At 33.5% G+C, this 144179-nt stretch overlaps 2 protein-coding genes and 1 pseudogene across 2 annotated transcripts; all 3 read right to left on the bottom strand.

The window, feature by feature from the left end:
- Nucleotides 1–7272, bottom strand: part of LOC134262841 (G-protein coupled receptor GRL101-like) — a 25477-nt pseudogene extending 18205 nt beyond the window's left edge.
- A 7921-nt stretch (nucleotides 7273–15193) lies between these two features.
- Nucleotides 15194–18513, bottom strand: LOC134262840 (protein mono-ADP-ribosyltransferase PARP14-like). Its single transcript, XM_062745170.1, has 3 exons — nucleotides 18268–18513; nucleotides 17777–18013; nucleotides 15194–16642 (listed from the first exon to the last, which is right to left on the bottom strand). Exons 1-3 carry the CDS (start codon nucleotides 18425–18427, stop codon nucleotides 15591–15593), a joined length of 1449 nt encoding a protein of 482 aa, XP_062601154.1. The 5' UTR covers nucleotides 18428–18513; the 3' UTR covers nucleotides 15194–15590.
- A 53139-nt stretch (nucleotides 18514–71652) lies between these two features.
- LOC134262838 (protein mono-ADP-ribosyltransferase PARP14-like) lies at nucleotides 71653–140143 on the bottom strand. Its single transcript, XM_062745168.1, has 13 exons — nucleotides 140078–140143; nucleotides 139708–139821; nucleotides 130327–130443; nucleotides 130007–130060; nucleotides 129652–129714; nucleotides 104937–105179; nucleotides 104588–104824; nucleotides 79531–81236; nucleotides 78608–78739; nucleotides 75686–75959; nucleotides 74513–74664; nucleotides 72534–72705; nucleotides 71653–72323 (listed from the first exon to the last, which is right to left on the bottom strand). The coding sequence occupies exons 3-13, from the start codon at nucleotides 130421–130423 to the stop codon at nucleotides 72043–72045; spliced, it is 3411 nt and encodes a 1136-aa protein (XP_062601152.1). The 5' UTR covers nucleotides 130424–130443; nucleotides 139708–139821; nucleotides 140078–140143; the 3' UTR covers nucleotides 71653–72042.
- Nucleotides 140144–144179: the final 4036 nt, after the last annotated feature.

The raw sequence follows: 144179 nt of genomic DNA, 5'->3' as shown, positions 1-144179 counted from the left end.
TAGTTTGTCTACGGGGGATACGCACTAAAAACAGAACCTCCAAAAAGCGAATACAACTTTAATCTTACGTCCCTGGAAGTTACATTTTTCTTAAATTTCTTATGCCTTCGAAATTTGACGTTGTCTAACAACTAAAAGATGAACAATAAATTATCAAATTATAAACTAAATATCCAATAAAATCAGTAAAACTCTCTCACAAAGGTTTATAAAAGATCAAGCAATCGTACTCATGGCATAGTTTTCGTGTTATATACCACATAGGGAGGTTTAATTCTTATTTCAGGTATGAAGAATTAAAATGATAATAAACGCGTTAATGTCTCCCCCACATTTCCAAACAACCTTTTCTATGGCAATTGCCATAGAGTTACTTTTTTTAAAATTCAAAATATCCATCAAGTGTCTATATTTTTATTTTAATTTTCAAATAATTCCACTTAGAAATAAATAAAACATGAAGAAATTCCACAAACTTTTGGATCAACACTCGTATTAATTACCCCTTCACATAATGCATACAAACTTTTTGGCCACAGGCCAACTCTTACTGCATAACAGTTAAACTGCACCCTCTGGTATCAACATATATAACAGACATCCGTGCGACTATCTTGCCGCCTGGCGTCTCTAGGCTGTGTGTTTATTTGTTTATTGTTTAACGTCCCTTTCGAGAATTTTTACTTATATGGAAACACCATTACTTGCCGTTGGAGGGTTGCAAACTTTGCCTTAACTCGGCACTCGGGACTAGAGAACATAGGAAATTTTGGTTTCGTGCCAACACCTACTGCGTCAAGGGACCTCGGTTTATACAATCTCATATAAATGATTGGTCTCCACATCTCGCAGCGGATCAACTCCTTATTCCGCGACTCTATAGAGCATGCAGATGCTATAACCACTTCTCCGCGCAGCTACTCAGCAAATTGTACAAGGGATAATCGCACAAGTACAGCAACATGTTTGTCACCTGCTGTTATAGCGGAATTTACGTTTCCCGTAAGATGTTAAGTAAGAGTAACAGTGGATTTGGAATCTGTGTCACGTGATTTAGAGTGCTTTCCTTCTTCTGGAACAGCTTGTATGTTTTTGCCTTCATCCAATTCTGTATTATTTTTTTAGTATATCTCTGAAGCATTCTGTGCAGCTCATAGGTACCTTTGTGAATAATTGTTGCCATAGAGATTCGTCACTTGCTAGGCGCAGTGGTTAGGGAGTCTGCTATAGAGTCGTGAAGTAAGGAGTTGATCCTTACGTCGCGGGTTGGAATCCCACTGTGGGACGTGGAGACCGGTACTTCGGTTGTAAAAGGTGTATCATTTAACATTGCGCAAATCATTGATTCATATTTTGAACAGAATTGCGATTCTCAATCATTTACCTTCGTGCTAATTCGGGGACTTTTAAATTTTTGATAAACTTGACAAGACTTGAATACATCATTATATGTAATATTCTATCTACAAATCTGGTTATTTGAAATCAAAATAAATTATTGTGGATGTTCAGTATATGTAGACTTTTCACAAAACAAAAAAACAAAAACAATGAAAGGGGGGGGGGTGCGATCCGTACCATTACTAACAGTCAATTCAGAATGGCAGACACAGAAACGCATATTTATTTATTTTCTATAATAGATATTCATGTATCCGATAGTTACTTAATTGTCTAAATTCCTCATTTCTATGTTATGGTTTGAATTAAGGGACCACCTATCATCCCATTTTTCGCCAACAAATATCGGCCTTGAAAATAATGTTAGTCAGTAATGGATTTATGCCAAATACCTGTTCGATGTGTGAAAATTATAAGTCTGTTTGAAGCCCGTAAGAGCATAGAATAGTATGAGGCACATATCTTACTTAAAACATTGCCATTTAACAGGTCGAGACCACAACATTATATGGAAGGCAATTTTCAACACGTGACGATGTCTTCGTCACGCCCGTTCTCCAATCAAGTGAAAGATTCACAAAGCAAAACAGTCTACCACGTGTTTACGATTCAATGGCTACACGTGGTTTTCGTCGGTTTACTGCACAAAATTTAACTCGTCACCGGAAAAACTGTAGATCTTCTTTATAACTTTATTAGACCGAAATTGAAAGATTATATTCTGAAGACACTGCTCCATGCTCAAATTTAATATTGGAGTTGTTTTAGATGATTAACAGTTGCTTCGAATATCGTACAAACGCTTTGACTTTTGCATATACATAAAACAATTTCTGATAATATTGAGGAGTTAAATGATAATTGCACAATTTCTCCTGCTGTCTAAAAAAAGGACCTATATACTACCTGCGAGAGTTATGTACACGTATATCACGTGAAAAAAACTCAATGTTTTATCGACACGATAGCACTTATACGTCTCTTTGAACAATGGTATACTAGGCTGATGTATTATAAGTTGATATAAGGCTTCATAAAGCAAATTTTGTAAATATGAGCATTAAAAATGAAAGATTATACATTATTTTAAATATTTGTTTCAAAAATTTCAAAAAAGAATTGAAAATAAGTTTCCAAGGGACAATTCAAGTTGCCTTTAATTTTCAACACAGCTAGGTACTTGTAGTAGCCCACAATGCATTGCGGCTCATTCAGCAGAAGGTAAAGTAAACATATTAGCTAATTTACATGCAAATTTATTCTGACGACAGAAAATCTAATGGTCTCGACCTGTTGAAATGTCCAAAAGTTACCTGGAGGAATCCGATAACTAATCAATGGGGGTTCTGGTATCCATTGTTTTCTATTCGTCTGATACATAGATAAAAGAAATGACAGTAAAAACAGTGTTTCCTTTCATTCATTCAAGCATAGTCGTCCGGTGGAGAGGGATTTTTATTTTGGAACATTTTTATTCACTATATGTATAAATTAACATTGGTACAGATGTAATTTTGGGTGATATTATTACCATCACCATGGAAAGTAAAAAAAAATGCAGTTTTATCCTGAAGTTTTAGTTTACATAACGGAAATTCACAGGTCTTAAAGTGCGGTCATCGGGGAAAAAACCTTATAAAATTAGGAGATTCGCAGATTCTTTCTCAGAAATGGATTTTAATTCGCTTATTCAAAGTGCTATATCAAAAAAACTTTTAAAAAGTGGAAAGTATTGATTTTGAGAAAGGTTAAACCTGATTTTTTCCCAGTGATTTGCTATTTTGTAGCAACTTAATTTCCTTGCGATTGCTTTTCCTGAATTTTTCGATAATATTTTCTTTTGGTTTCTTGACATATTTAATCTTTATTTCACTCTTTTTTCAATCATATTATCGGATTGGTAATTATTATTATCGGACTGCTACAGGTAAATTTTTTAATGCAAAACAAAGGCATGACATCACAGCAATGTTTTAAGTTTTGTTATATGCATATCGAGATGCGTTACACATTGAAAAGTGGCTCGTATGATTTTCATGCGTTTGGCTATTCGCATGCGAAAATCATACAAAAAATGTGTGAGAAGTACCACATGCGAATTTTATGCAAATGCCTTATACAATATTTATGCGAAATTCATGCGATTTTCATGCGACCGTTATTTCGCATGATAAACATGTGAATTTCTTATGAAGTTCATGCAAGCCACTTTTTCCTGTGTACTTTTCGTACGAATGTACGTATCATTACAAAAATGTGTTGCTGTGAGCATCTTAAAAAAAAGAATTAATAATTCGCCAATTGTTTGTTTTTAGGTGACAGGCATATATCGGGAAAAATTATTTATAAGTTAAAAGTTAGTAATGTGCAATGTAATAACGTTAAATTAAATTTGCATTAGCATGTGGCATGGTTTTTAAAACATGTACATGATTATAAATGATTTCACTTGCAAAAACAATGATTATTTAAAAATGTTATGTACAAAATAATTTGTATTTTATTTTAATCTCAAAAGATTGAAAGAAATTATTCAACCGACTATTAATTTCTTCGTTGTATGTTTCAATAATTCCTAAACTATTTATGATATTTTATCACCCTTTCTTAAGAAATAAAAGACAATTAAAGAAAACTCACAAAGTATATAATGAGAAAATATAATAGGTAATATGAAATATAAATAAGTTAAGCATTATTGGTTCTTCAGATGTATTTATTTACCCCTATACATGTATACAAGGTAAACATGTACATACATTTTTGGCCACAGGTAACATCTCTCTCTCGAGAATTACTGTAAACGTATTACATTTAGCTGTGTATTCTTTTTGGCGCTGTTGGCGGAAAGCAATCTCCGCTAATTCAAGTACAACGCTAAATTCCTCGCAGAATTATCCTATGAGAAATGAAATTAACTCATGCGCTAAATCGAGTCCACGCTAACTAATTTAAAATGCTATTTCCGCCGATTATAGTACGCGCTAAATATGATACATTTACGGTATTACTTATATGGAGACGCAACCACTTGCGGTGGAGAGCTGCAAACTTTACCTTTACTCGGGACCATAAAGCACAGGGGATTTTTTTTCGTGCCAACATTATAATTACTGCTACACGGGAACTAGGTTTATACCGTCTCATCTTAATAATCGATCTCCACATCTCACAGTGGATTAACTCCTTACTCCTCGACTCCATAGAAAAGATGCTATTACCACTGCTCTACGCAGCTACTCAGCAAACCGTACAAGGAATTATCGCACAAGTACAACAACATGTTTGTCACCTACTATTACATGTATAGCGGAATTTACGTTTCCCGTAAGATGTTTAGTAAGAGTTATTGTGGATTTGGAATCTGTGTCACTTGATTTAGTGTGCTTTCCTTCTTCTGGAACAGCTTGTATGTCTTTACCTTCATCCAATTCTGTATTAATTTTTAGTTTATCTCTGGAGCATTCTGTGCAGCTCATAGGTGCCTTTGTGAATAATTGTTGCCATAAACCTCACTGAACTGCTCTAAATATTTCGAGGTTTTTTGAGTACTCTATTTGTTATTTCTGTGTTCTTGAAAAGTATTCCAGTTTATTCTTTTTATTTCACTTGTTATTACTCCCTAGAGAATATCACGAGATCTCACTTTCCTTCGAAACATGCATTGTGTGCTGATTGTAAAGTAATTTATTCAATGAGTTAAAGCCGCTTGGTCCGATTCTAATCGCTAAAAATATATATTCGATTTTCTTCTTGAGAAATAATTGTCCATAAATTGTTTCAACTTTTGGCAAATTATATCCCCAAAGTCCTTTTCTTTTAAAAGATATCAAAATTCAAAAGTTAAAAAAATAATTTTTGTTAGGTCATACAAAAAAAAATCCTATGTTGATCATTGTTAATATTGCGTGAAGTCACCTTCGAAATATTAAATTTATCGCTTACATGTTTAACTCATGAAGAACGAACCCGAGCATTTTTTCACAACAAAGTACATACATATATAAACCTGCACATATATATAGCTCTTTAAAAAAAATCATTTAAAATATTTGATCTTCCTTTATTCTTTAAATATGCATATTTATATAAAAATTACTATATAGATTATATTCAATTAACTTTTCAATTTTGAAAAGTTGTATTATGACTAAGGCTTCTTATAATAGAGAAAAAAAATACTCGGGTTTGAATTATCTTCATTATTAGATATATCCGATAAACTTATTTTTGTTCAAAATTGACTTCACAACAGATCTTAACTTCCGTCAGGAACTACTGTTTGTCAATAAGGTTTATGATCTGCGTTTTTCATGTAAGGATTGTTGTAATAAACTATTAAATCAATCTTATACTTTCTTTTTATACATTATCTATGTAATGAAGTACTTTTATTGTGTAAGATAATTTGTGCCTGTTTCGGGTTAAGCGGCTTTAATGTCTCATGCATTCATGTTTTAACAGCAAAAAAATTACAGAACTACTCTCAAGAAGCCTGAAACAGCTGAAAAGGAGAACACCGGTTGATGGGGGATTATTACGTACTCATGGAACCTGATCACAAATATGCTTTACAGGTCTGTGCAAACGCACTTTGAAAATTTTTTTCAGAGTGCGTTAAAATTGGGACAAATTCAACGCATTGTGAAAAAAAGTTCAAAGTGCGTTAATTTTGGGACACACTCAACGCACTTTGAAAATATAATTCAAAGTACGTTAAGAATGTACATAAATATTTTTGCCATGGGGAATTTTAACGCACTTTGAAAAAAAAAATGTTTAAAACAAAAACTCCATACATAGATTTTACCATATTCCCAAGTCAAGGGTTTTTGATCCGCTCCGCTCAACATATGAGATCTTAGCAATTAAAAGGAACAATTTGTATTATTTTTTCTGTCGAAAACGTTTTAATTTACATGTCCTCGTTTAAACTCAACTTTTTTTTACTTAAATTATGTAGATACCGTCGGTAAAAAATTGAAAGTAGAACACCCCCCACCCCCAATCAAACGTAAGCCAAATTTCCAATGCTTATATAATATGCAAAACATCTGTGTTGGTAAGACCCCCTTCCCGGTACCGATGCCTATGCTACACCCAAATATTATGTATTTGCATAACTGTAATGACATTGAAAACTTTCAATGAATTTTTAGTTTGCATATACCGGTAAAATGCATGCGTACTGGAAAAATTAAGTACAGTAAAACATTTAAGAGAGAAAGAATTTTCAAAGTATAGAAGAATCAAAATCGCTTACTTTCAGATCCTTAAGTGACCTCATCACCAAAGAGTTATCAAACAGGTTCAATTATTCATCATACCCAAGATTTGCAAGAATATTGCCATACACATATTTTCAAAGTGCGTTAATATAGTCGATATTAACGCACTTTGAAAAGAAATTTTATTTTTTCAAAGTGCGTTGATGTTGTCCCAAATTTAATGCACTTTGAAAAAAAAATTCAAAGCGTGTACTTTTTCAAAATGCGTTGTAATCGTGTTTGCTCTGCTCCCGATTTAATTGTAATTATTTTCATGAACATTTGAGCTAAAATACGGTTCGTTATCTGTATATTTTATAGGGAAAAAGGCACCTATTTCTTCTTAAGATTAAAAATCGTCAAAAAGTGCATTTTAATAAAGTGAAAAAGTAGAAACATTCAAGATTTCAAGGAAAAAGACTAAATAAAACTGTATTAACGTTTGGTTATAATGAAAAAGGGTAAAAAGTACGAACTGTTATCGATCTCATAAAACCTTTTAACAACGCAAAAATGTTAACAGGGCATAAACAAGGACTCTTTGAAATTCTATCGGTGGTTTCAGGTGCCTGGGAAGAGTAAGCTTACCCAGTTGATTCGTCATTTCGTTACAAAAACAAAGATATCGTAATTTTTATAAAACAGGTCTAGCAAAATACGATCCCCTGATCAGTTATATAATTATGGTAAAAGTCATTATAACGACCATAGTTTTTAAAATGGATCATACTTTGGGCATGATCTTGAGTAAAAATAAGTTTGGAGACATAGACACCATGTGCAGATGATAAGGATATATTGCTACATAAATAAGGAAAGTTGACGATGAAAAAGCTGAGGTCATTTTGTTTGTCATATTATTTTTTACTGTTAACGTTTCAGATATACGTATCGAGATTTTCACTATCGTATTTTTAATCTGCTTCGTTTTTCCAAATTCTGAAAAAGAGAAACATCTATCTTGACAAGTTATGTTTAAGGATATATAACAAGGAATACAAGTAATATATAAAATAATATATATTGTGTTTAGAAAAAGGTTCATTTATGATTTCGTGAGCAGTGTTACTTTAATACATCACTGTTGCATAATTATTATTTTAGAATCAATTTTGAATTCTAATATATATCAAATTACAATATACACATCGACTGAGGTTGAAGAGGCTGTTTTTTTTTATTCTAAATGATGCATATTTCATTTGTAGCATAGTTTTTTTCTTTTGATATACCGGTATAAGACTAAGTTTACATCTGACTAATATTAGAATGAAATAAATATAAATGAATAGTTCTTTTTTCGGTACAAGAGAGAACCTCTCAATTAATACTAGTATTCATCAGAAGTATTTCGTTCACTGCGAATGGGTATTGAAAGGTCGAATGAAAAATCCGAGTATGCTTTACTTGCATTGGTTAATACTATAGTGAGCTCCAAAATATTCTCGTCTCATGCAACTGCGGCCAGAATGGGAGAGGATCGTACATTTTGACCGTGGTTTGCGACGTTCCAAAGTTTTCACTATAGCAAATCAAGGTTCCAAAGTTTTTACTTTGCTTTTCTAGTTAATTATATTAATCTATAGTTAACTACATAGTTTTCTATAGTATTTTTTTGTTAGGGATAGTCCGCTATCTAACATCAGCCGTGAAAAAACTGTCTAAATTTCAGAATTATAAGCAGAACCGACTAACAGGCGAGTATGAATCGTACATGTATACTGAGATAGATAATTATTTACTGACAGTTGTAGTGGAGACAGACTGAAATATTTCTAGTTAGGAATAGAATTAACCACTTTTGAATAAAATAAGAAATTATTGTTTCTAATAATTCAAAACATAAAGTACAATGCATTGATATGCTTGGAGTTTTTGTATTTAAGGCATGTCATTCTTGGAGCTTCTTAATTATATGTTAAATCGATTCCACTTGGTCAATAGCTCATCTGATTCTAAATTTATAAAGTAGCATAAATGCAAGGAAAGAAAGAAACACAGAAGTCTTTCTGTGTGCTGTCCAGTTGGCAAAAATAAACACGACTTAGAGTTCTTATTGCAATGACATTTATTTAATTTTCATATTTTATCGTTATAAAAAAAACAATACTTTGATTGGAAATAGTTACTTTAAGACCCTGGGTAGCACATGTAATTTAGATGATAAAAAGAAACGTAGATTGCATATAAAGCAAGTCTGTGGCAAAATTTTCAAAGTAAAGGGGAGGACCTCCAAAAATGGAGATTAAAAAATCCTTAATCTTCCCAAAACCATTAAAGAAATGTTTAACTTCAGAATGATTCTTCTCTGGTTTCTGACTAGATGGAATATTCAAAGTATATTTGTTGATGTTTCTTATGTATTTAGTCGTAAGAGGTTTAAAAGACCATATTTTTCTTTCCTCGTCACAATTATACAATTTGAAATAGAAATGGTAAACTGCGTTTGAAAACTAGCAGGGACTATATTTTTTGTGGAATTTTGGCGTATGAAATCTTCTTTTCTGCCTCTAAAAATTATTATAGAACATTGAATTTAGTTATAATGTTTACGCAATCAAAGACTAGATGAAATGTTCAAATGTAAATTAAATTAATAATTAGGGACTAAAGTTTCAATATATATCAAATAAATAAGATTATTCACACATACTAAAACTATATTTGCTTTTAAATGCTTCAATCTAAGTACAGATTTGAGCCAAAAATCCGTAAAAGGTGTTATTTCTCTCTTAGTAAACGACCAAAACTATAAGTTTTTGTAATATTTTGTACCTTTATGTGACAACTTTACTATATGTGAAAATTGGAAAAAATTAAGTATAGGAAGCATATAAAAATAACTTATCAATTTTTTTTAAAAAATTAAGAAAAATAGAGGAAATTATGATTAGCAAATATCAATTTCATTTAAATTATTCATGTCAATTCGATAATATCATCTTATTGGCCCTGTATGGTACTATCTTTTTATGCAAAAATGAAAAAAAATTAATCATTTGAACTTCAAGTAGGGATCACATTATTGGAAACAGTAATTTTTAGCTCTTCTCGTCAGAGACAATAAGAGCTTAATATGCGATAGTAATTCGTCTGTCATCCGTCCGTCTAGCTGTCTCTGTCTGTCCAAAATTTTTTAAAACGCTACTACTACTACAGTTTTGGTCTGATTTTGATATAACACAAGTAGAGCTTTTTAAAAAAGCTTCCCGTCTTTAGCAACAATCTTAAACAGTAAACTGATCTACACCTATCAAGCCGTATAATTCTTTTGAATTTTGTATTTCTACATTAGCCTTTTACTGGCATTAGCTCTTCCACGGTTGTCGCTCGGTCATCTCCGTAAACTGGCCGAGAACTTTCGGCAAACCTCGGCTGATTCCATTCCCTTCTTCAAACAAGAAAGGGGAAAAGATTAATCAAAAATTGTAAAGCCTGCAAGCTACAAAAATCAAATTTTATTTCTAATGAAATTAAAGAGACCTTTTTATTTATTGCTTTAAAAAATACCATGTTATTAAGAATTAACAACTGCTGATTTTGCTGTTCGTTTTGTCATTTTTTTAAGATTGGAAATCTTGCAAAATTGTTAAGTCGTACGAAAATTAGATCATCAGAAAGTTATCTCCCTTGCCTTGAACAGCATTTCAACCAATGAAATAATTGAAAATTTTCTCATCATGCAATTTCTACCAATCACACAAGAGAGGAAGTGCATAGTCCGAAGACTGTAAAAAACTTCAACTATACAATACCGTCTTCCAAGGAAGACGGTAACAAGTAGACTACACTAAGATAGATTTCGATGCACGGTGTTGACACGGTGACTAAAAAAAGAATTTTCTGTGAAATTTCTTTAAAATGCTACTCCTCCTACAGTTTTTATCTGATTTCAATATAACTTGGCACACAAGTAGACTACAACAAGATACATAAAATAATGCATCGGTTTTTAATTTTGATGAACGGTGTTGCCATGGTTACTAAAAATTTTTTATGTGGAATTCCTTTAAAACACTACTTGTCCTACAATTTTTGTCTGATTTCTTTACAAAAATCATCTGACTTTACAAAAATCAACAGCATAAAAACTTATGACTTTTCGACTTTATAAACAACAATTCCCCACGACGAATTGAAATCCATGCTTTTTGATATCATTGACAGCTGCTTCTTCAATAAAAATGGAACTCGTAAATTTACTTACCTCGTCATTGGTCATTTGCAAAATTATTTTGTTAAAACAGATTCTGATTGCACACATAAGTACTCTGAAGTTGAAATCAAAAAGATGCTTGAGTTTCTGATTGACAATATCTATGTGGTTTTTGGAGACCAGATATTCCAACAATCTACTGGAATTCCCATGGGTACAAATTGCGCTCCGTTATTAGCAGACATATTTTTATATTCATATGAAGCAGAATTTATGCAAAATCTTCTGCGTGAAAAGAAGAAAACACTTGCTGTGGTCTTCAACTCGACATTTAGATATATCGACGACGTATTGTCAATTAATAATGATAATTTCCATACGTCGATACGATATATCCTGGTGAGCTTGAGATAAAAGATACCACAGAGTCCGACTCTTCTGCTTCATACTTGGATATTTTACTTGAAAAAGACAATATTGGCAATCTAACAACCAAGCTATATGATCAACGTGATGACTTTAACTTTTTAATCGTCAACTTCCCTTACTTATGCAGCAATATACCTTCATCACCTGCATACGGAGTATAGATATCTCAGTTGATTCGATACGCAAGAGCGTGCTCTACGTATTAACAATTTTTTTAACGAAGTAAATTATTGACAAGCAAGTTGATGAAACAAGAATATCAACAGTCTCGTTTAAAGTCATCGTTTCGTAAATTCTATGGTCGATACAATGGCCTTGTCAGCAAATACAATTTATCATTGAATCAAATGCTGACTGACGTTTTTCATACCAATTGTTAGTCCATTATTTATACACTGAATTTCCTGATTATGACAAGGAGCACACGGCGGGTGTGACCGGTCGGCAGGGGATGCTCACTCCTCCATGGCACCTGATCCCACCTCTGATGTTTCGGAGGTCCGTGTTTGCTCAGCTCTTATTTTGTATATTGTTTAATGGACGCTGAGATTGAATACTGTTCGTTATATCCATATCCTTCCTTTCGCCTACACTAGTAGTAATTTTTTAAATACATTGTTTAACAAAATTTTGTCATACAACGTTAGTTTATACATGCCTTAAAGCAAATCACTCAAAAATAATATTCAAATATCAATAGTTCACTCATATGATGGATACAAAAATCGTTCAGTTTATATGGAGAATATAGTAAATACTGAGGAACCCCTTAAACTGTAGCAAAAAGCCATCCTTAACCAGAAAAAACAACATCTGAATAACTTTTTTTGGATATGACTGTACATCATTACATTTAGATAATTTTGGTTAAAGGTGATCTTCATATTGAAAATGTTGAAAATATGTATTTAATTTTTCTTCTAAAATTAATAAAGATTCATTAATCTGTCTTTAATTTATCCAAAAAACTCCCACGACTTCATGGAGTTGTGGTACATGTATGATTGCTGGTTTGAAGACATGATGATCGTGAGTTCGAGTCTCACAGTGCGTATTTCTTGTTTACGCTTTTTATTTTTTTCTCTCTACGTGCATTTTACCCATGTTTATTTTCTTTTATTATTTTATAATACATGTATAAATAATGTAAGAGATACATATAATACAATATATTACCTTGAAAGTATCTCGGTAAAAATCAGTCTTAAACTATTTTTTGTTTTAAACACATTTTATTGTAAAATATATACAATGGGATCAGTTATAAGTTCTTGCAACTGAATAAAACCTTTCCCGGTAATATATACAATAATCATCATTAGTGATTACCAAAATAAAAATTGAAGGTGTAAAGTTATACATATACATGATGAATACAACATATTTCAAGGTGACACTTACTAAAGATTCATAGTTCTGACAATGTGTAAGTCTATAATGTTACATGTAAATGATTACAATGACAACAGTACATGTACTTTGGAAAGAAAATATATGACACTAATGATAATAAATAAAAAAAAACATGATCACAAGCGAAATTCTCACATCATAAACTATCTTAAACTATTAAAAAATGACCCAAGGTTTTGACAGCTGCTTGCTGGTTTTATTTTTTAAAAAATTCTAACGATCTTGTTTAGAATAAGAGTATTGAACATGTAAAATTATTGTCATGTAACAAACTTGGAACTATAAAAATATAACAGTGGTCCACAAATGATTACATACCTGTAGTTTGATTTTTGAATTGAAAAGGTACATGTGTTTATAAATAGAAACAGGTGATTTCCGTAAGGGATAAATAACGAGATGGTGTTGAATATTTTAGAGAAAACATTCTCTCTGAGGGTCGAAGGTCCGAGGAGGGGATGTTTTCTCTAAACTTTTCAACAATATCGAGTTCTTTATCTTACTTTAAAAAATTCCCTACTTTGCGCCCCAAAGAAACATTCACCCATTCAAATATCCAACTTGCTGTAATACAATAGGATGAAGCGCATTCAAATGACTAACTGTGACACAAAACAACAGCCTAATCGAACACCCCTTTTATTCATGGACTCGTGAGCATGAAACTACATTTTGCTGATTTCATTTTAACCCTTTTCATCGTACTGAACAGTCATGAAATCAGACAAAGAATATTTTTAAATCCAATGTAAATTAGAGAGGTTCAGATAGTGTTATGAATACTTTTGACCTGAAAGCTGAAGAAAACTACAGGATTTTTATAAAAGGTTGGGATTTTGTCATTACATATCATAAGATGACGGTTCTTTGAGGAAAAGCGTTGAATTTTCATGGAGTTCCATTCAGACAATACTTGTAATAGTGCTTAAAGAGTTAAAAAGATTGGCGGTGCTATGCTGAACCTGCTGTAAAAAATTCCACATCAAGATCTGCAATCAAAAAATGGTGTTTGAAAATAGAATGGATGTCAATTACCGGTATTTAAGTTCTTTTGGGAAGAACGCCGGAAAAGAATGAAATAGAGATGAAAATCGGATAATCTGAAGGGATTTACTGATAATGGACCCTGAAATAATATTTAGCAATAAGAGGTGATGCAGTTTAAGATTCAAAGTAAAAATGAATTCATGTGTTAAAAAGTGATGCTTTCAAGATTTAAGACCGAAAACATTCCTAAAAGTGTGCAAAATTCGGAGGAATTGTTATTTCTGTCAGTTATTACGGTAATTCCGTGTGCACTGAAAATTAATTCTAATAGTATAGCAAATTTGGAGCAATTTCTTTTCATATGCATTGGAAAAACATTTTAAAATTGTTTTATATTGTATCTCTTTTTTCATTGTTTTGTGTTTTTTGCACCTCATATGGGTATTTAAATATCTAACCGATAGGCATTTGGATAGGCAGTCGGATATTTTGAATATCCAACTGCCTGTCGGTTGGATACTTTGAACATCCAACTGATGGACAGTTGGATCTCTAAATATCCAACTAGTGCTGGTTGATTCGATAAAATATACGTAGACTAATAACATTTGGGGACGTCATAGAAGTTTTTAATTTTAAATACTTAAGTAGGCCGACTCCTCGGTAAGGTAGCTATGGCTCTTTATTTCTCAATAAGTATATTTGAAACATTAACAGTGACATGTGTTCAGCTCTATCAAATCTAAAATACGAAGTTTGGAAGTCTGCTTATTTTAGATTGACTATTAAACTCATTTTATCACATTAAAAGGAATTTAATTGCTTGTTTGCTTCTGTATTTTCATATATTTTATTTAATTCCTTTGTTTGTATCTCTTTCTTCCAGCTATCTGACTGTCTGTCTCTTAAACATCCGTGGTCTTAAAGACGTTCCCTTGACTAGATAGAAAACACAGTAAAACTTCAATAATTACCATTTATATAGCACAAGGGCATATATTATTTTGACAAGTGATATCTCATTGTTCAGGAAAGGTGGATGTGTGTTTCTCTTAGTTATTACAAGAGATTTTTAAATTTTATATCATTAAGGGTTGCAACTGCAACGCTTAATGATGCACTATTGTGTATCATTAAGCGTCGAATATGTCGATATTTGCTTGTTTTATTAAGCGTCAGTATTCCACTGCAATTGTGACGCTTAATGATATAATTCTGTCATTAAACGGCGATTTAGCATTAGCGGTTGATAATGTCAGCTATTAATGCAATAATTTATGGCATTAAGCGTTGCAATTGCAAGGCTTAATGCTATTTGTATCATTAAGCGGTGTTTTATCATTAGGCGTTGCTACAATGCCTACATCTGAAATACTGAATTTTTTTTGGAAGGTAGGTTTTGATAAAAAAAAAATTGCAATCTTCTGACAAAAAATCACCAATATTTTTGAAACCACTTTTATACCAATTTTCTATAAAAATACTTTTATTTTTTACCTTTTTATTTGAATTATACCATACAGGAATATTACAAGCCTTGTATTTCATTTCTACATCCTGATCTACAATCTTCAAAACATGTTACCATGAAATAAAAACACCAAACCAGAAAATATTATTTTGAGGAATTAGACTATTTAAAATATAAGCATCACCAAGATCCATAAATTTGTTTACCACATCTCAACCATTAATTCCTAAAAATATGTCTTAATCATCTAGAAGTTTTGCATCATGGCCCTCAAATGATTCACTGCTCCTATCTTTATTGCTTCTCCAGACGTGCTTAATAATCTCTTCAACAGAACATGTGTTGGAACATTTTTCTAAAACATTTACAACTTTTGTACATACAGACTGAAAAATATCCTTTGTGGAAGTGATACGGATTTCAGAATAAGAAAACAAAATATACAATTTTTCACCTTGTGTTTCTCTTAACGGCTTAAAAAAACCTGCCATTCTGACCTGGATAAATCTGTTTCAAGCAGTTTTACTTTAATTACTATCTCTGGTATAAATTCTTCAAAAACTTTCAAGGCCTCTTCCACCATTTTCATGTTTGATGATGTCATCTCCACTTTGTCTTCTGTAACATTCCATACAGCTTTGTTGTTTTTTGCTTTCATTTCTGCGAGAAAAAGATCTCTCACTTCTTTAGTTTTAAACACTTCATGTCTCCCTTTGGATATGCTTAAAGATTTTGATTTCGTATTCATCAAATATTCATGCATTTTAATCATGGCCTCATTTACTTCACTCGATATCCCAGAGAAGTTTACTTCTTTTTTATCAATCTCAATATTCATATCAACATCTGGAAATTTTTCCTTGAACTTCTTATGATACTGTGTGTTCCAAAGAAGCTGACATTTGTGAAAATCTAATGGAACATTTTTCGCAATTTTCTCTTTCTGAGTTTTAATTTTTAATTCCTCTGTTTTCACAATATCTAGGATTTTTCTTGTCAGGGCTTCTGCATTTTCCTCTAATCCAACAACAACAACTACATGTTGTTTGGCTTCTAATGAAACAGCTACTTTTTCTGGTTGATCAACATTTAGCGTTTTTAACTTGTCTAGGAAATTATCCCATGCTTCTGGTAAAATCGAGTGTTTTTGAACTGAATACTTGCCCAACAAGCTTTCCATACTTCTTTGGGTTTCTTTTTTCCAATTCTTTAAAATACCTCTGCCATTTTTCACCTCTTTAGTTAATGTACATAGCAGCTTGATATCTGTGTCTGAATTTGATTTCGGCCATTCAACTTGAATAAACTTCTGTTGCAGTGTCTTTTCAATTTCCTTAGCTACCGCCTCACAACACTTCAAAAATCTTAAAAGGTGTTTACTACAAGGATGAATTACTGTAGGCAAGTCTTCCCAATTAATTGGCTGTTCCGGCAGCCCTAAACATGGATGAAATAGTTGCACACTTATTTCTTTTCCATTTATTGTAAACTTTTTTCTTGAAGCCACATTCTCTGCATCTGTGTCAAACCAGAAATGTACATTAAATACTAATAGAACATTCATATCTAGTATCTGTTTCTTACAGAGTTTAATGATTTTTGTATTTAGCAGTATAATATACCGTTATATTAAGCAGGCACCTAAATTGTGACGATAACGAACATTAATCATGCTCAAAAGTCAATTTTAACAGAAAATAGAATCAGTTGTCATGAAGGATTAAGCATCTTCTGTCAACCAGACACACCCGCCGTGTGCACCTTGTCATAAGTGAGTAAAAAGAATAAGTAAGTAAATCTTTAAACAAATCATTAAGAAAAATGGCCTAATAATTTGTATGAAAAACTTCAGTCAACATTCGACTTATATTATAATTAATGACACATAGTATTCAAAATTAAGGTTATTGTATCTATCATAATATGTGCGAAATTTTAACTTTAAAAAATGGTTGATGTATTTTCATCATCAACTAATTTCTAAATAAATTGTCTTGTGTTAGAATGTTCGTATGTAAACCATGCCTTTACGTATCGAATCAACTGGGAAAATGACCTTCTTATACGGGTGATAATGGTGTATTGTTGCAAAGATAAGGGGGTTTGACGATAAAATATTGAAGTCATCACCTTTATCCTAAATATTGAAGTCATCACCTTTATCCTAAATATTAGTTTTTAGTCTTGCCATCAGTCGTACTTTTTTGGAATTATATATAGATATAAAAAGTTGTAGCAGACTGTGGTATCTTTTTTCTGAGTTAAACGGGATATATCGAATCAATGCATATATTGTTAATAAATAAAATGTCATTAATGAAAATGAAATGTCTCAGTAATGAAGAATAGAATTAATAACATGTACATGTAGAAATTTTGTTTTGATTTTTGAAAATGGGTAGATGAGAAATATGCTTTGAACATTCTTGTAAGTATATTTAAAATTTTATTTTCGTTGTGGTTTTCAAAGACAGCAAATATTAACCAGAAGATATTCATTAAAATAAAATAAGGAAAAAAAGACAAATTCCCTGCTACCCAATATTGCCATCTATCAATATTTATCTTAATGCAACTGTTTTTAAATCATATCAATATAGTAATTACTAATTATTTGTAACTAGTTGAAATCATTTCAGTACAAAATAGCACCTGTTGGATTTTCAAACAGAACCACACAGTATCCGTCTTCTGGATGGTAATCCACCTCCTCCACCTCGCCACCTCCACTTCTTCTCTTGTTACAGAAGAAATTCTCCATCGTGTCATACGTGATACTTTCATCAATCTCATGGACATAGACAGATCTACATTTCTCCACCATTTGTATAAACAATGTGTTGCCCTCAAGTTTTTTGGCATTGCACCGTTTTATTATTTTGGAAAAATCTGGTTTAAAACAAATACATATGTTGTGTTTAAAGTAACCAAAATAATACACACGTGACATGGATTATTTAGAGAACAAATGTTAAACAAACTATAGGTGATCCGTACGTCACTATCAACAATATTACCACAGCAAAATATATATATATTTTTTGAAATTCTTTTACTTTTACGCCTGTAAAAATGAACAATAGAGAAATCCCTGTAACTTTTGAACAGCCCTCGAAGAATGTCAAATATGATATTCTACTAACCTGGTTTTTTGTCAAACACAACTATCACAGTGTCATGACCCGATCCTCTGACCACCTTCATTACATCCAACCCGGCAGCAAGCTCCAAAAAATTAATCAGTGCGTCGTCAGATGTAACTGGATTTAATTTGCCCACCAGAACTTTGTTCATCTCCCACATTTCAGGGTCGCCTGTATCATATTTTTTTTACCTTTAAGTTCACTCCACCTATTTTGTGCTTCATCTGTAAGTATGACTTGGCATCTGATGGAATAAATGAAATTCAATTATACTGAGCTTGCTTTTTAGAAAAAGGCATCCTGTGTTCCCAGCAATTTGCAGAAAATTTAACCAACTCAATATCTAGGCATTTTTTTTCAAAATATGACACTGACAAATTCCATTGAAAATAAGATATTTATTTAAGGGATTTATGTCCCCTGTTTCAGGGTAAAATAAGTGGATAGAAGACATAAGAAATGTAAGCTGAGAGAAAAGAAAACAATCGCTTTTTGCCTGTGATCTCAACACCTTAAGTTTCACGACAAAGAGCAAAATATTTCATCTGTAAACCATTTTATGCAACAAATTAATTTCTTACCATAGCTTTTGACCTATAAATCAATATAGTCTTTTTTACAGTCAAAGTGACTATGAGGAAGTTTTATCTTATGTGTATCAACTCTACCCTGTTTAAAATTAATTGCAAGCATGTATCAGGAACACATTAAATTGATATTTAATTTTACTCAATCCTACATGTAATTAGTACCTTTTGTGAATACAGTTAGGATCCCCCATGATTTAAAGTTGGATATGATTTTTATCCAATGAGGTCTGTGTTTTTCTATCCCTGAGAGTTGGTGAGGGATAAAACACACAACGAGTTGGGATAAAAGTGATATCCAACTACAAATCGAAAGAGATTTTTATATCATGAATAATACCTCATCATCAATGTTTTACATGTTTTACATCAACAGCAGGGTATACTCTTTACATTCGTTACACAGAATTGCTTTTTTTTGTCAAGGTTTCGCTTGGAATGGCGACCCGTGTTCGTGATGGTTCAGTGAAAAGTGTCCAAGCCAATCCCTAAATAAACAGGGGCGTAGCAACAGAGGGGGCCATGGGGGGGGGGGGCTGCCCCTTTTTTTCCCAAACTTACCTATACTATAGCAAATGTTAATTGAAAACCTGGTTGCCCCCCCCCCCCTTTTTTGTTATTAAACATTTGAATTGGTACTGAAAGGTTGACACTGAAAAAAAGTTAGCCCCCCCCCCCCCCACGAAATAGGATTTTCGACTTTGGGCAACTTTCAACCCCCCCCCTTTTTAGCTTTTGACCTAAAAATCAATATAGTCTTTTTTACAGTCATAGTGACTATGAGGAAGATTTGTCTTATGTGTATCAACTCTACCCTGTTTAAAATTAATTGCAAGCATGTATCAGGAACACATTAAATTGATATTTAATTTTACTCAATCCTACATGTAATTAGTACCTTTTGTGAATACAGTTAGGATCCCCCATGATTTGAAGTTGGATATGATTTTTATCCAATGAGGTCTGTGTTTTTCTACCCCTGAGAGTTGGTGAGGGGATAAAACACACAACGAGTTGGGATAAAAGTGATATCCAACTACAAATCGAAAGAGATTTTTATATCATGAATAATACCTCATCATCAATGTTTTACATGTTTTACATCAACAGCAGGGTATACTCTTTACATTCGTTACACAGAATTGCTTTTTTGTCAAGGTTTCGCTTGGAATTTCGACCCGTGTTCGTGATGGTTCAGTGAAAAGTGCCCAAGCCAATCCCTAAATAAACAGGGGCGTAGCAACAGAGGGGGCCGGGGGGCTGCCCCCTTTTTTACCCAAACTTACCTATACTATAGCAAATGTTAATTGAAAACCTGGTTCCCCCCCCCCAAGTTTCAGTAATGTACCAAAAATGAAGTATTACAATTAGTACTGAAAGGTTGACACTGAAAAAAAGTTAGCCCCCCTCCCCCACGAAATAGGATTTTCGACTTAGGGCAACTTTCAACTCCCCCCCCTTTTTTTTTGCTTGTCAACTTTTTCAGGTAAGTAAAGTTAGCCCCTCCCCCCCCCCCCCCCAAAAAAAAATAGGATTTTCGACTTTTGGCAACTTTCAACTTCCCCCCTCCTTTTTTTTTGCTTGTCAATTTTTTCAGGTAAGTAAAAAAATCATTCTCCGGCTGCCCCCCCCCCCACTTTCAAAAACGATTCTACGCCACTGATAAATCAAGTATCCGGTCAAAAATGTAGGACACATTCCTTTTAAAATTTGTGTTCAGCTTTAACTGTCAGATATAAAAAAAATCCAATGAATCAAATCCTTGGGACAAAGGTATAATAATGGGATTGATACATTCATGTATATCTCCCTCTTACCAAGGTAATAATGTCTTTGTAAGAATATATACCCTAGACAAAATAAGTTAAGGATCATAATATATAAATAATTTAATTTACAACAAATAACAATATATCACATAATAACAATGTAATAAAAATATTTAGCAAGTTAACAAACATTTCTTATCGAGTTTATCAACAATCAATGTAGCATTAACGTGCATTGTGATTAATTGTCACACAACCCCTAAAACAAAATAAACAACAGTCTTAATAAAGGATGGAAAATCAAACGTTATCGTTTGCGCAGTGTTCTGATGTGTTCAATATGGTGTATGACCAACAAGTGCTGCGGATAACCGCGCAACCACGCCTGCGGATAAGTCTCCGGAAGAAGATCTGCCGCAGTCTAGCTAATTCCTCGACAGGTGTTGCAGAAAGCTCCTCACGTTCCTAGGAAGTCCTGTGCGCGCTGAAATGGCTTGTAGTAGCTTGTCACAAACATGTTCTATGGGATTCACACCAGGGAAAAGACTCGGCCAGTCTATTCGCTCAATGGTTTCATTTTCAAGGTAGTCTTGTTACGACGCGAGCCCTGTGAGGTCTAGCATTGTCGTCCATCAAAATAAAATCATCATCCATAGCACCTGCATACAGCTTGACACCAGGGTGCAGTATCTCATCTCGGGCAGTTATATTAGTTTGAGTTGTTGTAATTTGTGCTTTATAAATAAAATTAATTTTATCACAACATGTATTGGAAACGATCCTCTAAAAATAAATGTCCAAATATCTATATCTCACTTCCATTTTCAATGACCGTGTAGTGTAGGGCAGCGTTGTGAGAATCTCCATCGGCATCGAAAAAAGTTTTTTAACTTGCCTAGATAGCCGAGCTGTTCCTGTACTGCTAGGAGACAGATTCCGTAGGTCGAGAGTTCAACCCTAGGCTGGGGCGGAAATGGGTATCCATGTAAAAGTGAATTTCTCTGTGCATTTATATTAATATTCCTTCACTTAGGGCAGTTATATTAGTTTAAGAGTTGTTGTAATTTGTGCTTTATAAATAAAATTAATTTCATCACAACATGTATTGGTAACGATCCTGTAAAAACTAATGTCTAAATAACTGTATCTCACTTCCATTCTCAATGTCCGTGTAGTGTAGGGCAGCGTTGTAAGAATTCCATCGGCATCGATAGCAAGTTATTTAACTTACCTAGATAGCCGAGCGGTCTATCACGCTGTTCCTGTACTGCTGGGAGACAGATTCCGTAGGTCAAGATTTCAACTCCAGGCTGGGGCGGGGTGAGTATCCATGTTAGAGGGAATTTCTCTGTGCTTTGTATGTTAATATTCCTTCACTTAGGGCAGTTATATTAGTTTAAGAGTTGTTGTAATTTGTGCTTTATAAATAAAATTAATTTCATCACAACATGTATTGGTAACGATCCTCTAAAAACTTATGTCCAAATAATTGTATCTCACTTCAATTCTCAATGACCGTGTAGTGTAGGACAGCGTTGTGAGAATTCCATCGGCATCGATAGCAAGTTTTTAACTTGCCTAGATAGCCGAGCGGTCTAACGCGCTGTTCCTGTACTGCTAGGAGACCGATTCCGTAGGTCGAGAGTTTAACCCCAGGCTGGGGCGGAAGTGAGTATCCTTGTAAAAGTGAATTTCTCTGTGCTTTCTGTAAGGGATAAATAGCGATATGGTATTGAATAGTTTAGAGAAAACATTTTCTCCGAGGGGCGAAGGCCCGAGGAGGGGGTGTTTTCTCTTAACTATTCAACACTATCGAGTTATTTATTTTACTTAAAAAATTCCCTACTTTGGGCACCAAAGAAACAATCACCAATTCAAATATCCAACTTGCTCTAATACAATAGGATGTAGCCCATTCAAATATCCAACCGTGACACAAAACAATGGCCTAATCGAACACACCTTTAATTCATGGACTAGTGAGCTTGAAACTACATGATGCTGATTGCATTTTAACCCTTTTCATTGAAATCAGACAAATAATATTTTTAAATCCAATGTAAATTAGAAAGGTTCAGATAGTGTTATGGATACTTTTGACCTGAAAGCTGAAGAAAACTACAGGATTTTTATAAAAGGTTGAGATTTTGTCATTACATATCATAAGATGATGGTTTGTTGAGGATAAGCGTAAAAATTAATTTTAATAGTGTGGCAAATTTGGAAAGATTTTTTTCATATGCATTTGAAAAAAAATTAAAAATTGTTTTTATCTCTTTTATTCATTGTTTTATGTTTTTTGCACCTCAGTTGGATATTTTGAATATCCAACTGCCTGTCGGTTGGATATTTTGAATATCCAACTGCCTGTCGGTTGGATAATTTAAATATCCAACTGATGGCTAGTTAGATCTTTAAATATTCCAACTAGTGCTGGTTAAGTAGGTAAAATATACGTAGACTAATAACAATGGGTGACGTCATAGAAGTTTTTTAAGATATTTATATTCCTTCACTTACGGCAGTTATATTAGTTTTAGAGTTGTTGTAATTTGTGCTTTATAAATAAAATTAATTTCATCACAACATGTATTGGTAACGATCCTGTACAAACTAATGTCCAAATAACTGTATCTCATTTCCATTCTCAATGACCGTGTAATGTAGGGTAGCGTTGTGAGAATTCCATTGGCATCGAAAGCAAGTTTTTTTAACTTGCATAGATAGCCGAGTGGTCTAACGCGCTGTTACTGTACTGCTAGGAGACAGATTTCGTAGGTCGAGAGTTCAACCCTAGGCTGGTCCGAGGTGAGTATCCTTGTAAAAGTGAATTTCTCTGTGCTTTTTATATTAATATTCCTTCAATAGGGGCAGTTATATTAGTTTAAGAGTTGTTGTAATTTGAACTTTATACATAAAATCAATTTCATCACAACATGTATTGGTAACGATCCTCTAAAGATTAATGTCCAGATAACTGTATCTCACTTCCATTCTCAATGACAGTGTAGTGCAGGGCAGTCTTGTGAAAATTCCATCGGCATTGATAGCAAGTTTTTTTTAACTTGCCTAGATAGCCGAGCGGTCTAACGCGCTGTTCCTGTACTGCTGGGAGACAGATTCCGAAGGTCGAGAGTTTAAACCCAGGCTGAGGCGGAAGTGAGTATCCTTGTAAAAGTGAATTTCTCTGTGCTATATATATATATCTTTGAAATTTTCTATGCATATTAATGAAAAATGTACTTAATGTAGTGAACATTTTAGAAAGCAGTGATCGTTGTTTTTCAGTCTAGACAACTTGTCAATGATATTAGCGGACAACAATCGGAATTGTTGCTTAACTTTGATATTGTTATCAATAAGAATTTAAATTGTAGTAGGGCTCTGATATATATATACATATACTGTAAGGATTTAACTGGCAGCGGAAGGCGGTTACCGCTACTAAATATCATTCGCCTCTACCAAAATGTAGTAAACTCTCAAGTATCCAGAAATGACGTTATGGATTTGATCTTCAATTCGGATACCAAAGGCTCATTTGAATGTATAGGCAAATACTGGCCAGACAACAAAAGCAATTAGCGGTTGCTTCGAAGTCAGGTGACACTTTGAAAAGCCGTTTACCAGAATGCCATTCATGACTCCTAAACAGATGGTGGTTGGAAATTTCTAATAGTATCCATATGTCATTCGAGCTTTGGAAAATAGTTTCAAAAGCCAGCTCTTTCTGAAAAAAGGGTCATCTGCAACTACAAAGACTGTGCTGAAATTCGATTGAATGAAAAATAGTATTGATAAACGTCCTTTTCGAGAATTTTTCATTCATATGGAGCCTCCACTTAAGCATTGAATTCATATTTTGGGATGTCTTCGGTCCTATAACACACCTGGCCGCGCCGACAAATAGAATACCGCGCGTTAGCGCAGGATGATAATTTGTTGTCACGACCAGGTATGTTATAGCACCGACGACATCCAAAAATATGAATTCAATGCTTATATTTACATTCTCTAATTTTCCTTCTCCATAATTGCTTATTTCGTTAATCTTTTATGTGAATTTAGCCCCCTTCAAAACAAAAAAGATGTAAGAGCCGTTTGTGACGTCAAATGACGTAAAATGACGTTGCAAAGTTAAATTACGTAAACAAACATTGCGAGGAGAAAAGTGACAAATTAATTTTCAACTCACATTACGTTATTTTTTACGTTAATTTTTCAGGATTATAGTTTTTCATTAAATTGAAATAAAACATTTTACATTTGGTGTTCCTAGAGTATTGAAATTGCATATAGTTCCTACTGTGTATTCTAACGCTCTGTGACAAGGTTTCACGTGTGTTATAGAAATTTGAACGTCGTGGATTTCTAATGGATTTCATAAGGAAAATTACACTGAATGTAAATATTTGTCGGTGGAGAGCTGCAAATTTTGTCCTGTACAAGGCACTCAGAGCCATTGACCTGGGAGGGATCTTTTTCGTGCCAGCACCTACTGCGACACAAGACCTCAGATTATATGGTCTAATCCGAAGGATCCGTCTCCACGTCTCACAGTGGGATTCGAACCCGCGACGTAAAGATCAACTCCTTACTTCACGTCTCTAAAGCAGAAGCTCTAACCACTGCGCCACCCAGGCAACCGTTGAAATTTGAAGATATTTTACAAAAACAAAGACTTTTATTTTGCGATTTTAAGATCAGAACTGACGTAAGTATGTAAGAGAGATCTAGAGAAGCACCCAGTAGCAACAGAGGGGGCCGGGGGGCTGCCCCCTTTTTTACCCAAACTTACCTATACTATAGCAAATGTTAATTGAAAACCTGGTTCCCCCCCCCCCCAAGTTTCAGTAATGTACCGAAAATGAAGTATTACAATTAGTACTGAAAGGTTGACACTGAAAAAAAGTTAGCCCCCCCCCCCCCACGAAATAGGATTTTCGACTTAGGGCAACTTTCAACCCCCCCCCTTTTTTTTTTTGCTTGTCAACTTTTTCAGGTAAGTAAAGTTAGCCCCCCCCCCCCCAAAAAAAAATAGGATTTTCGACTTTTGGCAACTTTCAACTTCCCCCCCCCTTTTTTTTTTGCTTGTCAATTTTTTCAGGTAAGTAAAAAAATCATTCTCCGGCTGCCCCCCCCCCACTTTCAAAAACGATTCTACGCCACTGATAAATCAAGTATCCGGTCAAAAATGTAGGACACATTCCTTTTAAAATTTGTGTTCAGCTTTAACTGTGAGATGTAAAAAAATTCCAATGAATCAAATCCTTGGGACAAAGGTATAATAATGGGATTGATACATTCATGTATATCTCCCTCTTACCAAGGTAATAATGTCTTTGTAAGAATATATACCCTAGACAAAATAAGTTAAGGATCATAATATATAAATAATTTAATTTACAACAAATAACAATATATCACATAATAACAATGTAATAAAAATATTTAGCAAGTTAACAAACATTTCTTATCGAGTTTATCAACAATCAATGTAGCATTAACGTGCATTGTGATTAATTGTCACACAACCCCTAAAACAAAATAAACAACAGTCTTAATAAAGGATGGAAAATCAAACGTTATCGTTTGCGCAGTGTTCTGATGTGTTCAATATGGTGTATGACCAACAAGTGCTGCGGATAACCGCGCAACCACGCCTGCGGATAAGTCTCCGGAAGAAGATCTGCCGCAGTCTAGCTAATTCCTCGACAGGTGTTGCAGAAAGCTCCTCACGTTCCTAGAAAGTCCTGTGCGCGCTGAAATGGCTTGTAGTAGCTTGTCACAAACATGTTCTATGGGATTCACACCAGGGAAAAGACTCGGCCAGTCTATTCGCTCAATGGTTTCATTTTCAAGGTAGTCTTGTTACGACGCGAGCCCTGTGAGGTCTAGCATTGTCGTCAAAATAAAATCATCATCCATAGCACCTGCATACAGCTTGACACCAGGGTGCAGTATCTCATCTCGGGCAGTTATATTAGTTTGAGTTGTTGTAATTTGTGCTTTATAAATAAAATTAATTTTATCACAACATGTATTGGAAACGATCCTCTAAAAATAAATGTCCAAATATCTATATCTCACTTCCATTTTCAATGACCGTGTAGTGTAGGGCAGCGTTTGTGACGTCAAATGACGTTAAATGACGTTGCAAAGTTAAATTACGTAAACAAACATTGCGAGTAGAAAAGTGACAAATTAATTTTCAACTCACATTACGTTATTTTTTACGTTAATTTTTCAGGATTATAGTTTTTCATTAAATTGAAATAAAACATTTTACATTTGGTGTTCCTAGAGTATTGAAATTGCATATAGTTCCTACTGTGTATTCTAACGCTCTGTGACAAGGTTTCACGTGTGTTATAGAAATTTGAACGTCGTGGATTTCTAATGGATTTCATAAGGAAAATTACACTGAATGTAAATATTTGTCGGTGGAGAGCTGCAAATTTTGTCCTGTACAAGGCACTCAGAGCCATTGACCTGGGAGGGATCTTTTTCGTGCCAGCACCTACTGCGACACAAGACCTCAGATTATATGGTCTAATCCGAAGGATCCGTCTCCACGTCTCACAGTGGGATTCGAACCCGCGACGTAAAGATCAACTCCTTACTTCACGTCTCTAAAGCAGAAGCTCTAACCACTGCGCCACGCAGGCAACCGTTGAAATTTGAAGATATTTTACAAAAACAAAGACTTTTATTTTGCGATTTTAAGATCAGAACTGACGTAAGTATGTAAGAGAGATCTAGAGAAGCACCCAGTAGCAACAGAGGGGGCCGGGGGGCTGCCCCCTTTTTTACCCAAACTTACCTATACTATAGCAAATGTTAACTGAAAACCTGGTTCCCCCCCCCAAGTTTCAGTAATGTACCGAAAATGAAGTATTACAATTAGTACTTAAAGGTTGACACTTAAAAAAATTTACCCCCCCCCCCCCCCACGAAATAGGATTTTCGACTTAAGGCAACTTTCAACTCCCCCCCCCTTTTTTTTTTGCTTGTCAAAATTTTTCAGTTAATTAAAGTTAGCCCCCCCCCCCCCCCCCAAAAAATAGGATTTTCAACTTTTGGCAACTTTCAACTTCCCCCCCTTTTTTTTTGCTTGTCAACTTTTTCAGGTAAGTCAAATTTTTTTTCTCTGGCTGCTCCCCCCCCCCCCCCACTTTCAAAAACGATTCTACGCCACTGATAAATCAAGTATTCGGTCAAAAATGTAGGACACATTCCTTTTAAAATTTGTGTTCAGCTTTAACTGTGAGATATAAAAAAATTCCAATGAATCAAATCCTTGGGACAAAGGTATAATAATGGGATTGATACATTCATGTATATCTCCCTCTTACCAAGGTAATAATGTCTTTGTAAGAATATATACCCTAGACAAAATAAGTTAAGGATCATAATATATAAATAATTTAATTTACAACAAATAACAATAAAACACATAATAACAATGTAATAAAAATATTTAGCAAGTTAACAAACATTTCTTATCGAGTTTATCAACAATCAATGTAGCATTAACGTGCATTGTGATTAATTGTCACACAACCCCTAAAACAAAATAAACAACAGTCTTAATAAAGGATGGAAAATCAAACGTTATCGTTTGCGCAGTGTTCTGATGTGTTCAATATGGTGTATGACCAACAAGTGCTGCGGATAACCGCGCAACCACGCCTGCGGATAAGTCTCCGGAAGAAGATCTGCCGCAGTCTAGCTAATTCCTCGACAGGTGTTGCAGAAAGCTCCTCACGTTCCTAGAAAGTCCTGTGCGCGCTGAAATGGCTTGTAGTAGCTTGTCACAAACATGTTCTATGGGATTCACACCAGGGAAAAGACTCGGCCAGTCTATTCGCTCAATGGTTTCATTTTCAAGGTAGTCTTGTTACGACGCGAGCCCTGTGAGGTCTAGCATTGTCGTCAAAATAAAATCATCATCCATAGCACCTGCATACAGCTTGACACCAGGGTGCAGTATCTCATCTCGGGCAGTTATATTAGTTTGAGTTGTTGTAATTTGTGCTTTATAAATAAAATTAATTTTATCACAACATGTATTGGAAACGATCCTCTAAAAATAAATGTCCAAATATCTATATCTCACTTCCATTTTCAATGACCGTGTAGTGTAGGGCAGCGTTTGTGACGTCAAATGACGTTAAATGACGTTGCAAAGTTAAATTACGTAAACAAACATTGCGAGTAGAAAAGTGACAAATTAATTTTCAACTCACATTACGTTATTTTTTACGTTAATTTTTCAGGATTATAGTTTTTCATTAAATTGAAATAAAACATTTTACATTTGGTGTTCCTAGAGTATTGAAATTGCATATAGTTCCTACTGTGTATTCTAACGCTCTGTGACAAGGTTTCACGTGTGTTATAGAAATTTGAACGTCGTGGATTTCTAATGGATTTCATAAGGAAAATTACACTGAATGTAAATATTTGTCGGTGGAGAGCTGCAAATTTTGTCCTGTACAAGGCACTCAGAGCCATTGACCTGGGAGGGATCTTTTTCGTGCCAGCACCTACTGCGACACAAGACCTCAGATTATATGGTCTAATCCGAAGGATGCGTCTCCACGTCTCACAGTGGGATTCGAACCCGCGACGTAAAGATCAACTCCTTACTTCACGTCTCTAAAGCAGAAGCTCTAACCACTGCGCCACGCAGGCAACCGTTGAAATTTGAAGATATTTTACAAAAACAAAGACTTTTATTTTGCGATTTTAAGATCAGAACTGACGTAAGTATGTAAGAGAGATCTAGAGAAGCACCCAGTCAGTATCATTTTGGTGTTTAATGGAATTGACCTTAAATTGTTCCATAGATAAATTTACATCATAACTAAAGAACCCAGGTTATAACTCCATTTTATATAAAACACTCCTGTAACAATACCCAAACTGTTTTCTTTTTTTCTTTTTTCCATCTTCCCTTGCTAGAAGTCGTATGTTCAACAACAATATTGTTCTTTGGTTGCTGTTTGTTTGTTCAACTAGTTGTAAAGATTTAGAGGCCGAATCTTGTGCTTATAATCAAGCATACGAGCAATGAACAATTGAAAACAATGATAAGAAAGAATTGTGAAAAATGTGCAATAAATAAATGAAAAATCGTAAACTATCTTATTCAACCTGTATTGTTAGCGTTTAAAAACGTGCTTAGCCGTTAATTACATAATAAGTTACCGGTCACGATAGCCTAGTGGTAGAGTGTTCGCTTCGTTATCGGGACGCCCGGGAGGTCTAATTTTGAAGCCCTTCACCGGCATACGGTGACGTCTCCATATGAATGAAAAATTCTCAAGAGGGACATTAAATAATATATGCATATACAAAGGAAGTTAAACAGTTTGCCACCGTTATTCTGCATTGTTTCTTTGTCGTTATTCAAATACAACAGAGACAAAATGTGGTTAGTTGCGGTGAGTTACGAATTGTCTTTTATACCCATACATTTTCCTATTGAAGCCTTCGAAATCCTTGAGTAAAATTAGACCTATGTGTCACGGATGAACCCAAAACATCACGAAAGGCTATACGGTGTTCACATGTTGATTGTAGGCATACAGAACGGGGTAACTACGATATACCGAAGACAGAATAGCATCGCTATTTTCCACGAATGTTTTAAACGGTTCAAAACAGTCGGAGCGATTTGCGGGTCATTCAGAAGTAATCCGAGTTATCAAGGCTCACCACGGAACTAATAACGGACTGACTGCGGATGTCTTAGAATATTCAGGGATCCCTTAATACCTAAATCGAAGCCTACCTTGATCTAAAATTGTGACAATGTCAATGGGGTTTTACCACTTCATAGCACATGATACCTCCTCTGATGTTTCCGTATTTTCTCTGTGTTACAATCCCCTACCGGTGAAATTGGAGGGAACTATAGGTTTTCCCTGAGTCTCTCCGTATGTCTGTCTAGCTAATTCTGCCCCTCTATCTGTCAGTCTGTCCCACTTCGTTTACCGCATTTTCCCCCCTAAAAACTAGGAGAAATTGAGCTGATTTTTGGTATGCAAATGTATTTTGATAAGTTACAGATTAAGTTTTTATTTATTTTCGCGGCATTGATTTTTGATAGAATAGTGTCATTTTAATTATTTTTTTCTTATTATTTCATTGGGATCATGATCGATCTCGTGATGCACTAAATTAGTGATCCAAACGAACTTGAATCCTAAAGAGAAAAGGGACATGTTTAATTTTCGACGGGTTTTGACCTTGATTAAATTTTGTTATATCGATTTTTCTTTGCAGAGACAATTATTTTCAAATGGCCAAAATATTACACTCTCGTTCGTTTCTTTAATTTCAGGAGTAGGTGCCCTTTTCTCTTCTCTACCTGTAGAAAATCTTACTACGTGAGGTATATCCACTATCACTTTACCCCTCCTCTCCGTAGAAGGTGGAGGTAACTTTGGTTTTGGCATGGGAATTTTCTCTACAATGAGTAATCTAATGTTGAATAACACTAATGTGGTACACAGTACATTCTTTCCCTAGATTTACCCCTAGAAGATTCAATATTGTATATCAATGAGACGTGAATATTTACTGGTTCCTTTCTAAAGAACAGTTTTGCGTTGTACGAATCAAGTAGCTGTAACAAGACTAGCATGAACCAGTGCATTAAGGATAAAATAAAATAAAAAAAAATATTAATTGTAAATGCATACTGAGCAACATGTAAAGTTAAGCAAAGTGACCACTCAAATGGTGTCTGAGGAAAATTTAATTACTAGTAAAGCGTTGTCAATCGGACAGTTTTTAGTTACTGGTTACTCGCGTAATCTTCCGATCGAGTGCCCGGTTACTCGGATGATTCTTGGTAAAGGTGTCCATATCTAGTAATTATCTTATTCTTTACTCATCGGGAGTAGAAATACACAAATATACGGTATGGGAACGACAAAAATGTGATTTGAGATTTGAAAATTAGACACACGTAAAAGACGAATAAATATATGATGGTAAAACCACCATTTTACAATGGCTTTTCCCTTTTTAGCCCCCGAAATATATCGCAATCAAGAAAAATAATAAATTACATGCTCTGTAATTACTGGTCAATTTCTGGTGTGTGTCCAGTAAATTGCTTGTTTCCCGATAATATTTTAAGCTTAGGTGATTCAACAAATTTTGAATCAGCTGTTCTGTTATAATAATTTCAAGCTTAATGATATGTCTGTTGTGGAACCACGTTACATTATTAAATAAGGTTATTATCACACAGATCTTCAAAAGTTGTATACCCCAAGACAAAGCTATCAATTTTATAAACTGTGAAAACTAATCGAAACAAATTGAATCCACTAGAAACACTAGACCAGGTTTAACGGTATGGGAATATGTTACTATACATTTATAAACAATATAACATTTGTTTTCCGTGTATTTACCAAGTAAAATAATGTATTTTATCCGAGAACTGAATAGCGGTTTTACTTACCGATACTAGCATAATTTGACGGTTAACTGGATACTCGTTGACAACACTACTAGTAAGTAAAGATTCAACAAGTGAAAAGCTTAAATGTTACAGCAAGACGAGTTTTCTTTGGTATTTCGCACATAAAAAGTCCATTGCACTTACAAAAGTTAATTGTTTCCTTGTCATTCTCATAATATATTTTGTAACTTTAATGTACATGTATCTCTAAAATTGTGAAATATTTAAATCTCTCTTGACAATTTTATACCATACCTTCATTGGAAAAGTATAAGACATCAAAGAAACAATGTCCATACAAATATGATTATGTTAAAGAGGGACAACATCCCTCGTCTATTATAAAAACTCGATTTTCTGAAAAATGTAGGAGGTGACATCCCATCTCCATATCTTTCAGCAAAATCGATGTACCCTTTTGGATATTTTTCAACAAAAGAAATAAGTTCAAGAATGGCATAAATGATCAAAAATCAAAATCCAAAGCACATCTTCTATATATGCATAATTGATCTGCAAAATAAAAACCCCTGTCCTAGAAAATTCTAGGAGGAGCTATCCAGATAAACAAGGTACCTTATATGCAATATTTTAGTAAGATATAACACGAATAATAACAGATAAAATATGTTTTATAAGTTGAGAAAAATTTAATCTAAGTTCATGTAATATGCACAATTAAATTTGTAAAATTGATCTGCAAAATAAACACTCCTATCTTGAAAACTGTTGTTAAGTTTTATGGACAAATGAAGTACCCTTTAATCAATATTTGGAAACAAAGAAAAAAAAACGAAAGTTCAGACACCTGAAAGTGTTTTTAAATGAAATACCAAATCAAAATCATTGTAATATACACATTTCCAGTATCTGTACAATTAATTATCAAAATAAATTTTCTGTCTTGAAATCTGTAGAAAAAAATTATCAGGACCAATAAGTTACGGTATATGCAATATTTAACAGAAAAAAGCTCAACAGCTGGTATTTTACTGATGAATTCTTAGAAATATAAAATCAGTGCAGAAGGCACATATCTGATATGTACATATTAGGCGCCTATAGGCCTGGTAACACCAGAGTCGGTTTGTGGTGTCTAGGAGGAGTAAGCATTCCCTGTATAATAGATACATCCACAGTAATTAATGTATTTTAATTCTAATCAGGTCAATAGGGTAACCCACACTGTATAGTAATCAAATATAAATAAAATCAATAGCTTAATAATTGATATGAAACATGTAAGTCAAAAAAATGAAATCTCTTGTAGTTCATAGACTTTAAGATTTTGCAGTTCATAAGATAAATAATTAATTTTAAATTTGCGTATTTCGGGTTTAATGATTGTGAGTTATTGCCTCAGACTTACTTGTCATTCCTTCACTCTGGAATTTCTCTGAAGGGAACACTGCCGCTTGTGCCTCAGTACTCTCTAAAAGTACAAAAAATAATCGTACTTTGTATTTTGAATAATATTTCATGCATTTATATCTATTCACAGTAAGACTGTGAAATAAATGAAGAATATTTTTTTTAATTGTGAAAGTTAAAAAAGGGAAGAGTAAGATAAAATGATTAAATGTGAATTTACAAAAATATATTCATTTGATTGGCATTTTTCAAGATATGTTGATATTTTTACTTGTTTAAATTTCTTCAACATTACATTTTGCTATTTACGCAAACTTACCATTTAATCCTCTGTTTTCTGTAGAAAATACAGCCACTTGCGCCATAGTAGTCTCTAAAATGTCAACATTAATTAATTATAACTCTATATTAAAGTCAATCCATGAGCATGAAAAAATCCGTTGATAAGCATTCAATGCTGTTACAGTCGTATTTACTAATTAAATGAGATTAGGAAAAATGCAAAAATAAATTTCATAAATGCCCAATTATTTTAAAAATATATTTGACGTCTTTTAAAAGGAATAGTTGTGAACATTTAAAAGGATTAAATTTCATTTGATTGATCGGAATTGTACTCACCTTCCGAAGAAGTTAGAGCTGGAATGACAAACGGAGGGACGTAAATGTCTTGGCCTTCTAATTTCTCTGGATTATTTTCCAGTGTCTCATTTTCTATTTTTGGATTAGTGTATTCGTCTTTCAAAAACAAAACATGGTTACCTCTGACTGTTTTATAACCAAACAATTGATGCAAAATAATATTTAGAATGTTTTTTTTTCAAAAAAGTAAGTGAAAAGCAAAATTCATGTTTAACTTGTCCATTTGTACAACTTTTTAAAAAAAAAACAATTCAGATGAAAATTGTATGAAACCGTTTAAATCAATTAAACTTCAACTTTAGAAGGAAATTAGTAGCGTCAATTTTCCGATAAAACTAGATTCAAAATAAGAGAACCCCCGCTTTTCATAGCCCCTTTATGCCCGAAGGACATGTACCGGAAACCATTCAATGAAGCTTGAGATCGAAATATTTTGGGCATTTTGCAAAATCAGGTCTGTGGAATTTGTAAAACAGCGGTAAAGTTAGCAATTGCATAAAAAATATGCATTTTACACGTATGCTTCATTTCCATATAAAAAAATATGACAAAACTATCATACATTTTTCAGGGTATTGTTTCTACTATGCGGTTTTTTATGAGTATATATTTAAAATAACTGAATAAAATTTCGTTTGACTAGTATTTATTTTTTCTTATTTAAACATGCTTTTAAAGACTTAAAAGGTAAAGAGTTTAAAATTATCTGCCATATTTGTCTCCTCTAGGTTGTATAACTCAAACCCCTATGTAAGTCACAACTTTTTATGGTTTAACGTGGGAACTATTTCGTTCTACGTCAGAACAGCGTTATTTGACGTCTCAATAGCGATGTTTCTTTTATAAGCGTGGACTTTTGCAACTGTGATAGAGGACTAGAATTGAAAAAAAAATGAAAAAAGACAAGCGTTGGCATGACAAAATTGTCAATTATGCCTCAGACACATCAGGAAAAATAGCTACAAAAGACTTTTTTCTGGTCTGAGTGCCATCGTATTACAATGTAAAACAATACAAATACACATTTGATAAAATAAAACATAACTAAAAAGATAATGTAAAATGTACAAGTACTATACTCTGCAGTGACTCAGTCGTAACAATTGCAAAAAAATTATTTAATCAATCTGATATGGGAGACAACAAAACTAATTTAACATACTAATATGGCGTATTTACTAGTTTAATTAAGTCGTTTTCAACTTTATTTGCTTTTGCTAAACTTAATAATAAGATGCTATACTATACAGTTTATTTTTATAAATCCTAATTTGTTTGAAAATTTAAGTTCACAGCTAAAAGTGACCTTGATAAAATCTCTGTGAACAATGTTTTATCATTACATATTAGCTTTGGGGGAATTATCAGGCGGTCATTTGAAAAAAGGGCAAGTGATGCAATGTGGAAATTTGAAAATTTCAAAGTGACTTATGCGAAGTTAAAATATTGTAAGAATCACTCAAAGAAATTGTTCACAATATCTATCATACCTTTTACAGATGTCTTTCCGGATTCTATATCTGGTCCCTGGAGAATACTCGGCTGTTCCTGTTTTCGTTGAGGAGATTTCATGGTTGATGGATTGGATGGCAATTTTGGAGGGAAATTATGTCTCTCATAAGGCTGTGGAACCATGGCTCCAGGCTCAGACATTGGCATGATTGGATAATTTTGATATACTGTAGCAGCCATAGATGATTTAGAGGACTTGGTACATGTATCTGCGTAATAATACTTATTATTATACCTCTATTGATAATACTCGAATTTGATTGGCTGGTAAGAAAACTTTAAAACACAACAATGACTCCAATAATGGTACTGTTTACAGCAATAATGAATGACCTAGGAATCATTGCACGTTGGATATAATGACCCGGTCATTATAATTAATGACCGCTAAATAATGACCTCTTAATCAAAAATTCCTTTTTTAGTAAAGTTAATGCATAGAATAATAATAATTCGAGAAAACAACATGTTTTTAAAATTATGCATGGTCTGTTTTGCATTATCAAACAGAATATGGTAAAATTTATCGTTAACATAAACGGTTTACTCATTTCAAAATACATGTATCGTTATTTGCCAACAGTTCAATGGAATGTAGAAGCAGCTCTTTAAAGAGTTGATTTCTGTGTTAGATTTTGACTGTGTAGAGGAAAAGTAATCGTTAGTTATAGCAATGTATGTCGCTATCAACTAAATATTGTTTTAATCAGTAAATCATGATGCAAAAACTTACAAGACTTGCAGATGTCAATGTAAACAACTCGGAGTGTAGCAAATCCCGATCCCGATCAAAGAAAGATTTGATAAAGGTTAGAGATTTATTCTTTTCAAAATATAGGTATAATAAAACAATTGATTACCCCTTTTGAGTTCAACATAGTGAAATAAGGACCCTCGACCTGACCCACTCGTTGACCTGCCCTGCCCTCGACCGCTACGCGACGGCGATTTCACTATGTTGACCTCAAAAGGGGTAATTAATTGTATAAAAATAAGTTATACTATACAATTTATTTTTATAAATCCTTATTTGTTTGAAAATTTAAGTCCACAGCTAAAAGTGACCTTGATAAAATCTCTGAGTTCAATGTTTTAACATTAAATACTAGCTTTGCGGGAATTGTCAGGCGGTCATTTGAATAAGGTCAATTGATGCAATGTGGAAATTTGAAAATTTTGAAGTGACTTATGCGAAGTTAAAATATTGTAAGAATCACTCAAAGAAATTGTACACAATATCTATCATACCTTTTACAGATGTCTTTCCGGATTCTATATCTGGTCCCTGGAGAATACTCGGCTGTTCCTGTTTTCGTTGAGGAGATTTCATGGTTGATGGATTGGATGGCAATTTTGGAGGGAAATTATGTCTCTCATAAGGCTGTGGAACCATGGCTCCAGGCTCAGACATTGGCATGATTGGATAATTTTGATATACTGTAGCAGCCATAGATGATTTAGAGGACTTGGTACATGTATCTGCGTAATAATACTTATTATTATACCTCTATTGATAATACTCGAATTTGATTGCCTGGTAAGAAAATTTTAAAACACAACAATGACTCCCAATGGTACTGTTTACAGCAATAATGACCTAGGAATCATTGCACGTGGAAATAATGACCCGGTCATTATGATTAATGACCGCTAAATCATTACCTCTTAATCTAAAATTCCTTTTTGAGTTAAGTTAATGCACAAAATAATAATAATTCGAGAAAAACAACATGTTTTTAAAATTGTGCATGGTCCAGGGTTCTCCATGAGCTATTTTACTGTGTTGCTCCCGACACAGTAAAAATTTCTCCCAGAAAGTAACGATTCAAATATCATGCATGCGACACAGTAAAATTTTGCCGACAAAGTAAGAGTTGTGATAATAAGAAAATCTAAAAACACAAATTCTCTCTGAAACTTTAATCAAACAATTCTACCGTCTTTCAATTCAAAAAGTTATAACACTTAATTACTAGGGCTTCACTTTGAGTAGTCAATCAGTTATCTCCTAGACCCTCGTCGGACTTTACGCATGACGGAACAATGACAATTAAATTGTTATCACAATTCATCGTACCGGTTAATTGGTAGTTGCAGTAAAATACATTGTATTATTGGTGTGTTCCCCGAATGTCTAAAACCTTTATAAACAGTATACATGTAATTATTACACTCAATTAAGAGGCCGTCATGAGGGGCACAGGTAGCGTTTACCTGTGTCTTAAACTGTATGAATAAACTACCTGCATTTATATATGCCAATAAAGGCACAAGTACTATATGACTGTGTTAAAGACTTGTAAGTTACGAGGGGTTATCAAAAAGATCGTGGACTAGCGCCATAATATTAAAACCGCTTAAGGTACATCAATGAATTTTGAAATATCTAGTTAGCATCATCTTTTCTATCCAAAGAATAAACCACAAATCATGAATTTTATTTTTAAATAAATTAGTGATATTTTTGTAAGCAAAGGTATGTCCAGGCGGCGCAACCTCCAAAATGACGTTTCTTCGACCTATGTGTAACTGAGAAAAACTCCTTTGATATGATTATTTGACACCCAAAAAATCCAGTTAATTCAGGTATAAGTCGGGACACAATTGTTTTATAAATATGGAATTTCCACTTCATTCTGGAAGTTCTATGAAATTTTATCGCAAATTTTACACGGAATGTCCAAACAAATGAGGCATTGAAAATGACGTCAAAAGGGGTGATGGTTTCCGCTTCCAGCATTCTATAAAGTTTTGCCCCTGAAAAAAACTTGTATATACCTAAATTATTTTGAAACTGTCTACAGAAAAAATAATATGCATCCAGAGTACCTGTCTTTTAATGTCAAAATAGATTCAGAGAGTAAAAGTATACACAGTTAATGTCGATTTGCAGACAAGGTGTGAACAATCAATCCCGTCAAAAATGACGTTAATCATATGTTGTAGATATTGAACTCCAAAAAGCAAAATATGCCGGCACAATAAAGCGCAGGATCTCTCCCAATATATTAATCCATCTGGAATATTATATTCATTGAAGGACACTGTTCATGACATTGTAGAGTAATATAAACAAGGCGGGTTTAAGTCCTACTCAGCTATAGGGAATCTTGTCAAAAAAATGTATGAGGTAGGAGAAGACGACATTGAAAAAACAATGATTTTCTCGGACGTCATGAAAATAAACGACGACAGCGCCGGGTGATCAGATAATGTCGTTTTCATTTTATAATAATTTGGCAAATAATGCACGTATCAGGCTAAAATTTTCAACATTTATTTATTTTGTGATGTTTTATGTTCGATATAAATTTTGAAAGCACAGACTACAAAGTACTAATTGTATAGACTCAGTCTACGAACTTTTTGATAACCCCTCGTATATAGGAAAAATCTTAGCGATAAGTCCTATTTAATGAATTAAATGTTGTTCAATTTTTTAAATATTTTTTACTCAAATGTTCAAAGTATTTACTGGGTATTTTATTCAATCTATATTAATAAATGTTTCAAACAATTACCAATAATTCCTATAAATTAAATTAGATGTTTTTCAAATTAAATTAGAAAAAAGTTTGGTAATTGATCTTGACACTGTAAATACTAGTATATTCTATTTAATTTTTTTCAATACATCAGTTGAATTCTTTTATTTTTTATGGTTACTTTATAATTTCTAATGTCCCTTTTTAGCTAAAGTTTTAAGCATATACTGTGAACGTATTTAATGTAATAACAATTTATCATTTTCAAAATCGTTTTAAGTCTCCATGATAAAACTTAAATCTTATTATTACATTTTTTTCTGTATTTGTGAAAATGTACATAGAAGCATACACGTAGCATTTAATAATTTGAAAACAAATAATTTACTGTGAATTTTAAATTGAATATAATTTCAACTAACAACATAAATTATTAAGAATGGTAATGAGGCTGGTTAGATCAGCTAGTTCACTTTGAAAGTTATAGATAAGACTTTTTTAAGGATGACCCAATGCATCCTGATTTGGTGCAAACTTTCTAAAAAGTGGGGTCAATGGTAAATGTTTTACTTTTATTGAAAATATGTATAGTGGTATCAAATCTAAAATAAAAATGAATATTCTGTCTTCTGAAAAAAGTGCTAACAAATATATAGAACTGAAGTGATATAAATTCTGCTTTCCATATTAACACATTATTAAGATATGAATAGCATATTAAATAGTACTTAAAATGTGATTTTAATGAAGAGTGCTCAAAGTGTTTCATGTATCCTAAAAATTGAATATTTGTAAATAATAAACTTATCATCACTTTACATACATTGTGTGATAGTGCTTGTAATGAAATATCCTGAAATAAAAATATTCATACGAAAAAAAAAAAACACTTGTTTGTTGTCTTGAACTATAGATATTTAATCAAATAAATTATGGTTTGGTACATATTTTATAATTCATACTTTATCAGAAAAATATATACATTTGATTTTGAATATTAAATCAAGATAACACAGGTAACATCTACCTGTGCCCCTCAGAAGGCCTCTTAATTGAGTGTGATAATTATACTGTTTATATAAGTTTTAGACGTTCGGGGAATAAACCGTATTATTTATGAAAAATATTTAAATATGTCTTTCCTATAAAGCCAAGGCTCTAGAATTATGTAAGCACTGTAAGTCAAACATAACATTGTACCGAAGTCATTTAATTGATGTAAATAAATTGCCGAAAATTTTGAAATTTCAACATGTTCAAGGAACTCTTTAAAATATTTTATTGTTCTGAAGTTCCTTTTTTGTAATGCGGTAACTCGATCAAGAAACCTGATAAATAAACACGGAAAATCTACTTCAAAAATGTTAAGTAGTTCGACTATCGGTCAGAATTTCCTCTGCATTTCAGAACTTTTTTTCCTTTTATCAGTATGTATGACCATATACCATTTGTGTAACGAATTAGCGATTTTGAATAAGTGTATGTTTGTAATCTTTTGTAATTATAATGAATTGTGATTCAGTTGCGAATTTGTTCGCAAAAATACCACGAAATATTAGTTCTTTGCGTAAACTCTGCAATGCAGTAAAATTTCAAATGATGGGGAACCCTGATGGTCTGTTTTTCATTACCAAACAGAATACGGTAAAATTTTATCGATAACTTAAACGGTTTACTCATTTCAAAATACATGTATTGTTATAGGCCTACAGTTCAATGGAATGTAGAAGCGGCTCTTTAAAGAGTATAAATCTGTGTTAGATTTTGACTGTGTAGAGGAAAAGTAATCGTTAGTTATAGCAATGTATGTCGCTATTAACCAAATATTATTTTAATCAGTAAACCATGATGCAAAAACTCACACGACTTGCAGACGTCAATGTAAACAACTCGGAGTGTAGCGAAATCCGATCCCGATCAAAGAAATATTTGATAAAGGTTAGAGATTCATACTTTTTAATATATATCGGTATAATAAAACAATTGATTACCCCTTTTGAGTTCAACATGGTGAAATAAAGATGTTGACCTCAAAAGGGGTAATTAATTGTACAATAATAAGTTATACAATTTATTTTTATAAATCCTTATTTGTTTGAAAATTTAAGTCCACAGCTAAAAGACCTTGATAAAATCTCTGAGAACAATGTTTTTTCATTATATATTAGCTTTGTCGGAATTATCAGGCGGTCATTTGAAAAAAAGAGCAGGTGATGCAATGTGGAAATTTGAAAAAATTGAAGTGGGTTAAGCCAAGATAGAATAATGTTAGAATGCTAGAATCACTCAAAGAAATTGTACACAATATCTATCATACCTTTTACAGATGTCTTTCCGGATTCTATATCTGGTCCCCGGAGAAAACTCGATTGTTCCTGTTTTCGTTGAGGAGATTTCATGGTTGATGGATTGGATGGCAATTTTGGAGGGAAATTATGTCTCTCATAAGGCTGTGGAACCATGGCTCCAGGCTCAGACATTGGCATAATTGGATAATTTTGGTATACTGTGGCAGCCATAGATGATTTAGAGGACTTGGTATCTGCTGTTGTAACCTGCGGTTCACTTTCAGAGGAAAGTGTGTGTTGGAAGCCAACAGGGCTGGTTATCGTTGGGCCCTCAGATGGATAAACAAACGGACTGGATTTGGGAAAGTGTTGGTTGTACGAATTGAAAGGCGTGGATAGTGGGTAACTATGACTGGGATATCCAGGATATCTTGGATATACAGGGAATGTTGTTGGAAATCCGTACATCTGGTCTGTAGCTGATCCATTTTGATTATGTTGATCATCCTTTCAACCAAAACATAAAAAAGAAGAATATTATGAATATATAAAGATCTTGGATAAAATTAATTTATAAATTATGGCAGGTGTGGTTTAAAGCAATATGAGCTGCATGTTTGACATCGGAAAAAATTGTTGCAAATTTGTAATTAACTATTTCAATGACAGAATATTTGAACATTTATAAACTTCTGTTGTTCATATTTTCTATGAAAGAACTTTTTAAACGCTTTGATTGAGGCAAAATTAAATTATTGTCGTCCTGTACAATAATGATTTCCTATATAATACTGTATGTTCAGTCGACAGAAATATTTCTTGTAATACAATTTAAAACTTTATTTTAGTTTTATTGATCATAATGGTTTAGATTACATACAGATTAATCATTATAACACATTATACCAGCAAAATAAAATTCTAAAAAATGCAGCTCATATTTCTTAAAATTTGTAGTACAGACAAAATTTCCATATCTCTAAAAAGACATATATACTTTGTTATTAAATCACTTTGTTTTTGAATATAATTTTCATCTTTAACAGTAAAAAAGCATTGGAAAATTATTGATACTGTTGTGTTTTACCAATACATCATATTTGAAACACAGTTAAATCTACACGTCTAATTCGAAAAGTGAAGAAATCTTCCTAATATGGATATAATTGTCATTGAGCACATCGGTGCTTACAGCAAACAATGGTTAAATCCAATGGATGAACCGAAAAGCATGATAGTTTATTGCATGTAAAATTACATTTAAGGAATGTTAATGTCCCTGCATACTTTCCCAACTAGAGAGGGATTCCTTATATTTCAATTTTTACTTGAAAAAACAATCTTAGAATAAATCGAAATACCGTCTAACTTAGTACCACGAGGCCCCATGACGTCAAATTTTACAATTAAAAAAGTCCTACAAAAACACGAAACAAATTTATTGATTATTTAGTCATGTATTCAAATATCATCCTTTACGAAAAAAACAAGAAAAGAAATTTAAATCATGATCAAAGCATTCTTGTTAACTTTAATTATATATGTGACCTAAATTAAAGTTGTCGGAAGAACGAACACATATATAGGCCCTAGGTCACTACTCTGCCGTCATATTGAATGTAATGATGCAGTTGATGAAACGGGAGTTTGTCAGCATGGCCAGGAAACAGATTTGTTATAATGTTAAAATAGAAATGAAGTGGAGTTACTTAAGAAATCGGATGGTAATGACTGAGAGACGATTTCTGTATCAGATGATGGAGTATGTACAGATCTATTTGGCAATTCGATTTTCGCACGTGCTTCAGATGGACAGTTTACCATGTTTGCGGACGTGGAGTTCTCGGTCTCGCGAGGCCTCGGTGAAAGTGGACAGCGTTGCGCTAGTGACTTGCTTTTGATCCGAAGATAATTCGTTATTTATTTTGTTTGTTAAAAGATATATACGCCAGTGATATATACATGCAAGTTGACATTTGACCTTTAAGTAGTATTACAATAGAGAAATTTACATGCTATAGGAATCACGGAGAATTAACAAGATTCACTTTCGTAGTGCTTATCATAGAGAAAACAACTGGAAATGGAAATATTTTATGAAAAAGCCTAGATTTTGCAACACACACAAGTACCGGCTTTTTAAAAAGCTTGCCTGACTTAATCAATCAGTATCTGAAAGATGAGTGATGAGCCTTTTGAGCAATACTTTTGTGGGTTTAAAACATATCCTTATTTTTTTTTTGAGAACCATGAGTAAATTAAAGCTAGATTTTATTCAACTTGTAGAAGAATCATCTCTACACTGCATAATTAAACAATTAAGAGTTACATTGTAAAACCTATTATAAAATCTGTTATCAAATCATGCATAGTAAACGTTTCATTATTTCTTAACTTAAGAGGGGGGGGGGGGGGAGGAGGAGGTAGTGCCACTATCATACATTAAAATAAGTAAATTCAATATCAAGCCTTTGTGGAAAAAAAATCCAAGATTTTACACTGGTTTCTTATTTATTTTATGCATTTGAACAGAGACACATTATAGATCATGCATTTGCACGGAGACCATGACTTGTTGAACTGCGTTGTATGTTTTCATTGGACTAGTTCATTTATAAACAGAATAAATGAACCACGGGATGGGGGAACATTAAAAACATCTTTTTATAGTGTTACATGTCAATATTTTGATATATACGATTTAAAGAATGAGATAAATCTTGTACTTAGAATTTCTGAAGCATTAGAAGGAAACACTTCATTTTAATTCCATGGAATTTAGCACACCCATTCACACAGTAGAACAATCGAAGGGAAGGCACCAAGATAGTTTTTTGTGACATTTGGTACGAAAACGAGCGATTTATCCCTTCCGTAGAATATAAATGGACTGATCCGTTTGTATAGAAATGCAGAAAAAAAGGATACACGGACATGTTGAAACGTTGAATTGGTTGGAATAATCTGTTTCATGCACAAAGAATTAAGAAAGTAAACACTGCAACATTTTGCACCAGTAATATCATTCTTTTTTTCTGAAAACTGTTTCTTTTGAAATGTAGGTAAAGAATTCCAATGTTAATCAGCTTGCACAAAGTCTAGCTCTCTAGGTATGATCGCATACTTTCGAAGTTTGGAAATATTGATATTTATGCAGCCTGACGTCGTGACGGGCAAAAACTAGACCACGACGAAAGAAGAGACCAAATCTCTGTGGAAGAAAGCCAATACTAACGGCATTGGATATGAGCTCCTGAGTCAGTCAGATACTATTACACATACCAACTTAAAGTTGTCAACAGCATGAGCTGGGTACATTAAGAATATCATATTAGGAGCTGTAAGATATCACGTCCCATCTCGTCGCAAACTGTCTAAACATACCCATCCGTGGTTGACCCATGCGTTAAGAACAATAGGAAAAAGAAAGCCTACAAACGTGCTAAGCGCAGCAATAACTCAAGAGCATTGAAGCGATACAAGGCACTTAAAGGACAAATACAGAGGGAATCAAGTAGGGCGCACAGAGCTTACTTGAAGGATTTCAGTAGAAATGTATATGCCACAGAAATCACCAAGAAATTAACAAGATTAACTTTTGTAGTGTTTATGGTATTTGTGGTATTTCCATTTCTAATTGTTTTCCCTAAGATAAAAACTACAAAATTCAATCTTGTTCATTTCTTGCTGATTCCTGTGGCATATAAATTTCTCTATTGAAATATTACTGAAAGGACAAATGCTGACTTTGCATTATATGAGTGGCGTATAAATACACTGAAGGAATAAAATAGATGTTTTGTTTTTTTTGTTTGTTAATTAACTAGTATGATAAGATATATCATTTAACAAACAAAATAAATAACGAACTATCTTCGGATCCAAAGCAAGTCACTAACGCAACGCTGTCCACTATCACCGAGGGCTTGCGATTCAACTTCCCCTGTTATTTTAACATCCACACTAATCTGTTTCCTGTCCATGCTGACCAACTCCTATTTCATCAACTGCAACATTGCATCCAATATGGCGACGAAAAGTGACCTAGGGCCTATACACGTGTTCGTGCTTCCGACAACCTAAATCTAGGTCACATATTTTATGCTACGTTCCCACTGTCGTGCGGTCAGTTACGCACTTCACGATAGATCAATCGTAGTTGATCGCAGATAAAGAAGATTCCTTTGATGATATTTTAAATTCTTTTGTTGTTTATTTCATTAATGTTGATATATGACTACAGTAATTAAACAATCATTAAATTTGTTTCATGTTTTATGGGACTATTTTTACAGTGAAATTTGACGTCATTGGACGTCAACATCCTATCTGGAGCACGTATTTATAGATATTTCCATAATGAAGATATTATATATTTTTTAACTGAGACGGAAACAATTGTTTGTTATCTCTTGGCTTCCCATACAGGTACAGTTGCTACATCGATAACTAATATTGTGTACTACTTATCTATTTCTTTTCGACATCTTTCATTATCTCGCCCTCTAATCTGTACTAATCGGCGTGATGACCCATTTGTCAGAAGGATTCTAGTACATGTACTTGGATACCCCCTTTCCTTCTTCTTTTTGTCTCATTTTTCTCACCTGAAGCCAAGCATCAGGAATGTCCGATCCAGAGGAAGATGATGCTCGTAAAATCAGGTTTCCAATTCGATAAAGACTGCCTTTTGTTACACACAATTTTGCCGCTGTAATTTACACAAAAAACCATGAGACATTCAAAATAAAGTACTTTGTATCCTTGTCCTCAAAATACTGTCCGCGTATTTTCTTGAGCCGGCACTCTTTGATAACTTACCTTCTTCATTCTGAAATAAGACAAGCCAAGTTGTTCCGTCGCCTGCTGGCTCGGCCCGTTGACACTGAAATAACCTATACACATTCTGGGGTAGCGTTGTAGGAGGGAAGCCCCCCACAATCACACAGCGGGAGCTCAGCTCCTCCCGCAGCTGATTCTTGATGTTTCCTCCACTCATTTTGATGATTACCCATTTACCGAAGACACCACCAAGACAACATTCTCCCTCTGAAAAGTTAATTATTTTTAATTTCGTTTTGATTTCACGAATTTCATATAAAAGAAACAATGTTTATTAAAATAGTTCCACGACTTACAATAAATAAAAAAAATATCTTCAAAGTTTGCCTAAATAATTATATATAATATTTACGAAGTAGATATCAAAAACAGTGTAAAATTCATGTTCTTTTAAATTTGGAGTGAAATAGACTAGCTTTCGTACCTGTCTAGTGTCTACCCAAAATTCTGGAAAACACCGATTTCTAAAAATACCTCTACTTGGCACGATTTAATAAAGATAAAACACTGATAAAGAAGAATGAAGATCCAAGGTTTGTGGCAGATAATATAATTTATGGCATGTCAAACGTTGCAATTTTAGTTCTTTTTAATTTGCATAATTTTCAATTTAATTGTATCAAATAATTACTATTTGTATTCTAAATTTGTTTCTAAACTTTTCAATTTCTATTGTATACCTTTTATTTATATTCTATAATTATACCCCCCCCCGCTTTATATAGGAATCGGGATGTCCATCCGTCCGTCTGTTACGTTTAATTTGGAGTACCCATCTCTTATCCTCTACTTCGCTCATACATGTACCACTGAAAGAAATTTGATGAGACTTTCAGAGAATTCTTTTACAATGTTTATTTGTTATGATGCATATTTTCAGAAAAAACAATTCTTCCTACCACACAAATGCCAGTATACGAGGGCTGTTCAACAAATACTTTCATCGGTGCTCGGAAAGATACAAGGCGCTTTTCAATGATTTAGTTTTAATGATTTCAATTAAATATTCTCTTTTAATAAAAATATATGTCCGTAACTTTTTTTAATTTCTAATTCCTTGTATGGCCCTTCGTATATTGGAATATGAGAGATCTTATGATTTCGTGTACTTTTTTTTCTAAAGGGTGATTTTTCAAGTTTGGGAAATGAAACAAGTCAAAGAGATTGTAAACTACAACGCTTCACGCCGGTGTAAAGACGAATAATGACCCCCATCGAATAATGACTGGGAGGTTATTTTTCGACAGCAAAAAATGACCCCCGATCAATATTCTACGGCGAAAAATGACCCCCGGTAATTATCCCACGTCGAAAAATGACTCTTTTGGCCGTAGAATACGTGTCACCACCCTAAAAACTTGTAGAACCCAGGTGAAGAAAAATAACCCCCGTAGAAAAATGACTCCCTGTGGATTAAAAATGAAATTTTTAGGGAACAAAAAAAAAATAGATAAAGAAGTATTTTAGCCAAAATGCTCACCCAAGCTTATTGGGAATAAATTGATCATATGCTGCTCTCATAACATTATACAATTATATCTATTTTAAGGTCAATGCGATGATTCACAATCTGAAGGAAATTTATCGAGCCTAAAGGAATAGGTAAACATTGTTTTGGATGGAAATGGCTTGAAAAGCGGGAGGGTATATAAGGATCGGGATTTCTGTCCGTCCGTCTGTTACACTTTTGGGTATCCATCTCTTATCCGCATAAAAAGATGTGTTTGCGAAACATCTATATATGCCCCTGTATGGCAACATAGGGAAGATTGCAATTTAAATGCAAGTTAAATATATTGCTACCCAAAGTAGGATATTCCCACAAGAAACACAATTGCAAGATAGGAAAGCCCTAGCACCACTTGTTCAAAAGTAACGGGTAAAGATAAGTCTTTGAAAGGTAGGTCAAACACAAAGGTCAATGGGTCAAAGTTGATGGTTTCTGAAGAAAGGTTTAATGTAACAAGGATTACATATTTGAAGTATGAAAACCCTAGCCCTTACCGTTCAAAAGTTGTAGCCAAAGTAAAAAATTTTTCATAAGCAGGTCAAGGTCAAAAGGTCAAAGTTTTTAGTATCCAATGAAAGGTTATGTCAAAAAAAATACGTATGTGAAGTATGAGAGTAATAGTATCTACCGTTTAAAGTTATGACCAATGTAAAAATTTGGCATTTTTGTGTAAAATGGGACAAACTCCAAGGTTAAGATCAAAAGGTCGAATTTGATGGTACCCAAAGTAAGGTCTTGTCACAAGGAATACACATATTTAATATGAAAGTCATAGCTCCAATAAATGAAAAGTTACGGTCAAGGTTAAAGTTTTTGCAGACAAACAGACGGCAAAATAGACAGACAGACATACAGACAGACGTTATAAAACTGTGTACCCCCGAATCTTTGATTACGGCCACATAAAAACAAGAATTAAGAAATGTAATGAATACTGTATGCTAAATCATAAGATTATGTCTACATGTATAGCTTTTGCATTAAAATGTGTATTTTACACTAGCCCATATCTTTACAGAGCATATTTTTAGGTGTTATACCCGCCCCACCCACTTACTTATTTAGGAGGAAGTCGATTATCAACAAAAGCAACCAAAAAAAAACTACCCTACCTTTATTTTTCTATAAGGATTGACTAAAAATACATGTACTAAGCTTAAAATAATCTACTTCTATACTAATTTTCAAATGTTACTTTGTCACAATACTTTCAAGTATACCCCCACCAACATTTAAAGTATACTTTAATCATGGCGAAGTAAATTATGATATGCTAGTCCTTGTGTGAAGACTTAACTTCATTTCAATATCTTATCTATAGCCTCTTTCAGTATTATTGAAAGGTATAGAGTTTTATTAAAAATTTTTCTTTTCATTTATTATTTCTTTTTAGTTTTGTTTTCACGTAATGTTCTTTTTTCGGGGGGGGGGGGGGATAAAAATTTCCTCCTCTTTTATTGTCAAATAGGATTTGCCAAACTTATAGAAGCTAAAAGTTGAAATGAAGGGAAAATTCATTTTTCTTATTAAAGAGTATTTAAACCTCTTTGTTGCATGGTTTGATTTCTACAAACAAGTGGAGTATCATTCTTTAAGCATGCAAACATTATAAGGAGGAATATTAAAAAGAAATTTTATTTACTTGACAATTAAAGAACCTCTTTTCAAACACAATTTTAGCATTGAAAGACTACGAGAATCTCTTGATTATTTTAGACGACTTTTTGCATTTATAGACTGAAAACAGTTCTGAAAAGTTATTTCACCTGCATCCGAAATCCACATAGTGATCATATTATCCAGGCACAAAGAATAGGAGAAGGAGGAGAGATTACACTGTACCCCCTATCCATTGTTTTCAGAATGTAAATTGAACAATTTCTAGTTTGAAAATGAAACTCATTTAATCAACCAATCTTTTTTTTCAAAACAGTACAGTAAAAACATCTCTCCTACTTGAGTGGAAAAGATGCACATTACATTCAGGAACATATCAAAGGTTTGGCGGGTTTTTTATCCACTTTCCAAATTCATGAATGCATTTTTTTAATTTCTCACTTTAAAATGTTCATTGAAAGTCTGGTTGTTCTACCGAGGGGGGGGGGGGGTGGTATAAAAAGAATATGCATTTGCAAAGATTTAAATTATCTTTATTTATATAGTGATAGTCTGCATGTATAGGATGGAACATATAAAAATATACAGCATCCATTTCTATTTTTACTCAATCGTCCGAATGAAACCTTATTAATTCGACCAAATAACTTATTTGTGCGCACCGATATTAATTCGTCTGCTACAAATTTCTACTTTTTCCCAACTAATTTTTTTTTCTGAAACAACGTATCAATGAAGTCAGTAAAGAAAAATATATATATTTATAAATTTCATCTCCAGCGTGCGTTTGATGATCCATTTACATGTTCCATTTTATTTTCTAGGTTTGCTCCTTTATTAGAGAAATGAAATTAATTGATTGATTGTTAATCACTTAAAACTGAGAAAAATGAGGACCTTTATTACCCCTACTTGCTAAGAAAAATAAAGATCAAATCCATAAGAACAAATGCATGAATTACTCGAAGGAAGAAAAATTATAATATACAACATATTTTCCCTATCACCTGTTATAAATTTTATATCACTTTAAAGCGGGTCATTTTTCAATGGGGGTCAATTTTTTATACGACTAACATATAAAATAATGACCCCTAGGACTCTTTTTCTACAAAAAATGAAATTTTTCTACGGGGGTCGTTGAAGAATGACCCCAGTCATTATTCGATGGGGTTTTTTTTCATTCGCCTTTAAACTGGCATATTTCATGAAGCGCGTAAGCGTTTCATGATAAATATGCCGGCGTGAAGCGTTGTAGTTCATATACCTCGTGAATCTTCAAAAATTAAATTCATTTCTTATATTAACATTATTTTTCTGATGACTTGCCATAAATTTACGCAATTCAACTGTCATTATTAAAACAAAACAGTGTGGACTATATATTTTGTGACGTCAAGTGCGGTATTATGACGTAACAATGGAGATATCCATGCTTATTGGTACATATTTAATGTAGTTCATGAGAAAATGAACTGCATTTTATTTTGTAAGAATCATAGGGGAAATTTATTGGAAATGTAAATTTTAGATTCTAACCTCGATCTCTCAGCCATTTCTGAACCCTTGAACGTTCAAGTTTTGCAGGTTTGGCGTTATAACTGAAGTCAACCTCATAATGTAAAACCAATGTAAAATCAATCAAAATTTCTGCTGAATTTAACAACATGTAAGAGAAATTCTTAAAGTGAAAAATAACTTTTTATATAACATTTTGGGGTGCTCCGGGTCACCACCAAAGTCTAATATTGAAGCCATAATTGTAACTACATGTATATATATGAAATTGAATATTATTTTTACATTTTGTAATTCATATTTAGTAAAGGATTAAATATACTAATAATTAATATCACTGATACCTCTTTTATTTAAATCTTAGATTGTCCACGAATTTTACGGACAACCCTCGTAGAATATAAATCTGTGTTTGCGCTCTTGCAATACTTTGCTCTTTTCAGTCTTTTGCTCTTTTGTTAAGTGCATCTTATTGTAAATATGTTTTGAGGGTTTTAAAGCATTGAAATAAAGTTATATCATCTGTTTGAATTCCAGTCAAATGTGGATAAGAACAATTTATGGATTTTTTAAAATAGTTGTTTAGATATTCTTACACACTGTCGTGTTCACTCATTTTTCAAAACATAAGCTGACCTTTGAGTATTTTGCTTTATTATATAATTACTGACAAATTCTTCTTTGAAACATTGTGAACTATCCCCATATGATGCCTATCAAATTTGCTACATGCATGTGTCTTAAAGCCAATGAAACATAATACGTGGTAATTTGTTGGATTTCCGCATAGAGTACACTAAGAAAACTGTTCTCAGTTCAATAAAGATTCATTAATGAGAGAGATATCACTATCAAATTCCATATAATACAACATAGGAGCAGAGCAAACACGGGCCTCTAAAACATCTGAGGTGGGATTAGGTGCAATGGAGGATTGAGCATCCCCTGCTGACCGGACACGCCCCGTCGTGTGCTCCTTGTCATGATCGGAAAATAACTGAAAAATCCGTCATCATTTCAGTGTCTAAATAATGGACTAACAATTAGTATGAAAAACGTCATTTAATCTAAATGTCATATGGTTTCTATGTTGTACGTCATCGAGCTTATGGCATTATTTATTGAACAGCCCCCGCAAAATATCAAAATTGGTTGAATTATGAAGTAATATAAAAGCATGTTGATCTTCAATATGGCGGACAACGGTAAATAGCTCATTAATTTGGGCCTAATGAAAATTATCGATTGTCAAAATGTTTTTTTTAAATTTAGTATTTTTGGCATCATTGTATTTCATCTGCTTCACTTTTCACACTTTTTAAGCATCAGGCATAGCCATTACTAGTAAATATAAAAGTTAATTTAAAGCTCAATATACTAAATTTAGTCAGGAGACTCTTTTTTTCAATATAAACAATTAAAAATTTTTATTTAGTTTATCTTCAAAAATATGGAATTTTTAAAATGTCACAAAATATTGTTGCACCTATGATATTTTAGCAACATGTTTGGGCATTTTTTTTTTACTTTTTAAGATATCAATGCGATATGGCAGGTATTTAGTATCAAATTATACATGTTGAACTACAGAAATGCATGCAGGTACCCTGAAAGAACTATATGCAGTATATTGCATATATTTGCCTCCACAAAAGTCAAATTTTGAAAACTTCCTGAAATGTGCTGAATATAATAAATTGTATAAGATATATAAATTAACAGAACATATTATTCTTTCAAAGTATTTTATTCACAATTTTTGTTTTTATGACGTCACAAATTAGTCCGATTTTATAATCCTTTTTTCAGAAAGAGGACAAAATGGACAAAATTTCAACAATTTTAGCTTTAAAATTTATAGAGCGCAAGTTTGCTCAGGAACAATATTTACATATTTTATTGATATTATCATTCTACACATTATATCAAAATATTGAGCTTGAACACACATGCTCTCGGTAACTTTTTTCTCAAAATATCGACGAAATATGTACATTTTTCTGTAGAATTCATAAAAAACTGAAATTTACGTCATGTTTGTGACGTCATTTCGTACATATGTCGTCATTACTTATGAAAATATTCAGTGCTTTGAAGTCAGCATATACCCCCCTGTTTATGAACATAATTAAATATTTCTCCATCAAAGTGTGGTTTGGGGGGCAAATATCGGTTATTACCGAATAAAGTTCTTTAGTGCAGGTTGACAATTATGTGTCTGTTCGGTTTTTTTTAAAATTCAATTTCATGTGTTATATTATTAAAACTAGACACTATGAATAGCTAGGTTGAGAAAAGCTGCAGAATTGTAGATCTTTGCTTGAGAACTTCGGACGGATAAAGCAGAGAGCTACAGATCTAAGCGTTGCAAAAACCTTCGATTTACGCCGAAAATTTTTTGTCGCTACCGTAGGTATTCATTTCGTATAGTTTAAACTTTCTCTGGCTATAAGAATGGTATCCTATTATTAATTTTATATTTAACTCTTATTCTTGATACTTTATTTACCTTTCAGCGGTCCAAAACAGTCCTGTACATAGTTTTATAATGTCGATTTAAAAGAGTTCAATTTCGATGTCCGTAACCACAAACGGCCATCTGTCAGTGTTGAAAGATATAAGTAAGCTATCAGGAATTGAAGTTGAATGTATGATTAATTTTAAATATCATTTTTGAGCTGGGGAAAGTATATACAAGCAAAAATATCCGAAGTGAGAGACAAAAAATGGCGGCATATATCAAAGATTTTTACAACGCATTGATCTATAGCTCTCTCATTTATCTGTCCGAATTTTCCAAGCGGAGAGCTACAGATCTGCAGCTAGGCTGAGCATGATTGATTTACATAAAGCACTCCCACATATCTTTTTATTAATAATGCAGGTAAAATATCAACAAAAATTAAATACATTGAGTATGATTTTACAAGTTGTACATTATTTTCCCAGATCACGTACTGTTTGCTTACTTTAAGAAGTATGTTATTTTAAATAATATACAAAGAAGTTTACAATCTGATTATAGATTGAGCAGCAGACCAAGGGCCTATATTAGTTCTCTTCAAACTTGCTGTTTTGCTGTCATAAACTCACACGGGAATATTCACATTCATTCTGTTTAATATCTTAAAATGTCAAACAATTCGTTTCAATTTTTGTAGATTTGCTTTATTTTTTTTTCAAATTGTGTTTTTGTAACTTGAAACTTGTAACTTGAAAATTTAAATCTTCTCAATTGATAAATCCTTTCCTAATATTTCAAGAACCAACTGTTTATAATAAATATATATAGTATTTTTTTTAACCAATCAGTAGAATTCTTACAAATAAATATAAGTACACATTATGACACGCTCAAACAAATACATACTGCAACATTTTTCATCCTGTCCTCCTATACGGTCGGGTTCAAGATCACAAACTTTGTCAAACGGAATACACTTACTACTTATATTACTATATTTGAATTCATTGGGACAGCAAATTTTGATAGCTATACAATGCATTTAGAGACATGTTTTATTTATTGTCTCTATGTTTAATTACAGAAAAGTGCAGTCCCAATGAATTCATGCAATGTAGATTTTTATTTATTTTTATTGCTTGAGAAATTATCATTTGTCATATAAAACACTGAAAAGTCTTATGCTATGGTTTATAAAATCAAAAGCTTTGAAAATGAGAACAGAAAAGTATTAATAGTTAAAATTAAAATATACACTCTCTGCTAAAGCAATAGAAAAAAAAATCAAATTGAGTATATTTTCGATCTTCTAAATAATTTTCTATCAAAATGAATTATCATTAAAAAGTTCTTATTTCAAATTTTCCGGTTTAGAATACCTCAAAGCAGTCCTTTGAACTTTTGTGCTTTTTAAAATTTTTTTTTTTTTTTTTATAATTTTCGAATAAAAAAAATAAACAAAGAATGAATGTAATTTTTTATCCAATGAAATCTACAACAGGCTGTTTTGCAACTAAGTTCAGAATATCAATTCTAGGTATTGTCTACTTCATATTTATAGTACCAATCTTAAATGATTTTTTATTTATACTTACACATTTTTTGGTTGAAAGTTGGTTAAAAAATGAAATTAAAATGGTAGGAGTATATAGTAAATAAAAATATCAATGAAAATTTCAAACACTTAGCAACCTTATTTGAAATGAAAGAAATTTAGAGGAAGGATTGACCATGTGTCAAATTGCTTGAGGTATCTAGAAATTAACTGCAATTTGATTTATCATAGAAGACACGATACGAGGATAGTAATAGTAATGTTGAAAAGACAATTACAAATACAACAATGAATACAACAATATCAAACAGACTTCAAACACAGAGATTGGAACAATTCCCAACACGACGTTAGCATCCCCTGTTAACCAGTTACCTTGCCATGTTACCCTTTTCATTATGATGTAAACGGAAAACGCACATTGTTTAAAATCCAATATTTTGAAAGGTATAGATCATATTCCTTTGAATTTTTCTGGTCTGATTTGAAATAAGCAAGGCTAACATCATGTTTGAGTTTGTTGTTTAACGTCGATTTATAGCAATTTTATCAAAGTTGTGACATTACTTTTGTACATATTTTAAGTAGAATTGGAATTGATTTGCTGACTCGGTGCAACTGCATGAGCAAAAATTTATCTAATTAAAAATTTTAATAAATCATTTCATAAATTGAAACTTACAAAGGAAATGATTGTTTGCATAAAAAATAACGCCACAAAACAGTTTCAGTTCTAATGCACTGGGATTTTACAAGGACAAAGAAGCATCAGATTTAGACTTTTTTTTTGGAAAAGTTGATTTTTTGTGAACTCTGGTTCTTCTCTCCATTTCTTTGAATTAAAATGCACACAAATAACCTTTTAAAATAATGGAGGGAGGACCCATGGAATAATGAAGAGAGGACGTGTTTCAAGTTATTTTTAGCAAATAAAAAATCACAATTGGGAACAATTTCATTCCCCATTTCACAGGAACCCGATAATTAATAAAATGTTAAAATTTCATGTGACACGTCGATAAAATTTTCACTTTTCAAGTATGCACAGATTCCAGCCGAATGCCAATCAAAAGCGCACCCGTAGGAAAAAAAATCTTTAAAAAATCTTCTTTTGAAGATCAACAAAGCTATTATTGGTGATATTAATATGGGAACATCCTCAATTAGAGTTAATTCAAGTTTGTTCATATCATGACCCCTGGGCGTAGGATGGGGCCATAATGGGCAATTAAAGCTTTACATAGAAATGGAAAGGTAAAATCTTTTTAAAAAATCAAGAACAACAAAGCAATGACATGATTGTTGATATTTATATTGAAGCAGGAAGTGTAGTTTCAAGATTGTTCAAATCAGAATCTTTGTGGTAAGGGTGGGGACACACTATGGAATCAATTTTTACATAGGAATATAACTAAAAATCTTTTAAAAAAATTCCTGCAGAACACCAAATCTATGATAAGTAATTTTTTATATGAAACTTATGGAAGAATCCTTAGATGGTTTAGATTCAGGTTTGTTCAAATTATGACCCCTGGGGTTAGGGTGGGGCCACAATGAGTGATCAAAATTTTGCATGAGAATATGTAGGAAAAAATCTTCTCTAGAACCGAAAAGTTTTGTTTAGTCAAATTGACATTTAAGCATCTGCAAGAAGTAAAGATTTAATTTATTCAAATAATGTCCCGGGAGGGGGTGTTAGTGAGAGGTCACAATGGGAGATCAAATTATAATTAAGTATTTTGGTTAAAATCTTTAAAAATCTTCTTTTCAAGTATGGCAAAGTTATGCATGTATGCTTTATTGATTCAGTGACATTCTCATGTGATAGAAAATTCATACCCCCTTTCCCCCAGCAAGTAAACATGCATGTCAATACTGAGCTGATTTGTGTTTTTTTCACTAGCCCGTGAACTCAGGTGAGCGACATGGCCCATGGGCCTCTTTTTTTTAATAGGTTTTCCCAAGAATATAAAAATTCTTTAAGAATAGGGGAACTATAGATTTTTTATCTAGCTGTCAGTCGATTTATCTAGTTTGGTTTTCCTTTTTTTCTTAGACAATTCCATTTACGTATTTATCGGATTCTTTGTACATGTATGTGCTGCTGTTATAAAGTTACAGCTCGACTCATTCCAATAAAATACTCAATATGCAAGAATACATAAATATCAACGAGAAATCTTCATAACCATAGCGATCGCTGAATTTTAAATTAGCCCCTGCTATGATGTTAAGGTGTACACACCCATAAAAAAATCTGCAAAAACTAGTTTGATAGAAAGAATATCAAACAGTTTACTTGGACTTAATTTCTTATTCAGCAACAAACAAATTTATATCGAGATCAATTCTTCAAGAAATATTTTGCATCTATATGTATACAAGTGCAAATCTAATATTTTTACATCATTTTCAAATTTTACCAGAACGTGATTTGATAACTTGTCGATTCGCCTTGGAATTGAAGCATACAGACTCCGAATGTAATGCTGAGGCAAGGACCGCCATATTTCCTTTACTTTCAAGATGAGGTTTTTGCGATTATGAATATTGTGTACCTGTCTCTGAAGACGTATTTTTATGGTTCTCCACACGTTTTCAATTACATTGATATCTGGAGATTGGATGACCAAGTTAGACATTTAATTTTGTTTTCAGTTTTCCATAATTAGGTGGCGTTAGAGGAGTGAACTGGTACATTATCATACTGGAATAAATAGTCACCATTCGAGAAATGACGCAAAATAACTGGCCATAAAGAACTATATGCGGTATATTGCATATGTTTGCCCCCACAAAAGTCAAATTTTGAAAACTTTCTGAAATGTGCTAATTCAATAAATTGTACGAGAAATATCAATTAACAGAAAATATTATAGTTCCAAAGCAGTGTATTCACAATTTTTGTTTTATGACGTCACAAACTAGTCTGATCTTATGTCCTTTTTCAGAAAGAGGACAAAATGGACAAGATTTCAACAATTTTAGCTTTAGAATTTATAGAGCGCATGTGTGTTCAGGAACAATATTGACATATTTCATTGATATTATGATTCTACACATTATATCAAAATATTTATCCTGAACACACATGCGCTCGGTGACTTTTATTCAAAATATCGACGAAATATGTACATTTTTCTGTATAATTCATAAAAAACTGAAATTTACGTCATATTTGTGACGTCATTACGTACATATGATGTCATTACTTATGAAATAATTAAGTGCTTTGAAGTCAGCATATACTCCCCTGTTTAAGGACTTAATTAAATATTACTCCATCAAAGTTTGATTTTGGGGCAAATATTGGTTAATACCACATAAAGTTCTTTCATACAAACCTGGAATAAACCTGTTCATATGGAGGTGGAAGCTTTCCAGAGATGTTGAACCTCTCGCACACCTGTAAACAGATAGCACAATGTTGCCTTTCTTCAAGGTATTCACCTGGGTGTAAAACTGCAGTCCAGGGGGATCCTGGACACAGTCTACATGACGATTCTGGACATCCAAAATGTTAATGTATTTCTGGGAATAAATATTTCCATCTACTTCTGTAAATGTTTCAATTCCTTCGTAAGTGACACACCCCCAAAACATCGCAGAGTACTTTCCGTTTCCACGGACGCTAAGCCACGGGTCACAATTCTTCGTCCCGTCTTGTCCATATGTAAACTCGCTTATTCTGGTTAATAAGAACCTGGGTTTCATCGCTAAAATCACCTTTTCCAAATTATTATTCACAGTCCAATGTAATTTCCCTCGACACCAATTTACACGGCGGGTGCGGTTTACAGACCGAATTGTCAGAGTCTTCCTGGTTATTCTTCTTCCTAATTTTAAAAATCGCAAACGTCTTCTTAACGTCCGTGAAGAGATAGAATTTGGTAACTTCAAGTTCACTTCATCAGTTATTTCACACGAAGTTTGCTGTCTCACATATCGAAGTATCTTACGATCTCTTCGTACATAAGTTTTTCTAGGTCGTCCGCTTCGATGCTTATTTTCGCTGGATCCGCACGTCTTGTATCGCTTGAGAAACTTAGAAATCCCGCACTGACTTACAGAAAGAATAGTTGCAATGTCCTGTTGGGTATATCCACTCTCAGACATGTTATTATCGCATTTTTCATAGGGGTAGAACTTTGTTTACCTTTAGTAGCCATCTTGTCAGTTGCTAAATATTTGACAGATAATACGTCACTTTCATAAAATGAAGTCATAAAATTATTGTACACACTCTACACAAAGGAACTATAGAATAACAGCTTGTATAGAGTGATTTATTTACCAACGCTAAAGAAAAATAAATTGGCTTTCTAAATTTTAATATTTTGGCAGCCATTTTTATGACAGACTTATGGCCATGCAGGTACTATAGAATAGATTTTATGAATAAAATTTCATGATGAAGCAAATGTTCAATAATTTCCTTACATTTTAATGTAATTTTTGTTCATAATGATAAGGGAATAACTTGTCTTTGTAAACTTTGACTTGTGACCCTGTATATGATTGGTATTTGAATTCGGTTTGATGGATAAGATGTTGATGAATAAGTCTATTACTTTTCTTGGCTGAATACAGGTAGAGGTCTGTTATTTGATAGTGACTATGTATATTATTACTTTAAAAGAGTCAAGCTAGGTATTAGGACAATTGTTTATTATAAAAGTCAGTATCTGTGTCATATTAAGTTGACCTGTTAAATCATCTTAGTGTTTACACTTTATCGTGAGTACATAATAGTATCATGTAATATATTAAGTGTTTGATCAAGAGTTGTGCACACTCATGTCATGTAGATGAACTACTATATATGCTTAGGTTTAGGATTAATAACATTATGGACCATCATTCAGTATATACACTTTGATCATACTTAGTTACTGTTGTTTATTATCGTACTTTGTTCTTTGCAGATATCACTACTGCCTTTTGGTTTATTTCGTTATAATAAAGTGGTGAACCTTTAAAAGTCTTGTCACTTGGCTACATATAAAAGAAATATTACATGACTCTATTCATAATAGAAATTCAAACTGTTTCCAATTTACCAGCAAAATAATACATACCACTCTGCTTTGCTCCAATGCAATGCACAACTTGTAGGCCTTTCAACTGCCGCTAGGGGTCGATGTTATGAACGATAACTCACTGCTGAAACTTGTTTAGAGCAGGCTAGAGGTATCTAACTGTTTACACGTAAGGCAGTTTTTAGCATTTCCCAAGTGTTTCGTTGCTGTCAATAGAATCTAGTACTTTTAAGATTTAGCACTAATGTTATATAAACTTATTTACTGTATAGTTGCGGACACCGTTTAACTACATATAATTAAAATCTTTAACTAAAATAAAAAGTGAAATTTACTCTCCTTAGTTCTAACCTAATTAAATTTTTATACTCGGTCGTTCCCCTTCGTGCTTAGTAACACAAATAAGATGATCAATTGTTGCATTTTCTTGCAAAATGTACATATTTATATAGGAAGCGCAAAAGCGCGCACATAAAAAAAAATGGCATTAAATTTTCTTCTTCATAATTATCGTCAAAGAGAGTAAAAAATATTGAATATAGCCTGTTCTACATTCATTTGACCCTGTTATTCCAGGTAGAGTAAAGACATTCTCCTTCGTTTGGTCAACACTTTTGTGTACAAAACAATGTAAGGAAATCAATTTCTATAAATTGTTTTGTTTGAACTATTTTGGCCTGCGCAGGTACAATGAAAAGTAATTGTAAGGTCACGATATATAAGTTGTTGGTCAGGCCTGAAGTGGTCATCGACGAGCAATCAACCAGTTTTTACCTGTAGCACCCTTTTACCTGTAGCACGTATGATTGAGTCGAATTTTTAGCCACGTGGGTGAGGAGCAGGCTATGCATGCTGTGTCTCAAAGTGAACAACCTGGCTCTACACAGAGTTTTGGAGACGATTTTAAAACTGAAGATGCATTATACATTTTCTCCGACAAAAAGAGAAGGTATAGTAAGATGACAAAAAGAAGAAAGTGTCTGTCAACTGAAGTTAAGTCAGAAAACGATGGAGAAAAAGGTATTTGACTTTCAGTTAAAAGTAAGAAAATATAGTATGAATTTTTAATATTAAATGCAAATAGAGAAAATGATATTAAAAGAGCAGTGATCTTGTTGGAAAATAACAGAATAGAAAAAAATGATAAATTAATCATTTGAACAAAAGAAACTTTAGTTTTTACGTATTGATGATAATGGGATTGTTTATATGAATATCAAGACAATTCAATTATTGATGATACCAATGACGATTTTAAGCTTCGACAAGGTATTTCAGAGTAAAAAAGGGTCTTGTTAGAGAATACCGCGTGAGTATTCTGGTGAGGAAGTACAGTCCTTGACAGTTTCCCGCTCTTATGGGCAAATTTTGGAAGGTAATAACTGAATACACAGCACTTCCTGTCAATTTTATTGCAAGAGTTATGTAACATTTGATTTTGTGCAAAGCATAAGTACTTGAAATATTCCCAGATGGAAGTCGGCACCTTTTTGACTTTAATTAGAGCATTTTTAGAATTGTTAGAGATATATATTGTTCACAATTGAATGAAGTCAAATGGGGGTCGAAAAATGATGGGGTTTTTTTGCAAAAAGCCCCGTTTTCCCTGAACTTCTCTTACATTTTACTCAGCAGCCTAATCATCTTTTGGGGGATGATAAGTGGTGTCATGTAGATGTGCAGTAAGGTTTTGGAATTTTGATTTTGCCCCAGAGGGTCAAATGGGATTAAAAAAATGACGTTTTTTATGCAAAAAGCCCCGTCTTCCCTGAACTCCTTCTACATTTTACACAGTAGCCTAATCATCTTTTGGAGATGGTTGGTGCTGTCATGTAGATGTGCAGTAAGGTTTTGGAATTAGGATTTTGCCCCGGGGGGTCAAATGGGGGTTTGAAAAATGACGTTTTTTGTGCAAAAAGTCCTATCTTTCCTGAAGTCCTCCTTAATGTTACTCAGAAGCCTAATCATCTTTTAGAAGAGTTAAATATTTTGAAAATTATGTAAAACATCAACGTCAAGGGGTAAAAAAGCATCGCATGCTGGGAAACACCTTGAATTCTTATGAGTAATTAATGTACATGTCAAATGTAAGAGTTAGATCTCATCTCGATCAAAAGTTATAAGCAAATGCAATATTTTTGAAAAGTAGGTTAGGCTTCAAGGTCAAGGTCACAGAGTAAAAGTCATGATTCATTTGGAAAGGTCTTATCACAGGTAATGATATACATGCATTATAATATTAATGCCCTAACTTTTCTCTTTCAAAATGATGAATTTATAACAATTTAATTTTTTTGCAAGTATGTCAAACTTCTAGGTCATATGTAAAAAAAAAAAAACCATGCCATTCTCACAGGTAAATACTAGTACATAAGTTGAATATGAATGCCTTGTCTCTTCTCATTCAGTAGATATGACCGTGATGACCAAGGTTAAATTTATTGAGACAGATGGACAGTCTGACATACAAATGTACATATTTCTATATGTATTGGGTAAAATTGGCCCAGTGGTTCTAGAGAAGTTAAAAATGTAAAAAGTTTCCATACAAACAGATGGACAACACGTCACGACAGACGTTATATGATAAGGAAACCAGAAAAGCTCAAATGAGAGTTTTGAAAGGGTTACAATATGGTTACAGTATTTGAAAAGCTGTTTTTTTTTCATGCAGACATATGCATGACCAACATATTCATGTTTTATATTTTCTTTAGTAATTTGTTTGTTTGTTGTGAATACATCTCTCTCAGGAATTTTTACCTCATATGGAGACACCACCAAATAATAATGAAGGCAAGATGTGTTTGTGAAACACTGATGTCCCTGTATGGAAGCCTATGGCGAAGGTTGAAGTTTCTTAAATATATGACAAACTCAAAGGTCAAGGTCAAAGGGTTCAAATTGTTGGTATCAGAAGAAAGTCTTGTCACAAGGAATGCACATTTGAAATAAGTAATCCCTAGTACCTTCTGTTCGAAAGTTAATTGCCAAGGTTAATTTTTTTAAGTGGTTCAAACTCTAGGGTCAAGGTCAAACATATTTATACCTGTTGACAGTTCGCAATGAATACACATGTTAAGCATGAAAGCCCTAGCACCTACTGATCAAAATTTAGGCAAAGTTTAAAGTTTGGTATTTTTCTTGTAAAAATGTGTATCCTAGGTCAAGCGATCATAGGTAAAAATTAATGGTACCCAAATAAAACGTCTTAATTATCACAAGAAATAAACCTATAAAATGTGAAAGCCATTTGTATAGCCCATCCCACTTAAAACTTATGGGCAAGGTTAAAATGTTTGCAGACAAATAGACAGACATAATATAAACAAGAAATAAAATATGTATAATTAGTCAAATGGAAAAAATATACTATTTAATTGGAATCACAAAATAGATTGTTATTTCAGGGACAGGGAGTGGGTAGGGAGATTGGACACCCCCCCTCCCTGGAATTTGCTTTGATATTTAAACAAGACAATATACAGAAACAAATAAAAAATGACTTTGGACATCCTCCCCCTAACTTAGAAAACATTGACTGACCCCACAACTATTGTTTTATTTTGTTTATTTGTTTTCAGTTTTTTTTCTCCTGCTTGTCAGGAAATTCTGGGCAGGAATTTTTTGACTGAGATGTGAACCCCCTCCCTACTCCCGAAAAAAAAAATTCTGGATCCGCACCAGTATTGGCAGTAACTGAATGTCACTTCGACAACGGGAGATAACTTCACAATATGAAATTCGTCTAGTGTGGCATGCGGTGATCTTTGACCCTTTTTGAACTTTAACCTAATCGTTTGGATTTATTTTACCCCCCACTATACTTAAACTTGTACTTACCAACCTCCATAGGTCTTGTCAACTTCATGAAGTATAATCCAATTATAACACAAAATGAATTGATCCAATGCACACCAGACTGCAGCATTATCTATTCCATTCTGCAAACATTCGTCGATTCCGTCATCTTATCAGATGAAGTGGGAATCGGCCGAGGTGTGCCGAATGGAGTTTAATCTAAAAATATGATAATGGGTGACGCAATGTGATGTGATGTAGAAATTTACATGTTAACATGTTTAGTACAAGAACAAATTTTTAATTAATTCATAACAAACGATGTTTTAACAAAACTGTTCCATCTATCCTATTCCAGAAAGTATGTGCAGTGTGATTGTGGTGTCGAGGGGGGATTAGTAAATTCAAAAAGGTCCTATTATGAAAACATTTATCAAAATCTAATTTACATCATTAATAAAATTCAAACTGGTTTATAATGAATTAAGCATGTAAAATAAATATAAGAGATTTTGAGTTATAGGTTACAGGGAGAATTTCATACTCAATTTAATGAATACATGTAAATTATATAGAATTATTTTGACTTTTTCCTTGGAAAGCCGCCCAATGTGTAGGAGCGTGTATTTAGAGGCAAACACTTTAGTGCGGGTATTACTGTCTCATGACAGCATTTAGTTGATTTTTATACTAATATATATGTTTTATAAATTTGTTGTGAATTTAGAGCATAGCTTAATATAATATGATATTATACTTCTTTGTTTAATTTTGTCTGTTCAAATTAAAAAAAAGACGGTTTGACCGAAATGTTTGAAGATACGTACAATGTACCTACACTAGTATTGTTCAATGTCTCAAAAAGATTATAACCCATACATAGTTTGCTATTATTGAGTAATTTTGTAGAAAATATGCAACAGCAAGATATTCTCGAATTAATAATTTATTATCATTCAGCAATTTGTATTATAGATGTCCATTTGATGTTATGGGGTGTTGAATCATTATCTGATCAACAAAATATAGAAACTTTAAAAGTTATTCATACCTTTTTTAAAGAATGTGGTAGATTCTCTGAAAAATCTTAATTTTTTGTATATATCGAAAATGTATTCTGGTATCAAGAGTTTACAGTCTTTGGCACTACTAGTTGGTTTGTTACTGAAAATTATTGTTCTTTATTTTGGCAATGTTATAAAATTTTGTATAAGGAGAAGACTATCTAAGTTGCTGTAGAACTTGTGTCTTATCCTTTTGGCTTTAATTATCAATAAAATATGTTCAATTTATTATTAAGTATTTATAATCATACTCTGTTCAATTAAATAAATAAATGCAGTTTTTTTTTCTTACTTGAATTCATAAAATAGTGAGGACAAACATATCGTTATAATTAAATTTTAGTTGTAACACGTCATTTGATTGGTTAAACGGTTTTTTTTTCAATTTTGTATAACATAAATTGCCTATGTCACAATGAGTTACGTCAAAAATTTATTACTCCGCTTTCAAAATATGCGATATTTGAAGCCCTTTTCTGAAGGAAAAAATGGAAATTTGTTTCATTGTCTACATTGAAATTAAATTATAAGGAATGAAGCTTATTTCAACTTATGTTATACGATATAACATAACTAGGGCAGTTTATGTTTTTTTATAAACCGCTTCGCGGTTTATAAAGCGTAATCCGCCCCAAGTTATGTTATATCGTATAACGTAAGTTGAAATAAGCTTCATTCCATAGATATAAGTAGATGTTTTTAATTTTGAAATTTGCAATTTAAGGTAAGTCACTCGTCAGCTTTTTAGAAAAGTTCACGCAGAAGCTGTTACTTCAAATCTACTTATTAAAATTCAATTTTTATAGCATATTTAAATTCAACAATGTAAATTTTTTAACGTTCATTGAAAAAACTGCTCAAAAATCTACAAAGAAGCAAGATTTATGAGGGACTATTTCTTTTGGTGGAAGGATATTTAGCAGAAAATTCTGCAAATCTGCACATTTATAAAATTTAATGTAATGGAAATTTAGCCTCACATACTTTTACTCGGGGAATATTTTCCGTTTTGATATTGCTAAAAATATTTAATATAGGTCTTAATTTACATTTTTAAACTAAGTTTTACACCTTTCCTCAACAAACTTTTCCAAAAAATGAAAATATATTTAAAAAGTCAAGGTCAAATTTACACCATTTTTTGCCTGAAAATCACATATTTTGAAAAATATTTCAAAATTAACATCACTGACCCCACCTTTTTCTTTCATTTTTTAGAATTACTCGATACTTGTGACTGATCAGCACTCAAGTCGTAAAAAGTTTGATATAAGAAAATTTTTTATTGCCTATTAAGTTTTTTAATACCCCAAATATGTTATTTTTTAGTGCAAAAAGGTCACACAATAATTTATGCGCATAAATTTGCAAGATTTGTTTAATGAAAATATTATTCAAACTATTCTACTTAAAATAAGATTATATTTATTGCCATGCTTACATCTAATCAAATATAATAATGGTTAAAATAATTAACCAAAGAGATGAAATTTAAGTGCAAAAAGGTCAACTTAAATGTACCGTAGATCAGGCCCCGGGATCATGAAGCATCTTAAGCTTAAGTCAAAAAATGCCTTAGTTGCTGAATTTTTTTAGAGGTCAAGCAGCCCAAAATGAAAATGCCTTCCGATTTTGTATCATCAGTCTGATGTTGTATGCAAATTATGAGTTTCCTTCAACAAGTTTTAAAGATTTTATAGATAATTAAAATTTTGACTTAAGTCTAAGTCTGTTTCATGATCCCGGGGCCAGTTGGATGCACACTGACCCCCTATTTTCTTTGCGATTTTGAGTTACACTTTATGAGTACTTATCCAAAATATACTTCTCAAAAAATCTTTGATTTAACAAATTTCAGGAGTGACTTACCTTAATCATATATTTATCACTGTTAATAGACAATGATAAAATTCAGTCAATTTATTCTTTGAAACTAATTAATGTATATGATTATAACTACGCATCAGTTTATTGGAAAGTGTATAAACAGCTTTGACAGTGCAGTTTTTCTTCATTGGGTAATGTATTAGAGCCTAAATGGGGCTTTTGTAATTGAGCCTTTATTTGGCACTTTTGTTTAAGCCTTAATCGGGCTTTTATAAGTAAGCCATGATGGGGCATTTTTTTTTTATCAAGCCTTAATTGGGCTTTCTTAATTTGGCCTTGATTGGGCATTTTGACAAGCCTTGATGGGGCTTTGTTTGTTTTTTATAGGCTAAGTCTAGATGGGGCAAATTTGATAAGCCTTAATGGGGCTTTTGTAGTTTAGCCTTGATGGGGCAATTTGACAAGCCTTGATGGGGCTTTTTTTAGCCTTGATGGAGCAATTTTGACTAAGCCTTGGGGCTTTTGTATTTTAGTCTTGATGGGGCAATTTTGATAAGACTTGATGGGGCTTTATGAATTAGCCTTAAGGGGGCCGACTATAGTTTCCATTGCGCAATATTTCGCGCATCATAGTAAAATGAAGCGTATTTACTGTTTTAATGCAACTTTTTTCACTTAATTATTAAAATTAAACAAAATTAATAAATTATAGGTATAAAAATGTAATTACAATTTGATATAACTGATTTTTTAACCGACTTTGCAATTGATAGGTAGGTTGACATCGTTGCAGTGTGTTTTTGACGTTATGATAATCTGAAGCTCTTAAAGAAAGGGGTAATAAAAATATTATTAAAGAAAAAGTAATAAACATACGCTCTGGAAATTTAAAACATAGAAATTTGAGAATATCTCCAATATTTTTATGATGTTTTCATGTGAATCCATTATGTACGTCACATTTTGTAATAACTCTATAAAAAGAGTAACAATTGCTAATTTTTTGCATTTTGAGATGCCCCCTCTGGTAACCAGACGGTAGAATTCTGTGTTTCTTATATATATTGTATAATATAGTATTGCTCATCAAATATTATAGTTTGAACAAAATGTCTATTGTAGTATTTGTATAATTTGCTTTAAAGGACAAAATTTGGCATTTTCCTATATAATCCTATAGTAAATGTACCTGTATTTAGAGACGGTCCCTCAAAAATACCTGGACGGTAGATTTCCCCCAAACTTTGCATGTACACTGAAGTTAATGTAAGTTATATATGGTATAAAAATGAAGAGTTTCGCTATTGTAGTTTTCACACAATAAAACTATAGTCGGCCCCCTTAAGTGCCAAATGATTTAATGTGAATTGCCCGTACAGGACATTGTACAATTAAGCCTGCATTGGGCATTGTGAATAATTTTATACTAAAATGTTGTTTTGATGGGTTTTGTTTACTAATCATTAATTGTACTTACTAGTATATGAAAAACTATTATTTTAAATTTCAGTTCATTTGTATTTTTTTCGCATTGGAAAGAAATTACCGATAGAGATTCAGGAGCCTAGACTTACGGACACGAAATTCTAAATAAAGGATTTAGTATTGAATTTTGGAATGATAACGAACATACAAACACAGATGTTATTTTTGCAGGTTTTATAAGTTCTGTAGTTCAGAAGTAATCTAACACATATATTCCAGTTTCGAACGATAATTGTTTTTACTGCTGAAATTCCAATTTAATTCTATCTAAAATATCATAATGTGCTTCCTCTTCACTGCTGTGTTTTATATATCTTTAAAAACAAAATTGTTTTACAACTATACTTTGATCATTTCTTTTGCAGTTGAATGCATGCAGCACCTTTGTCGTCGAGCTGGTTGATAGGCGCTCATCACATTCTATATCTGTATTCTGTTGTTTATTCACTTAAATACTAAGAATAAAAATATTTTATGTTCGGATGAGTGAAACGAAGGAGAACATAAATCAATTTCTATTAGTTGTATTGTTTGAACTATTTCGGCCTGCGAATTTAAAGTATAATTGAAAAGTAATTGTTAGGTCATGATAAATAAGGTGCTGCTCAGGCATGAAGTGGTCATCGACGAGCTGTCAACCAGTTTTCGAACACCCTTTTTTGATTTATTCAAGGAATCACTGTCTAGTTTATTGAGTATGCCAGGGCATTTGCATGTTTACAAAGCCCCTATGGTTCCTGATCTTTCGCTGGTGAAATTTACATTCCAGTAGATATATTATAAAATCAATTCGATTAATTTTCAAAGTTAAGGAAATTCCATCCTCCTGTGATGTCATAGTTTTTTGCAAAAATATAAATTAAATTTTTACCCAACAGAACAATACATTTTGGAAAAATGATTTCCTGTATTCATTAAATTATTCAATTTTTTAGAAAATGTTGACAATTAAGGGCAATAACGCCTACTCATGTGGCTTCATTCAGGCATTTTCTTTCTTTTACTTCTATTGAAAGATAGTTTTCCTTATATTCACAATTTAAAAGTATTGGGAATTTTTAGCATCACAATTATGCATTTGACTCATTTTTTTTTTTACATAATATTCAATTTTATTGATGCTGTTTTCAAAAAAAATGAACGATTTTTTTTATGTTGACCTATGCTTCTGTCTAGCCAATAGCCATCTTAAATATTATGGCGGACTATACATTTTTGAAAAAAAATGGGAAATTTAAACTTAATCAAATGAAAATAAATTCAATAATTTGTACTTTTCACCATTAAAATTATATAGGCAGACAAACCTTAACAAGGAGAAAACAAATAAAAATGGAAATATCATTAGAATGATACATAATTTTGATATGTGTATTTAATATTTTACATTGCATTTTGTAGATTGTAATGTGAAATTACTTCTTGGGGTCTGCTTCCAGTGCATCTGATAATTTCGCATGTTTTCTATACATATCGCAAATAAAATGGTTGATAAGCGCTCATCACATTCTAAATCTGTGTTCTATTGTTTATCCACTTACCGTATGTACTCGCTTAATAGTCGGTATTTTGGGAGATAAATTTTAGTTCAAATGTCTATGTCCGACTAAAAGGCGGATCATAGAAGAGTGGTATTTTTCTGAAAGGCGAATGTTAGTATTCTACTTAAAATTTCAACAGCTTATGTTAAACAAAGTCTGGATATATATCACTTTTAAATTATAAAATTATACATAAATTACAGGTAGTTTACATAGATGTATCAAATATATTTTTATTTTCATTTAAAGTTAAATAAGTACTTTATTTGTAAAGTATTTATAACATAAGGGTAAAAAATCAGAGCATTAATGAAAAACTGTCATCTCATTCTGGTAAAAAGTTGTACCGACTTAAAAGCAGGTCATTGGCAAATCCCTGCCAAATAGCCAAACAAAATACAACCGACTTATAGGCAGACCGACTTATAGGCGAGTATATACGGTAGATACTTAAAATAGAAATATTTTATGTTCGGATGAGTGAAACGAAGGAGAAAAGACCCTTTTGAGTACATAACAATACCAATGCTGAAGCATAACTCAAAAATTGGCACTTAGTTGGTCATATTTCACACCTGATTTACTTGTCCTTAAAACGCAACGTTGGAAAAGTCAATTATAAATAATTAAACTTTTTAATGATGTTATTAAAAGTATGCACAAGTAATTATCTTTTTTGATAATTTAATGTACCTATAAATCTATCTATGCAATGTTTTTACCTTATGTGCAACTTGAAAAATTAGTTGAAAGGCCTACAACTTGTATTGCCTAGCAAACTGACAAATCAAAATGATAAAGTTGCCTATACATATGTCACATAAGATATAAATGCGTGTACTGGTTGGCACGTGTACAAGAAGTTGTTATTGGGATGAGGAAAGCTGATAAGAAATCTATAGATAAATAATATTTGATAGGCAACCAGTAAAACATAACCAGAAACAACAACTGATTGAGTAGAACATCATAAACATTTATGTACATGTACTCACTCAGGACAAGGCCGAAAGTCATGATAATATAAAACAGAATCTCATAGAAAATGGCATCAGATTTATATATATACAGGTATGTTATGAGGCGACAATTATTGAATTTAGTTTGTATTTTAAATGACCGGTAAGTTTGGAAACAACCTTGAGTTTTAATTAAAAAAAAAACAACAAAAAGGTCAACGTTGTAAAATGTATTGCGTCATCTATCATATTCTCCCTTTTCAAATAACCCTGTACATAAAATATATGACACTTCAAAATGATTATAAATCCAACTAGTAGACTAATTGTTCTAGAACAATTAGAGGTCTTTCCACCTTTTTTAAATTTCTTATTTTTTTTATATTTATTTCTTTTAAATAAAGTTTCATGAAAAAGAAACAAGAAAAGATTTGAATGATAAAAAATATGAAGATTTTAAAATTGTTGAAATGACCTTGACCTTTGACCTTGTAAAAAAATTAAACATCAAAGGTCAAGGGTCACATGGTAATTGACCCCCAGCCTCTACTACTTATACTTATAAAGTTATGAGGCTTAATAGAAAGTGCAAATACGTTAAAGGGCGATAACTCATATAAGGGGTCATCAGATCCTTTCGCACTGAAAAGATTAAAGTTGTGCCTAAGGACCCTGAAGACATTAGTGAAAGTTTTCTGTCTCTACGGCTTACGGTTTAGAAGGAGTAGCGATAACAAGGTTTTTAGCACAAAAGGCAATAACTTTTCAAAGGATCAATCTTAGGGGACAAGAATGAAATCATCGAAAGAGCTTCAATAGTACATATCAAAATCAGAAGATAGATGGTGTATGTTGAAGGACATAAGAGCTATTAAAAGAAATTTATTCCTCATATTTGGAATGACCTTGATCTTTGACCTTGAAATGAATTTAAAAGGTCAGAGGTCAATGAATCTCATGCAGTTAGTTTCATGCCTCTACGACTTCTCGTTTAGAAAATTTTAATTATTTATCCAATTTATAAACTTGCAGGGGCAGAAACTCATTGAAGGGGTCGAAGAAAACTTTCGCAATGAAAAGATTGAAAAGTCTCCTAAATTAGTTGAAGACATTGGTGAAGGTTTTGTATCTCTACGGTTTACGGTTTCAGAGGAGTAGCGATAACAAGCTTTACGGTGAAAGGTTAATAACTAGGTAAGGGGTTAAAGTTCAAACACAGGGGGACGTTTTATGGAATAATTTAAAATATTCAATATGATGAGCTATAAAGTTTTTCGATAAGTCTTACGGTCTCAAAAGCTAAGGTGAGAAATAAAATAATTAGAAACAGAAGCATTTCAAGAGGTCTCTCCACAGAAAGGTGGAAAGACCTAATTATTTTTTTTAAAAGCACAGATATGTCGACCTTTTTGAATCATTTTAATATAATATGATATGCTGGATAGGCTTGGCTGTCATGAAATATCACAAACATCACAGGTCTACTAGGATTATCGGAGGCAGAATCGTAAGTCTCGTGGCTTTTTGCACCTGGTTTTTGAGGAAGTACATTTAAACTTCCACTTCCCTGGCAAACTTCGTCAGTGGCGACTTGGACGGAGAAAATATGTCTGAGTCCCTGGGTGTCCACTCTGCAGTAACCAACAGAATAGGAGGCATTCACAGCAAAATAGACACCAGCCCCACACCATGTACCTATGGAAAATAATAAGTTACTGTTGAGCTGTTTGATAGGTACATGTACCACTATATTTCATCAAGTACTTGGTATCCCTTTTATAGAAGTACTTTTTCATAACATATATGCATCTACTGAATAATTTGTGATATGGAATTCAGTTTGTTCAGACTAGCTTTTAATCTTAGACAAGAGTCAATAAATTATGTAATATTTCATTAACATACCATGTCTGATACAGTACTGCCTTTTGAATCCATTGCTGATGATTTTATTAACCGTGTGAGGATAGGCTGCATGCCACAACCATTGCTCGGGGTCTTTTCCATTCTTCATTTGGATTTCTATTCTCTTTGCCGCATATTGTTGATATAGATATGGATTCTGTATTCTTCTTATCTAAATGTATGATGCTTATTTGTAGATTGACAAATCATCAATATTACTTGCTCTTTGAAAACTATATCAGTACTCCAGGATATTAAATATCACAGAAAACAAATTGGTGAATGGATTGGTGTATGTATAGTTTTTTCTTATTTTGAAAAAAAAAATAACAAGAGGCCAAGCTACCACATTGACCACAAAAAAGTATAGAATCAGTTTAGTATTGAAAAGCTTAAATGCATAAGTGGTTCCAACCTACCCCTTAAACGGAGAGTGATTTGAACAAAAAGGAATCTCTATTAAATAAGGATGCTTGCATATTTTTTGACGAACTGTGACTTTATTGTTACAATTTTGAATTTTCATAATGTTTCTCTACCCTACCCCTAGTTTCATGATTAAAAACAAACTTGAATCTATATGAACACCACCTGAGGATGCTTTCATATACATATGACCAACCATGGCTTTGCTTTTTTTGAGGAGAAGATTTTTGAAGATTTTTCCAAACTTGAATCTACACCACCTGAGAATGCTTCCATATAAATATGACCATTTATGAAATCATGACCAATTATGGCTTTGCTGTTATTGAGAAAAATTTTCATAAATTTTCTTATGTACAACTTTGATCGTCTATTGTGTGTTGAATTTACACTATCTGGCAATAATTCAAGAGTTTCACCTCTCCTAGCTCAATGGTTTTTGAAAAGAAGATTTTTCAATTATGTCATTTATTTTATGCATTTCGTAACTATTTCATCTTTAAAAGGACATGACCTTCATTTGAATCTCCTTTACCTAGGGATACTTTGTGGCAAGTGTGATTGAACTTGGCCCTGTGGTTCCTGAGAACAAGATAAATATTGAAAAAAGTTTACGACAACGATGACAAACAACGGACAAATTATGATCATAAAACTCCCTTGAGCCTTCGGCTCATAAGAGTAAATTCAATCATGCCAAAATTTAGATGTTTTAAGAAATTAATATTCAGGACTAGTCTGATAAATCTTGTCTGATAAATTTTTTCATAGCATGTGGTTGCAGATTACATATGATTGTGCACATTTCATTGTAGTCTATACAAAAAGGGATATGTTAAAATCTTAAAATTTTCATTAATTTTTTTTCTCGAATAAAAATCTTTACAAAAACATATAAAGTAATATCATTTGTCATTAGAATAACAATTTTTTTTTGAATGAAAATTAATGCAAATTAAAGAATTCAATACAAAGACCTCAATGATGTAGAACACAATGTTTGAAAAAAATCTTGAATCAATATTCAGGCTCCAGTGACACATAGGAGAGAAAGAAAAATATCTGAAAACTAATTTTTTTATTTCATGATAAATTCAAATATAATTGAATAATTTTGGAGAACTATTTTTATGTCAGTAGAAAATAATATAGAAAATTTGGAGGGGGATCTTTCCTTTGGCTGTCCTTTGACTTGGAAATTTGTGGTGAAATAACTGAAAATGCTTATGCAAAATGTCACTGATTTCATAAAATAATGTGATCTAACCATGTAATTTTGATATCTTCATCAAAGTTCATAAAGATAAAAAGTGCGTCATGCATAGTTAAAATAATAAATCTAATTCACAAACATATTTCGGGAGTGGAGAATAAAAGCACAAATTAAATTTTGAATTCTTAACTAAAAACTGATCAAATACATAGTTATAATTAATAATGTATATATATAAGTACCGAAGAAAAAGAAACATTTTCTATTGTTCTATGAACTTGATATTCTTAAATAATACATGTGTCCAACAACTGTCAAAATCCAAGAGAGAACCTATTACCTCTGTAACGGTCACATCTTCTTGACTGGTGGCCTGAAATCTCTGTAGAACTTGTTTATACTCTTCCTCACTAGAATTCAGTTTAACTTCTACCATTACCTGTTTTCTCTTCATTGGGGCCCATTTGGATGGCAAGCAAACAGAAGTAGCTACTAAAATACAAACTCACTAATTCTTAGTGTGAATCTTTACTTATTTTTGTTTCTTTTTATTATCTCTGACTGTATAAAAGTTATTTTTGTACCTGCATAAGTTTTAAAATATATTTTTTAAATGCACAAGAACTATGCTTTTTTAACACGCTGACTCACATATAAACGTGAAAATAATGTTCTCGCTAAAATAGATAATTAGTGTATTGTTTGTTTCGAATTGTCTGTAGCCTCATAGAAATACCCCTGCTGAAACAAAATACTTCATAAAATTAATTTTATCAATTATTGGCCTGTTATCATTTGCAACACTGAAATACTTAATTGGCATCAGATCTAACAAAAACAGAGTCTTGGCTAAAGGAGAATACTTATTACATGAATTCAATAAATCTTGTTAATTATACTTTTATCAGCAATGATTTTTAATTCAATTACAATTAAAGAAACCCCTGCCACCCGAATCTGAAACCCAGCCCAAGCGGCAATTCCAAACGAACGATTTTGCATCTTTTTACATCTTATAACAATTTTTTAAAGTCCTCTAAATCTAATATATTGGAATAACATTATTAAAGTCTTCCGACGTCCTTCGGAAGGCCTTACTGTTTCCTATTATTATTATTCACTTATCATAGTACACGTGATTTCTCGTAAACTACTGAACCGATTTTTCCGAACTGGAAGTAGCTGAAATGCTTACTTTTGCAATAATTTACATAGATTTTGAGGATTTAAACCATTTTTGGACGTCATTACTCTTTTTTCTTTTAAAAAATGAAAGTTTTTAAGCAACTATATTTGAAACTAAATACAGAGAACTTCAGTAATCCAATGTAAGTTTTCCAATTAAGACTTCTCTGAAAATTCGTTTTATTCGTTTGTTGGTTTTAGTATCAGACTATCCATGAAGTTTGTAAAGCATCCAACAGATTTTAAAGGCAATTAATATTTTTTCGTTCATCTGAGAAATAAATAATCAAAGATAAATGTTAAGAAGCCAAGAAAAAAGCTCCCTTACGTTTTTCCAATCTCTGAATTTTATATCTGTTATTACTTCTGTTCTTCTCAAATTCCTCCATTATCTTAAAGTCGATGACATACTCAGTTCCCGTCCTGTCTTGTATAGTACAAGATTCCTCCCTCAACAGATGAGCAGTTTCTATCTGATAGTTTACATCTTCCCTAAAGTCAATCCACTTGTTACACCAGACCTCGTACTGCCACTTCACAAATTTCCCAATCCTAGAGGCATTCTCCTTGACTTTAAGGTCGGATTCTTCTCTGGTTTCAGACTAGATGAATCATTCAAAGTATATTTGCTTATATGTTTTATATATTTACATGTGGGTGTAAGGGATTTAAAAGACATTTTTTTTCTTTCCCCATCACAATTGTACAACTTTAAAGCTATATATGCCGTATTAGTGTTTTATTTTAAAAGTAATAAATATAAGTGGTGTCTCATCAAGTTATATAAGTTATATACTTTCTGCAAATAAGACAATTTCACTCCATCACTTTTCAAAGTTATGAAATATTATTTGGTAAAAATTATTTTCTCTCCGTGTCGGATAAAAAACCGCCTCTTATTGAAATATTCATGATCACGTTGTCTCGCATGTTTACAGCAAACAATGGTCCAATCTCGTGAATGAACCGAAAAGCATGATGGTCTACTACGTTTTTACTACAAACACGTGAGTTATGGATTGTCAATATTGAGAGCACCTCAGAGTTGGTTGCTTTTTGTACCGAGGAATAATCACGTGCAATTGTCTTTTCAATGGACATTTTCGGTTGGGTGAACTTCTACTGCTGTTAGCGACTATGGATAAAGAAGTGTGGAAACCATGTTGTGCCAAAATGAAATAACCAATACAAACAAATGATATAATTTGATCAATCAAAATGGTTATAAGATACATTCGATTCTGCTCTTCTTCCACAGAATATCATATATAAATCTCACGCCAATATACCGAATGCCAAAACCAGAATATTACTAGATAATATAATTATATACTTTACATGTGAACCACAGTATTTCTGACCTCTTGAAAAAAATATAAAAAATCTTGCAAGTGGGTTATCAGCATAGGCTCGGGCTAATTCGAAAGTGAAATTTGGAGTTTGACAGTAAATTGTAGTGAATGAATAAAATTTAGTAGTGAAAGATATTGGAACCTATTTTACTTGTCAGATTTCTTCGAACTAGTTGATTTTTATTCTAACTGTTCTATTCCCCCACCCAATTTAAAAAAAAACCGATGCTACCTACCTGATTTAATTTTTCTTAGTGGTGTTCATCGAAATGCTTGGTTGTGCTCTCAAACTGGAATAGTTTTTATAGAGGCCTGGAATTTCTTGACCAATTTTATTTTATTAGCCCAACTATATTTCTAAGAAGACAAGATGTATGGAATGTAAGTTTCATCTACATATGTTATGTAGTTCATATTTAAAAACAAAAAGGGATAATTGACGATATACCATTCAGGGTGTAAACATAGCAGTTTAAATTACTTTCCATACATTGTATTTGACATAAAATATCTTTTGCGCATAATATGCGCTCCATACTGAAGATCGATAAATGTTCACCCAACCGAAAATGTCCACTAGGAGTAAAGCACGGGGAAACTCTAAACAAACGGACCTGTACAATGGAGTGGGGAAAACTTAAATTTTCATCATTGTTAATCAATTGTATGCAAATATGAGGATGGGATTAGTAGATAATAATGTACATAATGCATCAAATATTTCTGAGAGCGATTTAAAAAAACTAGCCTTTTTGAAAAACACATGTAGTATTTTATGTAGTAACACATAAATGCATTACATGCAACTCATTGAGCTGATTGGTCTATTTGTGTCCCTCACTGAACAGACGCCACAAAAAATATTTTACTCGACCTGATGATTCTCGCGATGCTTTTCCCGCACACATGCGCAGATCTAGAATAAACGTCAGTCCTTTATAAATATGCATGAGAATATCATGTTCTTTTCCTGACTAGTACTTTGTTAATACCGAATAAAATTTCGTCGAATTTGCAAGAATGCTTCATTTTTGGTAGCTTATCATACTCCAGAAATGAATTTTTGCTCGGTTTCAGCTGTGCAAAAATACTGTTTAACACGGCAAATATATCTTAAAATAGAAATGGTAAACTGCGTTTGAAAACTAGCAGGGACTATATTTTTGGCGGAATGACGGCGTATGAATATATCTTCTGCCTCTCAGAATTATTACAGAACAATGAATTTAGTCATAATTTTTACACAAACAAGGATTTGAAAAGATTTTCAAATGTAAGTTAAATTAATAATAAGGGACTTAACTCTCAAAATATATCAAATAAATTTGATTTTTCAAACAAATTAGAACTATGATAGATTTTAAACGCTTCAAATCAAAGTACATTTTGACATAATTGAACTAAAAAACCATAAAAAAAAAAGTATTTTTTTCTTTCTTAGTAAACGATCAAAACGTTTTTTTTTTGTATCATTTTGTACATTTATAAGACTACTTTATTATATGTAAAAATAAGAAAATATAGGAAGCATATGAAAGTAACTAATATATCGTAAAAAACAAGAAAAACAGAGAAAATTCGGATTTGGCAATATCCAGTTTAGTTGATTTATTTTGGTAAATTTAGTAACATCATGCTAAAGACCCGATATAGTAATAACTTTTTATGCAAAAAGAACATTCTTTAAACATTTAGAATAGAAGTAGGCATCACATGATTGGCAACACTATTTTTCATTCTTAATGTCAAGGGAAAAGATAATACATTGACCTGACCTTGCCTCTAATGTAAAAGATCAAATTTAATTTCACTGATACCATCACTTCCTGATATTGTCTTCTTGACTCTGTGAAATTTTCATTAATTTTTAAATACAAGAAATATGAGAAGAATCCTACCTTAACTTTTTGGATATACTCATGAATAGCTACTGTTGTATCATAGACATTTGCTATAAGTCCCACAATTACGATATTTGTAGTTTCAATGGTAATCTCGGTGTCATTTGCTAATCTCTTTATTTCCAGTTTCTGAAAATAAATCAATAATAAATCTTCCTTTTAAGTCCCCTACAAGTGAAACCGAAAGTGACTATAGGTTTCCTCTGCGTCTGTCCGTCCGGCTAGCTGTCTGTCTGTCAATCTGCCCCACTTGTTTTTCCGCATTTTTTTTAAAAACATGCAGATATTGAACTGCATTTTGGTATTTGATTGTATCTTAATGAGTTACAGATCGAATGTTGTTTCGCTTCATTGGTTTCTGATAGAATTATGACATTTTTAATATTTCTTAATCGTTTAAGATCGGGTTCTTGTTGCGCTAAATTCCGAAGGTCAATGGTAAATATGAAGCGAGTAAAAAACGGTGAAAAAAGAGTTGAATTTTCATCTTTTGGTGTATTATTTTTTTTAGGTTAAAGCACAACCTGTAAAAAATTAACATCAAGCAGTTTTACCTTGGTCATTACTTTTGAATATTAAAAAATGACATTGTAAAGAAAAAGGGTAACCCGGTATGGGGCATGTATTGCTTATGCAATACACCCAGAATGTTATTGTTCTCTAATTGATGAATTCTTGAGTGAATACCTATGAGTTTCTAGGAATTTAAGTGATCCTTTTTTAAAGCATCGATATATGATACAACTCGCAAAAATTAATTATTTCTTATTTTAGATCTTCAAAATATAGAGTAAAATTAAATAGTTACATTTAAAGTATTAAACTTAAGTCTTTCCTGTCGTTTTTTTTTTATTTTGTTTATTTATCATTAACAAAAATGTTTTTACCCTGCAGAAAAAATAATTTATCAACCAATTAACCTGATAATTAGCTAGCGTGTGCTTTGATATATCTATTACTGTCCGGCCAAATTCACTGTCCATCACTTCATCCAGCTTGACTTTGGCCTTCCTAATGTTGTCTCTGGAGTTTGACATAATTAAAAAAGTAATCCTGTTTTCTGCCTGTCTGCTTTTCTGACCTCTATCATTACTACCGTGACATTGATGACCACCGTTCATGATGATACAGGAAGAGGCTTTGGCTGTTCTTTTAATGGCTTCCCGTCCGTTGGCTGAGTTGAAAAAAACCTTCGCTCCTGGCTTCGTTATACTGTATATGTCTTCACTCAGTCTCTCCACAAATATCATGAACTTTTCCTTTGCTTTTTTGACATCTTCATAATTGCCACTGATGTCTATGGAATGGTTCTCTTGATTTTGGGTAATTTTCAAATCTTTCTCTTTGGCTTCGTCTGACAACTTCATCAACTCTTTTTCTCCAAAATATTTCACATAATTAAACTGAGCATTTGTCAATCTGACAAGTGTTTTATCAACAGAGCATTTTTTGGAACATTCCTCCAAAACGTGTTCAACTTCTGTACACACAGTCTGAAAAATATCCTTTGTAGAAGTGACACAGATTTCAGAAGCAGACGAAAAAATGTTCAATTTTTTGCCATATGACTCTCTTAACTTCTTTACACAAGCTTGCCATTCGTGTGTGGTCAAAATTTTCACTAGCTGTTTTACTTTAATTGATTTCTCTGGTATGAATTCATCAAAGAGTATTAAGGCCTCTTCCACCATTTTCATGTTTGATGACGTCATTTCCACTTTGTCTTCTGTAACATTCCATACAGCTTCATTGTTTTTGGCTTTCATTTCTGCAAGAAACGAATCCCTAACATCCTTGGATTTAAACACTTCATGTCTCCCTATGGATATTCTTAAAGACTTTGATTTAGTTATCATCAGATATTCATGCATTTTTATCATGGCCTCATTCACTTCACTAGATTTCCCAGAAAAGTTTACTTCTTTTTTATCAATATCAATATTCATATCAACATCTGGAAATTCTGCCTTTAGTTTCTTCCGATACTGTGTTTTCCAAAGTTGCTGGCATTTGTGAAAATCTAAAGGAACATTTTTCTCAATCTTCTCTTTCTTGGTTTTTATTTTCAATTCCTCTATTTTTACAAAATCTAGGATCTTTCTTGTCAAGGCTTCTGCATTTTCTACTAATCCAACAACTACTACTATATGTTGTTTGGCTTCTAATGAAACAGCTACTTTTTCTGGGTGATCAATATTAAGCATTTTTAACTTGTCTAGGAAAGTGTCCCATGCCTCTGGTAAAATCGAGTGTTTTTGAACTGCATACTTGCCAATCAAGTTTTCCATGCTTTTCTGGGCTTCCTCTTTCCACTTTTTTAGAATACCTCTAGCATTTTCCACCTCTTTAGTTACTGAGCATATCAGCTTCACATCAAAGTCTGATCCTGATTTCGGCCATTCAACCTTTACAAACTTCTCCTGCATTGTCTTCTCAATTTCCTTTGCTACCACCTCAACATTTTTGACAAATTTTAGAAAGTGTTTTTCACAAGGATAGTTAATGGAGGGCAAGTCTGCCCAGTTAATTGGTTGCTCTGGCAACCCTAGTTGAGAATACAACATTTGTACTCTTATTTCTTTTCCATTTATTGTAATTTTTTCTCTTGAGGCCACATTCTCTGCATCTGTATTAAAATAGAAATATATTCCAAAATCTTAATGGAACACTTATCATTTAATTTCAAAAGGTCCATTTACCACAATGCTCACCTGAGTATCTTGGTCTGGTTATTTTCCAGAATACTTTTAAAAAGGTTGTTTCAATGTATTTCCAACAAAATAAAATATTAAGGCCCTATCTAAGTCCCATAGAAAATGATCTGGAGACTTATATTAATACAAGGGGATGTCACAACATCAGTTTGATAAGATTTGCCTTGCAATTTCTCACACAGAAGTTAGCAATTTACTTTCTCTGTCTACATGAATTAGGCAAAATTGTAACCCCAACTTTATGCATTATCTTACCCATGAGGCCATCATTTAAAAAAAATATAACATGGTCACATCTGTATATTTCACTAAAACTTGTTTATTACGAACACGGGCACAGCTAATTCACGGATATAGCGAAGTTTTCATGGATCCCTTGGCAAAATTCATTAAAAATCTTTGCAAAATTTTAAGGTTATAACGAACTCTAATTTAACGAATTTACGGATATTGCAAACTGATTTTGAGTCCAGTTGAGGTTAAATCTAATGGAATTTACTTCTTTTATAACATTTTATAACAAACCTTCAAAGATTTCAAAATTTGATCAATTAAACTGCATGATTCATTTTCTCTTTGCAATTGTATATGAAATTAGATTAATAATAAAACCCAAGTTATCGAAAGAATGTTTTGTAAAAATTTTTTCCGTAATATATTTGGTAGTAATACCTGAAGGAAAACATGCATATTGCGAATTCGCTAAATATGGTTATTCGAATTCGTAATACGGATATAACGAATTGCGGATATAGCGATGTGAATTCACAGGTCCCCAGAATTTCGCTTTACCGAGTTTTACTGTACTTTGATTGAACATGGCTCTTATAATAATTCTCTACACATTCCCATATAAAAATCTGATCCGCTTTAGTGGTCCCAACATAACTCTGGATGTTTTTTTTAAACAAACATCCCTATTAAAAAAACAAAACATTTTCTCTGATATCTAGTAAAAATTATTATTTCTGAAGATTTCCAGCAACATATTTCATTGTAAAACCCTTTTATTGTCACCATATTTTAGACTCAGCTACATATGTAGAGGGAGCGGGGCAAGGGGGGGGGGCTACGAATTGAAATATTAACAAAACCCTTTTATCAATATATTCACAAGAAAAATATTGATGTACAAGTGTACCTACTGTACAGCAGGAAATTGACTCTCGGAGTTTTCGCGGAAAAGGAAATTCCGCGAATTCACCATACAGTGAATAATTCTTTAGAAGATTTATAAGAAAAAATTAATATTTTTCTTTAAATCTATTTCAAATTATCTTGCCGAACAATTATATATTTAATATATGGTCGAAGGTCTTCCTGATTGCTTGCATATCGATTGATGACTTAACCGTCGAAATTAGGACTCGGTAATGGCGGTGTCCATTGTTTTTATGTCACTTTTGACCTCATCACCAATAGAAGTAGATAAGACTAATTGGATAAATTTTTACACAGGAAAGAATACAATTTGAATGATGTAATAATGCTCAATTTATTTCAATGGATTCTTGCTTTACATACAATAAAATATTGCAACACATTGAAAGACCGTCGAAATATGGGCGCACGAGGGTTTATCCGAAATGTAGACTGTCTTTATAATTATGAGGATGTATGGATCAATTACAAACACTTAATTACTTGTTGATTTTTTAAAGCTAATCAATTATTATATTCATTTATATAGCAAACAATCAATTTTGCCATATCGTAGACGAGCGATGTATTTATTTAATAAAACATCCTCATTCGTAACACTCAGTCATTACCTTTAATCAAGGTACTTACGTAGTAAACAGGGTTAAGACAATTCATCATAATTATATGATTAAAAGTTCGACATTTTGACTACGACACAATTTTTTCTGATTTGCAATCGGAAATTAAAAAAAAATCTGAATGCGAAAATTCTTTTGACTTCGAATCGAGATAATTCTGGTGTTTCGTTATTATTCAACTGGGCTCAAAATCAACACAATAGATACTTGACTTTCCTGTCGATACGCGATATGCATATATACATGTACAGACTTTCGTAAGATAGAGACGGGAAATATTCAATATTTACATTAAATATATCTAAAGAAAAATGCTCCCAAGTTCTGTTTCAACAAGAGGCCCATGGGCCACATCGCTCACCTGAGCACTAAGGGTAGGAAAAAGTAGAAAATGGCTTTTTATAGTAAAGTTTAAATCCAAAAGTAGTCCCATGACCAATCATTGATTTGGTATTTTTTAGAAAATGATTTTTAAAGAATTTTCCTATATATATCTTTAAAAACTTTGGTCGGCCATTTTGGCCCCGCCCTACCCCCGGGGGGTCATGATTTGAACAAACTTGAATCTACACTACCTGAGCATGATTCCATATAAATATTATATATTATGGCTTTGTCTTTCTTGAGAAGAAGATGTTTAAAGAGAATTTTCTAATATATTTCTATGTAAAAGTTTGGTCGGCCATTTTGGCCCCGCCCTGCCCCCGACGGTCATGATTTGAACAAACTTGAATCTACACTACCTGAACATGCTTCTATATAAATATGATGAATTATGCTTTGTCATTCTTGAGAAGAAAATGTTTAAAGAATTTTCCTTAATATTTCTATGTAAAAGTTTGGTCGGCCATTTTAGCCCCGCCCTACCCCCGGGGGTCATGATTTGAACAAACTTGAATCTACACTACCTGAGCATGCTTCCAAATAAATATTCTAAATTATGGCTTTGTCATTCTTGAGAAGAAGATGTTTAAAGAATTTTCAAATATATTTCTATGTAAAACTTTGGTTGGCCATTTTGCCCCCGCCCTACCCCCGGGGGTCATGATTTGAACAAACTTGAATCTACAATACCTGACCATGCTTCCAAATAAATATTATAAATTATGGCTTTGTCATTCTTATGTAGAAGATGTTTAATGAATTTTCTGATATTTTTCTATGTTAAACTTTGGTCGGACATTTTGGCCCCGCCCTACCCCCAGGGGTCATGCTTTGAACAAATTTGAATCTTCACTACCTGAGGATGTTTTCCCATAAGTTTCATTTTTCCTGGCACAGAGGTTCTTGAGAAGAAGATTTTAAGAATATGCCTCCAAATCTTCATCAATTCCAAATTATCTTCCCTTGAATGAGGCCATGGACCTTCATTTGAACAAACTTGAATCCCCTTTACCCAAGGATACTTTGTGGCAAGTTTGGTTGAAATTGGCCCAGCGGTTCTTGAGAAGATGTCGAAAATGTGAAAAGTTTACAGACAGACGGACAGACAGACGGACGCCGGACAAGATGTGATCAGAAGAGCTCACTTGAGCTTTCTGCTCAGGTGAGCTAAAAATGTATGATTTTTTTTTTACTTTTCGCGAATTCAAAGGACCGCCATTTGCTAAAAATTGAATAAATAACGATCTTTTCAGACCGTGATTTTAACCTGTTATTCAGTATCTAGCCCCAAATAAAGCAAAATATTCTCACCAATTTTTGAGAATGTTTACAATATCTATTTGACATATTTGTCCTATTTCTTCTAGAGAAGAAGATTGCTAACTTTTCTGTATGCATGGAATTATGCATACCGGTAATTTGAACCCAAACTTTAGCTACATGTATAACCTGTACCCTCTTGGTACATAATTTATTTTAAATTCACATTTCTTTGTTACACTTGCATATTACTATGATTTTATATGACCTGATACATGTACTCTTAAAACGTTTTTTGTATGTCAAGAGTTTTCTTCTTGGCTAAATTATTCGAGTACAACCTGGCTTGAGTCAGTTTACGCTTAATAGAGAAACACCGACATCTTACGAACGAACGTAACTCTTCCTAACTTCCCGTATCTCGATAGTTTTCTCGGGACCAGTGATTGTACCCATATAAAGTTTAAAATCGGAAGAAATAAGTATATGTGTAAAATAGAACGGATAGTGTTTTAACCCCTTTGTATATGAAAATTGCTCATGTCAATTTTTTTGTAATTACTTACAATGTTTAAAAAAAGCGAACCAATAGAAGAAAATACACCATGATACTATAGACGGACTAGGAAACACGTTTATCAGCGTCAGTGATTAAACGTATAAAATCCAAAGTCATACTACTCGTAGTGAGCGCCTTGTTCATATGGGGAAAGGTTACTTTTTATAGCTTGAAAAAGAAAATAAATCCGTGCAATCAAGTAAATAGGTAGTGTCCTTTATAAATTGTGTTGTATTGAGAGAGAGAGAGAGAGAGAGAGAGAGAGAGAGAGAGAGAGAGATATTCTTTTTTAATTTTTTTTAAAATATCACTTAAAAAAATAATAAACGAGCATTCATGGTAGACAGTATCTTCTTAGATGATGTATTAAATGGCGATCTAAACTAAATTATCTTGGCTGCTTTTTTTTAATATAAATGTAACAGGCCTGAAGCAAGCAATTTCAGTTGGGGGGGGGGGCAACCAAAAGTTTAGAGTCACTACCAAACAATTTCTTGGAAGCCAAAATGAAAGATTTTTTTTATTGAGTGGGCACAAGTATACAGTAGCTAAGTTTTCTATAATACCGGTTTTACGTTGTTTATTTATCGACTTCATTAGGGTAGGTGGGGGGCTTATCCCCAAACCCTCAACCTCGTTCTTATATACGACCCTGTGTAATGTATATCTTTTTGTATGTGTGGATTATTAAAAAAGCTGAAAATATGCATTTAAGTAGGGTGGTGCATTTTTCATAGTAAAATTCTTTTCTTTGTCTTGAGTTATGCTCCACTATGTCATCGTTTGTTAACAATGCATTATTCGTCAAAATATAAAATCAGAAGATACACTTTGTACTTTTGACCACACACAGAGTTATTTTGACCGAAGGTCCAATATACATATAAAAGCTATAAACGAAATTATAACTTGCTTCATTTGTAAGAAAAAATATATAATCACCATCCTGCTGTAAAACAAAACAGAAAAAAAAGATTGAATCCAGAATACCGACAATAAAATATACGGACTTTTAAAAGTGGGAATAATATGAAAACGTAGTTGTCACTTAGTTGTCATGGCATCCTTCAGAAGTATGTGCACACCTATGCTCATCACAAGTCCTTGTAGACCAAACAACCTCCCCATACCCACCTCCAATATACATATATATACCGGGTCCCAAGATATTCATATTTGTGTACTTTCATAAATTAATCGTCTAGTACATGTTTACAATGTATTTCATATGAAAAATCCAAAAAGTACAATGAATTCACTGTAAAAAAATCATGCCCTGGCGTAGTATCTTAAATCACCTCTGATTTTTTAAATGCAGGTATCAATTTTGTAGATGTTATAAATGAAAAAAAGCCCAAAAATATCTTTGGACCCGGATTTATATATATTCCAGGGGCTGGGGAAGGGGGGGATAGGTCCTATGATGGCATGCTAATATGGAACTTGGTCTCAGATATCTTAAATTATGTCAAAAACAATACACTAAACTTCCATTTTTGCACCCCCCCCCCGAAAGTTGGGGGATATTAATTATTTCGGTCTGCCCGTTACTCTTATAATTCTGTCCGTCTGTTACACTTTTGTTTCGAGCAATATCTCGAGAGGCCTTTGAACTTTAACAGTGAATTTAAAAAATAGCTTTGGGTCTCGGATGTTTAAGGGGGGGAGGGGGTCCAGTCCACTAGCACCCGTGAAAATTATATGAAGATTTTTAAGACAAATGTTTGTAAGAAGAAGCTTTATCAAACGACAAATTACGAACAGGCATCCCCCTGGATTTATGATATGGCTATAATACCTTTGTATTAAAGCCGTATTAATTTTATTTTTCGCAGCATATAGTATTTTGAACAAGAATTTCTTTAAAGTTTTTGGGTTTTTTCAATTTAGTTTTAGACCATAACTCCTTATTGTCCCGACCGCCCTTCGTAAATTATACCCCCCCCTTTCCACCCCAACTAAGGTCAGCACAATATACTATTATATGCCACAGAATGACATTTTTTCCTCTCATTTCCCTTCTCGAACCCCTTTGCTCCTTTAAATGTCTATTGAAATGTATTTAAGCGTCACGGTAGCGACTACGACAAGACGTGGATTTGAGGTATCTTTTGGGGATTTTATCTATCGAAATCCGCATAAAATTGAAGAATTAAATAATCCAACCGTGAATACAATAGACTACAATGACTGATCCCCGTTTTTGGTTACGTTCGTTCGTAAGATGTCGGTGTTTCTCTAATAAGCGGTTTATAAAGCGTAAACTGACCAAGTTACATGTATGCAAAAAATATTAGAATGGAATGTGAGACAAAACATTAATTGACTGTGTTCTGGGGCAAAATGTGTATCGCAGACCCTCGAACGAACCAAGCTGTCTGACTTTGGCCTAACAGCTTAAGGCAGACATTTTGGTTCTTAGGTCCGACAAAACGCGAGTTGCCCCTCAAACTCCGTCAATAAATGTATTTTGTTAAATTCAGATCTTCTATTTTCATCGCACTCTTTCCTCAGGGGATTATGATGTGAAAAATTTAGAATCTTCACTATGTCAAGAAGGTTTCAGATAAGCTTTATCCCAAAGGTTTAAGAAAAGACGATTTTTATAAATGTACCCACCCAAAGAATGAGTGCACTTACTTACGTCATTTGGAACCTTTTCGGCTACTTATTTAAAGCTTTACATTACAATATATCACTAAATTAATCTATGATTATTGTGCAAGCATATGTTCTTAATATTTATGAATTGAAATGTTTGTCATACATATTTTAATAATCAAAGACAATGTTATTGAAAAGAACATGTACGAGGGTTGTCCCGTTAAATCGTGGACAATTTGTCTAGTTTGAAAACTAATCATCACTGCGTTCCGAAAGTTTCACTACTTTTAAGTAGATATATTATAAATATACATAGCAAATTTCAAATAGATATGTGCATAAATAAACAAATTGTGATATTTTATGTTATGTACTGTAGCGCCCTACGGCGCACGGATGATAACGTCGACGTGTCTAAAACAGCGTCACGCTTCATGTTTGCTAAAATAAAGTTGGATATGCCCCACTTAAATTTAGAAATTTGATTGATTTACATACGTGAGTGTTTATTACCAGTTAAGGAACCAATGTGGCCCCCTCATGCGATCTTTTGAAGATTTATGAGCAAGTTACGGACAGTATTCTCACCATCAGTCAAGTAAATGAGAATCTCATATCGACGGTCGACAGTGACAGCGTCTTTTACTATTACAATGGCAGTCTGTCCGCATGTTTTGTACTATCTGGGAACTCAATCAAGAAGACTTCGCTAAGAAAACGTCCATTTTATTTGTATACTAAAAATCTGGTGATATTTTTCATATTTTCGTTCTTCCGTATTCATTTAAAGTCTTTTAAAGTGGCATTAAAACATCCTTATCTAACTGAACTGCTCTCCGGTGCGCCGTAACGTCATGAAACGTCGCCAATTTTTGTGTATTGTGTATACAACTTTTCCATTTCGAATGCTCGGGAAACAGCCAAAATTTAACCAAATGCCTTAAAATTTTCAAAAAGACAATAGAATTGATCAAGGAATCGAATTAGGATAATTTTCATCCTAATCTAATGTATTGAAAACTTTTATTACGAATAAATACTTGTATATTCTCTAATACAACCTTGTTATTTTTACCGTGCGCCGTAGGATCTTACCCTGTGCACCTTCAAGCAGAATAAAATCTTTATTTTTGTATATATATTATCAAAAACATTATGATACACTTAAATATGATGAATAAACATTTACTGAAAATTTCAGCTTAGTGCGCCCATTACTTTTCGAGAAAAACGCTTTGTCCACGATTTTACGGGACAACCCTCGTATAAGCCTTTAATTCGGGAAATTTTACTTTTTCTAAAACATTAGATATGAGCCGGATTGATAATTGAGCCGGGGGGGGGGCATTTTTCAACGTTGAATACTGAGACCAATGGTGTTGAATTTAGACCCTAGTCCGTTAAAAACTGAGCCGGGTTGTTGAATTTTGATCATGAAACTGGTTCCAAATTCAGCAGCATAAAAACACATATCTATGACTTGGTTTTCACAAATGTGATTAAATCCAGGGTCAGGGTTGCTTTAACACCCCCCCCCCCACACACACACACACTTTAGAAAATTTTAAATCACTATTTTTTTCAAAAGTCAGTATTATCAAAACGTACAACTATTGTACACTCTAAATAAGCATTCTTCACGACAAATTTAAAAGTATACATTTTTGCATCATTGCTTTCTCAATAAAAGTGAAACTCGGAAATTTTCGTATATTGTGCGAGGTCATCAACGAAAATCACTTTGCTAAAAAATCACCCTGATTCTACCTAAAAGTATCTTGAAGTTGATATTAAAAGGAAGCTAGAGTTCCATATCGACACCGTTTTTGCAGTCTTCGGAGACCAATTATTCCTTCAAAAATTGAAATTGTGATGGACACTAATTATGCCCCTTTATTGACCGACCGGTTTTAATATTTCTAACCGGTCCAGAATCAGTTCTATTTTTAAAAACTTTACATGACAAGAAGAAAACACTTGCTATGGGGTTCAACTCAACATTTAGATACACTGATGATGTATGATCAAGGAACGATAGTTACTTTAAATGACTATGAAAGACGAAAGCCAACTGAAATTATACTGTATAAGAAAAGAAATGATTTCTTCTTCATCTTTTCAAAAATGAACTTTCAACATTTGAAAGTAAAATTCCGCGTTCATTTTCTTATGATATGGCGGGTAAAACGTTGTATTATTATACCTTTTTGTTATTCTTATTCAAAAATTTTGTTTTTCCTTTTCTAAATCATGTCATTCCTGTTCAATAAAATATTATCCCCATTCCATCAGTTGTTATTCTTGTGCGAAAAAATGCTCTTTCTGTTCGAGAATTCATCAATTTTAAGTTGTTATTCTATGCGCAAATATTTGATTCCTATTCGATAATGTTGTCACTTCTATTCGATAATAAAATGATTTTTATTTGATGATCATGTTTCACATTTCATTCCTATTAAATTGAGATAACAACCAGTTCTAACTTGTCATATTTCCCAGAATGCAATTATTGAAAAAGAATTAGAAAAACATCGCATAAAAGAGATTCAATAAGATAAGAAAATTCAAGAAAATTTTTGAATAGGAATCGTATTTATTCGAATAGAAATGGATGCTAGTGTGTTTTCGAACAACAACTGTATTGCATATAAACCAAATAATTATCGAATAAGAAAGATAAAATTATTAGGAATGACAAAATTAGAAAATAGAAATCGCATGTTTTTAAATATGAATGACATCGACTAGGAAACGCGTGTTTTCGAAAAGAATGATATGATATAGGAATTATTTTGTCATATTTCCTCCAATGGGAATAACAAATTATCGAATAGGAATGCAACTAATTGAATAGGAATCACATTGTATCGAATAAGAATGATTTGTTTTAGAATAAGAATAATCTCATTCTTATGGTTACATGTATGCTCCGAAAACGATCAATTTTAATCCAGACAGGCTACTGACAGATAAGTTCGTTACAGGGATTTCACCAACCTTGTTTGAAATCAGCATTACTGACATGCTATGGTCGCTATATTGATCTTTTTCACAAATACAACCTACCATTGGATTCATTTTGGCCGATGCATATGTTTCATTTTAATTTTCAGGCTTAAAAGTTTGTAAATATTCTGATTAGTGAGGGTTCTTTATCGTGCCAACGCCTACCGTGACATGGGACCTACGTTTTTAAGGTCATAATATATAGGATATTGTTTAACGTCACTCTCGAGAATTTTTCACTGATACGGAGACGCCACCATTTGCCGATGGAGAGCTGCAAATTTTGTCCTTTACTCGGCACTCAGGGCCATTGAGCAGGGAGGGATCTTTTTTGTGCCAGCACCTTCTGCGCCACGGGACATCGATTTATACGGTCTCATCCGAAGGACCGGTCTCCACGTCCCACAGTGGGATTCGATCCCTCGACGTAAGGATTGACTCCTTACTTCGCGACGGTGAATCCTTCGCGACTCTAGAGCAGACGCTCTAACCACTGCGACAAAATAATACAAGAAGTAATTTACGAAAAGAAGAGGAAAAGGCTAATCAATCACTGATAAACGATAGTTCAATCGTAATAAAAGAAGCAGACAAGGGAGGGGCAGTAGTGATTATGAACACAGAATACAACAAATCAAAAATATTACAAACGCTCAATAATAGCGAGTTTTACGATGAAATATCAGAAAACAGTGACAAAGAGACAATGCGAAAAATCAAAAACTTCATTGAAAACCACAACACAACGTCCTGTTTAACAGCCAAAGAAGAGGACTTCTTAAACATATTTGATTTCAGAGAAAGTGCCTTCTATGGACTTCCTAAGATACACAAATCTAAAACAAGAGGCCCATGGGCCTTATAGGTCACCTGAGCATCATGCAACAACTTTCAAATGATTGAATTTGTTTCATGTTTTAAGCTAGATGTTAAGGCATTCACAATTTTGGAAGAGGCACTCTTGCTCAACATAACTGTGTACTTAGTTAGTTTATTTAAAACCTAGGAGCAGAGAAGAAGATTTTCAAAGATTTAATGCATTTTCACTATATAATCAATAGAGCCCCGTCATAACACCAGAACCCCTGACCCTGGGGCCATAAAATTCACAATTTTGGTAGAGGCACTCTTGCTCATCATAACTATGTACTTAGTTAGTTTATTTAAAACCTAGGAGCAGAGAAGAAGATTTTCAAAGATTTAATGCATTTTCACTATATAATCAATAGAGCCCCGCCCTAACACCAGAACCCCTGACCCTGGGGCTATGAGTTTCACAATTTTGGTAGAGGCACTCTTGTTCATCATAACTATTTACTTAGTTAGTTTATTTAAAACCTAGGAGCAGAGAAGAAGATTTTCAAAGATTAAATACATTTTCACTATATAAACAATAGAGCCCTGCCCTAACACCAGAACCCCTGACCCTGGGGCCATGAATTTCACAATTTTGGTGAAGGCACTCTTGCTCATCATAATTATTTACTGAATTAGTATATTTAATGCCTAGGAGCAGAGAAGAAAATTTTCAAAGATTTAATGCATTTTCATTATATAATCAATATAGAGCCCCGCCCTTACACCAGAACCCCTGACCCTGGGGCCATAAAATTCACAATTTATGAAGAGACACTCTTGTTCATCATAACTATTTACTTAGATAGTTTATTTAAAACCTAGGAGCAGAGAAGAAGATTTTCAAAGATTAAATACATTTTCACTATATAAACAATAGAGCCCTGCCCTAACACCAGAACCCCTGACCCTGGGGCCATGAATTTCACAATTTTGGTGAAGGCACTCTTGCTCATCATAATTATTTACTGAATTAGTATATTTAATGCCTAGGAGCAGAGAAGAAAATTTTCAAAGATTTAATGCATTTTCATTATATAATCAATATAGAGCCCCGCCCTTACACCAGAACCCCTGACCCTGGGGCCATAAAATTCACAATTTATGAAGAGACACTCTTGTTCATCATAACTATTTACTTAGTTAGTTTATTTAAAACCTAGGAGCAGAGAAGAAGATTTTCAAAGATTAAATACATTTTCACTATATAAACAATAGAGCCCTGCCCTAACACCAGAACCCCTGACCCTGGGGCCATGAATTTCACAATTTTGGTGAAGGCACTCTTGCTCATCATAATTATTTACTGAATTAGTGTATTTAATGCCTAGGAGCAGAGAAGAAGATTTTCAAAGATTTAATGCATTTTCATTATATAATCAATATAGAGGCTGACCTAACACCAGAACCCCTGACCCTGGGGCCATAAAATTCACAATTTATGAAGAGACACTCTTGCTCATCATAACTATGTGCTTAATTAGTTTATTTAATACTCAGGAACAGAGAAGAAGATTTTCAAAGAAATAATGCATTTTCACTATATAATCAATAGAGCCCCTCCCTAACACCAGAACCCCTGACCCTGGGGCCATAAAATTCACAAATTTGGTAGAGCCACTCTTGCTCATCATAACTATGAACTTAATTTGTTTATTTAATACCCAGGGGCAGAGAAGAAGATTTTTTAAAGACTTACTGCATTTTCACTATATAATCAATAGAGCCCCTCCCTAACACCAGAACCCCTGACCCTGGGGCCATGAATTTCACAAATTTGGTAGAGGACTCAATGCTGATTACAATCATACCAACAGTTTGACTGCTTGATGTCCGGGAGTAAAGAAGAAGATTTTTAAAGATTGCACTATTTTTAGTGGTTTTTGCCCCACCCCCCAGGCCCCAGGGGGGCGGGGACCACGAAATTCACAATTTTTGTTCCCCTTTACCCATAGATGCTATATGCCAAATTTGGTTGAAATTGGTTCAGTGGTTTCAGAGAAGAAGCTGAAAATGTTTAAATGTTAACGCACGACGGACGACGGACGACAGACGACGGACGACGACGGACAAAAACGGATAGCAATAGGTCACCTGAGTTTACTCAGGTGACCTAATAATAAAGGAAGCGATTAAAATACAAAACTCTGCATATGTTACATGTAACGAACCGGAAGATCTTACATTTAGACCTATCGTAGGTGGACTGAATGCTCCTACACAAAGGATGAGTCATCTTATGGATATATTACTGAAACCTTTATGTTTAGAAGTAAAAAGTTACGTTCGTGATGATCTGGATTTTCTGAGACCTGAAAAGATTAGTCACAATGCCAAACTAGTCACAATGGATGTTACCAACTTGTACACTAATATTACAAATGATCTTGGTGTCAAGGCGCTCAAATACTGGATTGATGAATATCCACAAAAAATTAATGAGCGTTTTAGCAAAGACTTCATCCTAGAGGCTAGTAAGATAGTATTGCAAAATAATACTTTCTCCTTTAAGACAAACATTATGCACAAAAGAAAGAAACAGCAATGGAAACGAAAATGGACCCTACTTATGCCATCCTTACACTAGGATATTTAGAAAAAAAGATGTATGAAAGAATAACTCGGTACTTTGACTAACAAACTACAGAAAATATAAAGAACAATTGGAAAAGATACCTCAATTATAGTTTTATAGTTTGGAATGACAGCGATGCGAATCTAGCAGCTTTCCTAAATATTATAAATGATCTAAGGGGTGTTAAGAAAGTTCGTTCCAGGATGAAATGTTTTCAAAAAGTTCAAAGTAGTGCTTATATAAAGAGATGAATTTTCAAGTCTGACAAAATCATAAGAATGTGCTTTAGATTTATAGCAATTCATTTCTAGCAGGAACTTGTAGAATTTTTCTTCCATATGAAAATATATATAACATCCTTAAAGCACCCGAATGATAGAAATGCTGGTCTTTTTGAGTGAAAATAAAGGATAAGTTACTTTTGTTTCTTCATAGCTTATCGTAAATCAGACAAGCTGATGAGCGTAGGTATAAGAACGATAGATCACTTTACAAAAGAATAGGTTTGTCATTTTGAATTTTTTTTTTTACAGATCTGATAATTTTTGCATAGTATTTGAAAGGATGTTTTGACCTGTGTGCTTAATATATGCCACAAATATGCGTCATTCCGAATTTTTCTGAACAGACATCATCTGTTTTAATACCTGCCCTCTCCTTATTGATTCAACAAAAAACATTTAAAACCTTATCAGTAGCAAGAATGGACTCTGTAAACATGATATATCACAAATTGTAAATATCTTCTAATCGTATTTCTTTTGGAAAATAAAACAAAAATGTGGAACGAACTTTCTTAACACCCTTTAGATCCTGACATCAACTTCACAATGGAAGAAAGTTTACAAAAGTATTTCATTTTTGGACGTCCTAATTAAAAAAGATGGAGAATGTCTTTCGACAGACATTTACTACAAACCGACAGACACCCATCAATATCTTCATTTCAGTTCCTGTCATCCTAGCCATACGAAACGCTCGATCCCGTACAATTTAGCTAGAAGAGTCTGCACAATAGTTAGCGACGAGAAAACAAGAGATGGACTTCTAAATGAATTGAAAAAATATTTACTTGAACAACATTATCTTTCCGGAATCATTGAGGAGGGGATTAAAAAAAGGCCACAGAAATCGACAGAGAAACACTTATAAATTCCCCAAAAAGTGACAACCCGGATACCTCAATATTACCGCTTGTAACTACCTACAATCCGAAGAATAGGAATTTTACCCCAACAGTGCGTCGCCTCAACAACCCCTTACAGACTGATGAGAAAATGTCCAAAGGGCTGGAAAAATATAAATTCATCAACAGTAAAAGACAACTTAAAAACGTCCGGAGAATATTGTGCAAATCTTTATTTCAACAATGGAATTCATACACGGTCAATATATGCTCCGATTCACGTTGTGAAACTTCCCGATATATTAAAGAGGAAAGTACTTTTTACACTCGGAAATAAGAAATTTACTGTAGTTGCAGATATGACCTGTGCGTCAAAAAAACTGATTTATTGTATAACATGCGCTGGATGGATGCGGAGAATTATACATAGGAGAAACCGGGACCGCCCTTCGCACTCGTATACGTATACTCAGACAGCATATCAACCAACCCGAGTACAGAAAAATAAAACTTGGTTAACATTTTGCTGTTTGTGGACAGGGACAATTCACAGTTTATCCCTTTTATAAACTCAAACCAGAGAACGTTTTAGAAAGACGGGTTAAAGAAAAACATTTTATTAGAGAAACACCGACATCTTACGAAAGAACGTAACCAAAAACGGGGATCAGTCATTGTAGTCTATTGTATTCACGGTTGGATTATTTAATTCTTCAATTTTATTCGGATTTCGATAGATAAAATCCCCAAAAGATACCTCAAATCCACGTCTTCTCGTAGTCGCTACCGTGACGCTTCAATACATTTCAATGGACATTTAAAGGAGCAAAGGGGTTCGAGAAGGGAAATGAGAGGAAAAAATGTCATTCTGTGGCATATAATAGTATATTGTGCTGACCTTAGTTGGGGTGGAAAGGGGGGGGGGTATAATTTACGAAGGGCGGTCGGGACAATAAGGAGTTATGGTCTAAAATTAAATTGAAAAAACCCAAAAACTTTAAAGAAATTCTTGTTCAAAATACTATATGCTGCGAAAAATAAAATTAATACGGCTTTAATACAAAGGTATTATAGCTATATCATAAGTCCAGGGGGATGCCCGTTCGTAATTTGTCGTTTGATAAAGCTTCTTCTTACAAACATTTGTCTTAAAAATCTTCATATAATTCTCACGGGTGCTAGTGGACTGGACCCCCCCCCCCCTTAAACATCCCAGACCCAAAGCTATTTTTTAATTTCACTGTTAAAGTTCAAAGGCCTCTCGAGATATTGCTCGAAACAAAAGTGTAACAGACGGACAGAATTATAAGAGTAACGGGCAGACCGAAATAATTAATATCCCCCAACTTTCGGGGGGGGGGAGTCGGTGCAAAAATGGAAGTTTAGTGAATTGTTTTTGACATAATTTAAGATATCTGAGACCAAGTTCCATATTAGCATGTCATCATAGGACCTATCCCCCCCCCTTCCCCAGCCCCTGGAATATATATAAATCCGGGTCCAAAGATATTTTTGGGCTTTTTTCACTTATAACATTTACAATTTACAACATACAAAATTGATACCTGCAGTTAAAAAATCAGAGGTGATTTAAGATACTACGCCAGGGCATGATTTTTTTTAAGTGAATTCATTGAACTTTTTGGATTTTTCATATGAAATACATTCTAAACATGTACTAGACGATTAATTTATGAAAGTACACAAATATGAATATCTTGGGACCCGGTATATATATGTATATTGGAAGTGGGTATGGGGAGGTTGTTTGGTCTACAAGGACTTGTGATGAGCATAGGTGTGCACATACTTCTGAAGGATGCCATGACAACTAAGTGACAACTACGTTTTCATATTATTCCCACTTTTAAAAGTCCGTATATTTTATTGTCGGTATTCTGGATTCAATCTTTTTTTCTGTTTTGTTTTACAGCAGGATGGTGATTATATATTTTTTCTTACAAATGAAGCAAGTTATAATTTCGTTTATAGCTTTTATATGTATATTGGACCTTCGGTCAAAATAACTCTGTGTGTGGTCAAAAGTATAAAGTGTATCTTCTGATTTTATATTTTGACGAATAATGCATGGTTAACAAACGATGACATAGTGGAGCATAACTCAAGACAAAGAAAAGAATTTTACTATGAAAAATGTACCACCCTACTTAAATGCATATTTTTCAGCTTTTTTTTAATAATCCACACATACAAACAGATATACATTACACACGGTCGTATATACAAACGAGGTTGAGGGTTTGGGGATAAGCCCCCCACCTACCCTAATGAAGTCGATAAATAAACAACGTAAAACCGGTATTATAGAAAACTTAGCTACTGTATACTTGTGCCCACTCAATAAAAAAAATCTTTCATTTTGGCTTCCAAGAAATTGTTTGGTAGTGACTCTAAACTTTTGGTTGCCCCCCCCCCCGCCCCCAACTGAAATTGCTTGCTTCAGGCCTGTTACATTTATATAAAAAAAGCAGCCAAGATAATTTAGTTAAGATCGCCATTTAATACATCATCTAAGAAGATACCGTCTACCATGAATGCTTGTTTATTATTTTTTGAAGTGATATTTTAAAAAAATTAAAAAAGAATCTCTCTCTCTCTCTCTCTCTCTCTCTCTCTATCTCTCTCTCTCTCTCTCTCTCTCTCTCTCTCAATACAAAAAACACTATATAAAGCGCCCTACCTATTTACTTGATTGCACGGATTTATTTTCTTTTTCAAGCTATAAAAAGTAACCTTTCCCCAAATGAACAAGGCGCTCACTACGAGTAGTATGACTTTGGATTTTATACGTTTAATCACTGACGCATGACAAACGTGTTTCCTAGTCCGTCTATAGTATCATGGTGTATTTTCTTCTATTGGTTCGCTTTTTTTAAACATTGTAAGTAATTACAAAAAATTTGACATGAGCAATTTTCATATACAAAGGGGTTAAAACACTATCCGTTCTATTTTACACATATACTTATTTCTTCCGATTTTAAACTTTATATGGGTACAATCACTGGTCCCGAGAAAACTATCGAGATACGGGAAGTTAGGGAGAGTTACGTTCGTTCGTAAGATGTCGGTGTTTCTCTGTTAAGATTTTTAAACCATCCTTAAATAGTTTAATATAGACTCATGACTTAATCATTTATTACGCTATGAATTATGTTATTTTACTTTGACTCTATAATTGTTTCCTCTATTAGCATTGTGACTTCATTGCATTGTTGTTGACGTTATCAACACTGTGAATTGTTTTGAAATGTAAAACGTCTGAAGATTGATTGATTGATTGTATATTGTTTAACGTCCCTCTTGAGAATTTTTCACTCATATGGAGACGTAACCGTATGCCGGTGAAGGGCTTCAAATTTAGACCTATACTCGGCACTCAGGGCCATTGAGCAGTGAGGGTTCTTTATCGTGCCAGCGCCTACCGTGACACGGGACCTACGTTTTTAAGGTCATATCCGAAAGACCCGTGACTTTCACTTCTGATGCCGAGCGCTTGGCGAAGGAACAGTCGCTACCTTTTTTTACGTCTTAGGTTTGACGCGGCGCCGGGAACGAGAATCGAACCCAGGCCTCCCGATCACGAAGCGAACGCTCTACCACTAGGCTACCGTGAACGATAAAACGTCTGAAGAAATAATGAAAAAAGCGCTTACGTTTTACTAACATTGTTGCCTTGTCATTTTTTCTGATATAAATTACCGGACACTGTGTTTTTTTTTTTTCATTTTTGGATATATATATTTTCAAATATGTTCACCTAAAGACGGATTATGAAATCCAGAAAGCACTTGTGTTAAATGAAATTTGGAAACTGCATTTTCTTTTTCTTTTAAAATTATTTTCACCTGTGTGACATCGACTTTGGACTACTTTAAACTATATATATATATATATATATATATATATATATATATATATATATATATATATATATATATATATATATATATATATATATATATATATATATATATATATACACGTATTGTTATAACAAAAAAATCACAACACCGAAATAAACTCAACCGGTTTCATTTCCAATCTTCAGGAGTTTGACAATACAATGATTAGTTACACAAAATCATCATTCATATTGAGACGTCATAAAGCGCCAATACTTGGTCGCGCTTTAGCAAAGTTCATTATGACGTCATGATAATAAGTAAGTAAGTTATTACGGGAAATTAGATTTCTTATACAAATAGTACAGTTATTTTGCGGGTAAAAGTATATTTCTTAAATGAAATATAATTATGTTGCATTTAAAACAGGTTTATGTCTGTTTGTAAAATGTTTTTCTTTAGTTTCACGTTCATTTTCTGTAGTATCTCTTCGGAATTTGTAGAAAGGAAAAACAGTAAAATTGGGTGTTTTATTTTTGGCACTGTTTCTGATGTGTTCGCTTACGGCGGTACACTGGTATTTTGGTTCCCTAATTTGTTGTCGGTGTACGATCATTCTGTGTCTCAGGGTGTCTCCTGTCTAGCCAATAAACAGACATAAACCTGTTTTAAATGCAAAATATTAAATATTAAAAGATTTCACAGATTTTCATATAATGGTTTGTTGTTGGACCTTAAATATGCATAATCTGTTTAAAGACAATAAAGGCCATCTGTATAGATAAATAAATACCTTTTCTCTGAAAATCTGGCAGCTGATGCTCATTTTATATGTGAAGCACAATGATTTACTTATCACCGACAGTGGTCACGAAAATAACTTTTTTTTCAAACTCAGTTTTTCATCTCCAAAACATTCATTTTGTCACTATATCAGTATAAATAAATAATATATTATAAACCAGTGCACAGTCCTCAAAGGCCTTATTATGTTCTCCAAACGAAGTTGGGGAACATATTGTTTTTACTCTGTTTCTTCTTCTTATTATTATTTTTCTTCCTGGGAAAATTTTGTACGCGAGTGATCTTGTAAACTACACATCCGACTTAGGTGAAACCTTTTTAGGGTAAGTAGGCATGTTATGTAGATTTGCGGAATCAAGGCCATTTTGCGCGCACGTGCTTGCAAGACCGCGCACGTGCAAAACTTAATATGACCAATATATAATGGATATAACCGTAACTTTCCTATTTTGTGACGAAAATTAAAGTTTTGAAACTTATTGTGTAAGGATATACTAGTAGTATGCACAAGTTGACATGGTCAAAATAGCAAGATCGCACGCGCATGCACGTGCGCTTCGCTCTGATTGGCTGAAACTAAAGTCTCAATATCTTTTTTGTTTTATGATAAAATCATTTGAAATTTTCAACATAGTCATACATTAGGGAGATCTACAGCCTGTTATATAAGATTTATCACGAAAGCATGTGCATGCACATGTGCTTGCAAGAGCTTGCACGTGCAACACAAGAAATGTCCAATATAATTGATACAGACGTAACTATTTAAATAATTGATGAAATGCTTTGAAACTCATATTATAAGTATATATTAGAAGCATAGACAAAATGACATGGTCAAAAAAGTAAGAGCTAACGCGCATGCACGCGCGCTTCGCTCTGATTGGCTGAAACTAAAGTCTCAATATCTTTCTTGTTTCTTGTCATAATCTTTTGAAATTTTGAACATAGACCTACATTATGAAGATCTACAGCATGATATATAAGAATTTTCATGAAAGCATGCGCATGCCCGCGTGCTGCAATCTGATTGGTTGAAACTTTAAATAGCTATATCTCCTTCGTTTTTTGACAAAATGCTTTGAAATTTAAAACATGGTCATGCATTAGGATATCCTACAATATGATATAGAAAAAAAATCATGAAATTACGCGCATGCACGTGTGCTGCAATCTGATTGGCTTAAACTTGAAATGGCTATAACTCCCTTGTTTTTCAACCAAACAGGATGGGATTTAGAATATAGATAGATATACGGGACTCCTACAAGAAAACATGGTCATCGTACACGTGCAGGCACGTGCGTGTATTTGGAACGAGTGAAATGAAAAATACACTTGAAAGAGTGATTTTTCATACTTTTTGACTGAATGCTTATAGTGTAGACAAGATGATATGATCATAACGAACATGCATTCACATGCGCACGGGTGCAATGCTAAAATTTGAAAATAATCGGTATCCTTCTGAGAAAACGTTGTTGAAATAAAAAATGCACAAAGTTTGTCTTATTTAATGAAGCTTACAGGAAATATGGTACCAAAAAGGAGTTTACGGAGCGTTTGGGGAACATCTGTAACGGTTCCCGTTACAATTAGTACTAGTTCTTCATGCTTTGAACACTCAGCGATGTTTTTTCTTAGTGACCTGGAATCGGGTCACATTGAATGAATAGAGGTTATTTTCTAAAACTTGTAATTATATTATAAATATATATTTTTTGAAATAAATGTATTAATCCATAAATAATCTTATTGGCCAAATTATAATAATTCTGATTATTCTAAATATTCACATAAATTTACGAATAGTTTTCGTTCCGATTCTTTTCAAGTAAGTACACTTCATTTTCTCCTGTACATGGATGAGCGCTATCTCCATTGTGATGTCACAATGATATAATTGACGTCAAAACTATAGATCTACCGTTTTGATTCAAAAATAATCATTGACTGAAATAACTTTCCGTCGCTTTATGATATATGCTGGAGTGAAACATCTTTGTTCATGCCAATGTGATTAAAAAAAAATCATTTTTCAAATGTATTCCCATAAGCATGATGAGTTCACATGTTTCTTTTATTTATTGATGTACATATCTTTCCTGGTATTCTTTCAGAAGAAGTGTGTTGTGTTTCAATACGACGCATAAAACATTTTACAACAAATCTTTTACAATATATGTGCGACGATGATTGAATGTTTACGCGGTCGATGTTACTGCTGAAAATGCTAATGATCTTATAGGAGAAAACAAAATCCTCTGCCATTTTTTTTTTAGAAGATATGTCTTCTAGGCATAAGTGGTTGGTCTTCGCCGTAACACGTTTATCAAAATCGCCTGTACACTTGTATCGAGTAAATCACGCCGTCTGAATCTCTTATTGGAAATTATCTATACATAGATGAAGATCCTTTGATAAACAACAATCTTAAATAAAATTTTAATTTTAAAATGAAGATATAAACCTCAAGATATAAATCAAATTTATTTTTAATGAAATAGATTTCTAGATAGACGTGCATTGGCGTCAGAGGGGGGGGGGGGGGGGGTAGGTTCGAACTCCAGTACCAAAAATTTTCTTCCAAACACCACCACTTTCCCCATTTTTAACCTATACGAAGACGTATCTGTGGAAAGTGGGGGGGGGGGGGGGGTAAACTTACGATGATATGTTCAATGTCTATACTAAGTATATGGTTGGAAAAAAAGTGGGGGGCTACGCCCCCCCTTGCCCCCCCCCCCCCCCCGGTTCCGACGCCTATGGACGTGTCAAATCGTAAAACATGCACGTTGATAAAAAATATGATCAACACTCACCAACACTCTCAGTGCATCGTAACAATCTTTAATATCTTATACTTTCTTTACTTTAGAAAAATAATCCCCTTTTGTCAAGCGCAAACATATGACACTCCTTATTCCGGAAAAAGTTACAGCAAACATTCTTTTTTTACTCACCATATGACGTGATCACGTGACGCCGTGCAATCGCGTCCTTAACTGTCTGAATAGCCATTAGGCAGAAAGCGCTAACAGTAAAAATGAGTTTCGAGACTTGTGATTCTTGACTTTTTTCATTGGATATATATAAATAGGGCTCAGTTTCTAGACACCAGATTTCCAGGATTTTGTTTTATGCCCTAGTCATAGTTTTGTACTTATTTATGGATGCTATGGATTTTTAAAAAAAATTGTCCAAAAATAAAGTTGTCATGCTTGAAGATAACTGAAAAATCGTGTACTGATCAAAATGTAAATATTTACATGGGATGATAGGCTTATTTCTATTATTCTTGAAAAGGGAAAAATGAAACCGACAAATAAATATAGAGATACAGATAAATCCCGTAAAACAACTTCCAAGTTCAAAAAATGTTCAAACTCTGAGATGGGGTCAATATTCAACAGGGTGAATTTTCAACTTGTTGAGGTCATTAGGGATAAGAAAAAAATATCAAGCTGTTGAAAAATGACCCCGGGTAAAACTTCAACTACGTTTGGTCTCAATATTCAACGGAGAAAAAAAACCTTGGTTCAATATTCAACGTTGAAAAATGAACCCCGGGTTATTTTTAACTCGGGTCAATATTCAACGTTAAATTGCATCTTTGCCAAAATTTTCCTTTGGATATGTATAAGTTTAATTTTAAATACACATTCTGTGCAAATGAGAACACTGGCCAAGTTGCAGCTCGATGTAAACAATGTCGTTGAAAACTGGTATGCATATGAATAACAATAGAAATGTGACAAAACTGTGAGATCCCCGTCTCAAAAACTAGTTTTATTCGCATTTGGCATTATCTAATATTTTCATTTGATATGATATACCAAAACCTGCTCTTAAGATATTGTTTAACACCTAAAAACATAAACGTAATGATTTTTTTGAATTTTATATTGCGCAAAACACCGGTTACCTGATGATGCAATGTGGCGGAAAGTCTGATTTTAACACTGGTTCTGTAGAGTGATTTTTTGTATGTTGTATTCCGTCTCATTCGAAAATTGTTCACCCATGTAAAGACGTTACCATATATCGGTGATGGCATCAACTTTTGACCTTAACTCGGCACCTAGGGCCATTTAGCAGTGAGGGCCCTTTATTATGCTAGCGCCTGCAGTGACACGGAACCTGGGTGTTTAAAGACTCATACGCAGAATCTGCAACTATCACATTAAGTGCTGAGCGTATGGCGAAGGAACAGTTACTATCCATTTCTCAGTCGACTCTGTTCAGTCGCGACCGAGTCAAACTCACGACCTCCCGATCACGGAGAGGGTGCTCTGCTGACTAACCTACCATGAACGGTCTGGTTCTGTACACGAAGAAAAAACTGAAGAAAGTTTAAAATAATGACAGACATTGACAAACTTCAATCAACCCTTGACTCAGTTAACTAATAATGTACAAATAATTAAATAAACAAACAATAACCTGTTGGATTTTCAAACAGAACCACACAGTATCCGTCTTCTGGATGGTAATCTACTTCCTCCACCTCACCACCTCCACTTCTTTTCTTGTTACAGAAGAAATTCTCCACCGTATCATATGTGATGCTTTCATCAATGTCTTGAGCATACACCGATCTACATTTCTCTACCATTTGTATGAGCAATGACTTGCCATTGAGTTTTCTGGAGTTGCAGCGTTTTAACATCTTGGGAAAATCTGATATCAAATAAAAAAAGACATTGCAAAACCGACTTAAAAAGTAACATCATATTGAATACGCATCAAGACTTCAAATCTTACACGATCAAGCATTAATTATTCTATTTACCTGGTTTCTCCTCAAACACTATTATTACTGTATCAGGTTTTGCTCCTCGGACCACATCTATCGGATCCACCCCAGCAGCTGGCCCCAAATAATTCATCAGTGTGTCGTCAGTTGTCCCTGGGTTAATTCTGCTTACCAGCACTTTATCCATCTCCCATATTTCAGGTACATTTTCGTCATTTTTTTTAATTGTTAATTTCTGTCCACCTATCGTTTGCTTCCTCTGTAAGCAGGATTTGGCATCTGATGAAATAAATAAAATTCAATTCTGTGTTCCCGACATTAGCAGTAATTTTTAGCTATACCAACTCAATACCTAGGTATTGTTAATCACAATATGATACTGGCAAATTCCAAACACTATAAGGTTATAATTCAAGGATTTTATGTCCAGTAACAAACATACATTGCAAAATCACATTTAAAGGAACTTATTGTAATCATTAAATTGAATTAACAAATAAGTAAGTAAGTAAATTTTATTTATTGTCGGACTATATACACATACCAGGAACATTACAGGAATTCAAAAGTATGGAACGCCGTCACTGCCTTATAGCAGAACACTACTATTGCATTGTGTCAACTTTCCATTTCATTATGTCAACACTTAGTGACATTTACTTATAGTACTATTGCATTGAGTCATTTTTCCAGTATATTATGTCAACTCTTTATGACATTTACACACACTACTATTGCGTTATGTCAACTTTTCAGTACATTGTATGAAATCTTTATGGCATTTTCACACACTACTATTGCGTTATGTCAACTTTCCATAACATTATGTCAAGTCTGTATGGCATTAACTCACACTTCAATTACATTGCGCCAATCTATCATTGAATTATATCAGCTTTTTATGACATTAAGTCAAAAAAATTCTACGTGGTGTAAAGATGTTTTTATATAATTTCAACTCATTGTTACATTATGTGCACTTCCTACTATTTGGTCTAAGTAGTCCATTGCATGATGTGAATTTATCTTTAATTCAATATCAAGTCGCTATGACACGATGTCAGATTTTCATTAGATGTTGTGAAAAAATTGTTACATGTAGGTAATTTCTTACTACACTGTGTCATCAATATGCTACATGACCACGGGAATCAATTACAGGATGTCAATTTTCCCTTACTATTTGACAAATCATTACTATGTAATGCCATTGTATCTTTACATTGTGTCTAAAATGCTTAGCCGCTTGTCAGTATATCTTATAATATTTCAACCCTTTATTGTGTGACATAAGGTTTAGGTGATGCCTCAAAGTTCGTTTTGTGTTTTCAATATTACATGCACAGATGTTAAACATGGAAATAATTTTAATTAAACATATCAAATATTAAATTATACACAAAACTTAATTAATCCTAAATTAAATATCAGTTTAAAACTTATAGATAGGATCATGTTCCAGTGGAATCTTTTTTAACAATTGTTTTTTAAAGTCGAAATTAATGGCTGTTTAATCTCATAATGATCGCAAATCAAATAGTATGTGTCATGCAGCAATATTTTCGTTTTTATTAAACATATGGTAATCGTTAATTCCGTCCGTCCGTCTGTACGTCCGTCCGTCTGTTACGCTTTGGGGTACCCATCTCTTATCCGCAACTCCTCTCATACCACTGAATGAAATTTGATAAAACTTTCACAGAATCTTTATTACATATTGCCATTGTGCACCTCCTATTTTACTTTTTGATTTGACAAATATTTTGGATTTTCCAGAGAAAACCATGGAGACTGTCATTATATTCATATGGGAGGCGGGAGGGGTATTATTTAGTGAGCTCATTGCTCACAGTACCTCTAGTTTTGAATTGTTTTGAAAAGTCCGAAACTTCTGACCTAACTACAAAACACTGTCCTACAATTGTTTAATAAGCTTTTTATCAGTCTTTAGTTCTCCTTTTTATAAAGGTGTAAACACATCGTATTTCATACGTGAATTGGTGGGTGGGTGGGGAGAGGGGGGATCCCGCCCTCCCCTCTTAAGTGACCAAACTATGCCGGTATGAAATTAATCAGCTGGTTTTACTTTGTAGGATATTGCATTAGTTTCATATAAAGTATAACTGAAATAAGTTGAAAACTGAAAAAAAAACAACAAACAAACAAACCAAAAAAAAAGCCCAAGAGCTTTCAAGCTTTTACCCCCCTTGTCCCCAACTTAGACACCATACCGTCCCCCTATAGCTACTCTTTTCAAGAACCCAAGATCGCCACTGATACGTGCCCATGTTTACCGAGGCATGGTCAATTGATTTAAGTGAGGGACTGGTAGGTTTTTGTATCAAAATGATGGTTCTGGAATGGTTGAAAAATGACTAATTTCAGTGACATTACATCGTTTTTGAAAGTTGGGGGAGGTTTTTCATCCAGAAAAAATTAACGTACAAGAAAAAGCAAAAAAACAAATTGTCCAAACTCGAAAGTCCTATTTCGTGTGAAAGGGGGGATCCAACTTCGATCAGTCCTAAATTTTTTTTCCAAATATACTACATTGCCCTTATACTTCAGCAAAAAGTGGAGCGAAATTTCAATAAACATTTTCTATGAGGAAGTTATGTCGGAAAAAAGAGGAAGCCAGACCCCCTCTCATATAATGAGTCTGTAGTTCGTCCTATTTAATCAGGACTCCCCCTTCCCAGTCGTGAAAACACGGTTATCAACTTTGACATAATATAAATGTATTTTACAGCACGTAATGAACATTTGTAATCAACATGATAAAGAGTTAATATAGGATTAAACGTTCTTTTTTCAGAATTCATCGATGTGTAAACTCTGCCTTTTTACTCACAAACTGAATAAAAGTGCAAAGCACTTTTATGTAAAGTTTGTGAGTAAAAAGGCAGAGTATACACATCAATAAGTTCTGAAAAAAGAACGTTTAATTCTCATAATTCCAATTACGATGTTTTTAAATTATTAAAATTATTTCTCTTTGAGGCCGCCATACAATCCGTTGCTTTGTACGGCGTAGGAATATTTTATGCCGCAAAGAAACGTATACAAGATGAATATAGATAAAATCCAACTTTACTTGTCAAAACAATCAATAAATAAACTTATAAAAACTCATTGAATGTTGAATAAGTCAACAAATATTGTAAATACGCGTATTCTCCAAAATAATTCGTCCTTGACCATGGCAATGTTGACGTCATGACGAAAGTTGCAAACCGACGACGTCCTCGATTTGCTCCGATTCGTTCAGATTAAGGGAGAATATGGGATCTCTAGGATGTAAATAGGCCTATATGAATTTGATGCTGAAAAGGCAAGAGTCTGAGGTACGTTTCTTTTCCCTATCACAACGATACCAACTGAGCTGATAGGGAACGCAGGGGCGTATCTTGAACTGAAGTTCTAGTGAGGCAAAGCTATTATGGCCGGGGGCTTAGGGGCCGCCCTAGGCCCCAAGCAGGTCCAGAGCGGAGCCCTGGTGGGGGGTTTAGGGGGCGAAGCCCCCCCCCCCCCGACGGAAATTGAATTTGTTGGTTTTACAATGTAAAAATGGCACTTGTCCTGGACAGAAATTACGTGATTTTTCCGCTTTTATGACTTGCAACTTTCATATGATACAATATGTACAAATTGTATTTCAAAATATTTGATAGAGTAAAAAATGTTTATTCAAACTTTTTTCTCATTTTGGGAGAAAAATACATATTTTATTTTTCTATTTTTGAAATATTAAAATGTAATTGAATTGGGCATCATTTGGAAAGATAATGAAATTATTCAATAGTTTACAGGGTTTGTGAAATACGTGATGCCGATTTTAGACTTTCATTTTTCCTTTTCCATATAAAAAGGGTGTCAGCTTTGCCTGCCCCTTGTTTTGTGGTCCATATTTATTTTCCCCAAAAATACTTTATAGAGCCCGATCTCATGAATTTTGACTCAGAACCACTACAATAATTTATAGATTTATCTAAATCATGATTAATAAAGCAATGATGATTTAAGAAATAAATTATAACAAGCAAATTCAAAGAATTGTGGTCCCCCGCTTTCGGTGTCTTTGTGGGTGAGATGTTATTTTTTATGACGTATTGTGTGTAATATGAACATCCTATCTTATGTCATTTATTTAGAAAGTTACATTGAAGTTGATTTTTTTGAAGGATGAAAACCCTAATCCTGACCGTTAAAAAGTTATGGCCAAAGTAAAATGTTTTTTAAAAGTAGGTCAACTCCAAGGTCAAGATCAAAGGGTCAAAGTTGTTGATATCCAATGAAAGATTTTCTCACAAGGATAACATATGTTAAGTATGAAAGCCCTATAGCCCTTACTGTTCAAAAGTTATGGTCAAGGTTAAAGTTTATTTCACAAGTACGTAAATCTTTAAGGTAAAAAGGTCAAGGTTGTTGATATCCGATGAAAGGACTTGCCACAAAAAATACATATATGAAATATAAAAGTCCTAGTATCTACTGTTCAAAAGTTGTGACCAAAGTTATAGTTTATTTAAAAAGTAGTTAAAACTCCAATGTCAAGGTCAAAGGGTAAAAGTTGTTGGTATCCAATGAAAGGTCTTCTCAAAAGGATATCTTATGTGAAGCACGAAAGCCTTAGCCCTCGCCCTTCAAAAGTTATGGTCAAGGTTAAGTTTTTTCATAAGTACATAAATCTCCAAGGTCAAAAGGTCAAGGTTGTTGGTATCCAATGCAATGTCTTGCCACAAGAAATACATATGTGAAATATAAAAGTCCTAGTATCTACTGTTCAAAAGTTGTGACCAAGGTTAAAGTTTTTTAAAAGTAGTTTAAACTCCAGGGTCAAGGTCAAAGGGTAAAAGTTGTTGGTATCCAATGAAAGGTCTTCTCACAAAGACTATATATGTGAAGTACAAAAGCCTTAGTCCTCACTGTTCAAAAGTTATGGTAAAGGTTAAAGTTTTTTCATAAGTACGCAAATCTCCAAGGTCAAGGTCAAAAGGTCAAGGTTGTTGTTATCCAATGAAAGACGTTGCCACAAACAATATATATGTGACATATGAAAGTCCTAGTACCTACTATTCAAAAGTTATGGCCAAAGTAAAAGTTTGGAATTTTTGTGTAAAACTGGCTCAAACTCCAAGGTCAAGGTCAAAAGGTCAAATTTGGTGGTACCCAAAGAAAGGTCTTGTCACAAGGAATACACATGTGAAATATGAAAGTCATAGCTCCACTAAATCAAAAGTTATGGGCAAGGTTAAAGTTTTTGTGACGGACAGACTGACGGACAGACAGACAGACGAATGATATTTATTGTCCCCTCGCTTTCGCGAAAGCGGGGGACAATATATCCTGCGATGAATTATCAATTTATTATGGGAAGGGGAATGTTGCTGAAAATCTTGTGAGGCAGTTGCCTCATTGCAACAATGGAAGCTACGCCCCTGTGAACGTCAAGAAAATGACTCCATGATCATGATGATCAGCGATTTCAAAAATTCATTGATGTGTAAACTTTTTCTTGAATTTATTCTCGTCCAATCAAAACACAAGGAATCAATAAATAAAATTAAGATTAAAATTATCACAATGTAAAGATGATTTGAAATAACGTAAGAAAGAGCTAACATATTCTCATTAAATATCCACATAACGGAATGGATTTTTGACATAATGTTATATTGGTTTGATATAAAATGGAACACCTGGACTGTCTTCAAAATGTATGCTCACAATATATAATAAAACTTTCTACATCACGTAATATAGAACTGGCATTAAGGTATGATGTATTCACCTCAGATTATGATGATCTCGGCGTAAAATAAAGATACATTAACATCACGTAATAATGGTTTGTTATAAAAGAAAAATACATTCACAAAAGAGAATGGACTTTGACTTAACGTTATGATAAATCTAAGCATAGAACACATGTAAAACGAATTAACTTGACGTAATGAAATTTTGACCGCACATATTAAAGAAATGAAATAATATAAAGAAATTTTCATTCCACATATGAAAGTTTTAACACAATGTAAACATATTTTTACTCCACATAATGAACTTCGGACTTCAAGTTATAAAGTGCTGACATAATGGAAGAAAGTGTATACATGTACATCATGTAATGCAGCATTGGCATGATGTAAAGATATTTTTACATCACCCCATAAAAAGTTGACATAACGTAACTATATGTTCACATCACGTAATGATAAATTGACATAATGAGTGCATAGTTTTATGCTATAAGGCAGTGATGGCGTTCCATACAAAAGTCTATGGTCTATACGATATTATTTTGTTTGTGATAAACATGTTTCTTCTGAATTATCCAGCCATTAATTATATTACCGACGTCCAGGAGGCGCTCAGTTATTTAATATGAAATTTGAAGTCGTCATTCTTTTCTGCGGATTAAAACAATTTCAAAACATATTTATTTTAGTAATTGAAATATTACATACGTATGGAGATAACGAACAGTATTTAAGATCAAAAGTTCAAAAACATTATAGAATAGGAACAGAGCAACGCGGACCCCCGAGACATCAGAGGTGAGATCAGGTGCCATGGAGGAGTGAGGATCCCCTGTCGACCGGTCACACCCGCCGTGTGCTCCTTGTCATGAACTGGAAATAACGAAAAAAATCCGTCGTCAATTCAGTGTATAAATAATGGACTAACTTTTGGTACGAAAAACGTCAGTCAGCATTTGACTCAATGATTAATTATTTTTGCTGACAAAATGCAAGGTCATTATATCGACCGTAGAACTAATGAAATGATGACTTTAAATGAGGCTGCTGATATTCTTGTTTCATTAAATTCTTTGTCAATAATTTACCTTGTTGTAGAAAGTGTTAATACGTAGAGCTTACTCTTGCGTATAGAATCAACTGAGATACATAAATTTGTATGCAATACGTTATATTTCCTTTATAGAAGAGTTATACTTCTTAATGCACCCTCTTGTGAAAAAGTCGGAAAATGTACAAATCTCGGGGGATTACATATACATGTAAACAATATGTTGAAGGTCGTTAAACACATCCTATCAAAATGAAAACGAAATATTTTATTGCTCTGGATTTTATATATACACCAATAGTAGGAATGACAACGATATCAATTTATATCTATAATTGATGATCGTTTGTATCTATTTATCTTATGGTATCATCTAAAAACAATATACACGCATCTGAAATGTCGTATTTTTATAAATGGATTATTATAAATCTAGAGTTCTAGCTCTCTTGCACGTTTTTAGGTCCTCTATTCTTTGAATAGAATGACAAGTACATTTAACATTTAAAATTTGAACTGATTTTGGCATGTTTTGTACTATCTGCAACCCATGCTGTCCAAGTCAGACGACCAAACGCGCCTCTAATTCTGAAGAGTTCACTAATGGAAATACATCGTATAATATTGCCGCTATTTAAAAAGTAGTTAAAACTCCTAGGTCAAGGTCAAAGGTTCAAAGTTCTTGGTAGCCAATCTATGTGAAGTACAAAAGCCCTAGCCCTTACCGTTTAAAAGTTATGGTCAAGATTAAAGTTTCTTCATAAGTACGTAATTTCCAAGGTCAAAAGGTCAAAGTTGTTGGTATCCAATGAAAGGTCTTGTCAGAAAGAATACAAATGAGAAATATGAAAGTCCTAGTATCTACCGGTCAAAAATTGTGACCAAGGTTAAAGTTTTAAAAAGTAGCTTAAAATCCATGGTCAAGGTCAAAGGGTCAAAGTTCTTGGTATCCAATGAAAGGTCTTCTCACAAAAATTACATATGTAAAGTATAAGAGCCCTAGCCCTTACCGTTTAAAATATATGGTCAAGGTTAAAGTTTTTTTCATAAGTATGTAGTCTCCAAGGTCAAGGTCAAAAGGTCAAAGTTGTTGGTATCCTATGAAAATTCTTGCTACAAAGAATACATATGTGAAATATGAAACTCCTAGTACCTACCATTCAAAGTTATTGCCAAAGTAAAAGTTTGGAATTTTTGTGTAAAAGTGGGTCAAACTCTAAGGTCAAGGTCAAAAGGTCAAATTTGGTGGTATCCAAAGAAAGGCTTTGTCACAAGAAATACACATGTGAAATATGAAAGTCATAGCTCTACTGAATCAAAAGTTATGGGCAAGGTTAAAGTTTTAGTGACGGACGGACAGGTAGACAGCTAGACGGAGACATACGAACAGACGAATGAGATTTAATGTCCCCTCGCTATCGCGAAAGCGGGGGGCAATAAGTTGTATAAAAATAGAATATATCTTCAGACTTATAAAACTTATCCAAGATTATAATTAAGAAGAGAAAAAAATGGGGCAACGGAGCATCGTCAATATTGTTTAATTTACTAATGTTAATTTTCTAGATATGGACTTGATTTAAAAAAGCAGAAAACCATGACGTTGGAGGAATCACGGAGCAGCGAGTAGCAACAAAATTTTGCTAAACATTTGAATAACTTCTTTAAAAATTTAAAAAGGATTTTGTATAAACAAGGAAATGTATGAAAAATATGTCATGTATTTTTATAAAATGATAAGTACAATTTGTGCGTGGTAGCGAGTTTGAATCGGACAATATATGGTATGCAAATAAACAATTTATAGTTGAAAATATTGTCAAAAGAGTTAGGAACGTCATCAAACGCTATGTACGTCTCACTGTTGCGGATTTAAAAGAGTTACGTGGTAAAGAATTAAATAGCACTGATAATCCAGTTCGACCTAGCTATTTGCAAAATTGTTAGCAAATTAGGTATCAAGTGTTATGGATACGTTTTCATGAATAAATATGACACGACAAACCGTGTATGAAATAAAAAAAAAACAAAGAGTAATTGTGAGAAACTTTTTCGACATTGTTTTGGCGTTTCGGTGTTGGTTAACCGTGCTCCGTAGTAACAAAACATGTTGCATTAATTGGCTAACATGAGATCTGTTTTTCAAATGGAATGAAACTTTACACTTCGATAAAATAGATTTTCTTATATATGAAAATGTGTTGATCTATTATCTCGTAATGATAAAATGACGATGAGGAACATTATCTACGTATAAGTTTTTTTAAATGACCCTCGTACATAAGCAATTTTATTTTCTCTATTTAAACAGTAATGGGCAACATTTTCACCTTCAGGTCCAAAAAATCGCTTCGCCTCGCCCAATACGGATTTCCATTTCACACCCTGTATGAATCCGTGTTAGGTCACTAACTGACTGTAACCAATAATCTTTATCTAATAAAAGGGAATTACAGATTTTCAGACTGGACAAAACATTTTATAACCCCCCCCCCACATTTTTAATATCACATATATAGATAGTAAGAACGGAATGTTACTATAGTATCTACGAAACAATCAATTGTAAATTATAGTTTAAATATTAGCATCTATTTGTGTAAACAAAATAGATGCCTTCATTTTACGAGAAAATTATATTTGAAGGGACCTGTATACAAGTTTATAGGTCCCAAGTATTTGCTATTTGAACGTTGGCTTTTAAGGGTTGGGTTTGGTTGACACATCAAGTGTAGTACATGTATTTATATGGTCGAGTTTGTTCTGCACATTCCTTTCTCCTGAACCTTTCGAAGGTAAAGACGCATAACAATTGCTTGCAATAAAATACATGAAATATTGTTTGTAACTTTAAAAATCCGCCCTCCCACTACCTTCTCTAGAATATTCCGTTTACGATAAGTAAAGAATGATATTCTGCTGCTTGGTTTTTTGCTTTATTTTGTAGTGAAACAGGAATGAATACCTAATACCCATAGAAAATATATCCTGGTGCTGTTTAAGGAGAGTGAAGAATATACCACATGATGCCTACATCAAGTCCATTGCCAGCTTTAAGGATTGTGCTAAACATGCATTTAACTGTCTCTGTGCAATATGCCTACCGAATAGTGTTGAAAAATTAGAAACATTCTATCGTTTATAAAATCAAATCGGTAGCATACAGTCGATCATAGGATTGAAATTTTGAACTAAAAGAAACCGTCTTAGCACTTTTTCAAGGAGAAGTCCTGAGAATGAAGCTTCTGCGCACACCAAGTCAACTGATAACTGAATGTTTGTGTGAAACTTGTAATAAACTGTCACCTTGTTGAAATGCTAATGCTAGTGTAAACTAAGCTAATATGCTTACTCTTGGTGACAGTAATATATACTTTAGAACTGTACTACATCATGCAGGTTTGAAATATGAAAAATGTTGATATTTGAAGTTTGAGATGTTTGATCTATGAAGTTTGAGATATTAATGATATATACAAGATTTGATAAAATAAGTTGATATGCTTGATATTTGGAATTTGAGATATGACTTATTTATTGATTGATTTGAACAGTTTGTATGTGTGCTGACCCTCCGCGGTTAACCCTAGACGGTTAGAAAAAAGAAACGCACATTGTTGATGTTTGACCTTGGTGGGTTTGCCCAATAGAAATGGCGTCCCACAATTTTGTATTGTGCCACGGCCAATACTCGCCTCAATAAATAATTATAAATTCTATATTTAGTTTTGTGTCATTTTTCTCTGTATAAATAATTACATCCACTGAATATTTTCTCCTTTATTTCTTAAGAAAACCCATTGCGTTAATCACTGCAGGAACTACATTAGGCACGTCACTGTAGAGTTTGTAGTTTTGTGTAATTACTTTATGTACGGAAGATAACTCTATCTTGTATGTGTTTCTATATATAGAGTTATTGCCCTTGTCTTTGTCTTAGTTCCGGTTCAATAAATGGATGTTGTCTTCAATGACGAGTGTTTTATAATCTGGTTTAATCCGAATGTGTAGCCGGTGGAACGCTACATAAAATTGGCGACGAGGATATTTAACTTTGAGAAATTACAATGGCCAGTGTTTTGGTTCCAGATGTGCAAGCAATCCCGCATTTTGATGTTGCAGATGTGACAGGCATTGCATCAAAATGGAAAAGATGGCGTCGGGCATTCGAACTCTACGCTAAAAGCAAAGGCGTAAAGGAAGCTGATCAAGCTAAAGCGTTGCTTCTCCATACAGCGGGAATGGAAGTGCAAGATATATTCTTTACATTACCGGAGGGAGAAGGAGAGGATGAGTACGCCAAAGCCGTGAACGCCTTGGACAAATACTTCAAACCTCAGGCAAATGTTCCGAAAAAGACAAACAGTAAATGTTTTAGTTGTGGTTATGAAGGACACTTGCGGAATGACCCCAAATGCCCAGCAAGGGGAAAGAAGTGTCATAAGTGTAAGCAGACTGGACATTTTGAGAAAATGTGTAAAACCAAAGACCGTGGAGAAAAGCGGAAACCAGGCAAAATTCATCACATTACGGACCAGTCAGGCCAGAGTGATGAAGACAAAGTGTACGCATTTCGTGTCCACCAAAATTCTGCGTTAAATGACAGCCTGCTTGTGAACGTTGGTAATGTTGACCTCAGCATGATTATTGACTCAGGGGCGAGCTGAAATATAATGGGAATGCCATTATGGAACTATCTGAAGAAAAACCACATAAACTGTGTTTCGTCCAAAGTTGAGAAAAAACGCTATGCTTATGGAAGTCAACAACCTCTGAAAGTGGCTGGGATCTTCACAGCAACTGTGAAATACAACCAAACCGTCATTACGGATGTGGAATTCGTGGTCATTGAGGGAGAAGGACAAGCCTTACTTGGTCGAGATACAGCTGTGCAGTTGGGCGTGTTACAGATTGTTAGCAGTGTTAGTGAAGCTGTCAATCTGGACAACAGAACTGTTTTTGAGAAATACCCTAATGGCTTCAAAGGTGTAGGAAAGCTGAAATCCTTTCAACTAGAAATACCAATCGACCCAGATGTTGAGCCAGTAATACAGCCTATGAGACGTATACCCTACAGTTTGCGCGACAAACTCGACAGGAAATTGGATGAGCTACTCGATTTGGACATCATTGAACGCGTTGACAAGCCATGTGCGTGGGTGTCTCCAGTGGTTTGTGTACCCAAACATTCAGGTGATGACATTCGACTCTGTGTGGACATGCGCAAGGTCAATACTGCTGTGCAACGAGTCCGTCACCCTATTCCGACAACTGATGAAATTTTGCATGAAATGAATGGTAGTACTGTTTTTAGCAAACTTGATGTTACTTGGGCATATCACCAGATTGAGTTAAAACCAGAATCTCGAGAAAGTACTACTTTTGTAACACATAAGGGTTTATTTAGATACAAACGTCTTATGTTTGGCATTAGTTGTGCCCCAGAAATGTACTGTGGTTTCATCAATATTCGTTGAGCACCAATTTTCGTGGATTTCGTTGTTGAGCAGATCCACGAATTCAAATGTTCATCGAATTACGAAATATGACATTCACTTGTATAGAAAATGCTTTTGTCCACGAAATTACGTATCCTCAAAACTGTCTTTTTTACAAAATCCACGAAAATTGATGCCAACGAAAATTGATGAAACCACAGTATCAAAAGGTCAAGTAACAAGTGTTGCAAGGGTGTGAGGGGGTGCACAATATTATGGATGATATCATTGTACATGCAAGTAGTCAAGAAAAAACATGATAGATGTCTTGAAAATGTTGTGAGAGTGTTGTATGAAAAGGGGCTTACCCTTAACAGGGACAAATGTGAGTTGAATATGTCAGAAGTTTTATTTATGGGTCATGTTTTGTCTGGTCGTGGCATAGCTCCGTCTGATGCCAAAGTCAAAGCCGTTGTCGAAGCACGCGAACCGAAAACTTAGAGTGAAGTGCGCAGTTTCTTAGGGCTTGTAAACTATAGTTCGAGATTTATTCCAGATCTAGCAACGGTAGCAGCTCCGCTACGAGAGTTGACGCGGAAGAATTCAGTTTTTAGATGGGGAAAATCTGAACAAGAGTCATTTGTAGAATTGAAGCGTCGTCTGGCAGATGCCAAAACGTTGGGTTACTATGACAAATCTGCGCCGACTAAAGTCATAGCTGATGCTAGTCCTGTAGGACTCGGGGCGGTGCTGGTGCAAGAGCAAAATGGAAAACATCGAGTTCTTTCGTACGCGAGCCGTAGTCTAAGTGATACGGAACGTCGCTATTCGCAGACAGAGAAAGAGGCCCTAGCCTTAGTTTGGGCATGCGAAAGGTTTCATGTTTATTTGTACGGTACAGAGTTTGAGGTACTCACTGATCACAAGCCGCTTGAATGTATATATTCTCCGAAGTCGAAAGTCTGTGCTAGAATAGAACGATGGGTGCTTCGAATGCAACCATACACATATAAAGTTCGGTACATTCCTGGTCCAAGGAATATCGCAGATACACTTTCGTGTCTTGTTAAGAATGACCCTGCTCAAAAGTCGCTTGATTTGGAGGATGCTTATGTGAGGTTTGTAGCTAAAGAAGCTACCCCGATGGCGATGACAACACGTGAGATCGAGAGAGTGTCAGAGAATGATCCAGAACTGTGTGCTATAAGAGAGTGTCTTGTAAGCCAGCAATGGCATCGTATGGAATTTAAGCAATATTTGCCAGTGCGTACTGAGTTGTGTTCGATTGGTAAGTTAGTATTGCGTGGTACGCGAATTGTTATACACTTACAGTTGCGTAATCAGGTTCTTGAGCTTGCGCATGAAGGCCATCCTGGCAATGTTGCAATGAAATCTCTGATTAGAAGTAAAGTATGGTGGCCGGGGTTGGATAAAAGTGTTGAAAAATTTTGCAAAAGTTGTTATGGTTGCCAGTTAGTGGGTCAACCGAGTAAACCTGAACCGATGAAGCGCACTGAATTGCCTTCCGCACCATGGCTACATCTTGCCGCTGATCTTTTAGGGCCGTTGCCAAGTAAAGATCATATATTTGTGCTTGTAGACTATTACAGTCGATATTTTGAGGTCGCGATTACGAAAAATATTTTGTCAGAGAATATAACAGGTCTCATATCGAAGTTCTGTTTAACTCATGGATTGCCGTATTCAATCCACACCGACAATGGTCCACAGTTTGTTAGCGAACATTTTAAGAATTACATGTTTGAAAATGGCATTGTTCATCATAAAACAACCCCCTATGGCCACAGGCAAACAGCGAGGTTGAGCGACAGAATAGGTCAATTATAAAACGTGTTCGGATTGCATTTGCCGAAGGCCGAGATTTGAAATCTGAACTTGACAAATTTCTTGTGATGTATCGAAATACTAGTACACCACATTCGACAACTGGTGTTTGTCCGTCTCAGTTACTTTTCGGGCGTTAACTCCGCACGAAGTTGCCTGAGCTTTTTGACTATAATGTTGATGACCTTGAAGTACGCGACCGCGATGCAGAAAGGAAGGAGAAGGGTAAAATGTATTCAGATAAACGTCGTATGGCAGCCGAAACCGATATTCGTGCAGGTGACCAAGTTCTTGTGAAACAAGACCGTGAAAATAAGTTGTCTACTCCATTTAACAAGTCACCTTTTAAAGTTGTTAAGATGAACGGCAACAGTGCAATTGTTGAATCAGATCAAGGGGTACAATACAAGCGAAATGTTACTCATTTAAAGAAATTTAATGAGAGAGAGATTGAGAGTGTGTGTACATCAAATGATTTACAATGTAATGAGTCACAATCTATTGTTGATGATGAAGTTCTTGATGATAACTCTGAAATGAAACTTGATACAAATGCTGATAGTAAGTCAGAGAGTGATTGTAGTTCTGCACCTGTTAATGTTGCGAATGATGCAAGTGTCCAAAATACTGATCTGAATGTCAATCAACGACCTGTTAGAAACAAGAGACTTCCGTCAAGATTTGAAGGATTTGAAATGTATTAGTGGAAAATATCGTGTGTTAACTGGATCATGTACTATATCATCTGAGTGTGCATTTGTTATGCATGTTTTCACCATTTATGTTTGTTATTTTTCTTTTGGAAAAAAAATCATATGATTTCTGTTGATACTAAGTAGTATGCCTTAAGTGTGAATTGTATTAGATAGTTCTGGATGAAAATTATGTTTCTGAGCGAGAAAGGAAGGGTTGTAGAGTTTGTAGTATTGTGTAATTACTTTATGTACGGAAGATAACTCTATCCTGTATGTGTTTCTATATATAGAGTTATTGCCCTTGTCTTTGTCTTAGTTCCGGTTCAATAAATGGATGTTGTCTTGAATGACGAGTGTTTTATAATCTGGTTTAATCTGAATGTATAGCCGGTGGAACGCTACAGTCACATGTACAGATTTCTTGATCAGTGGCTGTTAATGTAACGTATAAAGACGTTCGCATCATTAATACAATAATCAAACTTTTTAATCCTTCTCTTTAAATGATTATTTAAACAGATATGAATATAATAGGGACTTCCGGTAATGTCCGTGTGTGGTATATACGCTTAGTGGGCTCCTTAGAAAGGCAAGTGTTTTATGTGTCTTAAAATTCTTGTGTAATGTGGGCAACAACGTTAACGTTATGATAAAAAACATTGGGTGTATGCAGTTGCCGTCTCATGACAATTTTTAGACACATAGTGTACCGAAGCGTTGGATATTTAAGAGTTGAGCGTCGTGTGAACTGTGAGATAGAGTGAGTGATAAGTATTCATGTAAATGTCTTATTCGCCACTTCCGCCTAAATCGCGTCACGTTTTCTCGCATGTTCGGTAAAGTAGGGCTGAGCGCTATTTTTAGACAAAATACTTAGTATTTTCCCAATCTATTTTTATCTTTGTGTTGTAACGCTAAAATTGATGACGTATACACAATATTTTTGTCGTCTGCTGTCAGTATAGTAAACTATGTAAATACCGTTGTTTAGTAATGTGTCGTAAGGGTAAAGAACTCAGTGTAGAAGTCAGGGAACTTATCATAAACTCGTACAAAGTTAATAAAGATGTGTCAAATTTATCAAGGATCTACGGTGAGAAGTGTTATATAAAAATTTAATCAACATCTTGATGTAAAAAATCGTCCAGGAAGAGGCCGGAAGTCTTTATTCACAGAAAGGGACACTCACAAACTTTCTCGGGTTATGAAGGAGAACAGACGACAATCTTACAAAGATATTACTGGCATAATTAATGACAACAGGAATCGTAAATTTTGTACAAAGACTGTGGAGAGAAAAATCAGACAGTTGGGTTATGTACGGAGAGTTTCAAAGAAGAAGGTACAAGTTCGTGAAGTAAACAAGAAAGAACGTGTTAAGTGGTGTAAGGATAGAAAAAATTGGACAGTTCAGCAAGAATGGTGTAAATGGATATTTAGCGATGAAAGTCAAATCGTTGTTGGGGACAACAAGAAGGTGTATGTGTGGAGAAAAGCGGACGAGAAGTATAACCCGCAGCTCGTGTGCCCTGCTCCGCGGCGAAGACTTAGTGTCATGATATGGGGATGTATATGTTATCAAGGTGTGGGCACATTAACTGATGTACAAGGTAATATAAATGCTCAAAAATACTTAGAAATTATTGAAAACAATATCTGGCCAGTTATTTCGAGGCATTTCCCAAACAGCGATTACGTTTTCATGGACGACAATGCCCCTGTTCATCGGGCGAAAATTGTTAAAGATTACATGGTAAATAACAATGTTAATACATCAAAATGGCCAGCACAATCACCAGATTTGAACATAATTGAGAATATTTGGTTACGTATGAAAAGAGCATTAGAATCCCGTATTCATGTCATATATATACACTCGCAACAAGATCTGATGACTGAAATTCGGACCGTGTGGGAAAACATTCCGATAAACTATATTCAAGACCTTTGTAGCTCCATTCCAGGACGGGTAAGGGAAGTTATCAAAATGAAAGGAAATCTGACCAAATACTGAGGTAAGATTTTAATTCTATCGACCACAAACAGTAAAGAAACTTCGTAAAGCGGACGTGCGTTTTTGGCGGCCATTTTTAAAGTGGCGAATAATTATGTCCCTTGACTGTACATCAAAGCTTCTATCAATTTGTATGGTTATTGTATATCTGAGCCATGTCAACACAAGACATCAGTACCAGATCAACTAGTGGTAAGTCAACAAATGCCAATAGATCAAAATCGGTAAACACGAGTTTGAGCGAACATGAGAAACAATCCAACCATGACGAAACGTTAAGAATTATGATACTGGCGGATATTAAGTCCCTCAAAGAAAGTGTTGAAAAAACAGTTAAGACAGAGGATATTAAGGATATTGTTGGTCCAGTTGTAACAGAAATTCTGTCTGATCACAAAAAAGAAATTGAAGAACTCATTTAGGGGGAAAATAAAGTCTGTATTGGTGTAATAGACTCGCAGAAGTCCGAAATCGAGGAATTAAAAGACAAAATGCGGGTCATTTCTACAGAAAATGATGAATTGAAAAAGCTAGCCAGGACAGCAATGAGCAAGGCAAATTGGAATGAATAATATTCAAGGAAAAACAATGTGAAAATCCATGGAGTAAAAGAATTGCCTGAGGAAAATGTTACACAACTTGCACAACATATCATCCGTGAAATAACGGATAACGATATTATGGCAATACATAGAATTCCTGACAGAAAAGGGTATAATCATTGACCGATAATAATGAAACTAAGGAACAATTCCTCCAAAGCAAGAGTTATGAAACACCGTTCAACTGTGAAGAAAAATACTGGAAACGAAATCAGGCTTAGTGACGATGTGACATTACTCAACGGTAAGCTGATTAATGAACTGCTGGAAAACGAACAAGTCAAAGCAGCCTGGTATTTTAATGGCCAGGTTTATGGACAAATCGGCGATGAAAGGGTCATGTTCGATATTTTTGACGATATTGAAGTGAAAGTTGCCAACCCGATTTAACGTCTCCGTTCTGGAAATCGTTTTTCCGATCATACATGTATATATAATGCGTTGTTTTGGAATTTATAGCTCAATATACAACTTCCGGTTTACACTCGGACATGCTCGACAGATGGTAAATAAGTGGATTAAAGATCATTTGGACACTTGCCTGTAGTTAGAAAAAGCGAGAACTCGTTGTCATTACACTATATTGTTTTTTATGCTTTGTTTCTTTCACTTTTCCCTCTGTACTATCTTATACTTCTTCGCTATCCCTCTTTTCTCTCTATATGCATGCATTCATGAAATTACCTATTTCAGTCACCTTCCAGCAGGTCTCAAAACTTCCGTCTGTAAATTTTGATGGGGATTAAATTTTTATCTGTCAATTGTCAGGGTTTAGGCGATATCACTAAACGCAAAGATGTTTTTAACTACTTACGGAGTCTGGATTATAACAGGCACGTAGCATCGTTTTTGAAAGTGGGGCCGGGGGCCAACCAGAGAATTTTTTTTTTACTTACCTGAAAAATTTGACAAGCAAAAAAAAAATAAAAAAAAAAGCGCAAAAGTTAAATGTCGCCCAAAGTCGAAAATCCTATTTCGTTGGGGGGGGGGGGGGGGGGGGGGGGTTCATAGACAAATTACTTTCACTTCCAAATTTTTTCCTACAATTCCTTGATAACACTCTACTGTGGTAAAAAGTGGGGGTGGGGTTGCAACCTTCCTCTAATTGAACATTTCCAATAGTAAAGGTAATGTTGGCCAAAAAAGTGGGGGGGGGGCAGGCCCCCGTGCCCCCCCCCTTCCCTGTATAATATTTATTGTCTTCAAGATACCCGTTTCACAAATAATGTAGAAAATGAGGTTAGAAATATGTGGGGATACCAATGATACTTTAGCTCCTATACTTCAAACTCAAGAGGAGTAGCAATACTTTTCAATAATGATTTTGATTTTTAAGTATGTCTCAAAAAGGGTGATAAAGATGGAAATTATCACATTTTGAAATTATGCATAGAAGGTCATGAAGTTATTTTATGCACAGTATATGGTCCAAATACTGATACACCAAATTTTTATGAAAATATTCAAGAGTCAATTGAAGAAATGAACTGTAATAATGTCATATGGTGTGGATACTTTAATTTAGTGTTAAATCCACAGGTAGACAGCTATAATTATAAATCAATTAATAATCCGAAGGCTAGAGAAAAAGTATTAGAAATCATGGAAGGAATTGGTTATGTAGATCCTTTTAGAAAGCTTATGAAACACTTCAAAGGTACACATGGAGAAAAAAAATCCTTTCAAACAAAGTAGGTTAGAGTTTTTTATAATATCTGAGTCATTGCTAATTTGTCTTTAATGCATGTACAGTTGAACCAAGTTACAGGTCTGATCACTCTATGATATCTATGGTTTTAACTTTTAATGATTTTAAAAAGGGAAGGGGTCTTTGGAAATTTAACAACTCCCTACTTAGTGATAAGCAATACTTAGATTGTATCAGAGATGTTATCTCAAAGGTGAAAAAGCAATATGCACTTCCTGCCTATGATTATGATAATCTTGATACTATTCTAGATGAAAACATCTATTTTACCATTGACGACCAATTATTTCTAGAAACTCTACTTATGGAAATAAGAGGGAAAAGCATATCATACTCTGAATATCTAAAAAAGAAACAAGTTAATGAAGAGAAAGCGTTACTTGAAGAAATAAAGACATTATAGAAGATAATTTCTGAATACAACGAAACGAAAAAAAAGCAAAATTTAGAAAAACTTAGAAAACACAAACTTCAAGGAACATACGTTAGAAGTAGAGCAAAATAGGTGGAAGAGGGGGAAAACCATCTCATTATTTTTTATGGTCTAGAATCAAGAAATTCTACTAGTAAAATAATTCCCAAACTTGTTAAGGTAGGATTCTTCTCATATTTCTAATATTTAGAAATTAATGAAATTTTCACAGAATCAAGAAGACAATATCAGTAAGTGACAGTATCAGTGAAATTAAATTTGACCGTTTTATATTAGAGGTAAGGTCAGGTCAAGGTCATTATCTTTTTCCTTGTCATTAAGAATAAAAAAAATATTGTTGCCAATCATGTGATACCTACTTCTATTTCAAGAGTATAATGATTGTTCTTTTTGCATAAAAACATATTATTATATCAGGTCTATAGCATGATATTACCAATTTTACTTAACTGGATATTGTCTAATCCGAATTTTCTCTGTTTTTCTTAATTCTTTTAGGATATATTAGTTATTTTCATATGCTTCCTATATTTAACTTTTTCTTATTTTCACATATGATAAAGTAGTCTTATAAATGTACAAAATGATACAAAAACAAAAAGTTTTGATCGTTTACTAAGAGAGAAAAAAAAAACTTTTTATGGATTTTTGGCTCAAATCTGCACTTTGATAGGAAACGTTTAAAAGCTAACAAAGTTCTAGTTTGTTCGAAAAATCATACTTGTTTGATATATTTTGAAAGTTCAGTCCCTCGTTATTAATATAACTTACATTTGATTGTCTAAAAATGATGGCTAAATTCATTGCTTTATTATAATTTTGAGAGGCAGAATAGAAAATATTTTCATACGCCACCATTCCGCCAAAAATATAGTCCCTGCTAGTTTTCAAATACAGTTTACCATTTCTATTTAAAGTTGTACATTTCTGATGAGGAAAGAAAAATACAGTCTTTTAAATTCCTTACACCTAAATATATAAGACATATAAGCAAATATACTTTTAATGTTTCATCTAGTCAGAAACCAGAGAAGAATCCTACCTTAGAGACAATGGAGAGATAACTCAAAACCAATTTGAAATTTTGGATGAAACAAAGCAATTTTATGAAAATTTATACTCAACACCTAACAAAGAGTTTAAAAATATATGACTTAAATTCTGAATTAAATTTCAAAACTATACCAAAGCTTTTATTTGATGAATGTGCATCTTTGGAGGGTAAAATTACATTACAGGAGGCTTTTAATACACTTAGCAAAATGAAAGCAAATAAATCACCTGGTTTGGATGGGTTTTCAGCAGAGTTTTTTAAGGTATTTTGGCGATTTCTCGGAGTTTTTGTTATTAGGTCAATTACAGTAAAACTCGGTTATAACGAAGTCACTGGGACCTTTGAAATTACTTCGCCATATCCGTAATTCGTTATAACTGTATAAGAAAGTCATTAAATTTATATAGCTGGTGCTCAAGATGACTTCGCTATAACCGTAAGTTCACAATATCCGTGTTCGTACTAAACGAGTTTTGCTGTAATTATGCTTACGAAATTGATAGTCTTTCAGTCACACAGAGACATGGAATCATTACACTTTTGCCTAAAGAGAAAAACCAAGACAATATCTGAAAAACTTGCTCCTGGGTATTGAATAAACCGTCTAAGTACATAGTTACATGTAAGATGAGCAAGAGTGCCTCAACCAAAATTGTGAATTTTATTGCCCCAGGGTCAGGGGTTCTGGTGTTAGGGCGGGGCTCTATTGATTATATAGTGAAAATACATGAATTCTTTGAAAATCTTCTTCTCTGACCCTGGGTATTAAATAAACTTACTAAGTGCATAGTTATGATGAGCAAGAGTGCTTCTACCAAAATTGTGAATTTTATGGCCCCAGGGTCAGGGGTTCTGGTGTTAGGGCGGGGCTCTATTGATTATATAGTGAAAATACCTGAATTCTTTGAAAATCTTCTCTGCTCCTAGGTATTAAATAAACTTACTAAGTGCATAGTTATGATGAGCAAGAGTGCCTCTACCAAAATTGTGAATTTTATAGCCCCAGGGCTAGGGGTTCTGCTGTTAGGGCGGGGCTCTATAGATTATATAGTGATAATACCTGAATTCTTTGAAAATCTTCTTCTCTGCTCCTAGGAAATAAATAAACTACTGTGGTTTCATCAATATTCGTTGAGCACCAATTTTCGTGGATTTCGTTGTTGAGCAGATCCACGAATTCAAATGTTCATCAAATTACGAAATATGACATTCACTTGTATAGAAAATGCTTTTGTCCACGAAATTACGTATCCTCGAAACTGTCTGTTTTACAAAATCCACGAAAATTGATGCCAACGAAAATTGATGAAACCACAGTAACTAAGTGCATAGTTATGATATGCAAGAGTGCTTCTACCAAAATAATGAATTTTATGGCCCCAGGGTCAGGGGTTCTGGTGTAAGGGTGGGACTGTATTGATTATATAGTGAAATACATGATTTCTTTGAAAATCTTCTCCTCTGCTCCTAAGAAATAAATAAACTAATTAAGTATACAATGATGAGCAAGAATGCCTCTTCCATAATTGTGAATTTTATAGCCCCAGGGTCAGGGGTTCTGGTGTTAGGGCGGGGCTCTATTGATTATATAGTGAAATTACATTAAATCTTTGAAAATGTTCTTCTCTTCTCCAGGGTATTAAGCAGATGAACTACCAATATAGTTATGATGGACAAGGGCCCATATCTTCCACAATTTTGAATTTCAAGGCCCCAGGGTCAGGGGTACCATAGGGGGGGGTTGTACTTATATACTGAAAATGAATGAATGGTTTTAAATCTGCTCCTTGGTATTAATCAAATATAAAGACCGAAGGATCAGGGGTTCATGTATGGTAGGGGCACTACTGATTATTGCTGAATATTACTGATTAGTTGAAATGCATTTAGTGTTCCCTTACCCTGCGTATGGGTATTAAGTAAACAAACTTAGCAACTGCTAAGTTTATTGTTATGATGATCAATTCAATGGTGCCTCTTTCAAGATTGTGAATGCCATAGCATCTGTCTTAAAACATAAATCAAATTCAATCAATGGAAAGTTGTTGCATAATGCTTAGGTGACCTATAAGGCCCACGGGCCTCTTGTTTCAGATATATCGGGACTAAGAGTTAATATTTCGAAAACAAATACAGTATATATTGGATCAAAAAATATAGTCAAGATATCCTTTCTAGAGATTTTAATCTGAAATGGGGGACTGATAGATTCACTTTACTTGGAATTAATTTTGATGTAGAACTTCAAAATATGTCTAAACTGAATTATCAGCCAAAGTTAAGCAGAATAAAATCAATCTTGCATCAGAGGGAGAAAAGACACTTTAATCCAGTAGGAAAAATCACTGTTATCAAAACTTTGGTTCTGCCTTTATTAAATCATATTTTTATGGCAATTCCAAACCCAGATGACAATTTTTATAAAATGTTAGATAACGTATTCTTTTCCTTCCTATGGAACCACTCTCAACATAGAATAAAAAAGGATGTAATTGTTAAAACATATGAAGATGGGGGATTAAAGATGATAAATGTAAAGGCTTTTACATCTTCCTTAAAATTATTTTGGATGCGAAAACTCCTACTGTCAAATAGAGATCTACATGATTTTATACCAATGTTAGATATAAATAAAGTTACAACATGTGGAATTGAATATATTAAAAATATTTAATAAATCACTAAAAAACAAATTTTGGGCTGATGTATTTGACTCATGGATTGAGCTACATCACAAACAAAACCCAACTGCAGTTACAGCAAATGCTTCACTTTTTTATAATCCCAACATCCTTGTTTGGGGAAAGTATTTTTCAATAAATCCATGTTTGATGCTAATATCCGACACCTTAATGATATTATAAATGAAGAAGGTGTTTTCTTGACTTATGAATCAGTTCGTGATATATATCAACAAGTGAAAATTAATTTTCTAGAATACATGAGTGTTATAAGTGCTCTTAAAGCATGGATGAAAAAAGCGATTTTTGATGGAAATGTAACTAAATTACATTATGTCAAATATAAATACCCTTTTAGAATGCAAAAAATCAAAGCAATTTTATAATCTTCTCAACCAAAATAGCACAGAACCTACTAGTAAAAAAAGTGGAATGAAATATTTGAACTAAACGACAAAGAATGGAAAATGATTTTTAAATTGCCTTTTAAAGTTACAAACAATTGCAAACTGCAATGGTTCCAGTATCGAATTTTGAACAAAATTTTGGCCTCAAACTCATATCTATTTAAAATCAAAATCACAGACAACAAAAATTGTACTTTCTGTCAAGTGGAAGAAGAAACAATCGAACATTTGCTTTGGGAGTGTGATGTAAAAGATTTTTAAAGAGAATTTGAAAATTACCTTGAAAATAGAACAAATCTTCAGATATCAGTAACAAAAAATAATTTCATTTTTGGATTCTTAGATAAAAGAAAAAAAACCCAAAATAATCTCGTTCTTTGGCTTAAATATTATATCTACACAATGAGGTGCACAGGGAAGACACTTAATGTACCTGCTGCGATATCGCTTATGAATTCATTTTATGAAACTCAAAAATATATTGCATACAAAAATGGTGAAAAGGATATGTTTGATACCTGCTGGAACTACTGGAAGCTTTTATTTCAATGAATTTTTAGACTGAAATAAATATAGTGAATGCATGCACTTCTCTCTTTTCTCCCCCCCCCCCCTCAGCTTTCTCTCCTCTCTTCTCCCCCCTCCTCCCTCTCCCTTTTTCCCTTTCTTTCTAAAATGAAAAAAATACATCTTCTGTATTTGTTATTAATCATGTTTTTGTGTTAAATAACAGAATGTGTAAAACAAAAATAAAGAATTAAAAAAATAATAATAAATATAAACAATAAAATATCTTTCTTTCTTTGTTATTACTGGAATTAATGGTCGCAGCTATCGCAAAAAAAAATTACGCTTACGCGGGTTATGTATTTTTTCTGCAACAGCTGTTTCAGTTAATTCCAGTAATAACAAACAAAGAAAGCATTTCATTTTTTAAATAATTCAACAACCTGCATAAAAATAACAAATTGATTTTTGAGTTCACATGAAATCATCAAAAAATTTAAATTAGTTTCAGGTTTATTGTTTTTTTAGTTACTTAAGTGTTATTGCCTCAGACTTACATTTCATTCCTTCGCTTTGGAATTTTTCTGATGGAAACACCGCCACTTGAGCCAAAGTATTCTCTTAATGTAGAGAGATATTATTACTTTGTATTTAGTTTCAAGAGTAATAGTTTATGCATTTACATAAAAAGAATCCAATCATTGACAGTAGACAGTGAAATAAATAAAGTATATAAGAAAAATGTGACAATCAAATAAAATAAAAATGCTACAATAAGATAAAATGAATAAAAATGCATTTTGAATAAAAAATATTGACTTGATGAGCATGTTTCAAGTTGTATTGATTTTGTTACAATAATTTAAATTTCTTCAACATAGCATGTACTTTTAGCTATTCGCACAGACTTACCATTCAATCTCCTGTTGTCTGAAGGAAGTACAGCCACTTGTGCCATTGTAGTCTCTAACATACCGACATTAATTAATTATAATTAAAGTCAATGCATGATCGTGAAAAGCAATAAAATATCCATTGATAATTATACTTTAATGCTACGGTAGTATTTATAATGAAATGACACTAGGTATGATATGTGCCAAAACCAATTGCACGTAGGCCTATAGCTTATTGTTTGTTTTTTTTTTAACATTTGAATTAATTTAAATGGAACAATGTTTGGAACATTTTCAATCATTGAATTCCATTTGATTGATTGGAATTTTACTCACCTTGCGGAGAAGTTAGAGCTGGAATGACAAAAGTAGGGACGTAAATGTCTTGGCTTTCTATTTCTTCTGGCTTGTCTTCCACTTTCTCTTTTTCCATTTTAAGATAAATGTTATTTTCTTTAAAAAAAAAATTATTTCTGACTGCTTTATAAACAAACAATTAGAGCAAATTAAGATTAATAATTTTTTTTTCAAAAATGTGAATAGAAAGCAAAACCCAATTTTTACTAGTGCGAGTTGTACAACTTTTATAAACGATCCGTATCAAAACTCTTTTGAACTGAAAACTTAAAATCAAATAATTTAAACTTTACAAGCATGACAATATACAGTTAAAGTATATCATTGAGGGAGTAAGCAAGATTCTAGTTTCCTAAGACCAGGACTATTTCCCGAGGCACAGCTTGCTTACTCCTTCAATGATATGCTTTTTAACTGTTTTATTATACCGATACAAATAGAGGATTACGAATGGCGGGGAATTAGCTTCAAGAATAACACACGAGGAATTAGTCCATTAACATATAAGACCGATACAAAAGTAAAATCTAGAGGATTACGGATAAAGGGAATTAGCTTCCGAAGCAGGGATCAGCTCATTTAACTTACACACGGGAATTAGTCCATTCACTGAGAATTCTAGGGGATTATTCACATTTTACTGCGTTACTGTTATGTAGGAAAAAAATCAGTAGAGATATGATGATAAACTTTAGATACCGTATGTCCCACCGAACTGAACCATAGGCTGTTAGATTGTTCCTATGCCTGAGAAAGTACATTTAAACTATTCGTAGACACCCCCCATCTAACACAAGTTATATGGAAGTTTGTCTAGAAGAAAGTTGTTTTAGAGAGATCTTATCCCAGATAGCAGGATGTTATTGGACCTTTGTTGGGCCAACAATGCTCCTTATGCATTCAACATTGGGCCATCGGTAATTTGCTCATCGGCCCTTAATCCAACAAACTTTTTGGTTTATTGTTGGGCCAATGTAACAGTTCATATTGGGCCCATGTTGGGCCAATGTATTCTTTCAATATTGGACAAACGTCATTTTTGTACAGTTGTGCCATTGTAAGCAATTAATGTTGGGCCAGCGGTAATTTGCTCATCGACCCTTAATCAAACCAACTTGTTGGCTTATTGTTGGGCCAATGTAACAGTTAATATTGCACCACTGTTGGGCTAATGTATTTTTTCAATGTTGGGCAAACGTCATTTTTGTACAGTTGGGCCATTGTAAGCAATTAATGTAGGGCCAGCGGTAATTTGCTCATCGGTCCTTAATCAGACCAACTTGTTGGCATATTGTTGGACCAACGAACGGATATTATTGAGCCATTGTTGGGCCACTTATTCTTTCAATTTTAGGCAAACACCGTTTTGGCCAACGTTGGTTTGTAGCTTATTGGCTCTCCATCAGGACAACTCAATTTTCTTCACTGGTTGGCCATTTGTCCTCCAAATTGAATAACAAACTATATATAATAAGGTTATAGTAGTTTTGTAGTACAGTTTAATGGTAAAAGCCCTTTAATACTATATTTGCTAGATTAATAGTTCAATACATATTCACAATATCTCATAGAATTACCATCAACAAGTATTGCCTTGTATGTAGCTCTACATTAATTAAAATAATGAGGAAAAAGAAATCAGAATATAAAATAGTATTATAAAATACTAATATTTTATTACTCAGTGCATGAAGAAAACATTGATAAGGAACAGAAAGTTGATGCTCACTTGAAGCGAAACATGTAGGGTTACATGACTGTATACCCCCTCTGTGATGTAACTTTATGCATAAGTTCAGTAAATTGCAGATATCAATAAGCACGTCTAAAAAATAAACAAAGCCATCCTGTTCTCAAAACAATACTTAAATGAATCCCGCAATTTTGTTTACTTGCACAAAAAAATGTTTCTGGCATTTTCATCGTGTTTGTTACCGACAAACAGACACAGAGAAGGAGAGAACTACAGGTATGTCACAGTATATAACAGAAAAAAAGTTAGGTACTGCCTCGTTTAATCTGATCCCTCTCCTAAGTCTCCTCTTCTCTCTCCAGAGTCTCCTCATTCCCTTCTTTTCTTCTCTGCCCGTTTCTGCCTCCCTTATCCCTGTCCTTGGCATACCTTAGCCATTCTTTGATTGTGTTCTCAATGTCTTTTTAGAATCTCCAGCAGCACTAAAATTGTAATATTTAGTACTTAATACATTTGTTACTTTTCTCAGTAAAGAGTTAACATACGATTAAATTTACAAGTATTTCACAATAATTTTAAGCTGTCAATTGAGGAATAACCGTCTTTTTTGTTTCATGGTGTGATTAAGCGATTAGCTTGCATAAAAGGCATTTATGCATAAAATTTCTACGCTTGATCATCATCATCACACTGATTCAATGTTGCCCCATATGAATCATTATTCAAAGTAAAACACATGTTTAGAAAATTTGTCGGTTCAATGGATACACTTAACACATTTTAAATGAAAGAACCCAATTTATGTTTAAGTGCTGAATATATTTTGTTTTAACTTCAACATGTTCAACATTTTCAACATGTTTGATCATGTGCTCGACTTTAAGTGTATATAATTAAAATGAGTGGTAAACCTATTCTACTAAACATAAATTTCTATCTAAATAAGGGGCAGATTTTGTATTGGTTTAGCTGTATCAAAACACATTTGTTATTTTATATTTTCATTTATTTTTCTTGTATAGAAACAATAAATTTAATCACTGATAATTTATTTTGTTTTGATAAATTTTAAGAATTTTAACAGGCCTTGTAAATTTAATTTAGCTAACTTGTATTTTCAAGAAGGATTGGTGGTAGATTTATTTCTGATTTTAGAGACTATCGGATTTGTTAATATACAGATTTGTAACAATTAAATGTTTATACACATTGGCCCAATGTTGGTCCAATATATCTGGCCAACATTGGGCCAATGAGCAAAATGACACTAGGCCAACGTCATTTGCCAACATCGGCCAAATGTTCTTGCTGACGTTGGGCTAAGATTGGCCCAATGTCGCATTCAATTGGACAATGTTGTCGCAACGTTGGGCTAATATCTGTAGCAATAACACTCTACATTGGGCAAACGTTGGCACAACATATCGGGCCAACATTGAGCCGATAAGCAACTTACATTGGGCCAACGTCATTTGCCAACATTGGCCCAATGGGACCGATAACACTGGCCCAACGTTGGCCCAATGTTGCTATCTGGGACAGTGTTGACTCAACGGCACTTGGCCTCTGCACTGATTTACACAGATTTGTACACGATATCGTTTAAACTATAAACGTTTAAATTAAGCTGTTTCGAAGCAAACATATTATAAATACTTACAAAGTGGATGCAGATATGCAAGGCATCAGTCTCATGACGCTCGTGTCAGCTTAAAAATGGCGTGGAAAGTACAAGTAGCCCGGATGTTGTCTACCCAAGATGCTCAGCCAGATTCATGGTATATTGGGCCAACTTGGGGCCAATGTCAATCCCCCAACAATATTTTCTCTCACGATATTAGTTTTATGATACAACGCCAACAGTTAGCCCAACATTGGCCGCATTATACATAACCAACTATCAATATTCCTTGTAGGACCATTGTTAGCCCAATAAAGGTAACCCAACAGCGATAATACAAGCATAGTATAAGATTGGAACAACGACGTTCTGCTATCTGGGATTCACATCTTTTTCCTGAAAACTTTTAACTAACATTTATTCATTTTTCCCTACATTCTCATGAATATAACGTTCGTGAAAAAAAATCATAATTTTAAGCGTTTTATTACAAATAAATAAACATGCACACAATTCAAAAAATAGAATAAAACACTCTTTGGCCCTGTGATCACTTAAATTCAAAGTTAAAATGTTGAAAATATCATATCTAAACAAAAGCAATCATCCAATGGAAAGCATGGACATAGAATATCCTCTTAAATATTTCAGAATATGCATCTAAATTAATATTTGGAACCAACGTTGCCCCAACGTAAAGCTCAGCAGCTAATTATAAAATTGACACCATCATTTAGTTGGCAATATAATAATTGGACCAACGTTGGCCCAATATAAATATCCCATCTTTGAAACACCTAACAAAATAACATTCTTGCTAACATCGGGCCAACGTTGGGCAAACATTCAATTACCAACTTGATAAGACACTTTCTTTACGGGTGTATTACAATCATTGGGCCAACGTTGGGCCAACATACAACTACCAACTTGATAAGACACTTTCTTTAAGGGTGTATTACAATCATTGGGCCAACGTTGGGCCACCATACTACTACCAACTTGATAAGACACTTTCTGTAAGGGTGTACTACAAACATTGGGCCAACCTTGGGCCAACATACAACTACTAATTTGATTTGACACATTCTTTTCGGGTGTACTACAAATATCGGGACAACATCGGGCCAAAATACAACTACCAATTTGAAAAGACACTTTCTTTAAGGTTGTATTATATACATTGGGCCAACATTGGGCCAACGTTAGCATCCTTCCTTCCTTGGAAATTAAAGTGAATGGAAATTGCTTATGTTGGACCAACGTTGGGCCAACATAGGAATTCTGTCATGGTCGAGAAGGTTGACATGGTAGCACTGGTCCAACATTGGCCCAACGTAGTTCCCCCAACGCCAACCATACAACCTTTTACCAGTGTTGACCCTACATAGTCATGCTATCTGGGATTGGTGTAAAATAAAATTAATTCTTCTCTGATATCAGAAAGAACAACGATGTCCTTTAAAACCAAGACCTTATAGTATGCCAGGTTTACGATTTTACAGAATCCTAGGTTCACAACTGAAAATAGTTCCTGAACCTCTTCAATATGGGCATTTTTTGCAGGACATGGACTAATCTTTTTTATGAGATGATAAAATATATGTACATTTATTTCAGTTTAGCGGAATCAGCTGAATGAAGAGTTTTGATGAGGCTTTCTAACAACTGCAGGAACCGATTCCAATATTTTGAATTTACTTAAACGATGGAAATGAAATCGAAATAACTGCAATAATTATTAATACGAGAGTCATTCAAAAATACGTAGACAATGTTCCACATTGTCATAATAATATTACATGATATTCGTTCAAATATAAAAAGGGGGATCCTCAACCTGTCACATGTATTTAAACATCCTTGATAATCTACTTCACATCCTTGTAAATCATAATCAAGTTTCATTTCTCGTTTCAAATATTTCATTTAATAAAGACGTCAATGAAATTTAACAAAAACAGTCAGTGCATCTATGAGTACAAATCCTAGCTGTAGTGTAGATAACGCCCATTAGGCATAATAATTATAATAAATTTTCTATATTTGGCATGATAGAATACAGTGCATTGCAGTGTAAGTGCAGTAGAGAAACTAGGGCTAATTGTAACGGAAACCGTAACAGATGTTCCCCAAACGCTCCCCCACTCCCTTTCGGTGCCTTATTCCCTGTAAGCCTCATTAAAAAGATGAACTCTATGCCTTTTAGACTATAACAGTGTTTTGCCAGAAGTATACCAAGTATATTCAAATTTATGCATTGCACGCGTGCGCATTTGAATGCATGTGCGTAATGACCATGTCATCTTGTTTGCACTATTTATATATTTTAATTTACAGGATATTACCGCATTTAATCCAAAAGTATTTTAAAATGCGTTTAATCAAGTGTATTTGTAATTTTACTCATTTCACGTGCACGCACGTGCATACATGTGCATGCTGACCATACTTTTTTGTAGGAATCCCTTATGTTTATCTATGTTCTAAATCCTATCTTGTTTGGTTAAAAAACAAGGGAGTTATAGCCATTTCAAGTTTCAGCCAATCAGATTGCAGCACACATGCATGCACGTGATTTGATGAATGTTTTACTATATCGTATTGTAGGATATCCTAATGAATGACCATGTTTTAAATCTCAAAACATTTCGTTGAAAAACAAAGGAGTTATAACAATTTCAAGTTTCAGCCAATCAAATTGCAGCACACGTGCATGCGCATAATTTCTTTTTAATTTTTTTGCATATCATGTTGCAGGATATCCTAAGGTATGACTATGTTTTAAAAGTTTACAAAAGTTCCAAGTATGTAATTGTTTAGAACATTATTCTGACCATCTTTTGTTCAATATTGCTTATCAAATTATTCCCCCTTTTTGAGATATGAAGCGTCAAAGATTAAAATGCTGGACCCTTGTGACCCCTACATGTAATTACGTAACATATGATCAAAATTTTATCATATATTATTGCAAATTGTTAAGATGAATACCTTGCGTCAGTAATGTATAAAAATATTGATTATCAGAGAGTAATAGATAAAAGACTTTTGGCCCCTCTGAGCCCCTAATTTGAGAAGTCAGCCCCATTTTCTTGATATCAAAGGAAAGGTCTTGTGATTTTCACATTTTTTCTTCAATATTTTTTTTCACAAATTATGAATAGGTATGAAGATATGAAACAAAATGTGTCAAATTGTGTGAGATATTTTTGAGCCATTTCTTAAACCCAGGCGAGCTTTGGTGCCTTTTGCACTGGATAGAAATAGTCTCAGAATGGCACTTCTACACTTCATCCTCTATCTACACTGAATATCTCTAGTCGTTTAGGAGGAGTTACCAGTTCTCACGACCGGAAGTGACGATCTCAGTATAAAAATTTTCCAATAAGGTTCAGATCAATATTTATTAGATTTGAAAAATTGGTAAAAATCCATCGAGCTGTTTCCGAGAACACGCGTGCACAAAATCGGTACGAATAATGATAAAAACTAGATACATGTACGATGTCATTGCGAGCAACGAGTGGGTCTTCCGTCCGATTCTTGATGAGATGAAATAAGATTTTGATTGAGATTTTCATTCTAAAATGAGAATTTTCTATAATATGTTAAAAGACATTGAACATTAAAGACGTAAAAAAAATCGGCTTTTGGCCCCTCACGGCCCCTATTTATAGGAATCAGTCCTTTTTCTTCATATCATCTTAAAGCTCTAAGGATTTTGATCACTTTTGTTCAACAACCATTCAGAGATTCTTTTTCGTTTTCGAGTTATTTCCATCAGAAATATTTAAGGGCCAACCCTTCAACTCCTTAATAGGGTGCATATTGTTCAGAACATTATTTTGAACATCTTTTTTTTCAATATTACTTATCAAAATATTCCAAACTTTTGAGATATAAAGCGTCAAAGATTGAGCATTTTGGCCCCTTATGGCCCCTAATTATGTAACATACGACATCAAATCATAATATACAGTTGTAGATTGTTGAGATAAACATTTTTGCTTCATTAGTGTATATCAAATATTGCTTGCTATAGAGGTATCGATTAAAGACTTTTGGCCCCTCTCGGCCCTTAATTTGAGTGTCAAGCCCTTTTTTCTGGATTTTACTTTAAACCTCTAATGATTTTGAACACTTTTTGTTTAAAAACTATTCAGAGATTCTGTTTCGTTTTCGAGTTATTTGCAAAAGAAATATTTAGGGGCCAGCCCTTCAACTCCTTCATGGGGACATTTAGCGAAAAATGAAAGGTTGCATATCGTTCAAAACATGATTTTGAACTTTTTTGTTCAATATTACTTATTAAAATATTTCCCACTTTTGATATATGAAGCGTCAAAGATTTAGCATTTTGGCCCAATATGGCCCCTAATCATGTACCATACGACATTAAAATCATGATACATAGTTGTAGATTGTTGAGATAAACATTTTTGCTTCAGTAATGTATATCAAAATATTGCTTGCTAAAGAGGTATCGATTAAAGACTTTTGGCCCCTCTCGGCCCCTAATTTGAGTGTCCAGCCCCTTTTTCTAGATTTTACCTTAAATCGTTAGTAATTTAACGGTTATATACAGTCAGTGATGTTGATGACGTATTATGTTCTGATGATCGTTATGATACTAACGTTCACTGCTCATATATATAACCTTCTATAGTGGTCACGTAATCAAAACAATCCACTGAATAATTGTCCTTTCTGGAGCCCCTCAGAACTACTTTACATACATATTGTTTCATACAAAGAAAACAATGTCGCTAAAAATTCCCTTTCTGCATGTAAGGAAGAATCTATAAATTCTATTTGATATACATAATAAAAATAAGTTCAACAAAAAATCTGTAATTAAGCGGACACACACAATCCACGGCGTAGTAATACCGGACAATAATGCGCACACATAAGTATTATGTTATACACTCAAGTTCAAAACATTTCGTCAAACAAAACATAATTAAATGAAAATACTGCAATAAAATAACATTTAAGTATCAATTATAAGCATTTGATGACACGGACAGTGTTATATTGATCTTATCAATTGTAAAACGATAATGTTTATGTCACATGACTATGTTTTTTTCGTAAGAAAGATCACAGGCGCCCAATTTACAACACTTATAATAATGCTGAAATAATTAAGTAAATTGCAGGCGTAATATGGTAGATAATGATGAAAAACTGACGTGTTATATCTTAATATCACTGTCCCTTACTGTCTGTTCATCAATATCTCGCTAGATCGTCTAGTAATACAAAAACAGCATTTGTTTACATAACAATGTCGAAGTGCAATGTGTATTGCATCAATAATTCATGTAAACGATAAGATAATGAAATAACATGAACAATAAAACATTTATAATAAATTACAATTTGATGCAACTTTACATAAAAAACACTCCACCATCAGCCTGTGATTAATATGCAAATAACAATACTTTCAATTTATAGATATATATAGCTACAGAACTGTTGAGTTGTGGTCTTCCACCTTGGTCTTTGACAATACCACTACAGATCCTATGATGCAAATATAATGCAATTCACGCCGCAAAATTTTCAGCGCACTTTTGGGGAGAATTTTTCTACTTTCCAGCATTGGTCGATGAACTACGTTTCACTTCCAATTATAGATAGGTTTTCTAACCAACCTGTATCTTTTAAGGCACCTCCTTACCCAAAATAGTCGTGTCTACAGACCAATAATTCGCTTGTTTTGAATTGTTGTTGGATAGAAGGAAATTTAAAACTGTCTGTGGAGAAGATGACTATAAAGGGATAGGAGGTGGATAAGATATACAGGTTGTTTTAAAAATTAAGGAGTTAAACGTATACTTCTTTGACAAAGCTGGAAAGTGGAGAAATTCTCCCCAAAAGTGCGCAGAAAATCTTGTGCCATACAGGATATGTATCCATATAGTTAAAGACTAAACTATAAAATCATAGCGCCACAGTTCGGCAACCAAGAAAAAATAATTATAAATCTAAATATCCTCCTACATTCTTAACAAAAATCATGTCCAATACATACATTATTTATCTTGGTTGCTTCAAAAGGCCACCCATGATATATATATATATCTTTTTTCTTTTTTCAAAATTTTTGTCTATTTTCGTTTCCAATTAAACACAGATGCTCGTTGACCTGCAAACATAGTAAGTATAAAACGTACGCTCATCTTGGACAGAGTCACAACTATGAAGGCTGTTACTCCGTTACAATATATAGCTTATTGCAACAGCTTAGTGAAAGTACGTAAAATTGTTTTACTAGGAAGCCTTTAAAAATGTTAACCAACAAACAGAAAATAAATTAAAAAAGCTTTAGAATAATTATCTCCGATCAAAGTAACACACCCTGGTTTCCTTATTTTTATAAAAAATATATAAGAATAGGTTACCTTTGGTTTCAGCATTTGCAGATCTTATGGAAAGATGGGGTGGGGGTTGTTGTACGACATTACCCCTTTGACTGTTTTACTGATAAGTTGTATAATGATTGGGTGATAAATATTGTTAGGTTACCTCTGGTCTCTCACATGATTTATCATATCATTTCATGATTGGCGACCTTATCGATAAAACACTCTAGCTATTTTATGGCCTTCTTATTGATGCAATAGAACAGGTGTTCCCCTTATATCCCCCTGAATAGAAGGTTGAGCATCTTCTGGCACACCTGCTGCAGGGATCTTTCTAAACTGTAAAAATTGTGTGGAGGGGGCTTTGACATTCCTTATAAATATACAATATGTGTACAATAAATTTAGTTCTGGGGATTTGGCAGTGCATCATCACACAGTTGCCTTATTGATAATATACTTTATGCGTTTAGCACGTTTGTACCGCTTTAAGGATGATTCAGACTGTGTGAGATGATATTAGACTGCCATGAGCATATTTTTCTTATCATTTTCTTACCATCGAGGTTGTTTGTTGTAATGTTTTTCAAAATTGTTTCAGTACGATTAAACAATCTTTTAACCTGTTACGACGCGAAACCTTGCTTGGCCTCAAGCAGGGATCCAGATAACTTCTGGTTTGATTAAATTTTGACCAAATCTTTCAAACTGAGAAAATTTGGCGATGAAAATGACGCACAGCATATAGAAAAATTTTATTGTATTTAAAAAGTTTTTTGTTTAGGTTAATTTTTATAAAAAATATTAAGGAAAAAAAGTCAAGGTCAAAAGGCCAGAATAATGGGTATCCAATGAAAGATTTTCCACAAAGAATACATATGAGAAGTATGGAAGCCCAGCACTGGTCCAAACCCTTCAAAAGCTATAGCAAACGTTAAAAATTTTAAAAATGAAAGATCTTGTCACAAGGATTAAATCTGGAAAGTATGGAAGTTATGGTCAAGATTTGTTTTTTGAAAGTCAAACTCCAAGATCAATGGGTCAGAGATCTTGGTATCCAATGAAGGATTACATGAATATGTTAAGTATGAGAGCACTAGCCCTTAGTGTTCAAAATTTATGGCCAGGGTTAATGTTTTTTCATAAGTACGGAAATCTCCAAGGACAAGATCAAAAGGTCAAAGTTGTTGGTATCCAATAAAAGGTCTTTCCATAAAAAAAGACATATATGAAGTATTAAATTCCTGGCATTTATTGTTTAAAAATATGGCCAAATTAACAGTTTGGAATTTTTGTGTAAAAGTTGGACAAACTCCAAGGTCTATGTCAAATTTGGTGGTACCCAAAGAAAGGCATTGTCACAAGGAATACACATGTGAAACCTGAAAGTCCACCAAATCATAAGTCATGGGCAATGTTAATTTTTTTCGGACAAACAGACAGACAGACATCTAGACAGACAGACATGACAAAAAGTACATACCACTGAAACGTCCTCAACAGGGACATAATAAACGCTTCAAATAAAAGTGAGTAAAGAGTGGTGCGAGGATGATCCAGCCATCAACATTCCAACGGCTCTTCCTCCTTTTTCAAAGGTCATTAAGCTAAATAAATGTTTTGTGTTTTTAGTTAAACCAGTTTTTAAAAATTGATACTGTTCACAGAAAGAAGATAATTACACAAAATACGTGTCGCAAAGTACATATTTATTGATTGTAAACTTTGTCAATGTACATTGTTTTCATCGGTAATCATGGGTTATATCCCTTCAGTAAAAGTGAGACTGAGATCAAATGTGAGCTTGTCTAAGTTTTAAGCCCCCAATGCCTGGACTTCCTAATTATTTGCAATATAACGTGACCTCTCCTCTCCCTAATACATGTAATGTACAATATAAGATGAACTCTGGTCTCCCCAATACATTTGATGTACAGTATAACTTGAACTCTGGTCTGCCTAATACATGTTATACAATATAAGATGTACTCTGTTCCAACCTATAATGTAATGTACAATATAAGATGACCTCTGTTCCACCTAATATATATAATGTACAATATAAGATAACCTCTGGTCTCCCTGATACATGTAATGTATAATATAAGATTATCTCTGGTCTCCCTAATACATGTAATGTACAATATAAGATGACCTCTGGTCTCCCTAATACATATAATGTACAATATAAGATGACCTTTGCTCCAACTAATACATTTAATGATACGTAAAATGGAGTTTTACAGCAAATATTGTTAATATTTTGTGATATTCATATGGAGTTCAGTTAATAAAACAGGTATGTTAATTTATTTTCATTTATTTTATTCTCTTTCAAAGACAGTCAGCTATATACACGTTATATTTTTTTAAAAATTACTATCCCTATACATTTCACACAGTATAATCTAATGCTCTCTCATTAAAAACATTTTCTAATACTTGGTATATATTTTTTAACAATCGTTCTCTTTGTATTATTTCCATTATTAATTTTTTAAATAACTTAACTCTTGATTTCACATTATAAGTAACTCCGAAGCGCCTTGTATTTCCTTTATGTTCCAACTTTTCAATGTTTTTGTCATATTTTTACAGTTAAACCTTGTCTTTATAGATTGTCCACATCCGATACAGTGTCTCTGTTACTCAGATACTACCTGTACTATTTGTACACACATGCACAACTCACTTGTGACATATGTTTTTTGTTTCCTTCATGGTTTTTAGAGTGAATAAAGGATTTTTCTTGAGTAAAACACAAAATAGCATCGTTAGCTGCTGCTCCGTGTCGTACTAAAATATCATTGTTTTTGTTATTTTCAATGAGAACTACTTATCTTCTCAAATTGATTTTTTTTCAAGGAAACAAAATATTAAGCTGTAAGACTACATGTACAGACATCATTTAGTGTATTGTTTGTAAATTACTAAATTTTTTACCTGCTCCGCTATCCTATTTTTGCATTTTCTAAATCAGGATAAGTTTGAATGAATTGTGATATTCTTTTTAAATAAGTAATTCAAATCATTTGAATTTATTAACTTAAGATATTTCTTTTGAATTTAGACAACATATGATTTCAAATAAAATAGATATGACAGTAGTCCACGAACTTTCGGAACAACCTTCGTACATTAAATGTATTAGTTGGAGCAAAGGTCATCTTATATTGTACATTATATGTATTAGGGAGACCAGAGGTCATCTTATATTGTACATTACATGTATTAGGGAGACCAGAGATAATCTTATATTATACATTACATGTATCAGGGAGACCAGAGGTTATCTTATATTGTACATTATATATATTAGGTGGAACAGAGGTCATCTTATATTGTACATTACATTATAGGTTGGAACAGAGTACATCTTATATTGTATAACATGTATTAGGCAGACCAGAGTTCAAGTTATACTGTACATCAAATGTATTGGGGAGACCAGAGTTCATCTTATATTGTACATTACATGTATTAGGGAGAGGAGAGGTCACGTTATATTGCAAATAATTAGGAAGTCCAGGCATTGGGGGCTTAAAACTTAGACAAGCTCACATTTGATCTCAGTCTCACTTTTACTGAAGGGATATAACCCATGATTACCGATGAAAACAATGTACATTGACAAAGTTTACAATCAATAAATATGTACTTTGCGACACGTATTTTGTGTAATTATCTTCTTTCTGTGAACAGTATCAATTTTTAAAAACTGGTTTAACTAAAAACACAAAACATTTATTTAGCTTAATGACCTTTGAAAAAGGAGGAAGAGCCGTTGGAATGTTGATGGCTGGATCATCCTCGCACCACTCTTTACTCACTTTTATTTGAAGCGTTTATTATGTCCCTGTTGAGGACGTTTCAGTGGTATGTACTTTTTGTCATGTCTGTCTGTCTAGATGTCTGTCTGTCTGTTTGTCCGAAAAAAATTAACATTGCCCATGACTTATGATTTGGTGGACTTTCAGGTTTCACATGTGTATTCCTTGTGACAATGCCTTTCTTTGGGTACCACCAAATTTGACATAGACCTTGGAGTTTGTCCAACTTTTACACAAAAATTCCAAACTGTTAATTTGGCCATATTTTTAAACAATAAATGCCAGGAATTTAATACTTCATATATGTCTTT

Source organism: Saccostrea cucullata, unplaced genomic scaffold (genome assembly GCF_032062105.1).
Source record: "Saccostrea cucullata isolate Sc308-1 unplaced genomic scaffold, CSIRO_AGI_Scuc_v1 ctg592, whole genome shotgun sequence".
In the NCBI taxonomy this organism is placed as follows: Eukaryota; Metazoa; Mollusca; class Bivalvia; order Ostreida; family Ostreidae; genus Saccostrea; species Saccostrea cuccullata.
Note: the sequence above shows the minus strand (reverse complement) of the source record. Positions and strands in the feature narration are given on the sequence as shown.

Bases quoted from the DNA above. Each gene is read 5' to 3' on its own strand.
- LOC134262840 (XM_062745170.1), bottom strand. From the start codon at position 18,427: ATGTGGGAGATGAACAAAGTTCTGGTGGGCAAATTAAATCCAGTTACA. The intron at 18,014-18,267 runs GTTAGTAGAATA...GTTTTAAACCAG, and splicing joins TGTGTTTGACAAAAAACCAG to ATTTTTCCAAAATAATAAAA. The intron at 16,643-17,776 runs GTGCTATTTTGT...GGTTTGACACAG, and splicing joins TCTGTTTGAAAATCCAACAG to ATGCAGAGAATGTGGCTTCA.
- LOC134262838 (XM_062745168.1), bottom strand. From the start codon at position 130,423: ATGGAAAAAGAGAAAGTGGAAGACAAGCCAGAAGAAATAGAAAGCCAA. The intron at 105,180-129,651 runs GTAAGTCTGAGG...TTATTTCATCAG, and splicing joins CCAAAGCGAAGGAATGAAAT to ATGCCAAATCCTGCTTACAG. The intron at 78,740-79,530 runs GTTAATTGGTTG...ATTTATTTTCAG, and splicing joins ACACGCTAGCTAATTATCAG to AAACTGGAAATAAAGAGATT.